This window comes from Rhinatrema bivittatum, unplaced genomic scaffold (genome assembly GCF_901001135.1).
Source record: "Rhinatrema bivittatum unplaced genomic scaffold, aRhiBiv1.1, whole genome shotgun sequence".
Lineage (NCBI taxonomy): Eukaryota > Metazoa > Chordata > Amphibia > Gymnophiona > Rhinatrematidae > Rhinatrema > Rhinatrema bivittatum.
The window spans coordinates 1-114,808 of NW_021821047.1; the positions used below are offsets into that span (position 1 = coordinate 1).

The 114,808-nt window shown below is 42.4% G+C and overlaps 1 protein-coding gene across 1 annotated transcript; it reads left to right on the top strand.

The window, feature by feature from the left end:
• Nucleotides 1-40,556: 40,556 nt before the first annotated feature.
• Nucleotides 40,557-112,929, top strand: LOC115082394 (solute carrier family 35 member F5-like; the record flags this gene model as incomplete). Its single annotated transcript, XM_029586613.1, is given in 13 exon segments — nucleotides 40,557-41,058; nucleotides 42,198-42,249; nucleotides 47,868-47,976; nucleotides 60,258-60,398; nucleotides 65,149-65,289; nucleotides 86,514-86,576; nucleotides 87,017-87,101; nucleotides 95,507-95,697; nucleotides 97,975-98,011; nucleotides 98,014-98,055; nucleotides 100,514-100,601; nucleotides 111,322-111,386; nucleotides 112,825-112,929. Coding segments are annotated over 10 exon segments (952 nt in total), but the record flags the coding sequence as incomplete, so codon positions are not given.
• Between the last annotated feature and the right edge of the window lie 1,879 nt (nucleotides 112,930-114,808).

Sequence of the window (114,808 nt, forward strand, 5' to 3'; positions counted from 1 at the left end):
TAACTCTGTGCAGGCAGGAGACACGGCTTTCCATTGTGCAGATACTGCAGCGGAGAAATCATGGAAAAGCAGAACCTTGTGCCCCTGATACTCCACTCCAGAGTGCTGCCGAAAGGCTCGCATAAGCTGAATTTTGTGAGACCAGTTAAGATTTCTGGCCATCACTGGCCGTGGTTTACCAGCATCGGTTCTGGGCGGCCCCATTCTATGCACTCTTTCACAGCACAAGCAACCAGTATTCAAAGTCAGGCCCAGCTGACTGGGCAGCAAGGTTTCAATAAGATCATACAGTTCCTGGTCTGGCACAGATTCAGGAAGTCCTATTATTTTAAGATTATTACGGCGATTCCTATTTTCTTGATCCTCTAGCCGGTCTGGCAATGAAGAATGCTGTGCAGTAAGCGTTTGTACTTGCCTTTCTGCCGCATACAGCCTGTCTTCCTGATCAATCTGTGCTCCACTTCATCCAGCCTTTAGCCTGCCCCTCAACAGCATTTACAACATCTTCGATGGAGGTCTGAATTTTAAGGAGCCTGGCATCCACCGCTTCAGCCACCTTTGCAGATATCTTGCACAGGGCTTCCTCAGATACTTCAGCAACCGGAGTTGTGTGGTCTCCCACGTTTGTGGCAGCCATCGTGGCCACACTATGATGGTGCTGAGAGGATCTCGCCGATCTATGGCGCATTATGGGCCCAGGAGCGCTCAATTCCGTCCCAAATCGTGGCAATTCCGAAGCCCCAGGCGTCCTCTGTAACCACCACAAATCCAGAAGCTAGATGCTAACAGGTCGATTCAGTAAAGCCCGCTCTCCCGGCGCGCGCGCACCGGCCACTCACCGGTGCGTGCAATTCAGTATTTAAATTAGGTGGTGCGGTAGAAACAGGCAAAAAGAGGCGCTAGGGACACTAGAGTGTCCCTAGCGCCACCTTTTAGCCCGGAGCGGCGGCTGTCAGCGGATTTGACAGCCGACGCTCAATTTTGCCGGCGTCTGTTCTCGAGCCCGCTGACAGCCACGGGCTCGGAAACTGGACGCCGGCAAAATTGAGCGTCCGGTTTTCGGCCCGACAGCCACCGGCCCATTTTAAATTTTTTTTCTTCTTTTTTACCCGGGACCTCCGACTTAATATCGCATGATATTAAGTCGGAGGGTGCACAGAAAAGCAGTTTTTACTGTGCACTTTCCCGGTGCCGGCAGAAACTAGCGCCTACCTTTGAGACTACACCTTGACTACGGTGTACAATTCTAGTTACCGCATCTTAAAAAAAAAAAAGATATAGTTGCAGTAGAGAAGGTACAGAGAAGGGTAACAAAAATGATAAAGGGGATGGAACAGCTCCCCTATAACGAAAGGCTAAAGAGATTAGGGCTGTTCAGCTTGGAGAAGAGATGGCTGAGGGGGATATGATAGAGATCTTTAAAATCATGAGTGGTCTAGAACGGGTTACTTACTCTTTCAAATAATAGAAGGACTAGGGGGCATTCCATGCAGTTAGCAAGTAGCACACTTACAACTAATCAGAGAAAATTCTTTCACTCTCAATGTACAATTAAGCTCTGGAATTTGTTGCTGGAGGAAGTGGTTAGTGCAGCTGGATTTAAAAAAGGTTTGTATAAGTTCTTGGAGGAGAAGTCCATTAACTGTTGATTAGTCAAGTTGACTTAGGGAATAGTCACTGTTATTACTGGCATCAGTAGCATGAGATTTACTTAGTGTTTGGGTACTTGCAGCTTGGATTGGCCACGGTTGGAAACAGGATACTAGAGTTGATGGACCTTTGGTCTGACCCAATATGGCACTCTATTTTGTTCTTAACACTACCAGTGAGGGGGTTACATATCCTGGACTATCTTGTACATAAGCACAAGGACCTCTTTAAAGCTAATTATAGCCTGGTCATTGGTAAGATTAGAATAGAAAAAGCACAAATACGAACTAGAATATACAGTAACTAGTATAACTGCCTTATGATTCTGAACAAGAACCTGTGTACAATGTGGTGTCGAACTAGAAAGTGTATGCTAACACACAGTATGTGATCATTGACCATGAATATGTATGCAGATATTGTAAATCATTGTGATCTACATTTGGAACGATGGTATATAAGACGCTAAAATAAATAAGATTAAGACAGACTTGGTACAGTGGGAAGATCTGAGTATATATCCTAGGCTGGTAGGATTGGTCTACTCAAGATGAATATACTCTCTCGGTTGCTATACTTATTTCAGTATCTACCCTGTAATGTTCCAGTGGCAGTATTAGATAACATGCATCAATCTATGGCTAGATTTATTTGGCAACCCAGAATATAAGTGCCATGGAAGGACGGCTCTCCCAAATCTTCACCTTTACTACTGGGATTCCTGGCTAATTTGTCTCAAATCATAGTTCAATACTAAAGTAGACATTTTATGGATATCTTTGGAATGTCATGCTGTGAGAAAAGTAGGTTTGCACCTTATTTTGTTTACACCTTCAAACTTCTCGCCTGGGCAGGGTAGTGATACGACACAGTACCATACTGATGCCTAGTCTAGGGGTGTGGCGGGCAGTGGCCAGGTTTTTGAATCTGCTGGATGAATCATCACTTTCCCCCCCATCTTTCAAAATTTAAGGATATCTGGTCTCACTTTTTCAAAGGGATACAGGGAGTGGGCAAGAAGGGGGACTGGTCTTTATTGCTTAATTATGGGATAAGGAGGGTTTCAAATCCTTTATCAATCTGAAAGAGGAATTTGACCTGGAGGATGGGTCAAGGGCATTATATCTTCAGTTGTGTAGGTTGGTCAAGCCATCCAGACACCTATCAGGAACCTCTCTGGGCATTAACAGGAGTGGAATAGTTCTTGGCTGATCTAGAATTTACATCACGCAGTGCATCTGCTTTATACAGTGAGATTATGCTAACTAAATATGGGTCAGATACGAAACCGCAGTTAACTGCTAAGTGGAATGCTGATTTGAATTTAGAACTTACAGTCTGGGACTGAAAAAATATTTGGGAGGCTACACACAAAGACGTTAACTTTAAAACAGCTGCGCAGGCGTACCTGAATGCACATATGCCGGCTTGCGCCCATGAACGCGGCCATTTTATAACATGCATGCAACTTATAAAATCAGCTAGATGCGTGCACCATTTTATATGGATGCGCGCTTGTGCTGTGTAAGTGGGGCGGGGGGAATTTTATACACGTGCACCAATGCAATTACCAGTTAAACCAGTTCATTCCCACTTTGCCAAGTTACAGGATAGGACTTCCTAATCCCTAGCTAATTAACTTCTTTTTTACCCTACCTGCCCCGACCCTTAAAACCCCACTGACTAGCCTAGTTTTTTTTTGTTTTGTTTTATAACTTACACACCATCTACAGCAGAAGTAAAGTTACACAGTAGGGGACCCCGGCATGCGCTTGTGTGCGTAAATACTTGTGCGCTGGTTTCCATTTAAATTCCCAGAATGCCCATGGCCAGACCGTGCCCACACCCTTTTTGGACTCTCTCTTTTGTGTGTAGCGGAAGATATGTGCATCCATGGACGCTGCTTAAATATGTGCACCGGCTCGAGAGATGCACATATCTCCCAGACTTGGTTTGCTTAGGGCTTTTAAAATCTACCCCAAAGTCTCTATCTGTGGTAGGAGAGTTGAACTGATGGTCAAATTACTTCAAAGGACTTATCGTACTACCTATTTTGTTGAGATAGATGTGGGCGCTGATCCATCCTGTTGGAGAGGGGGTGGGGAGCTGGGTACATAACTCCATATTGGTCAGACTCCCCCGGGGGTTAGCCATTTCTGGCAATTAGTCATGCAAGAAATTTCCAATATTAGATTGTCCTTTTCATCTGTCTCGAGCTCTTGGGGAAGTGGGTTGGCTCAGGAATTGCAGGGCTTTGGTTTCCCAATTGTTGCTGGCTTCATGCTTTACAATTGCCGGCATATGGAAATTCAATCCAAACTTGGAATATGGGAGAGATAAGAGACATTGTGGACATTGAAAAATTGTTATATCCTGATGGGGCAGGTGGCCAAATATATATTGATTTGGGGATGTTTCTAGCAATATTATAATCTACCTCTACCTCAGCTTCAGTTACACTAAATGTATCACCATATACTGTTCTCGGGATGGGCATTGATTGTTATGCAAAAATTTGGAGGATTGGCAGGAGGATTCTCTCAAACGTATGGATATATTGAGAGTTATTTTTGTTTTGAGTTAAATAAAAAGTTAAAAAAAACCCCTCTCAGCCATCATTCTTGGTGGAAAATATAAAAGTTATGGGGGCAAAGTCTGCAGTACTTTTAACCTGCAGACTTAGGTACTGTTTCCATGAAAAATAATACACATAAACTTGATAATGAACTACCCTCAGTTTCTTCCCTTCAGCTGCTCTCTTTCCTGCAACAGCATTTCTCCTTAAGACGCAGGCCCAGCTCCAGTGCTGCTTCCCGCACCCGGCCCGGGCCCAACCGGACCACAGTCTTCCATGCCGGGGCCCCGACCACAGCATTGGCTTTTCTGTCTGGACAAAACACCAGCCTATAAATTTCAGGCACCCAGGTAACCAGGGGCTTTTCTAGCTCTATGTATTCATATACACATTAAGGGGGCAATTCGCAAAGCTATTTCTCTGGGTAAAACAGTGCTTTATTGTAGACGTCACTTTTATGAAAATTGTTCGAAATGTATTGTAACATAGTAAATGGTGGCAAATAAAGACCAAGATGTTCCATCTTAAGGTGTTCAGGGTTTTAATTGTTGCTCTACATAGTTACAACCTATAAAAAAAAAAAAAGGAAAACCTGTCACTCCATGATTACCTGTTTGCCTTCTGTTTAGGATTATAACTGCTGCTCCATGCAGGTTAACTACATACAGTAAAGGTACTACAGGTTACACCAGTGCTGTATTTCCATCTTGTTGCCAGTAGGGATCATCTTCTGCATTTATCTCACCACCTTTTTGAATTCCATCCCTCATCACCTCCTCTGGGAGGGCATTCCAGTCACCAACCACCCTTTTCCACAAAAACCTATTTCCTTACGTTGTTCCTTCGTGTACCCCCTTGAGCTTCATATCACAACCCCTAGATCTACAGCTTCTTTTCCATCAGAAAAGGTTCCTTTCTTGTGCATTTTTAATACCCATCAGGTATTATTCACTTGCCCTGCCCTTCCTCTCCTCTAGGTTATACATATCTAGGTGAAGTCTCATCTCGTTTGGTACAGACCCTGCAACATATTGATTGCCCTTTTCTGGACCATTTCTATCCCATTGCTGGTTTTTTTTTTTTTTTAGATATAGCTTCCAGAACTGAACACAGCTCTGACAAGTGTCAATGAAAAGGACCAGTCTGGAACTGCGCTGCCAGGGGGTGGGGAGGGAGCTCTGGCCAGGCTGTTGTGGATGCACAGCCACTCTCCTGGGCACCCGATGCAGCAGGCTAGGGGGCGCACAAATTATCCACTGCATGTCCCTTTAGCGTGCCAGCTGATTTGCCTATTGCATCGAGCACCCAGGAGAGGTAGATTATGTCCGTCCCAAAAACATGCGCCCAGTTTGGATGCACATTTTTTACACGATCATATTGCATTGGCCTGTTGGATTGTAAACCCCCTGGGGATAGGGCAATACCCACAGTTCCTGCCTGGAAGTGCCAAAAAAATAACATGCAATGACTTCCATCTTGAATAAAGCAGTGTGGTTGCAATATTAGTACACGTGGATATATAAAAATAAAGGTCAACAAGCAAGTTACAGGCGATGCCTTTTTGTTCAGTTAATCCAATGAAAAGGTATTACCTACCATTTATTTATTGATCTTTATCTCTTCTTGTCCATGTTAACTATATTACTTTAGCTATGTGGGAAACTAAGTAGCATTTCCACTGGATATTCTTAGGAACATATTGAGGCTTTTGTGCAAATAAAAATACTTGTTTAAACAAGAACATTAGCATTGTTACACAAATATATTGCAGTTGGTAGACATCTGTTGGTTAAAAGGCAGTACTACACTACTGCATGTTAGCCAAGCTGCAGTCACTTTACTATGTTTATATGAAAGATCCCAAAGGACTGCAAATAAAGACCAAAATGGCCCATCCAATCTGCCCAGAAAGTTTAGTTTGTAACTGCCCCTCCATCCAGGTTACTCTGCTAAGTCACATTTGTTTGTTTGTGGCTCTTTTTCTCTTGCCCAGTCTGTACTATTCTCTTCCGTCTCTGTTCCAATAAGAAATGTATTCCTGTATTTAAAAAATTGCATAAAAAAATGTTCTCTTAATATATTTGGGATCACATCTGTGTGTACAGCTATCCTTTAGGCAAGTTCTATATTTTAAATTAAAAATTAGACAACAGGATTCATGTTGTTGTGGGCCAATGACACATCTCAGGTATATCCATGGTGGGGGGAAAGAGGCCAAGTGCCTTGAATTATGCAATAAAACCCCACCTGCCTGGATGATACCAAATCCCTTGCCGACCAATGGCTAGGAGGGAAGTCTCATCCAAGACTACTCCTCAGCGCTGTTTTTGCTCCAGCAGGAGTCACTGCTTTAAAATTTCAACAGCACTATCTTCCTTCCCAGAACAGTGTGTGTGTGTCAGATCTCCACTGGCTCCATCTCATGATACATATTCCATGATTGTATATAATCAAGCATGTGTTTTCCAGTATAAAGGCCCTTCCTCAAACAGTGCAACCTCGGGGTCACTTTCCCTCCCAAGTATCAGAAAAGGGAAAACCTAGACCTGTCGATGCCCAAGGTATAAGGGAATCACAGTCACATTTTAAATGGTTTCAATTGCTTGCACAGCTGTGTGCAGGAATAGAGTTGCAATTGCAGCCTCTTTGTTGCTCACAGACTTGATTTTGAGCTGCTATACAAGAGGCACATGCGTGAGTTCAAATAACTTTTCAGTTCTCTCCACTGGCTGTTCTTCATTTTCCCATCCAAACTGCATGCTGTCGTGGTAGACTCTGTTTGATGTGTGCATATTCTCTCTCGTTTGGGGCTATGGGCAGTGTTGATTGTGCCAGTGAGTGTTACACATGCTCGATTAAAAGATGCGCTTTCCTTTCCCTGTTCTCTGCACAATCTGATGGGACCAGTTACACTCTTGCTTTCACAAGTTTTCTGATTCTCCTTCTTTTCTTTTTTTCCATTACTATTTCCTACCTTTGTCATTCATTGTTTCATTGCTTTCCTTCCTTCTCCAAAAATGTTCTATTTATAACCTCACGATGCTATTCTGTTCCTTTAGTTTGAGGAATGGTTTTTGACAGTTGCATTTGTGATTTTGGCTGCATTTGTCCTCTAGAAACTCTAAACGTTTTCATTGTGCATATCTATATACATACAGTCAGACCTGGTTCATTCACACTTGATTTACTCAGGTACTGATATTGGTGGTCCGGATATTTTGTATATCTATTTACAGCAGGCTTTTTTTTTTTTTTTTTTTCAGAAAGTTCTTAATCCATACAAGAAGTTCCATCCAGAACTAAAGTGGCTGTGGATTTCTTTCCCCCACGAGGCCAGACTTGCCAGTAACATAAATATTCTGGCTAACAGTAAATAACTGGCTCCTTTGCTAGGCCTACATTTCAAAGCTTTCTTACTCCCAACTCTGGGAGTAAGAAAGGCCTCTTCCTTTTTTTGGCCACCAGTGGGATGGGGTACACCAGCTCCTCACAGGACTCTTCCTTTCTTTACCGCCAGTGCTCTGGGTCACCCAGTGGCCTCATCCTTTCTATTTTCTTCCTATATATTCATTGAGGAGAGACAGACAGACTCTTTATAAGGCTCTCCTATTAGTCAACTCTTTATACTACTATAGGAGGGGCATCTAGTAACTCGAGGTGAGGTTTTGGTGGTCCAGGGTTCGAGGGGCAGTTTTACATGCACACAGTCAGACGTACGAGGAAGACCCAGGGCTGTTGTTGGATCCCAACTAAAGATGCCTAGGTGTGTGAGACAGAGGAAGCATGTGTCTAAATACATACCTACAGTACCTGAATATAATCCACTCTGAGGTGCCAAAAAGCATAATATAAATTATTAAAATATATATCTACACACACAAGCCTATAAGAAAGGAGAAAGTTTATGTAGCTCTATCCCACTAATCCACAACAATCTTAGGGCAATTAAAAATCAAACATTCCAAGGCATGGAGAGCAGATTCTTTTTTTTATCCATACTTTTATTTTTCAGGTATTACTGTCTGCGATTCTAATTATTCTATCTTCTATTCATCTGTTTTTTTTACATTTTTTTAAATGTTTTTATTATGATTATATATTATATTTCTTTATTTTGTTTGATGTTTGAGGAAGGATGATGGTTCTGCTTTGCCACTGTTGCACTGCATAGAATCTGGCTTGTTGTAGTTTCTAGTTCAGTTTTTGCCTGAATGTTTCTATTTATATCTTATGATTGTTTATTCTGCATTTGGTGAGGGTCTGTTTACATTCCTCATGTGCAACTGGGGTTAGGTAGTCTCCTAATAGGAAGTGTATTGGGGTTTTAGGGTGTGGAATAATATTTGCAGTGTTACCTTTTCATAGGTAGTTTTGATACTATTTGAGAATTGGCATTTAGTATTGTTTTGGTATGGGAGATTTATATATTGTAACTGCAATTCAGTTTACTCATGACCTTTTGAGGGTCAAGCACACACCCAAGTGTTACAATAGGCCTAATACCATATTGGTTCCAATGTCTTGTTTTCAGGGATTTCTGGTTCACACCACAGCAGTGCATGTAAATATAATTTAAGTGATATTTTTACCGTAAATACTATACACTTTGCCCTCTTTTCATGTAAACTTATTATAAATGATCATTCTTAACTGTGTGCGTGAGGGGGAGGCTAGGGGCACCTAATACCCTTGGCACAGGCCAGGGGTCTCAGGGAGGGGCTAAAGGCCCAAGGTTTGGGGAAATGTTAGTATCACTGAGAGGAGCTGGGGCTTTTTTTTTTGATGGGCCAGGGACAAATGGCCCATTCACCCAGGGAATGATGGGGGTGGGGGGGGGGGGGGGGGGGGGGGGGGGGGGGGGGGGGGGGGGGGGGGGGTTGTTGGGGGTCGGAGGTAGGAGGCGGCAGCATACTAATTGTTGTACCAGAGGCCGTAAAAAAAAACTAGCATCGCCCTGTGTCTACAAAGCGAATAACCCAAAACTACGTACCCTCACAGATTTTTAAATACATTTTGTAGTCTGAAAGAACAAGACATAAGACATTTCATACTTCCAAGCATCAAGTAAGCAAGCGAACGGGACTACAAGGTGAAATTACTACTTATCTACTGATTTCCTTTCGTCTAGGACAGATAGGCCAGTCCACACAAGAGGATTATGCACGCCAACCAGCAGATAGACACTGAGATCGACTGACTCGCTGACATCACACTCTTAGTACTGCACTGGGTGCTTGCCAGGTGCTTGTGGCCTGGTTTGGCCTCTGTTGGAAAACAGGATGCTGGGCTTGATGGACCCTTGGTCTGACCCAGCATGGCAATGTTCTTATGCACTGACATCAGCCTGCCAGTATTCCTGTAAAGGCAACTGTGGACAACTAAAATACTAGTAATACTTTAACTTCAACACCATATAACTAGACAATTCCTCTCCCCAACCATTCACTTTTCCCCCCTCCCCCCCCCCCCACTTCAGTGAGGAAAAAACAAAACACTAGACTCAAAGAGGAAATGTAGCAAATACACAGGTAAGAGAGGGCACACTCTTACCAGGTCCTTCAGCCGACCTAGACATTGCATCGACCTTCAGTTCCTGTTTTCTGAAAATATCCCTATACAGGTCAAAGAAAATGCTATAGAGCACTTATAGTCCAGTATAGGCAGCCCAGAGCAGGGAGTGTGGACTGGCTCTGCGGGCGGCTTCCACGCCGCTGCTCTTACCTCCATCCCAGCCGACACAGATAACTGGAACATGTGGCAGGATGCTGCTGATAGGTCCTGTACGCAGCACGTCCTCCTTTCTTTATTTAAAGAGACTGCAGCAGGAAAGCCCCATGGCCCCTCTTGATGTCAGTGATGCTGCCCTATAAAAGGACATCTCTCCAGCTAGGCAAGATGCCTTGGCAACAGGTCTCCCTACATCTAGTAGCATGAGTTCTCGCTCCAGCGTCCTTAATTCAGCTCCAGTTGCAGCATCCTTTGTCCTTGTCTCCAACTTCTGTGATCCGTCATCAATTCTTCAGATGCCTTGCTTCCTGCACTGCCTACCTGTCCGTCCTTCCCTACAGACAGATACTCACTACTTAACCTTGGCCTGACTCCTAGACCCTGCCTGACCGTCACCTTATCTATCTAGCATCAGAGCATGGCTAGAAATAGAAAGTTCCTGGATGGAATGACAGTTTTATGGAGCAATTGGTTCAGGAACACACGAGAGGGATCAATTTTAGATCTAATTCTCAGTGAAGCACAGGATTTGGTGAGAGAGGTAAACAGTGGTGGGGCCGGTTGGTAATAAGTGATCATAATATGATCAAATTTGAATTAATGACTAGAAGAGGGACAGTAAGTAAATCCACAGCTCTAGCACAAACTTTCAAAAGGGGAAACTGAGAAAATGAGAAATAGCTAAAAAAAAAACAGAAGTGCAGCTACAAAAGGTAAAAAGTGTGCAACAGGGCATAGACATTGTTAAAAAAAAAAATACCATCCTATAAGCACAGTCCAGATGTAGTCCCATGCATTAAGAAAGGGTGGAAGGAGGCAAGAATGATTACCAGCATGTTTGAAAGGTGAGGTGAAAGAGGCTATTTTAGGCCAAAAGGTCTTCGTTCAAAAAGTGGAAAAAGGATTCATCAAAAGAAAAATAGGATAGAGCATAAGCATTGGGCAAGTTAAATATGATAAGAAAGGCTAAGAGAGAATTTGAAAAGAAGTTGGCCAGAGGCATAACTCACAATAAAAAAAAACTTTAAAAAAATATATCTGAAGCAGAACCCTGTGAAGGAGTTGGTTGGATAGTTGGGATGATCAAGGAGTTAAAGGGGCACTTAGGGAAGATAAGGCCATCGTGGAAAGATTAAACGATTTCTTTGCTTCAGTGTTTGCTAAAAGAGGAGGTTGGAGAGATGCCAGTGTCAGAGAAGGTTTTCATGGGTGATGATTCAGATCAACTGAACCAAATCATGGTGAACGTTGGAAGAAGTGGTAGGCCCGACTGACAAACTGAAGAGTAGTAAATCACCTGGACTGGATGGTATACATCCCAGGGTTCTGAAAGAACTGAACAAATGAAATTTCAGACCTATTTCCGTTAATTTGTTTCCTATCATTAAAATCATCCGATGTACCTGAAGATTGGAAGATGGCCAATTGTAAACCCTTTATTTAAAAAAAAGGATCCAGGGGTTCCCGGGAAACTATAGACTGGTGAGCCTAACTTCAGGTGCAGAGAAAAAATCGTGGAGACTATTATAAAGAATAAAAATCACAAAACATTTAGACAAACATGGTTTGATAGGACACAGCCAACATGGATTTACCCAAGGGAAGTCTTTGCCTCACAAATCTACATTTTTAATTTTGAAGGAATGAATAAACATGAGAACAAAGGTGAACCGGTAGATGTGGTGTATTCGGATTTTCAGAAGGCATTCGACAAAGTCCCGCTTGAGAGGCTTCTAAGAAAAACTAAAAAGTCATGGGATAGGAGGCGATGTCCTTTTTGTGGATTGCAGCTGGGTAAAAGACAGGAAACAGAAGGGTTAAATAGTTTTTCACAGTGGAAAAATGTAAACAGTGGAGGTGCCTCAGGGATCTGTACTTGACCGGTGCTTTCAGAGAAAGAAAAAAAAACAAAAACAGTTGTGTGGTCAGAGAAAAAGGAATTGTTTGAAAAAAAATCTCTTAACAGAGATAAGGCCATTGGTTGGGTTTTAAATCCAATGGTCAGCTATAATGAAAATAAAAAAGGTAAGAAAAGAGAAATTTGTGCCAAAAAGTAAATTTGGTTAAAGTTAAATTTACCAGCGAAACTGCATGGAAGATAGAAATCTGCTGTAGTTAATTCTTGAATGGAAAAATTGAATTAGACCTGATTTGCGGTTGAATTTGATGCTGTACAGTGGGAACTGTCAGACAGAAGCTGGTTAAAAAAAAAAAAACAAAAAAAAAAAAAAACACAAAAAAAACCCCTGTGATAACTGGACAAGCCTTTAATGCTTAAATACTGAATCTATGCATATCCTTGGCAGAATGAACTGCTGTTATAAAGAACAGCTTAGAAACTGAGGGTTTTGTTTGGAAGTAAATCTCCAAATTAATCCTTTGGAGATAAACAAAAATCAAGGAAAATCTCTCTTAAATAAAACTGTCCCTTCTAGTGTTATCAGTGATGGGGCTTAAGGAAACACTTGGGAGCTGAAAGAAAATTAACCACATTCCTCACTGATTGAAACAGGGATAAGTATCTCAGTTATGCTCACAAACTCTGTTCAAGTTAGAAGAGTCATTTATTTAAGAATTTATATACAACCTATATACAATAAGCAGGTTACAATCTACATACATAATAAATCCCTTAAAAAAAAGGCATAAAACGCACAGTTAAATCATGACAGACAAGTACAAAAATAAAACAAGGGGCATAAAACATTTATATATTGTTTATTACTAACTAGTTTACTGTAATATGTAGGAAAATTGGTGATTATTTTGTCATAGATTACACAACACACTTCTTATAAGTATAGAAGTTTACTTATAAGTCTGAGAATTAAGCAATACAGGCATATAAGAATACGTACACAAAATGCTTTCCTCACATTTTCCCCGATGTGAGATATTTTGGAAAATCTGGAAACACAATGTGTTGGGAAATCAAGAACAGCTCATCGGTCTTTCATTAGCCACTGGCAATGTTCCAAAGCTTTTCCTCTGAGCTGTTTTCCCTATGATTTCAAACAGTTTGTCTCATGTTGCTCTTTTTAACTTGATCTGCTGCCCTCTGCCTCCAGTTTCTTCTCTGGGCCACTCCCAAGTGCTCTTTGAGGCCCCAAACTGTCCCTTATCACATCAGCAAAGCAGTTAGGTGTGGCCAAGAAGCTACTGTCCTGTTTTCCCTCAGATATCTGCAGAGTTAGCCTTTTTGAAGTAACTATTCTTTCAATATATCCGATTCAGGACTTTTTTTTTGTTACAAAGCAGGCCAAGAAAAATGGCATATTTATTCTTAGAACCTATAGGCCTTATAGAAACATAGAAATACGGCAGAAGAAGACCAAAACGGCCCATCCAGTCCTGCCCAGCAAGCTATGCACTTTTTCTTTTTTTTTATTTCTCTCATACTCCTGTTACTCTTGGCTCTTAGTAACCCTTTGGTTCCATTTCCCCTCCACCCGCAACCATTAATGTAGACAAACAGTGTTGGAACTGCATCCAAGTGAATATCTACCATAGTTAGGGGTAGTAACCCGCCACAATAAGCCAAGCTACAACCCATGCCTTTGTTTACCCAACTATGTAACTCAGTCCTTGTTGGTTATTGTCTGTATATAGATCCGCCTTTCTATGTTCCCCTGCCGGAGAAGCAGAGAGATATGCTGGATTTTCTTGAAGTATCAGACTTCCTCCCCTGCCGTTGAAGCAGAGAGAGCTATGCTGGATTTGCTTGAAGTATCCTGCCGTTGAAGCAGAGAGAGCTATGCTGGATATGCATTGAAATTAAAGTATCTGGCCTATTTAGTTTGGGGCAGCAACTGCCGTGACAAGCAAGCCACTCCCCGCTTTTCGTGAATGCAGAGCCGTTTTTTTTTCCCACCCCTCCTCCTCCTGCCGCTGAATCCCAGAGCAACACTAGAGTCGCACCAACCGTGTGCATGTTCATTGAATAAAGGCATAATCTCCAGGCAGTAGCCGTCACTCCCGTGGGCCACCCACCTCTTCATTCACGTCCTCTAGACTTGATGGATCCACAGTGTTTATTCCCACTCCCCTTTGAAGTCCCCCACAGTTCTGGTCTTCACACACTTCCTCCGGAAGGGCATTCCAGGCATCCACCACCCTCTCCGTGAAGAAATACTTCCTGACATTGGTTCTGAGTCTTCCTCCTTGGAGCTTCAACTCGTGACCCCTGGTTCTGCTGCTGATTTTTTTCCCAACAGAAAAGGTTGTCGTTGTCTTTGGATCGTTAAAACCTTTCAAGTATCTGAAAGTTTGAATCGTATCACCCCCTGCGCCTCCTTCTTCCAGGGTGTACATATTTAAATTCTGCATCTCTCCTCACAAGTCATTCGATGAAGACCCTTCACCTTTCTGGTCGCCTTTCTCTGGACCGCTTCCATCTTGTCTCTGTCTCTTGGAGATACGGTCTCCAGAACTGAACACAGTATTCCAGGTGAAGCCTCACCAAGGACCTGTACAAGGGGATAATCACTTCCCTTTTCTTACTCGATATCCTCTCTCAATGCAGCCCCAGCATAACTTCTGGCTTTTGCTATCGCCTTGTCACATTGTTTCGCAGACTTCAATATCATTAGACACTATAACCCCAAGGTCCTCTCTCCTGCTCCGTGCACATCAGCCTTTCCACCCCCCACCCCCTTGGAATACAGTTCACTCGGATTTCCTCTTCCCATATGCATGACTTTGCACTTCTTTGGCATTGAATCTCAGCTGCCATATCTTAGACCATTCTTCCAGCTTCCTTAAATCCAGTCTCATTCTCTCCACTCCTTCTGGCATGTCCACTCTGTTGCAGATCTTAGTGTCATCCGCAAAAAGACAAACCTTACCTTCTATCCCATCCTCAATGTCGCTCACAAAGATATTGAACAGGACCGGTCCCAACACAGATCCTTGCGGTACACCGCTTAAAACCGATCTCTCTTCAGAGTTCCATTTACCATCACACTTTGTCTTCTGTCCACTTCAGATTCTTCAGCTCTTCCCATACCTTTTCTACTGTAAATGGAGTTTCATCTACTCCACTCCCCTCCAGTTCTTGTTAAGTAGAGATGGTCCTTCTCCAGGATCTTCTTTATTAACACCAAACTGAAGTAATTGTTTAATATTTCTGCCATTTCCTCATCTTTCTCCACACATTGATGCTTTCCACCTTTCAGTTTCACTATACCACTTTGAACTTTTCTCTGATGTATCTGAAAAATGTTTTGTCACCATTCTTTATCTCCTTGGCAATCCTCTCTTCCGCTTGACTTTTTGCCATCTTGATTAATTTCTTAGTCTTCCTCAGTTCTACCAAATATTCTTCTTTGTGCTCCTCCCTTTGGGATCTTTTATATTTCTTGAATGCTGTTCTTTTAGCCTTTATTTTATCAGCCACCTCCTTTGATAACCAGATAAGTTTCATTTTTCTTTTGCTTTTCTTTACTTTTCTAACATATAGATTAGTTGCCTTGGTAATTGCTCCTTTTAGATTGGTCCACTGCTGATCTACATCTCTCTCGTTCTCCCAGCCTTTTAGTTCTTCCTCCAGGTATTTCCCCATTTCATCACAGTCCGTGTTTTGAACTGCAAAACTCGGGTCTTTGTGTTTCTTTTCTGTATCCTTTTTGTGATATTAAACCATACTGTTTGATGATCACTGGTGCTGAGGTGGGCACCCACCTGGACATCAGAGACATTATCTCCATTAGTGAGCACTAAATCGAGTATAGCTCCTTCTCTCGTGGATTCTATTACCATTTGTTTGAATAAAGCTACTTGCATGGCATCCACTATCTCGCTACTATTATTAGATTCTGCAGATGGGATTCTCCAGTCTACATCTGGCATATTAAAGTCTCCAACGATCACCACTTCTCCCTTCTTTCCTATCTTTTGGATGTCTTCAACCAGATCTCTGTCCAGCTCTTCTCTGCTTCATTCCTTTCTATAGCAGTACAATACTCTTCTGCAAGCTAAATAACTCCTTAAAATTTCCTGCATTCATAAAAACAGTGTAATGTTGCACTGATTAAGGCATATTCATATCAATGTCAGATTGTGGATTGGAAACTGGTTAAAAGATAGAAAACAGAAAGTAGGGCTAAATGGTAAATTTTCTTAATGATGGAGAAAGGTGAATAGTGAAGTGCCTGAAGGAACTGTTCTGGGACCATTGCTTTTTAATGTATTTATGAACGACCTCGAAATGTTAACGAGTTAGGTGATCATATCTGCTGATGATACAAAATTATTCAAAGATGTTAAATCACAAGAGGCTTGAGAGAAATTGCAAAATTGGGAGACTGGGCACACAAATGGCAATGAAATTTAAAAGTAGACAAGGTTCCACATTAGGAGTCTCCATTCAGGAAAGTGATCTAATAATAATCATTGATAATACACTGAAATCTTCTGCTCAGTTTGCAGCTGCAGCCAAGAAAGCAAATAGAATCCTATGAATTATTATGAAAGGAATGGAGAATAAAATAGAATATCATGTCTCTGTATCGTTCCATGGTGCGACCTCTTAGAGTATTGTGTGCAGTTCTGGTCACCGCATCTCAAAAATGATATAATTAGAATAGGTATAAAGAAGGGCAATCAAAATGTAAAGGGGATGAGGCAAGGCTAAAGAGGTTAGGACTTTTCAGCTTGGAGAATAAATGGCTGAGGGGAGATATGACCGAGGTCTATAAAATAATGAGTGGAGTGAGACAAGTAAACATGAATCGATTGTTTAATCTTTCAAAATGTATAAAGACTAAGGGGTCACACAATGAAGTTACTAAGTTGTACATTTAAAATGAATAAGAGAACATTTTTTTTTACTCAATGCATAATTAAATTCTGGAATTCATTGCCAGATGATCTGGTGAAAGCAGTTAGTGTAGTTGCATTTAAAGAAAGGTTTGGACAGAAGTTGCAGAAATAAATACATTGCTTATCCCTGGGATAAACAGCATGGAACCTATCTACCTTTTGGGATCCTGCATGGCACTTGTGACTTGGATTGGCCACTGTTGGAGACACTATACTGGGCTTGACGGACCTTTGATCGGATTCAGCATGGCAAATCATATGTTTTTAGAACTTGTAGAAGATAATTCACAAAAGAATAGACAGTTCCTCTTATTTTGTAAAGTTAGCATAGCAGGTGCTATGCAGAGGACAGACAAGAATCCAAGTACCATAGGGCCACAGATTCAAGAAGAAAGCACACCAATGTACTGCAGCATCACCTGCAAATATTATTCAGAACTGTGAGCTGTATTTGCATATGCGCTACTAAGTCATTGAACACTCAGGCCAGAAATACACAGAAATTGGTTTACATGGTGAGCCAGAAAATAAGACGGGCAAAATATATTGTTTTCATAAAGACAGCAATTTTAAAACAAGAACGTATCGGCACGTGTGCAGACATAAGCTGTAATTTTAAATCATATGCACAACTGCGTGCTTATGATTTAAAATACGCCTACCGCAAGTAAGTGTGCTCCTAATTTTAAGCTGTTACTCGAGCAAACATACTTCACATATCTTCCTTAGAACTTTGTTGGCTTTAACACGTGCAAATAAGCAAATTTTAAAACATGCTCGCATGAAGTACATTCCCAGTTTTAACAAGCAGTCCACCAGTTTGCCCAGTCTATCTAGAGGTTATCAAAACCCCTCTGGTTTTTCAGCCTGCACTCGCTAATTGACCCGGACCCCCTCACCCTGGTGTGCTAGGCTTAAAATGCAATTTCTGCAGACTTGCACCACATCAGCTGAAGCAGTAAATATACCCGGCTAACAAGCCACCACGTGCCGTGGCCTCCGGTTTTAAAATACGGATTTACACATGTCACTGTTAGCACTGCCCATTTCCCACGCTTTTTTTTTTTTTTTAGGTCATGCACATACATGCGTAATTAGCGGCTTTTAAAATCCATGTAGATGAGAGACTTAGTGCAAGCAATGCTTTTAAAATTTGCCCCATAATGAGCAATATAATTTATACTTAACTTGGTAACTCCTGGGAAAGAAGTCAAATCTGGAAGATACAAAAGTGAAAATATTTTGAGAAAAAGAACCATATATTCTTGGTTTAAGGTAAATTGTGATAAGATTGTGCTTATTAGTGAACTGAAACTTATCTGATATCTTGTGCTGGTGAATTATTGTAACTGCAAGACAAGAGAGAGAAAAGTTAATATTTAACTTTTTTTGAATTTGAAAAACTTGAAAAAGGAAAAATGTGGTTAACAGTGAAAGTAAATATACTTCTGTACTGAAGATTCAGTTGAAAGTATTTTTAAAGGGGTTCTTGGAAAGCATAAAAAGGAATACTGCTCGTTAATGAAAGAATTTGATGCAATTTATGTTCCTTTAAAAATAAACATTTCAGAATTTAAGTTAATGTAATTATTAGTGCGAGTTAACATACTTGCTAAAACCAGATTTTATTCTTAATACCTACAACCAAATCATAGGGCACCTACCTTTCTCCCTACCTCCGGAAACTTTGTACTGTTAGTTACAATACAGAGACGAGGTGTTCTTATGTGAGACTTCCACTGGAAGAAAGGTAAGGGAGATACCATCCAATCTTTGCCCTACGACAATACTGCCAGTGGGGTTTACAGCTGCATGGAGCTCCAGGTTTTGAAGATCTTGCTGTAGGTCTCTCTCTAAAAAAAATAAAATTGCTGTTTTTAAGTTTACTATGTCTCATCCTTAACAATAATAGTGTTGGACCGAGAAAGCTTGAGATTTTTCACACTGACAGATTTACTGAGGTTTTTTATTTCATGTCTAGTGGGGGAAATCCTTTGTAAATCTGATTCTCTCTCTGTAAGGTTCTAAATAAAGTCTGTTCAATTTAAACCTTGTTGAGATCAGATTAAGTTTAGTGCTGTGTCGTGGAGAACAGCAATAAAGTTAAATATAAAAACAGAGTACGCCGATTTCACTAGAGACATGAGGCCAGCACTATTCCATGGCAGCAAATGAGCTGCACAACAGGAAGGGGGGAGAAGAGAGGAGATTTAAAAAAAAAAAAAAAAGGGCTCGAAAAAGGTCCATTATTATAAATTAGTTGGTTTTTTTTGACAATTTTTATTAAGATAAAATATATCATAAACAATACATTGTCAAAGCATAATATTAACACATGCATATAGGCAAACTTCAGGCAACTTTCAAAAAGATTTGCCAGTAAAGTATGACTCAATTTAAAAAACTGGAAAAAATGCGACTGGATAATAATATTCAAAAAAAGAAGTCACATGTATCTCATGGTTATATTGGTAAGGAATACCCTCATACCAGGGCTAATGCACACTTCCGCCTAACGGCGTCTTTTTTACTTTTATGTACAAACACCAATTTGGCTGCCCATTTAAAAATGCAATCATAGGGTAACCTTTGTTTATAAAAACCATGGTTGACATACTGCCGCTGATTTTTAAGTAGATTTTATAATTGGATTTAACCACTATTTTTTGTTTTTTAACCTTTTTTGTTTTTTTCAAAATTATCTTCTCAATTGTGTTTTTTTCTTTTTTTCTATTTTTCAATGAAGCAAATGTCCGAAAAGCTCATTTGCTCGTTGTCTTCTCTTTGTCTCTTCTCAATAAAATAAGAGTCTCAAAACACTCATTTACTCATTTGTTTTTGTTCATGAATGAAGTAGTTCATTCTTTAAACGCTCATTCAGCCCCTGACGAAGAAATAACTTCGAAACACCAGCGGTGTCGGGCTTTTCCGCAGAGTGCTGTGACTCCTACTTTATTGAATAAGATAAGTGCATTCAAAAAGATTGTTGCATTTTTTGAGCAAATGAACTGTTGGGACTTTCACCTTTCGGCATTCATGAACAAAAACAAATGAGTAAATGAGTGTTTTGAGACTCTTATTTTATTGAGAAGAGACAAAGAGAAGACAACGAGCAAATGAGCTTTTCGGACTTTTGCTTCATTGAAAAATAGAAAAAAAGAAAAAAAACACAATTGAGAAGATAATTTTGAAAAAAACAAAAAAGGTTAAAAAACAAAAAATAGTGGTTAAATCCAATTATAAAATCTACTTAAAAATCAGCGGCAGTATGTCAACCATGGTTTTTATAAACAAAGGTTACCCTATGATTGCATTTTTAAATGGGCAGCCAAATTGGTGTTTGTACATAAAAGTAAAAAAGACGCCGTTAGGCGGAAGTGTGCATTAGCCCTGGTATGAGGGTATTCCTTACCAATATAACCATGAGATACATGTGACTTCTTTTTTTGAATAGTAAAGTATGACTGACTATAGAGTCTAAACATCTAAAATTTGTCCCATCCCCCCCCCCCCCCTTCCCCTGGACAAATTCCCAACTTTGCCCAATCACAGCCCAGAGGTGGGAATCTATTGATGGCCCATGAACCACATTATTCCGGAAGATAATACTTTATACGAGACCATATCCTATAAAACCTAAGTATGGAATCCAGTCTAATAGCCGTCAGGTGTTCCAGCTTATACAATTGTCTTAATTTGACTAATAACTGTGTGCGGTTCGGTATAATATTTGACTTCCATTGAGCTGCCACCAGCATACGCGCTGCGGTGGTCACATATCTGTGTACCCCTCATATGGTAAACGCAAGAGCCAAAATTCCGCAACCAATGGGACCCGAACTTCCAGGACGCTCTCCATCAAGTCCTGACAAACCCTCCAAAAACCTTGTATGCGAGGACAGCTCCACCACGTATGTAGGAAGGTGCCTACTTGGGAACAATTCCGCCAACATAAAGAGGAGCGACCCAGAGACCACCGGGCTAATCTAGCTGGTGAATAATGCCAGTGATATAAATGTTTATATCTGTTTTCCATCAGGGCTGCCGACATTGACACTTGCCCCAGATTGCGAAAAAACATTTCTCCCATAGGACACCCAGATCTGACTCCCACGCTGCTATGTGCATCCCCTTAATACATTCCTGTCCTATCAATAATTGATATATATCTTAGATATGTGTTTCCGGATCATGCCTGCCAAGATACAATACCCCTCAAAGAGGGGTCGGCCCTGCTGAAGATCCCATCACTTCTTTGAGGTTAAGAAAGTGTTTCAACTGGGCATAGGCTTAAAAAAAAAAAAAAAAAATCAGTCTTAGGCAGGCTATATAGACATTGTAATTGTGCAAATGATAGTACCCCATTTTCCCAGACAAGTAAGTCCCAGCCTTTCCCATCTATGAAAAACCGGATTCAGCCTCCCCGTAGCAAAGGATCGCAGATAATGGATAGGCGAGAGGGTTTAATATTGTTTGCCCCGGACCCAATTTTGATTTCCAGCATCGCCATATATTGTATGTACAGTTAAAGGAGGAGGAAGGGCCTTAAGGTCCTGATTAGTAAGTCCCTCCAACCAAAACATGTTGTATAAAGGAGGACCTTCTATCCCTACCCACTGTTTGGGCAACGTGGAATCACGACCATCACTGATTTAAGTTGGGACGCCACATAGTAGTGTACCAAGGAGTGCAGTCCCACCCCACCATCTCGTCTGTGCCGGTATAACACCAGCCGAGCTACCCTCGGTGGTCTCCGACACCAAATAAAATGGAACATCTTCCACTGTAATGGTTTCAACATATGCATTGAAAGGAGGCAAGGTAAGGCCTGGAAAAGGTATCCCAGTCTGGGTTAAATGTTCATTTTAACTGTATTTATTTATTTTACTTATTTTTATATACCAACATTTGATCTGAGATATCACATTGGTTTACATTCAGGTACTGTAGGTATTTCCCTATCCCCAGAGGGTTTACAATCTAAGTTTTGTACCTGAGACAATGGCGGGTAAAGTGACTTGCTCAAGGTCACAAGGAGTGACAGCGGGACTCTAACCCTGGTCTCCTGGTTCGTAGCCCACTGCTCTAACCACTAGGCTATTCCTCCTCCCTATCCTGCCAAACCATGAAAGCGGTAATCTGTCCCATTTATCCAAATCACCCAGGATACTTCGCACTAGGGGTTGAAAATTGTTCAGAGCTAGCTCCTCTAAATCCATCCCTAGATTATTCCCAAGTAGCGAATTGGGCCTTTTGTCCAGCAAAAAGGAAACAACCATTTTCCTTCCCTTTTTAATCCGATATCACAATGAGCCGGTAAAATTTCTGACTTATCAGAATTCACTCGAAACCCAGAAAAGCGTCCATAGTTATCTAAGTGACGCTGAACTCTGTGTAATGAGGAGAGAGGATTCATTAGAGAAAAAATATCAGCAGCATAAAGCGATATTTTGTACTGTTGTAAACCCACCGGAATACCACGCACCTCCGGGTCCATCCTTATTGCCGCTGCGAAAGGTTCCAAGCTGAGATCAAATAGCAGTGGTGACAGCGGGCATCCCTGCCTAGACCCTCTCTGTACCTTAAAGTTCTGCGTATAGCTATGGTTCATTTTCAGACATGCTAGAGCAGAGGTGGGCAATTCCGGTCCTCGAGGGCTGCAAACCAGTCGGGTTTTCAGAATATCCTTAATGAATATGCATGAGAGAGACCTGCATACACACCTCCTCAGTTGTATGCAAATCTATTTCATGCATATTCAATAGGGGTATCCTGAAAAACCGACTGGTTTTCAGTCCTCGAGGATCGGACTTGCCCACCCCTGCGCTAGAGGGTCTCAATATAACTCCCTAACCCACATGGAAAAATGACCCCCCAGGCCAACCTTATCCATTACCGCAAATAAAAAGGGCCAGAAGACTCTAATCAAAGGCCTTTTCTGCATCGATAGTGAGAAAAACCGCCGGCTGGCCCGCGCACTTAGCGCTATGAAGTAGGTCTATGAGTTTCCTAATATTATCTGCCATAGTACATCCTGGCATGAAACCCGCTTGGTCAGTATGTATTACCCCTCAATTCTGCCCCTTAGGCGGTAAGCCAATATTTTGGCCAAGATTTTCAGATCAATATTGATTAATGAAATGGGCCTAAAAGATGCACAATTGGTGGGATCTTTTCCCGGCTTAGGAAGCAGTGTTATTCCTGCATCATCATATGGTAACAGTTTCCCCCCATCTCTAATATAGTTAAACATTCGTGCCAATGGGCCACTTAATATATATATATATATATATATATATATTTTTTTTTTTTTATTTTTTTTTTTTTTTTTTAAATAGACGAGGAGGGTAAACCCATCTAAACCTGGGGCCTTCCCGGCCTTGAGATCTTTAATGGCCCAATCGACCTCAAACTCTGAGATGGGCTTCCCCAAGATACACTGATCCTAGGCGGATAGAGTGGGCAACTCTATCCCCTCCAAATATGTATGGATGTTCTCCATTGTCACCTGGACCTCCAGGGTATATAACTTTCCATAAAATATTTGAAACAGAGTCCTTATGGCCTCAGCGTCCATGAGCATTTCACCAGAGCTGGCTTTGATACGATAGATCATACCTTTAAGGCGTCTAGTACATAGCTGGTGTGATAAAAAAAAGTCTACTGTTTTTATCCCCAAACTCATATTTTTGATGGAAGAGATCCAGGCTGTGGGCAAATGCTGCTGGGTCTAAGGAAGCTATCTCTTCACATTTCCTACTCAAAAGTCCTGCTCTTATAGACCCTGGGTTTTGTTTTATGCCTGCTTTCAAGCCTAGCTAGCTCCAATAATGGGGTCTCTCGTTATCATAAAAAACAAATGAATAGACAAGTTCCCATACCTATTACATGACCCCTGATGACAGCCTTCATACCTTCCCAAACGGACGTGGGGGGTACCTCCTCCCCTCCACTCAACCCAAAATAATCTTCTAACACCTTCCCCAAACGTTCCTGATAAGGAAGGAATTTCAGTAAGTAATCATTTAATTTCCAAAATTTGTGCCCCTCCTCCCTGGAATATCCTAATAAAGTCCATAGGACTGGGGCATGATCGGACCATGTAATACATTCAATGTCAATGACCCCAGTTCTGACTATAAGATCTTTAGGTATTAAAAACTGATCTATTTGGGTATAGGAATTATGGGGGTGTGAGTAGTAAGTATAACTCCGGCTATGAGGATAACATAGCTGCCATGTCTATTAATTGTTTTTCCGCCATCAACTGCTTTATTATTTTCCCGGGTTCCCTTTTTTCTCCTACATTCTGTGTAGATGTATCCTTCACTGGGTCTAAGGAAACATTAAAATCCCTAGCAATAACTAAATTGTCCAGTGTAGCCCTCCAGCCGTTTACCCAGCTCTTGCAATGTCTCCAATAGTGTTTACTGTCCCCCATCCGCACAAACAGCAAGGGTGAGTTATGCAGCAAGACCTGCAAAATCAGAAATCGGTCCTCCAGGTCCCGGTACTGATCCTGTATTTGTACTACTAAATGCTGAGAAAAAAAAAGAATCCCTACCCCCCAGTATTTTTTTTATTCTGAGTAGCAGGGGTAAAATATTGAAAGAGGTATTTTTGGGAGTGTAGTAGTCGCTCATCCCTACTCCGGAGATGCGTCTCCTGAAGGAATGCTATGGAGGCTTGTAATCTCTGAAGTTCTTTAAACAACATTTGATGCTTATAGGGGGATTTAGGCCTTCAACATTCAATGAAATACATTTAAACTCAGCCATTTATCTCAGACCATCCCTCTCTTTCGCTACTGCAAATAGAGCATACTCCCCTACCATCCCACTCTTGGATGTACCAAGCAGCTCCCCCTCTCTCCTCTTCCATCCAGAGGCCCCCATCCCTGTTTGCCCAGTCAACCCCCCTCCCTACCACCCCCTCCCCCTTTTACTCCCTTCCCCAACTCCATCCGTCTCATTGCCTCCTCCTCTCCCCAACTCCCCGTGTCCCCCACACCAACATAAAGGTAGACTACTAGCTCAGGGAGGGTAGCCCTTCTTGTCCCTCCCCACATTTAACAAATGAGTTCCAAAAACTTCTGAACCAGAAAAGCCTATAAACTGTAACTCAGCAACCTCAAATTTACAAGAGGATCCCCCTCTGCAGATTCCTCCCTTTTCTCCAACGTATCAGGCCTTGTTCCCGTCTGCCTCATCTCCTCTGTTATTTTATGTCTCGTCAACCCCAGATGCAGATGGATAGTGGGGCACTTCCTCGCCTTTTCCCCTACAGGAATGAGAAAAAAGGAGTCCGTACTTCACGCAGGCTCATCCAAGGGTGGACTGCCATTGCTTGCAGACTGTCTTGTGAGGCGGCGTCCTCCCTTCCCTACCCGCTGCCACTTTGGCGCTGCTTGCAAATTAGATTTTGTCACTTGGGTTTCCCCTCGTGTCAGTGCTATTCCCGCTGCTTGCAGAATAGGGATGGCTTCTTCTACTGTTTTAACTTGTTAAGTGACTCCTTGGATAATGAAAGCTAACCCTCCCGAGGATAAAGCCACCTGTATCTAATTTGCTCAGATCCAAGAAGCTTGTGTGAGGGGATGTAAGGCCCTCCGCCTTCGCAATGTGGCTGATGTCAAATCCTGGAAGATCTGCAAATCATGCCCTTCCCAACTAAAAGGGCTAACTCTGCGAGCACAGTGCGTTATGTCTTTTATAAGAAAACTGTGCAGGCAAGCTATAATGTCCTTTGGTGTATTTCGCGGAGAGTTTCCCCAAAGCTCGATGTGCTCTTTCAATCATGATATCTGGGTGAGCCTGCACCTCTGCGCTCATCCCCAGGGCCGCAGCTAACAGTGCAGTGCAAGTTTTCCTAACCACCGTCATGGCGTCCGCAAATTCGAGGGTTTCTGGGAGGCCCCAATTCGGATGTTCACCCTCTGAGAATGATTTTCCAAGTCCTCCATTTTAAGGACAGTGTCTTCATGCCGTGATTCTAATTCTGCTAGTTCTTCAGTGAGCGCTGTTAATTGTGCTTCGTGTGTGTCCAAATACTCCCTCAGTCTCTTCTACCCTGTGGCCGAGCTCCCGCAGGTCAGAACATCCTCTTTAAGCGAGCGAATTTCAGTCCTGATCTCTTAAAACCAGACGATAAAATTTTTTAGTCAGCGGCTCGATTGGGGGGAGGAGGGGGCCCTCTCACCTGAAGCGCTTACTACCGGTGGAAGCACATGGCCCACAGCTTGAGAGTCCTTTGACAGCGCCGCAAATCGGGATCCACCCGCATCAAGAGAATTGTGCCAGATCCACTGCTTTTTTCTTCCCAGTCATACTCCTGGACGTTCGCGGTGCCTGGTGCAGTGCTTTTGGTAAGTTTTTGTATGGAACGATAGGTTAGATTATTTTAACACAATGTGAGGAGAGAGGAGAGTAGAGCTTAGATGTCCATCTTGGATGATGACGTCTCTTCCTCCCATAAATTAGGTTTTTTTTTGTTTTTTTTTTACACAATTTCATGCAGGAAGCTCAAAAATAAACTTGAGTAGTCCAGAGTGGTCCTAAGGTACTACATTGGATTAGAAACTGGTTGAGTGATAGAAGGGTTGTGGAAAATAACATTCATTCTTTGAAAGGAGGAATAATCAGTGGAATGCCCCAGGGATTTGTCCTAGGTCCAATTGTGTTCAATATTTTTATAAATGCGATTAAAGAGGGATTGTAAGCAAGGTTCCCTCTAAGGAGTGACTAGGTATGTGCAGATTTTTTCATGTGAGCAACAATTTTTTTTAAACCAACAATTTTTGAGCACCAGTATTAGTGTTTCATTTCTGGATATAGCACGAAATAAATAAGCATGCAATTGCTCACAGAACATAAGAAATTGCCATGCTGGGTCAGACCAAGGGTCCATCAAACCCAGCATCCTGTTTCCAACAGAGGCCAAATGAGGCCACAAGAACCTGGCAATTACCCAAACACTAAGAAGATCCCATGCTCAGTGGAAGGGAGTGGGCAGTGGAGTGCCTCAGGGATCTGTTTTGGGACCCTTACTTTTCAATATATTTATGAATGATCTGGAAAGAAATACGATGAGTGAGATAATCAAATTTGAAGATGATACAAAATTGTTCAGGGTAGTTAAATCACAAGCAGATTGTGATAAATTGCAGGAAAAACCTTGGAGACTGGAAAATTGGGCATCCAAATGGCAGATGAAATTCAATGTGGATAAGTGCAAGGTGATGCATATAGGGAAAAATAACCCATGCTATAATTACACAATGTTAGGTTCCATATTAGGTGCTACAACCCAAGAAAGAGATCTAGGCATCATAGTGGATAACACATTGAAATCGTCGGTTCAGTGTGCTGCGGCAGTCAAAAAAGCAAACAATGTTGGGAATTAGAAAGGGAATGGTGAATAAAACGGAAAATGTCATAATGCCTCTGTATCGCTCCATGGTGAGACCGCACCTTGAATACTGTGTACAATTCTGGTCGCCGCATCTCAAAAAAGATATAATTGCGATGGAGAAGGTGCAGAGAAGGGCTACCAAAATGACAAGGGGAATGGAACAGCTCCCCTATGAGGAAAGACTAAAGAGGTTAGGACTTTTCTGCTTGAAGAGACAGCTGAGGAGGTATATGATAGAGGTGTTTAAAATCATGAGAGGTCTAGGTCTAGAATGGGTAAAATGTGAATCGGTTATTTACTCTTTCGGATAATAGAAAGACTAGGGGGCACTCCATGAAGTTAGCATGTGGCACATTGTGTAATTATAGCATGGGTTATTTTTCCCTATGTTGGGTTCCATATTAGGTGCTACAACCCAAGAAAGAGATCTAGGTGTCATAGTGGATAACACATTGAAATCGGTGTAGTGTGCTGCGGCAGTCAAAAAAGCAAACAGAATGTTGGGAATTATTAGAAAAGGAATGATGAATAAAACGGAAAATGTCATAATGCCTCTGTATCGCTCCATGGTGAGACCGCACCTTGAATACTGTGTACAATTCTGGTCGCCGCATCTCAAAAAAGATATAATTGCGATGGAGAAGGTACAGAGAAGGGCTACCAAAATGATAAAGGGAATGGAACAACTCCCCTATGAGGAAAGACTAACGAGGTTAGGACTTTTCAGCTTGGAGAAGAGACGACTGAGGGGGGATATGATAGAGGTGTTTAAAATCATGAGAGGTCTAGAACGGGTAGATGTGAATCGGTTATTTACTCTTTCGGATAGTAGAAAGACTAGGGGGCACTCCATGAAGTTAGCATGGGGCACATTTAAAACTAATCGGAGAAAGTTCTTTTTTACTCAACGCACAATTAAACTCTGGAATTTGTTGCCAGAGAATGTGGTTCGTGCAGTTAGTATAGCTGTGTTTAAAAAAGGATTGGATAAGTTCTTGGAGGAGAAGTCCATTACCTGCTATTAAGTTCACTTAGAGAATAGCCACTGACATTAGCAATGGTAACATGGAATAGACTTAGTTTTTGGGTACTGGCCAGGTTCTTGTGGCCTGGTTATGGCCTCTGTTGGAAACAGGATGCTGGGCTTGATGGACCCTTGGTCTGACCCAGTATGGCATGTTCTTATGTTCTTACTGATGCAATTAAAAGCAGTGGCTATTCCCTACATAAACTTGATTAATAGCAGCTAATGGACTTCTCCTCCAAGAACTTATCAAAACCTTTTTTAAACCCAGCTACACTAACTGCACTAACCGCATCCTCTGGCAACAAATTCCAGAGCTTAACTGTGCGTTGAGTGAAAACATTTATCAATTAGTCTTAAATGTGCTACTTGCTAACATCATGGAGGGCCCCCTAGTCCTATTATTCAAAAGTGTAAATAACCAAATCACATTACTCGTATGAAAGGTTTGTCTCTTTGCAGATAATACAAAAATCTGAAATAGGGGGGATATTCTAGAAGGAAGCAGAAAAAAAATGGAGTGATCTAAGTGTAAGGCTGTTTAAGCCTTCACTATAGGTTAAAAAAAGAGTAAGGAACATTTCAGCAAAGGGAGGTTCCAGAGGTGTGGAGTGTTTGATTTTTCTGGTCCATACCAAATAGGGTGAGTCTCTGTGTCAAATTTAGATAAGTGTGTCTCCACGAGACACCAGGCGTTATCTGCAGACAAGCAATGGAGTACTGCACTCTCTAGTCTCCTCAAGAAGACATGTGTGGGGTCTCTATCTGTAGTGTTTCAAAGATGGAGTGGCTGCAAGGAGGGACAGAGCTGTAGTTTTCTGGATGGCAACTTTCCCAGAGTCCACTGGGAAGAGAGACTCGTCCGTGAGGCCAAGTGCAAACGACAAGGTACAGAAATACCATCTGCTTTGGGGGATGAAAGGGAGTTCTGTGTTCAGATCCAGTCCTGGAGAGAAAAGGAGCCTGCAGAACCATCAGAAATAAAAATTCCAACCTGTTTTACTCAACACTATGAGAAATTAAACTTATCTTTCTCTTCTGACTACTCAGAACTGTGTGAAGGCCTTTTTTCCCTGTACTGCTTTCCTGGATTATTTTACTGAAGTATTATTTTGTTTTGGAACACAATACGATATTTTGAACTGTTTACTGTAAGGCTGAATATGATCCTCTTGGGCTTTACAGCTTTGCTGTCCCCCATCGAAGAATCCTGATCTGGAGCTGCAGCCAACCCCTGTAGCACCTGAAGGTGGCCCCTTGCCTATTTCTGAAAGAGTCTAGAAAAAAGGTTATATAAAAGGAAGCTTAAAAAAATGGTCTAACATTTGGTAACTAAGACTTAATGCAAGAGTGCAGAGATAGAGAGATAAACAGATATTTCCAAGAGAGAATGCATCAAGCCAGATAAAGATCTTAGGGTGATCTGATAATCTCAAGTCAGCAGTATGAACCTGAAAAATACTCAAATGCAGAGAGGAAGGTATTACCAATAGAGGAAGAGAGGTATCGGAGACATGTAATGTAGAGTAGTATTGTATCTAGTTTTGGAGGCTATTCCTCCTAAAGCAGATTAGCAGCAGTCCAGAGAAAGGCTACCAAAACAGAACACGTTGCACTATAAAGTTCTATGAAATTAGAATAGGGACCTAAGTATGAATATTCTAGAAAAGAGTAGAAATGATTAAGACATTCAAATACCTCAAAAGCATAAATGTGCAAGAAGCATTTTCCCAGAGTTAATGAAATTTGAGAACAAAAGGTCTTGATATGCGGCTCAAACAGTGTAAGACTCAGGAGTAATAAATAAAGCTTCTCATTTTAGGTTTGGATAACCCCCCTCATGCAACTAAAATAAGATAGGGGTTTATTAGATAAACACTGAAAAATCACCACTTCCCCCAATATTCTTTCACCTCTCCTTTGTCTACCTGGATCCTCTGCTTTGTTTTTGTGCCTTTTCCATGCCAATACACCTCAGCTGCACATAACGCAAATAAGAGACCGAATGTTTTCCATAGCAGGCCCCATGTTGTGGAGCTCTCTTCCAGAGTCTGTGCGTCAAACAACGGAAAGAAAGTTTCAAACAAGAACTGAAAACATGGCTTTTTAGAAAAGCATACGATTTCCGGAGCCACCGTCCTTCAGGTCCTGGCGGAATCACCTTCACAGTTTGATGCAAATGGAAAATCTCTTCGCTCGTAGTTCACCCAGACGGAAACTTTTTCTTGGTACTTGGGATTCATACTTACAAACGTTGCCTCATAGAGCTCGGAGTTTAGCCCTGAATGGCTGAACTTATACCTACATGGAGAGTATCTGGACTGCGTTTAATCTTCTCATTTGGTCTCTGAGGGGGGTGGGGGAGGGAAGTGAAGGGTGGGACGGGATTCCGGGCCTTCTTGGGCCTGATTGTTTGTTTGTTTGAAAAGAGTGATATTTATCAGTTTACCTTGGCACTTTGTACTGTTCTGTTGAATTAGGCATCTTTATGTCATATGTGTATCATATTTGTATTCACTCAATAAAAATACATTTCACATAAAACCCTGAAAAAAAAAAAAAAAAAGAAAAGCATACGATTTAATGTAAAATACCAATATGCTGATAATTTCAACGTCAGTACCAGAAATAAATGTCAGTGGAGAGTGCAATAAGTAATGAACGTTGTAAAGTGTATTGTTAGTAGAATTAGAACCTGTATTCACCATTAGGTTGACCAAAAATGGATGACTATGAACTAGATTAACCCCTTACGATCGTGATGTACTAGAATATGTATGAATATGAATCAGAACATGTATTTATTACGGTGTTAACCAAGAATGTGAATGGTAACGCACCAGTATGTGATTACCGACCAAGAACATGAATGGTACTGTAAACCGTTGTGATCTTCATTTGGAATGCTATATATATAAAAAAAAATGCCTAAATATGTATTTGATTCAACCTGAATAGGTGCCCAATACAGACACCTAATATCAGAAGCCCTATATAAGGAATTATGTCTTCACAGAATGGATGGTGGATACATGAAACAACCTCCCTGTGGAGGCCAAAACAAGAACTGAATTCTAGAAGACACGGAATAAGCACAGAAAATCTAATAAGGAGGAAAGTTGCCCTGGGCCTGCATCACCGGTATGCAAATTGAACTCTGTCCCTCTCTCTCCCGGTCCACCCTCCCTCTCTGTATGGAAATTGAGCTCCGTCCCTCTATATTGTTCAATTCACTCTTTGCTACCACATACAGAAATTGAACTCTGCCCCTCTTGTTGTAGTCTCCAGCTTCTCCCCTCTCTCTACTACCACACTATAAACCCGAGCTCATGTGCATTCTCTTCTACCTCACTTCTCAAATAATCACTTCATACACTTCACAATATCTCCCCATCTTTGGATGGGCTTTGATTACTAGTCATTATATAGGAGCATAAAGCCAGAGACTGGGTAAACTCTGCAGTATGGCATCAGAAATGGGCCGACTAGATAGAAAATGACAGCAGATAGAGACTATGATTCTATGTTACTTATTAATATCCCCATGCTAAAATGAAGGAGCTTGAATAGTCTACGAAGAATCAATCACAACTCATGCTCTCTCTACAGCTCTCAAACTGAGAATATATGGCTCTGATCTACACATGTAACTCAAGGACTTAAAAGTATTTGATGTAGATTTGTTTCTGCAGCAAAAGTAAAAGGTAACAAAAGCAGTTAGAAGTCAAAATTGTGGCTTCCTTTGCTCAATAAAAGCTTACTTAAAAGGCAAAAAGGACAGTTGACAGCTCTTTGCAATTGCTTTTGAAAATCAGAAATACCAAATGGAGGTAAACAAATGTTTTTAACAAAAGAAATTGTAATTACCTATGTTTATAGTAAATATTCAATGGCTGTTTGTCTCCAGGGAAGACTGCCAGAACAAGTTTGCTAGCTTACAGTGACATTTAGTGGATTCTACTGGACAGGGGGAGATGTGTTTTCATAGGTTAGTTATAAATTCTAATTTTGATTCAAAACAGCCCAATTTTTAGCTCTTGAAATCATAACTCTGGTGAATGCCTGCTTGGAGCCAATGAGGACTGGGAATGATGGCTCATGGAACCTTTTACTTAGGTATAAAAGAAAACCGATGCCTTTGTTTAGGGTCAGAGAGACAGAGGCTGGGAGAGATACAGAGATGTAGCTTTCAGGGTTTAATTCCAGCTTCTGTCTGAAATTAAAGAGCAATTTTTGATAGCTGGATGTTTCCTTACCATTATCTGATGAACAGTACTTATACAGCAGCACTCAGCTGTTTGTTAATTTGTAGTGAGGGAAAGGAAAGTGATGTTCAGATATTTCCCAATTTTGGCTTCTATTTCACATTTTATTTATTTATTTATTTTTAATTTTTATATACCGAAGTTCTTGTAGGGGCTACAAATCACTCCGGTTTACATAAAACGAAGAACTGCTCAACAGAGAGCAGAGCTTTACATGGAACCGTATAACATATGGAACAGTATAACTGGTTGACAATTTAACATAGTGCTAATTAAAGTAATAATATTTTAACTGGTAATAAATAAAGAAATATAATATTATATATAAGAAGTATAACTATTTAAAGTAGCAATAAATATAAATATAAGCAATGCCAAATATATATAAGAAATAAAGTGAATTTTTGAGCTCAAAGATAATTGTCCAGATTCAGATTCTTAAAAGAAGTACTTGATACAGTGTCCATAGTTAAGGGATGCCTGGTAATTAGGAAGTCTGTCAGTCACGGTAAGATTAAGTGTCTGGGTAAGCTTGTTGGAAGAGAAAAGTCTTCAGTCTTTTTTTGAATTCTTGATGACTGGGTTCTAGTCTAAGATCTGGGGGAAGCGTGTTCCACTGGTGTGGGCCTGCTGAAGATAACGCTCGTTTGCTCAATGATGATTTTATTTGCGGAGCATGCAGTGTTCCTCTGTATGCGCTTCTGATTGGTCTGGAGGAAGTGTGCGGTTGGAGTTGAGAACTTAATGTAATGGGGGCTAGTTTGTTTGTCGCTTTGTGGATGATAGTGAGTACTTTATAGAGTATCCTTTGTTTGATGGGGAGCCAATGTAAGTTCTGAAGGATTGGGGTGATATGATCTTTTTTGTTAGTGCTAGTTAGAATTCTTGCTGCTGAATTCTGAACCATCTGCAATGGTTTGATAGTGTTTGCGGGAATACCTAGTAGCAGGGAGTTGCAGTAGTCGAGCTTGGAAAGAATGATGGATTGTAGTACTAGCCTGAAGTCGGAGAAGTGAAGGAGAGGTTTAAGTTTTTTTGAGGACTTGCAGTTTATAAAAGCAGTCCTTTGTGGTATTGTTTACGAACTTTTTTAGGTTTAGATGATTATCAAGCCATGCTCCAAGGTCTCTGACGTCGGAGGAGAACGAGTTGTTTGTGTTAGGTAGAGAAAGGCTGGAAGAGATTGTGCGTGGATCCTGGGAGACAATGAGCATTTCGGTTTTATTAGCATTCAATACTAAGTTGAGGCTTGAGAGTAGGTTTTTGATGGGCTGTAGGCATTCGTTCCAGTACGTGATAGTTTTTTGAAGGGATTCTGTGATCGGAAGGAGGATTTGTATGTCGTCTGCATAGAGGTAATGGGTAAGCTTTAGGTTTGAGAGTAGATGGCAGAGAGGGAGGAGGTAGATATTGAAGAGGGTGGGTGAAAGTGATGATCCTTGTGGGACTCCTTGCTCTGTCAGGATTGGATGCGATTCTTTGTTGTTTATCCTTACTTTGTAGAATCTGTTACTTAAGAAGGAATGGAACCATCTAAGGGCTGTGCCTTTGATACCTATGTTGGCTAGTTGGTCTATTACAGTAGAGTGTTTTACCGTATCAAATGCAGCAGAAAGATCCAGGAGAATGAGCAGGTAAGATTGTTTATTCTCCAGGTTAACGAGGATTGTGTCAGTGAGAGATAGTAAGAGCGATTCGGTGTTTAGGCGTTTTCGGAATCCATATTGAGCTGGGGATAGAATGTTATGATCTTCCAAATAATCTGACAGTTGTTTGTTGACAATTTTTTCCATCAATTTGGCGATAAGAGGTAAGTTAGCGATGGGTCTAAAATTGGCTGGGTCTGATGGGCAAGCGTTTGGTTTCTTTAGTAATGGTTTCAGTATTGCCAATTTTAACTGGTTAGGAACTAAACCTTGAGAGAGGGATGTGTTGATAATTTCTGCAATTGGTTTTGAGATGGTGTTTGGTATGGCGATGAGGAGATTTGTTGGTATTGGGTCAGATGGGTGGGAGGAAGGTTTGAATTTTTTAAGTGTGATTTCAATCTCCAGTGAAGAAGTGAGCTCGAATGAATCCAGGCTTGTGGTTTGTTGCGGCAGGAATGTGAGCTGGTGTGTTAGGGTAAGGTTGTTGGATGTGATTGATTGGGTAAGGTTAGTGATTTTTGTTTTGAAGTAGTTTGCTAGTTCGTTTGCTTTGTTGAGAGCTTGGTGGTCTGGGATAGAAGGAGGAGATGGTTTGGTTAAAGAGAAGACGTAGGAGAAAAGAGCCTTTGAATCGAATATAAAGTGGTGTATATAATATACATATTATAAAGCGGGCGAGTGCCCGCTTTATAATATACATATTATAATATACATATATATACATATTATAAAGCGGGCGAGTGCCCGCTCTCCCAGCACGCGCACAGGCCACTCTCCTGTGCACGCAATTCAATATTTAATTTATTAAAATTAGGCCCAGCGGTAAAAAGAGGCGCTAGGGACACTACCGCGTCCCTAGCGCCTCTTTTTTGACGGAAGTGGCAGCTGTCAGCGGGTTTGACAGCTGACGCTCAATTTTGCTGGCATCGGTTCGAGCCCACTGACAGCCACGGTTTTGGAAACTGGATGCCGGCAAAATTGAGCATCCAGTTTTTGACCCGCCAGCCGCAGGCCCATTTAAAATTTTTTTTTTATTTTTTAAACTTTCGGGACCTCTGACTTAATACGCCATGAGGGTACTGCTTTTCTGTGCACTTTCCCGGTGCCGGCAGAAATTAATGCTAGCGCGTCCAAAAGCCGGCTAACAGTGCGCTCCGGAGCGCACTGTACTGTATCAGCCTGATATAGAGTGGAGGTTTACACACATACTACTTAAATTTGAAAGGAACTGTGTTCTGATCATGAGCAGGAAATGAGGTAGTGCCCTCATCATACTGCCAGACTTTGGAAAAAGCACAGAATAAAGAAATTAAAAACAAACACTTAAGGAAGAGATGTAATTTAAGCCTTTGTAACAAAAAAAATTGTCATTGCCTAATTTGTTACCTCTCCTTCTGGAAAATAATTCAAAGCATGGCTGTTTAGCAAGGCCACAGCATACACTCATGCTCTAGAACTACACATTAGAAGTCTCCCTGACTGAATCTCACAAGATTTGACCGCTTCCAAGCTCCATCTATTCCAGTGTTTCCCCAATCAGTGTGCCTTTAGACCTGATCACTACTACCTAATGCTCAGATGGGTGGTGACTCTTAAATGTGTAGGAGATCTGAGATCATATATACCTACAGTACCTGAATGTAATCCACTTTGAAGCACTGAAAAAAAAAAAAAAGTGTGAAAAGCAGAATATAAAACCTAAATAAGTATATGCATGCTTCCTCTTCCTAGTTTTAGCATGAGCCCTGGAGTGTGCCAATTCTGTGCCTTGGATGCTGCCAGTTAGAATTGGCCCCCACATTACATACAGCACCTCCTTATTTTCTCCCTCCTGAGCATCCTCCTTTGAGTCCTTCAATGGTAGTCTTATCCCCAGGCTGAGTGAGACAGGAAGAGCATGCACAGAGCATGAAATGTGATGTGCTGAGTGTTGGTAGCAGTTCACTTTTGCTTCCAGAGCTCATTTAACTAAATGAGCTGGCTGCCTCACTGTAGTGGGTAGGAAAATTGATGGTTATTTTGTCACAATACACTTATTTATAAGTATAGAAGTTTTACTTATATGTCTATATAAGTAATAAAAGCATAAAGATTAGAGTTTGCATTAAAGAATATATACAAAGATATTTCCCCCTCACAGTTTCCAACATGAGTCATATCTTTGGAAAGACGGAAACAATGCTGAAAAACCAGTAACAGTTCACCAGGCACTTCATTAACCACTGTAATGTTCAACAAGTTCTGATCTGTTCTCTCTCTGGATTTCAGTTAGCTTGAAGTAGGTCATTTTGTGTTGATTCTGCTGACCTTTGTCCTAGTTTCAGTTTCTCTCTGGGCTACACCCATGTGTTCTTGAGGCCCCAAGGTTCTGTCCCTATCACATCAGCAAACAATTAGGTGTGGCCAAGTGGCTACTGTCCTGTTTTCCTCTGATATCTGCACAGTTAGCCTCCTGAGTAACTACTCTTTAATATATCTGATCTCATGACTTGTTTCAAGCAGGCATTTATTTTCAGAACTTATACGCCTTATAATCAAATAATTAAATTAGTAATATTTGTAGTGGAGCAGAGAATCATTAAGTTCTTCATGTAAACTAAATAACTGCTTAAAATAGTTTCCCCACATTCACCACACTGATGTCTCCTGCACTTATATACAGAGGGAGCTGTTCTACTGTAAGGAGTCCATGTGTTCTCTACTCACTTAGTATTTGTTTTAAAGTTTGGAAGAGAGACTGGTGAGGCTTTCAGTACTTCCTTAGCTCTTACCTTTTGGCCACATAAATTCTCTTCATTTCTGTATTGCCTGATCAGTGGAGTTTGGTGTACCACATAACATTTTGGTTAGTGTAGGTGTACTTTGGGCTTGAAAAAGATGGGAAATACTGATCTAGCCAACTAGTATTTAACTTACTTCTTGACTAAATATATGGAATTTATATCCAATGCACCTATTTCCTTAATGCTACTTAATGTATCCCACTTATCTATATTTAGAGACTATCACATCTTTATATATCCATTGTTTATGTACTCAATGACTTATTTTATATAATCCACCTTGGCCCTAAGCTTTAGGTAAAGGCAGACCCTGAAATACTTATAAATAAATCTAACACATGCAGAAATCTCATTTTGCTCAAGTTCAAATTCAACCATTTTTTCAGTACATTTCACATATCAATATGTACACGTACTCATTCCATAAAATACAAACTTTCAACATGTATTCATCTCTGTTTTATACGGCAAACGTAGGTAAGTAACTGCATCTTCATTGGCCCGAAGGGAGGATAAATCTTGAAACCTGGTCACAGATATATTAAATTAATCCAACAAAAATATATTTACCTGTCCTACAACTTGTTTGTTGACCCTTGTTTCTAAGTAATTAGAGGAATATATTAATGCATGATTTACACAAGTCACTTGCCACAGTGAAGTGGTTTCCTGTCCCAGAATGCATAAGCCAAAAGATCTTCCCCCATTTTGTGTTGTTGGAAAAAATGCTTGGTATATCTGGCAACTGTGAATAAAGCAGAGACACAGGAGGAAGAGAAAAGTTACAGGAGGGGTGTGCTTAACTGGATTTGGTGGAAATTGAAGCAGTCCAGCACAGTGCAAGGGGGAGAACTCCAGACAGCAAGGACTTCAGAGGGGAGGAAAGGCTTGGAGGCCACCGCAAGCTTCTTCTTCAACAATGGGTGTGTCCCATGCATGTGAGGTCTGCCATAAAAAAGGGCTGCAAGGATGGGTGTAAAAATGCAGGAGGGCTAAGAAATATAAGGCATGCAGGACTGGGCAGGGACAAATCAGCTTGCAAAATAAGCAAGGAAGGCAGAGAGGAACGACTACAGTAAAGACAAGAGAAGACCTGAACTGCAAACAGAAAATACGTTACAAAAAAAAAAAAAAAGAAAAAAAGGATTCGAAAAGCTGGCAAGTTGACAGCAGCAAAAATCGCAGTTCAGACACAATCTGGTTCTACTTCGAGGGAATAAATTTCAAGACCAACACTCAGAAATAATCCCATTTTTAAACCTGAATGTCACTAGGACATTCAGAACAGAACCCGGCTGCCTTTCACAAACACCGTGTTCCTAACCCCCTCCCCAATCCCGTTGATTGCACAGCTCTCTAACCGCACCTGGGCACGCCGATATTTTAGTTGAAACAAGTGCCAGATTTTAAATGGGGTTTGTAGCCCAAAGTAAGACACATAGCCCAAAACTAGCCCAGTTAACTAGGGAAAACTGAAGTCTCAAACCCATAAGTAATCCAATCTTCAGGGGACCAAAAAAGCTAACATAAATGGTATTTTCAATAATTATTTTCTGAAGTATTAAAACATAAAAACTTGTGCATTTATACTATGTCAACAGGTGCATACATACAATAAATATTGAAACCCATTCCTCACTACATTATACACAGGACATTCCAGCATTGCTCTTAGTCCAGTCAGGAATAGCTCTAACTTTGAAAAGTTTATTGTGATGCCCGATAGAGTAAGATAGCTCCTCAGCAACTAAATTCTTTACCAAAGTTTTGAACGAGGCCAGGGGCAAGAGAGCCAGGGAAGGAGGGTTAGAGAAAGCAATAAAAAAAAAAGCAACAATAGGAACTATACATCCCTGACATAACACCTCTACCAATTTCCTTTTCTCCCACACAATGTGCCCAACAGACTCTGCATCTCACCCCCTACTCCCCTTCAGGCCCTGCACTATCAGGTATGCATTCCATGCAATTGCATGGGATGGCACTGCTTGGAGGGGGAAGGCAACAGCAGAAGCACACTGCAGAGTCAGCATCGGCCCAGTGTAGAGCCTTCAGGCAATGGTCTGTACCTTTAGTCCAGTGGGTCCAACTGCATTCATGGGCCAGCACAGCAAGATCAAAAGGGTGCTTGGATGTTGCACCTGGAGCTGATGTCTTTTGAAGAGGAGCACAGAGTGATAAGCAATGAGCATGCGGTCCAACAGATTTAAGATGCTTCTGCATAAGCAGCAAACGCGGCCCCTGGCAGCATTACTTTTTTCCTGGTTCGGTGTGCCTGCTACTGACTCGCCGCCCCTGCACAGCCAATAGCGAGACTAAAAGCAGCAAAGACAGTGTTGCTTTTTCAATGAGATGACTTGAGTTTCTCCAATGCCAAGAGAAAGGGGGGGGGGGGGGGGGGGGGGGGGGAACAGCCTAGGCAAAGTATGGCTACTTGGTACTGGTGGTGTTTTTTTTTTTTTTTCTGCTAGTGTAAGGCTCTTGTGGTGCCCAGCAGATTACAGGTTGTTCTCACAGGACCTTTAGGTGGATCAGACTTCTCACTGCAATGGGAATCCTGCTGCAGAACCAGGAGGAGGGGCAGCATCCAAATTAAGAACAAAGAGGTAGTGTACTAGGAGAGCCTATCCTGTAGTGCGCACTTGTGTGAAGAAGAGAGCGCACAGGGAGAGAGAATGGGTGAGCATGTGTATGAGATTTGTTAAGAAGGGTGTGTGAGTGACAATATGAATGACAGAATGAATGTTAGAGGTGTATATATGAGAAAGAGGAGAAAGTTTGTGCATCTCCATTCTCTCCAACTGCAGGTGGCAAATGTCAGGCTTTTAAAGTTTATTTATAAAGAAGTTTTTTATAATACCATTACAAATGCAATATATAAAAATATACATACACGTATATATATAAATTATTCTGACACAAGGCTCCTAAAGGGGGGGGGGGGGAATCTAGTTGGCACAGCAATACAAGGAAGACAGTACAATAAAGACAATCAATACTTATCCACTTATTTTATTTATTTAGATTTTTATATTCCACTTTTTGGCACTTCAACGTGTACATCAAAGCAGATTACATTCAGGTGATGTGGGTATTTCCCTGTCCCCATAGGGCTTCCAATCTAATACATACCCATTTCAATTTTTATAGTTTAGATCACTACAGGGACCTGGTCTTTTCTGTGCAGGCCCAGGACAGACAACAAATGGGGGGGGGGGGGGGGGGGAAGAGAGCGCTCCAGTAATTGTTTATGCAGGGCAGCAAAAATGCTAGCCCTGGCTCTGCTTCCCTCTTTGCTCCTCATATTCCCTCTCTGCCTCCCCCCACCCCAACATTCTCTTGTCCGCCACACTCCTCTCTGCCCAGTTCTTCTTTGCTCCTCCCTCCTTTCCTCTTTGTCCCACACGCCTCTTACCCCTCACCCTTCTTCCCTTCCTGTCTCCACCTTTCTCTGCTTATTCTATTTTTGATACTAAACCAGTATCACCACCATCTTTGCCCTCTTTTGCAGTCAACATCCTCGTTTTTTCCTCCCAAACTCCATTTCTACCACTTTCTTGTCTTCCACCCATTCCTCCGTGTTACTCTTTTTCCTCAATTAAGCAACCCCCCCCCCCCCAAAAAAAAAAAACAAACCCCTTCTCGCCTCTTACCTTTATCTTCAGTTCCCAAGCTTCAGCAGGATAAAGCGAGGAAGTAAACAGCTTTAGGTTTAGTACTGAGATTACGAGCTGCTGCTGCAGCAGCAGCAATAGTAGATTCGGCGATAAAAGCAAACAGTTCTATTTTCGCAAAAACTGCCAGCAGCAAGTCGAAGATAAAAGCAGGGTGCACGCCCCTTCCTCTTCCTTCCGCGTTCTGCAGCAACCCCGCCTTCTACATCCACCCTGCTGTTTCTGTCACCTCTGATTGGCTGCTGCCAATGAGTCATCACTCTGTGACTGCTGGCTACTCGAGGCAAAGAAAGAAAGCTGACGAAACAGCACAGAGAGCCGCTGACAGTCAGCTGCCCAGTCCAAAACTAGCCCGACTCGCACAACCGGGAAAAATGGAGCCCAACCTGGCAACACGATAGGTCACAGAAGCAGGACGAGCCAGGCCGACGGATGCCGAAGCTCCGCCCCTTGCGTCTGACATCAGGCGTAAACCAGTTCTGGTAGGAGAGGAGGGAGGAGTGCGAATGCGACGTTTCCGGGGAAAAAAAAAAAAAATCAAAACACGGAACTAGCTGGGGAAGGGCTGGCCCTCCCCTCCGTCCCGGATTCTGTGTACAGGGCGACTCTCGTATCCAGGCCCTTCCCGCCGCGCTCGCAGGGCAGGATCGGGCACTCTCCTGAAGCCCTCACCCTCGCCCCAGAGGCTGATGGGGCCGGTCGCGAGCTTTGGACTCCGTTCTGGGAGCTGACATCCTATCGTCTGGCCCAGGCTTCTTCTGCAGCTTCCCCGGCGGCAAGTTAGTCACGGACATTTGGCAAAGTCCAGTTTCTATGAGGTGGTGCAAATCGTGCACTGTGAGTCCATGCGATGGAGTAAGTGTAACTGAATGCCTATGTGCGTGTGACTATGCTGTAAGGGAAGTGTATGGCTCTGACTCCTGTGTGACTGTGCCTCAGTTTGTGAATGTGAGCTTGTGCTGTAAATGCATATCTATGACGTGTGTGTGTGTGTATTTCTGACTCATTTTGCAGGTAATTTTAAATGTAATGTAAATTAATATACTATTCTAGCAATTTTCCAAAACTATTTACACCCATATAGTGCCCTTACATGGGAATATCCTATGGACAATTCAATGGCATGTATTGTAGCAATTTTCAAAAGCCTATTTACATGTGTAAACTCCAATTTTAAGTGTGTAAATGCTTTTTAAAATCAGGCTCTAAGTGATGGGTGTGTGTGTGTGTGCCTGTGCTGTAAGTGCATGGCTGTGACTCACTATGTTTGTATGTAATTGAGTGTGACCGCGACTCCAAATGTCTCTCTGTCCGAGCTGATCTCTCCTAATTAATCTCACCCCAAAGCCAAGATATGCTATTTCAATCTCTCAAATTTACAGCTTTTGCTCTTAATGCTTGCATTGTGCAAGTCTGACAGTGTCTGTAGATGTCAGAGAATGAAGTTGGACACTCAAATTACTACTACTCTTGAGCTGCTTATATAAATATAAATTTGTTTTCATTTCTTTAAGTGATGTGCTATGCAGTATAGTTAAATTTTTTTATAGGGAAGGATACAAATATGTGTCTTTATTATTTTCCTTATTAATCCACGCATCTTTTTTTTTTTCTCCTCTAGATACTGGTATTTATGTACAGCCCTTTAGATGCCATGGAAGCTGTTTTATCAGGCAAGAGAGCTTTATGTGCAGTTGAAACAGTTTTTAAGTAGTCAGAAAGCATGGAATTTTAAAACTTCAATGTGTAATTTTCTCTGCTGGAAGCTAGATTCCATCTTATGACTTTTAGTCTTTATCTTGTAAAATAATTATCTGTGTTCCAGAATAATTTGTTTATAGTGGGAGTGTGGTCTGCATTCTCTTTCAGTTTTTTAAATCAGATTTCTTCTTTTTAGTTATACTGTGCAGGCCCCTATCCTTAAGATTCCAGTGTAGTCAAACTTCTTTAGCTATGTATTCCACTTTTATTGACCTAAACATTACAATTTTCTGTTCATGCAGTCCCTGATTTCTTACCTCCTCCCCCCCCCCCCCCCCCCCCCCGATTTCTCCCATCCATCCAACCTAAATTCAATCTACTTTATTTTCTAAGCTACATTTTACTGTTCTTCGGTCTCCTTAGCAAAGTCTTATTGAATCAGATTCTTACAGGGGAATTTTCAAAGGAATTAAACATGCAAATGTAACATACTATCCTAGCAATTTTCAAAAGACATTTACCCATGTTAAGTGCACATAATACTGGTAAAAACCTATTGATAATTCAATGGCATGTATTGTAACAATTTTCAAACACCCACTTAAACAGGTAAAATGCATTTACACATGTAAAACCCAGTTTTAAATGTGTACATGCTTTTGAAAATCAGGCCTTTAATGTTATAAGGCAGGTGACAAAACAAGCTATCATACGCAGTTTATTGCATTTTATGAAAGGCTGAAGTATTTGCTTTCTTGCATATTGATATTCCAGTCCCCAAGTGATAGCCCTTTTTTTTTCCATTTTGTACTGAGGTGTACTGTGGAAATGTCTGGCAAATAAAGCTTATGTATACATTGTTTGTTTTCCTTTCCTAACAACAATTGTTTGCCTAAGCCTTTTTTGACTGCTGAATCTCTCTGTAGTACATATTGGTGCTAAATGCTCAACTGTGACAGCTGGAATGTAGTTCAGCAGCATTATAGAAAGTGTTCACAAGCCTCTGAAGAACAACGGAGGGAGGAGAAATGAAATGAATTTAAAGCCCTTTGATTGCTATGTACCAGCATTCCTTCTGGTATGAAAGCATGGGGAAAAGTATTTGGTACATCCGTTCTTGTATGTCTACTTGCTTAGCTGTTGTAAGAGTCACAATCTCTAGTTTGCAACCTTCAGAAGTCTATCATTAGTCATAGAGTGGGCGAAGAGGTATTGAAAATGTTATCAGCTTCTTTATACATTTATCTTGGCAGGACACTTATCTCTTGTAGCTACAATCTAATCTCATTTTGACTTTTAATATCCTGCCCTTTCAGATTTATAGGACTGCCTATAAACGGGCTTAAAACATATAAAGAAATACATTTTTTTTGCATGAAATTAAATGCAGCATATCCTGATACAGTTCATATATACATATTAATACTAGTCATAAAAATATAAAACAGCATATTTCAATACATAATTCAGACGGAATAATAACAAAAAACCCTAACCCCTGACAAATTCTCACTTCCTACTCTCACTAGGAATGAAACAGCTTAAGGTGAATTTTAAAAACCTGACACGTGCCGAAATTAGGGGATGTGTGAATATATCGGGCTGGTGCATGCCGAGTGAATTTTAAAAGTCGCCCGGATACGCACGCACTTGCTGTGCGCACAAATGAAAAGGTCCAGAAATGGGCAGGGCGTGGTCGGGGCATGGGCGTTCCGGCATTTTAACTTGAAGTTTGCCCGTAAATACTTGGCGCACAACCGTGCGCCAGGGATCCCCAGTCATGTAACTTTTCTTCTCCTATGGATGACATGTAAATTGTAACACAAAAAATTCTAAGCAGATCAGTAGGGTTTTAAAAGTCGAGGCTAACAGTGGGGAAGGTAGGCGGAGGGGGTGGGGGTGGGGTGGGGTTGGAATTCCTATCCCTTAAGTTGGTGAACTGGGAATGAATTGGAGAAAATGGCCAATTACATTAGCACACGTGGCTTTTAAAATTCCCCCGCTTACGTGGTAGAAGCGGCATTTACGCTCACAGACACGCGTCCACTTAAAATTGCACACACGTGCGCATGGTCAGGCTATTTTAAAATGGCCACGTCCCTGGGTGTGGGCTGGTGAACAAGCGCACATGAGCACCTGCGCGCCAGTTTGAAAGCTACTGTCTTTATGAGCATAATGCAAAACTTCAATTATAAAACCAAAATACTAAACCTTAATGGCCAGGGCAATCGAACACTATGCAAAAGTCCTTGCCAAACCTCAAAACACCCCACGGACAATGCAGTCTTCCTAAAAGGATAGCATAGATGGCCCAAACTGTCCCTGAGGAGTGACCCTCCCCCCCCCCCCCCCATTCTGGACAGCCCACACTGATGATAGTAGGAGGGGTGGGACCTCAACAATATCAACATTGTCAGCAACTGGACACAAAGGGAATCACAGCAGGATGAAGGCAGATGGAAGGAGCCTCAAAGGGCACTTCAGACCACTGGGTGCCACCTCTTCAGGATGGCTTGCGCTGTTGTTAGCAGGAGGGGCGGAGCATCGTGTCCTCAAAGTTTACCAGTTAAACAAAAGCCTTACATTTTGAAAGCCATAAGAAAATGACTGTTCAAATGATAATAAAGCAGGCTGAGCAAGGTAACAGAAGTAGTATATGGATGGAGGCAATTTTCAAGTCTTCCCTTGAAAGTAACCAGAGGACCTGCAAAAGCTCATTTTCTAAGGAGAACTCCCTCTAGAATTCCCTTTGGGAAAATCTGCCGGTGAGCCCCAAAAGTGTATCCATGGACTTTGCACCTGCTTTGGAAAGTCCCTCCCTTGACATAACCCCCATTCCCTCTTTCCCTGCAGGTAAAAAAGCACGTGTGTTGTGAAACAGCAGGCACACTTCCTATCCTGCAGTGATGGGGCGGGAGGCAGATTTAACCTTGGGAATGCCTTTGGAGATTGCCCTCTTGGTGTTATGATTGACCATAAGTTAATGATTTAAAAAAAAGAAATCTGTATTATGCAAGGTAAATATAGTGAGAAAGCTAGTGCGGTGTTTACTTAGCCCCCGCCTTTTCAGTGGCAGCGCAGGGCGGGTTGCATTCAGGTACCGTAGGTATTTCTCTGTCCCCAGAGGCAGTGGAGGGGGAAGTGGCTTTGCCCAGGGTCACAAGGCCTGACAGCAGGATTTGAACTTAGTCCGCTGCTCTAGCCTACGCCTCCACACCTGCAGCACAGGGTTATTTTCTGTGATGATTATTCAGCAAAAGTTCTGTTGCATACTATACATTTACATGTGCTACTCAAAAATGTTTTTTCCCTTAATAAAACTTGTATGTCGTCTCTCTCGTTTTTAATGTTTTCATTTTTTTTTCTTTGTCCAAGTCTCATGTTTCCTCTTTTTTTTTTTTTCTTTTTCATTCTTCTTGTTCTCCGTCTCTGCATGCGTCACACTCTTAGTACAACTTCTTTCCCTCTCCTAAAGATAGCTCTTCTCTCAACTACCTCCACTTCTCTTGGAGTCTCTCCTTCCCTCCGTGTCTTTGATCGCTCTCTTCCCTCCCGTCCATTATCTTCTCCCCCCCCCCCCCCCCCATTCAGGTCTCTCTTCTCCTTTCCTCATTGCCACCTGACTGCTGCCACCCCTCCATGTCAGCCTCTTGCCCGCGCAGGGTCACACAGCTCAGTGGTGGAAAGAGGGCTACTTGAGGCATTCTGTGTGGGAACACTAGGGGTGCGAGCCGGAGGCAGCCGTGATGAGAATAACAGCAGGGCAGAAAGGTTTGGAGGTAGTGGCAGGAATGGGAGGAGTAGCACTGATGGAAGAGGAAACAGTGGCAGGCCATATATATATAAATGATCTGGAAAGGAATACGATGAGTGAGGTTATCAAATTTGCGGATGATACAAAATTATTCAGAGTAGTTAAATCACAAGCGGATTGTGATACATTATAGGAGGAGGACGTTGTGAGACTGGAAGATTGGGCATCCAAATGGCAGATGAAATTTAATGTGGACAAGTGCAAGGTGTTGCACATAGGGAAAAATAACCCTTGCTGTAGTTACACGATGTTAGGTTCCATATTAGGAGCTACCACCCAGGAAAAAGATCTAGGCATCATAGTGGATAATACTTTAAAATCATCGGCTCAGTGTGCTGCAGCAGTCAAAAAAGCAAACAGAATGTTAGGAATTATTAGGAAGGGAATGGTTAATAGAACGGAAAATGTCATAATGCCTCTGTATCGCTCCATGATGAGACCGCACCTTGAATACTGTGTACAATTCTGGTCGCCACATCTCAAAAAAAGATATAGTTGCAATGGAGAAGGTACAGAGAAGGGCAACCAAAATGATAAAGGGGATGGAACAGCTTCCCTATGAGGAAAGGCTGAAAAGGTTAGGGCTGTTCAGCTTGGAGAAGAGATGGCTGAGGGGAGATATGATAGAGGTCTTTAAGATCATGAGAGGTCTTGAACGAGTAGATGTGACTCGGTTATTTTCACTTTCAAATAATAGAAAGACTAGGGGGCACTCCATGAAGTTAGCAAGAGGCACATTTAAGACTAATCGGAGAAAATTCTTTTTCACTCAGCGCACAATAAAGCTCTGGAATTTGTTGCCAGAGGATGTGGTTAGTGCAGTTAGTGTAGCTGGGTTCAAAAAAGGTTTGGATAAGTTCTTGGAGGAGAAGTCCATTAATGGTTATTAATCAATTTTACTTAGGGAATAGCCACTGCTATTAATTGCATCAGTAGCATGGGATCTTCTTAGTGTTTGGGTAATTGCCAGGTTCTTGTGGCCTCTGTTGGAAATAGGATGCTGGGCTTGATGGACCCTTGGTCTGACCCAGCATGGCAAGTTCTTATGTTCTTAAGTGGCTGAAGGGATTGGTAGTGGGCAGAGGAGGGCAGATTGTAGATTGTGTAGTTCTGTAGCAATGGAATAGTGAAGAAGCCCCAGTGTGTAGCTCTACTACTAGAGTCCGTTGAAATGGTAGAAGCAGATTCTACAAAATGTTTCTCACTTTTAATGAACGGTGAAAACACAAGTGCACAATTACAGAACTAGATTTTTGACTGGAGAAAAATCTGATGTATTTAAAGCTAGCTGTCTGCTGCATTTTAAGACTGTAAAACCAATAAAAAAAACTGATTTATTTTTTAAAATAAGATTTATCATTGCATTGCTGCTATCCAGAATTCATACTTTGTTTTACATATTCTTAAGAAAATAGTGTTTGTTTTTTTCTACTTTCTCTGCTATTTCGCATAAACTATTGAACCTTGAAGCAAAATACTTATAAACATTTTTTTCTGCAAAATGTATTTCTCTCCAGCACCTCTTCTTCTTAAGGAAACGACAAAGGAGATCTAAAAGAGTGCCAGAAAGGGCTGTTTACAAGAAAGTATTTCATTTTCTGTTTTAGCTCTTGCACTGCCCTGGACCTTTGCATTTGCTTGTGTATAACCTAATGTAGGGGCCATGATGCATTTTGGCACTATTTTTTCCTCTTCTCTAAGGCCCTGCAGAATCTAAAGGTCTGTGTTCTGTAAGATTAACACACAATTCATAGGCTTTTATATTTTGTTTTTTAGAATTCCACCATCCTGAAATTGCACCCGTCTGAAGCCCATCATCTCATTTTAAAGACTGCAGTCTTTTTATTTTATTTTAATTTTTAATTTTCCAGGATTACTGTGAAAGGTATGTATACAACCACAGAAAACACAGTTCCTACACCAGATTTGCATTGAGTCTAGCATGCAGTTAAAAAGGAATATTAACAAAATACATTTTTGTGTACATTAAAAGCCACAGGCTTAGATCCAGCAAATCCTGTATTGAATGTCTAATGGGATGCTACAGAAGGGCTGAATATCAGCGGGGAAATGTGAAAGATAGATCCATAGACAAAGCCCATTTCTTAGTGTCCAGTCAGATGAATCCAGAACAAGTGGGTTAAGCACCTCAACCAACAGATGGAGACGGAGCAACCTGATGTCACAGTATATGTACCCCTACAGTGACATCAGTCTGCCAGTATTCTCCGTCTCCAGCAGATGGGGTTTCCGTTCCAGTTTTTGTCTCACATTTGTAATTTGTGGTCTTTTATTCTGTATTTGGTGAAGATCTGTTCTATGCGTCTGCACTGCATAGATAGGATTTTGACAGTGGAGGGGAGGAACCAACTGCTGTGGTCTGTGTGGGTAACGGTGACATAGGAAGGTGCTAGAAGATAAACTAAGCTATTAAGTAGGAACTAAAAATCCAGAATGTCCAGGATAGCATTGTCTGAAGTGCTCCAGGTTCCACATGCAGGACCCAGAAAGCAATGTGAGCTCCAGGGAACTCAGTACATGGATGTGACAACAGTGCAGGGAAGAAGACTTAAGATTCATTAGGAACTGGGGAAACCCTTTAGGAGGCAGGAAGCCTGTTTCAGCGGGATGGACTCCATCTTAACAAAAATGGAACCTGGCTGCTGGTGCTAACAAGTCAAAAGGGAGAGAGCAGCTTTTAGACTAGATCTTGGGAGGAGGGAGAAGCAGACAGTTGCTCAGAAGCACATGGTTAGAAACAGAATATCCACAAAGGATACCCTTAGAAAAGGAAATTCTGACATTACTCAGGGGGGCGGATCTAAGATGGCCGCTTGGTAGAGCAGTGCGCTGTTGAGCTCCTGAGTTGTATACAATATGTCCTGCTGGGTTTTTTTTGATTACCTTAATGGGGAGACTGCACAAACTGCGAGGGGAACCTTTCCCTGCAGTACCCTCGTCGTCAACGCCAATCTCGGGACCCATGGACGCTCACATCGTGCGCAGAGGACGGAAAATACGGGGAACCTGCAGCCGCTGGAGATGCGGGGAGGAGAAGAGGAGCCCCCCCCCTCTCTCCCAGGCTCGATGTCACCTCTAAGTCTCGTTGATATGATGCCACCGGGGAATCCAGCGGGTGAGAGAGAGACCCCAGAGCAGACGGGAATGCCAGCCGACCGAAGCATCGAAGGGCGTGACCCGGCAGGGATCGGAGGGGGGTAATGGCTCTTCCTGGAAGCCCAAGCAACATCGAGGGACAGACCGGCGTGGGAGCAGAAATTCCTCTGTTGGAACAAGATGGAGAGCCCACAGAGAATTCTGTATCGAATATCTCAGAGGTGGTAAGACCTTCTAACTTCACATTAGAGACTATATGGGAAACCATCATCGAAATGCGATCCTCTATTTTACAGCTTGTTCATCCATTAACTGTTAAAATGAATCAGCTTGAAGAGAAAGTCAAAGTGCTGAACCATACTACAGTGGAGTTGGAAAGCCAAATAGTGACTAACAGACAGCAGGTAAATGTAATAAAAACAACTCAAGAAATGCTGATTAAAGATAATAGTACTGCTAGAAAAATAGAAAACCTGGAGAATCTGAGTAAGAATAGAAATTTAAGGTTCATAAATTTCCCCCAGGTCCCTCTGACTCCTCCAAGAGATTTGTTTAAACGCTATTTATTGGATATATTAAAAATTGAAGAGGTGGCTTTACCCCCGATTACAAAGATCTTTTATGTATCCAAACCAAGAAGAACAGAAGCGCAAACACAAGAATGAATAATGGGCAAAATCAGCTGGGCAAAATCAGCTTGTGGACATTTCTAATTTTTTGGAGAGCTCAGTTGCTGAATTGGCGACACTAATCGTATCTTTAGCACTGGACCATGACAAAGACTGGCTCTTGCGGCTGTGTTTGCGTCATATAAATGAAGTTTTTCTTGGATGTAATATTAGAGTTTTCCCAGATGTCTCTCGCGAGACACAAAAGAGAAGGAAAGCCTTTTTGCTATTAAAATCACAAGTTTTGCATATTGGGGGGGGGGGGCATTTTTCTTGGAATTTCCGTGCAAATGCACAGTTATGTACAGTAATAATACGTATATATTTTATGATCCCCCCCCACAATTGACCCAGTTTTTGATAGGGAAGGCTGTGGTAACTCCAGTAAGAAACTAACATTGATGTTGCTAGTCCCTATATAGTCATAAGGTCTCTGTATCTATTAAGCCTGAATTGGTTATATTTAGGATGGTTCCTTAAAATTTCTTGAAGTTGTGTAAATTTCTACCCCCCACTTTGTGGACTTTATTACAGAGACGTTGAAAAATGCCTTTTTATTCTTTAATCTATGAAGTTTTGTTTAGAGTATAAGAATTAACTTCTCTGTATTTCATGTTCAAGAAGAATTTTTTGTTATAATTTGTAAAATGCATAAAGAGAAAATAAAAAAAGAAAAGGGAAATTCAGCATGTTATTTATTTAACGAGATTTATATACAGTCATTCGGGATCGTTAAAATAACGCCATCATAATGGTTTACAAAATACAAGGTTACAGGGATAAGGGGGGTTAAACAGGGTTTCAAAGGTTTTCTTTTTCAAAGTTACAAACTGTTATTAATTATAGGGGGTATCATATGCAAGGTTATAGTTCAGTTTTATGTTTCACTTCTTATTTATAAACATAGTTGTGATGAATTTCATTTATTCTTAAGGATGGATTGGAGGGTGATGATGTATTGTTCATTGGGTGAGTTGGTATGCTTTGTTGAACAACCATGTTTTAGATCCTTTTTGAAGGTTTTTAGGTTTTCTTGAGTTCTGAGCTCAGTTGCTGGTGAGTTCCAGAGTTTTGGGGCTACCAAGGGAGATTGCTCTTTTTTGGATTGAGGTGAGTTGATTTGAGTGCGTTGGTGGTGATTTTAGGAGTATTCAATCCTGTATCTTATTGGTAGCCAGTGAAGTGAAATAAGTGTTGGAGTGATGTGGTCATGCTTTTTTGATCTGGCGAGGATTCTTGCAGCTGCGTTCTGCAGGATCTGGAGTGGGCTAATGGTATTAGAGGTAAGGTTAAGTTGAAAAGAGAGTTGCAGGTAATCTATGTTGGAGAAAATTAGTAATTGAAGGACTGATCTGAAGTCATTGTTGGAAAGAAAGGTTTTAGATGCTGGAGTGTAAGTAGCTTTTGATATCCGTCTTTAATTTTTGAGATATGGTTTTTGAAAGAAAGTTCTCTGTCAATTATTACTCAGAGGTTGCGGGGCATGATTGATTGGAGATATTATAGTATTTTGGTTCATGAGGTTGAGTGGTGGTATTTGAGGAGAGTTGTTCTTTCTGTCTAATAGTATTAATTCAGTCTTGTCGAAGTTGAGGATGAGTTTTAGGTTGGCTAGTTTTTCCTTTATACTGTTTAGGTAAGTGGCTGTTAATTTCTATGTTTCTTCAAGTGATTTTTTTTTATTGGGATTAATATTTGAATATCATCAGCATAGATGAAGTGGGTCAGATTCAGGTTTGAAAGGAAAGTAGCATAATGGGAGCAGATAGATGTTAAAGAGCGTCACTGATAGAGTAGATCCTGGGGAACTCCAGTGTTTAGGTTGATTTTCTTTGAGAGGGAATCATTAAGTAGCACTTGGTAGGATCTTTGTGACAGGTACGAGGAGAACCATTGTAGGGTTGTTTTATTAGCTCCGATTTCAGATAGATGGTAATCAAGATAGAGTGGTTTACTGTATCAAAGGCTGCTGATAGGTCGAGTAGGATAGAAGGTAACTTTAGCCTTTTTCAACCTTTGAGTACAAAGTCGTCATTGCAAGTAGTAGGGTTTCAGTTTTCAGTTGCTGCTTCTGAAGCCAAATTGAGCGGGTAGGTAGAGATGTTGTTTTCATTTAGATGGTCAGTGAGCCGAGTGTGGAAACTTTCTCAATGATTTTGGCAATGGGGGTAGATTTTCAAATAGCGCGCATAGGTGTACTTTTGTTGGCGCTCCAGGCGCCAACAAAAGTACGCTGGATTTTAGTAGATACGCGCGGAGCGCTGCGTATCCACTAAAATCCTGGGATCGGCGCGCGCAAGGCTATGAATTCTGTATAGCCGGCGCGCGCCGAGCCACGCAGCCTACCCCCGTTCCCTCCAAGGCCGCTCCGAAATTGGAGCGGCCTTGGAGGGAATCCTCTAACGCCCTCCCCTCACCTTCCCCTCCCTTCCTCTACCTAACCCACCCGCCCGGCCCTGTCTACACCCCCCCTTACCTTTCTCCGGGGATTTACGCCTCCCGGAGGGAGAAGTAAATCCCCGCGCGCCAGCGGGCCTGTTGCGCGCCGGGACGCGACCTGGGGGCGGGTACGGAGGGCGCGGCCACGCCCCCGGACCGCCCGGGCCGTAGCCACGCCCCGTACCCGCCCCCAAAACGCTGCCGACACGCCCCCTAAACGCCGCGACGACCGGGCCCGCCCCCGACACGCCCCCCTCGGAGAACCCCGGGACTTACGCGAGTCCCGGGGCTCTGCGCGCGCCGGTGAGCCTATGTAAAATAGGCTCACCGGCGCGCAGGGCCCTGCTCGCCTAAATCCGCCCGGTTTTGGGCGGATTTAGGCGAGCAGGGCTCTGAAAATCCGCCCCAATGAATGGGGAGGTTTGATATGGGTCAGTAGTTCAGTGGGTTTTCTGGATCTAGATTATTCTTTTAATATGGGTTTGATGATTGCCGATTTTAGACATTCTGGGTAGTTTCCTTCCATGAGGGAAAGGTTTACAATTTTAGTTAACATCTTGGTTATTGATGGTTCGAGATTTTTTATCGTTGTAATGGGTATGGTGTCAATAGGGTGTTTAGCTGGGTTCATTTTTTTAATGATCATTTGGATTTCTAAGGAAGATGCTGTCTCAAAGTTGGACCAGGTTTTTGTTTGAATGTTCGGTAATTTCTGGTCTTGTGAGTCATTTTTTAGGTTGTTCTTTATGAGGATTTTCTTTTTTTCATTAAAGAAGTCTGTGAAGTCGTTGCGATTGATCTTTGGTGTTGAATGTGATTGATCGTCGTACGATGATTTTGTTAGGCTTTTTACTATGTTGAAGAGCATCTTAGGGTTTTGTTGGTATTTGGTTATTTTTTTGGTGTAGAAGTCTTTTTTTGTTTTATGGATGAGCTTTTTGTATTCTGCTAGTTGTGTTCTGTATGCGTTAAGTAGTGTGGTGGTTTGGTTTTTTTCTCCATAATTTCTCAGTTTTTCTGAGTTTCCGTTTGGCTGCTCTGATGTTTTTGTTGTACCAGAGATTCTGATTTTTTGGTTCTTTTATACTTTTCATTATTATGGGATTTATCTTATCTGCTATGGTTTTCGTTATGGTGATCCAGGAAGATGTTGCGTTTTCTGTGTTTGATAGGTCTATATTTGTTCAGTTTGAAGATTTGCTTGAAGAGTTTCAGTGCAGAAAGGTGGATGGTAAGAGAAGGATTTGGTTGTGTTTTTTCTTCTAGTGAGTTTATAATTTGAATATAGATTTGTGTGGATGATAGAGTGGTCTGACCATGGTATTTTTGTTATCTCCGTTTGGTGTTGATGAAGATTAGGTCTAGTGTGTGACCTGCTTTGTGCGTAGGGCCATTGATAATTTGATTGAGACTCAGTGATGATAGTGCATCAATGATTGAGGAGCAGCCAGGCAAGTAGGGGGCAGTGTCTATGTGTAAGTTGAAGTCACCAAGAATAATTATGGGTTTGTTAATTGATAATTTGGTCAGGAAAAATTTAATAAGTGGTGAGCAGTTTTTTTTCGAGGTATTAGGGGGGCAGTGTACTAGGCAAATTTGTAAGTGTAGAGAATCAAATAGTGCAATTTCCAGTGGAGAGCAATTGCTTGTTGAAATTAGTTATAACAACAAGTTGTGGAAAAATCTGATTCTTGAATCATCTGATAGTAAGGAGATTATGAAAAAGAATACATTTGTGTCCATAGGAAAATGCCAACAGTCTTAAAAACTAAGATGGGAGAGTTAGAATATATGGCACTAGATGAAAATATTGATCCAATAAGCATGTCAGAGACCTGGTGGGGAAAGGACAATCTATGGGACATTGTGATACTAGGGTAAAAACAATATATTGAAATGATAAACAGATAGGAGTGATTGTGACCGCATAGCCTTTATATGATAAGGGTTCAATAGAATTGAATAGCATACAAATTCTGCAAAAAATCATATTGCTCCCTGGAATCTCTATGGATAGAAATTGTGTTTGGGGGGTTCTATAGTTATCAGGGTTCACTACAGTCTCCCTGACCAGGATTGTGAAACAGAATGTGAAATACTAATGGAGATTACATAACTAACAAATGAGGAAATTTAATAATAATGTATGATTTCAGTATTGATGGATGAATGTCTCTTCAGGACATGTCGGGGAGGTTAAGTTCCTAGATGCTATAAATGATTTATTTATGGAGAAATTGGTCCTAGAATAGATGATAGGGGATGTAACTTTAGATCTAGTTCTCAGTGGAATGTAGGGCAAAGGGGGGAGCCAGTTGGAAATAGTGATCAGACTAGAGTCAAATTTGAGATAATCACTGGAGGGAAAATAATAAATAAAAGTAGCACATGGCATAGAATGGTGATTGTGATTAAATAAGATTAGAAAGAAAATAAAAGGAGTAATTACAAAGGTTAAGTCTGCTTACCATTCGATGATTCAGGATTCAGATTTTTTTACATCTTGCTGTCATAACATGCTGAATAGAGACTGTTTAAAAGTACTATCTTGGAAGCCCAGACAAAATGTATTCCACAAATTTTAAAAAAGGTTGAAAGAAAAATAAGTGATTCCCACAATGGCTAAATGTTACTGTGATAGAAGCTACTGATGCCAAAAAAAAAAAACCTTTTAAAAATGGAAAGCAAGACCTAATGCTGAAAATAGGAAGGCACATGAGCACTGGCACATTAAATGTAAAACACTAAAAGGCGAATTTTCAAAAGGTTGCAGGTGTAAAATTAGGGCTTACATGTCTAAAATGGCATGTATGTGAATGTATGCTATGTTAGAAACTTGTACATATGCGTAAGGGTTTTGTGAGCAAAATACATGTCTAAAAACGGAGGCAGTCCAGGGGTATTCCCAGGTAGGCCATCATTTACACCTATAATTGCTATTTTACAGTCTGCCAGAGTGATGCGCCTAAATATCTTATTTACAGATATTTACACCTGGTCATTATCTGGCATAAGTGACAGTACAAGTCCTCATTGCCATATACTGACTGGGTGAGCGGTGTGGGTAAACTGGGGAGATAGGCTGTGCATGTAAATGTTTTAAGGTTATCCTCCATATAAAGGCTTTGGTCTTTAGTGTGGAGGCTGTTAGGGGACATTCCCACACTGGAACCGTTCTTTGTAGGTGATGATTCAATTGAAGTGAATGGAATCGATATAAATCTTGAAGAGATGCTAGAGAACAAATTGACAATCTAAATAGTAACAAATCATCAGGATCTGATGGTATTCACTCCAGGTTCTAAAGGAATTCATATATGAAACTGCAGACCTGCTGGTAATCTGTAACTTATCATTGTAATTTGCTCCTGTACCTGAGGACTGTAACACCAATTTTCAGAAGACGCTCCAAGTAACTACAGACCTATGAGTCTAACATCTGTGTCAAGGAAAATAGTGGAAGCCATTAATAAGAACAAAATGATTAATCGTGTGGAGAAACATGGTTTAATGGGAAGAGCCAGCATGGATTTAGGAAAGGGAAATCATGCTTTACTAATTTGAAGGTGTGAATAAGCATGTAGACTATGGTGAACCAGTCAACATAGTGTATTTGGATTTGCAGAAAGTGCTTGATAAAGTCCCCCATAAGAGACTCCTCGAGAACTAAAAAGTCGTGGAATAGGAGGCAAGGTCTTACTGTGGATAGGTAACTGGTTAAAAGATTGGAAACCAAGAGTAGGACTAAATGGTCAGTTTCCCAATGGAAAGTGGTAAATAGTGGAGTGCCTCAGGGACCTGTACTGAGATCGGTGGAGTTTATGACCTGGAAAAGGGAGAGCATAGGTGAGGTGATCACATTTTGCTGGTGATACAAAATATTCAAAGTAGTTAAAACACAAGCAGACTGTGAAGAACTGCAGAGGACCTTCCAGGACTTGAGAACTGTGCATCTAAATGGCAGATGAAATTTAATGCAAGCAAGTGCAAAGTGATGCACGTAGGGAAATAAATCATTCCAACTGTAAGTACTCCATGCTGGTATCCGTATCAGGAATTATCACCATCCAGGTAAAGGATCTTGATATCGTGGACATAACATTGAAATTCTCGGTTCACTGTATGACAGTGGTCAAAAAAGGAAATAGAACAAAACTGAGAATATCATAATGCCTCTGTGTAGACCGATCATGTGACTGCACCTTGAGAAGTGCATTCACTTCTGCTTGCTACATCTCTAACGAGATATAGCAGTACCAGAAAAGGGACAGATACGAGCAACAATATCGATTTAAAAGGGATGGAGTGCCTCCCTTATGAAGAAAGGCAAGCAAACTAAGGCTCTTCAGCTAAGAGAAAAGGTTTAACGTATAAAAATTACAGGTTATTTAAGTAAAATGCTGTATATTTAGGGGAAAAAAAGTTTGTGTTGAAAAATAAATGCAATAGAGTACAGTCAAAATGGCAAAATAACCTAGGAGCCGAGCATTATTTAAATGAATTATTTCATTACTCTCATAAATAATGCAGATTCATTTTTTATTTTCATTAGGGATAAGGAAAAACTGTTAATTCTCCCTTCTTTTTAGAAAAGTAAAAAAAAAAAAAGCTGGTGAATGCGTATGTCAGAGTTTAAGCTTGACGCTCCCCTGCCTACGCAGTTCTTGCATTTGTCTAGAATGAAGCAGACCCGAGGCTATTGTCCTAGACTTCAGTCAAGCAAAAAACTCATTACACGCCTTCATCTAAAACCAGAACATTGAGGAGCTTGTCTAATTACATATTTGTCAATATAAGATACGTATGATTTACCAAATTCCTACCATTGTGGTTTTTTTTTTTTTTTTTTTAATATTTTACGCTTCATGCAAAATGTCATACACTTCAGTATAGGAGGTTTTTTTTTTTCTGCCTGCAGAGTTATTGCACAAGAAATAGTCTTCTGTAGTAATTCAAGCAATGCAGGAAATCCATAGACGTCCTTCTGAGTGAAAAAAAAACCCCCCTTCAGCAAACCTATTTTTTTAAAATAAAAAAATGTTTTATTTATCAGTGGTCTTGCATCACTCAAATGTCTTTCAACCAATTTATATGGGATTAAACAATAAGCATTTTGCAAGCTGTGCAGTTTTACACATTTCCCATGGATTTCCTGCTTGCTCTCATTGACTGTGCTTTTCATAATCTGCACAGGCCCGTAAACATTGTAACGCAGCTCTCTTATATAAGGGCAACCGAAGAGGAAAAGGAGGCGGGCCCAACCAGATTTGTTGTGGGCGGTCCTTTAAAACGAATGACGTCTCAATTTTAACAATTGACGAAAAAAGGAAAAAGTTCTCACGTGTCCCATAGAGGTAACTCCAGATGATCTGGATCCAATTGGGTCACATGAGAACTATATATCCTTTCCCTTATCATAAAACACAAGGTGAGCTATGCATATATGCATTAGTGCTTTTCATCCTGATAACTTCCCAGTCTTGGATTTCTTGAAATTCGCAGACCTTGTAAGGGTTACGTTTTAGTAAGATTCTCTAATTTCTCTAAAACTAAGGGCCTGCGGGACAGTAACTTTAAAGTGAATACACACGTGCCCATATACACACACATGTGAGTGAGCGTCCACATGCGCATGTGGACAGATTTTAAAAGGGTTACGCGTGTAACCCTTTTAAACCCCTCCTATGCACATCGAGCCTAAGCCCTGGGACGTGTGTATGTCCGGGGCTCGAAAAAAGGAGTGGGGTGTGGGCGGTCCGGGGCGGGGGTGTGGCCAGAGGCCTCTGAGGGCCCGCTAGACCAGGGCAGGCGCAACTTAAATAATAAAGGTGGGGAGGGATTTAGGTAGGGCTGGGGGGCGGGTTAGATAGGGGAAGGTGGGGGGGGGGGGGCAAAAGGAAGTTCCCTCCGAGGCCGCTCCGAAATCGGAGCGGCCTCGGAGGGAACGGGGAAAGCCATCGGGGCTCCCCTAGGGCTCAGCACATGCAAGGTGCACAAGTGTGCACCCCCTTGCGCCCGCCAACCCTGGATTTTATAACATGCGCGCCGGGTTACGCGCACAAATCTATGCCCGCGCGTAGGTTCGAAAACCTGGCCCATATTTTGTATCATCCGTGCAAGTGCGCGCGCATTATATAAAATATACCTAGTGCATGCTTGTGTGCTCCTAATTTATAAGCAGCTACGCTAGGAACAGTTTATTCGCGTATTTTCCTTAAGACTAGTTGGCTTTTACATGCGCAAGTGAGCACATTTTATAGAATTCCCATGTGAAGGAAATGACCAGTTTTACCAATTAGTCCACTAGTTTACCCATTCTGTCTCTAGGTCATTAAGACCCCTGTCTCTTCAGCCTGCACTCCCCCCCCCCCCCCCCCCCCCACCAGACTCCTCACCCTGTCAGTATTTGGCTATAGTTTGTTTTTTCTGACTTACATCTGATAAATAGCAGAAGTAAAATCACAACTTGGGCGTGTAAATGTCCTGCCCCACTCCAGAAAAAACCCCTTATCTGCCCCCCCTTTTTTTTTTTTCAACGAGCAAAGTTATTTGTGCATCAGTACTTGCGCGCGTAGGTACAACGCTTTATAAATTAGTTCCAGTGCAAATAAGCGCTACTTGTGCACGCGTCTCTTAAAATTCACGTTTGAGGGGTTTTGTTTTGTTTTGTTTTTTTTCTGATTATGCAAAATGGGAGGAAAGTTTTTGTAAACAGGTCCTAAGGGGGCCCAAAAAATCATGGGGCCCAATATTCAAAATGCATTCAACGCTGTTTAGCCGGATAAGTGGGACTTAGGTGGCTAAGTAGCATTCCCGGAATATGCACCTACGTATAGTGACTGCCTTTGAGCCCTTTATAGGGATAAAAGTTACACGCACAAAACGTAGGCGTACTGGGCAGATCAGGGCAGAGCAAATTAGCCGTGTAACTTACCGATATTCACAGTTAGCAGCATAAGTATACGTGTAAGTTTAGACGCCCCATAGAGCAGGTCTAAACTTAGCCGGGAAGACTTATCCAGCTAAGAGCGTATGTACATGCGTATATTCAGTGGCTTCACTGTGCCAAATGAATATAATCTTACCTTAGCCAGATCAGTTCTAAGCAGCTAAGGGGGTTATTTATCAAATTGCGTTAGGGCCTTATCGCGGGTGTTAGGGCCCGCGATAAGGCCCTATGCAAGTTTAAAATTAGTATTCGAGAGGGAGGAGTAAATGGAAATGAAGGTGTAAACAGATGTGATATGTCAGATTGAATGTCCGGTATATAAAAATAAATAAATAAATGAAGGTCGGTTAAACTGCTCCTGTTTTCTTTGTTATGATGAGAGGGAGAGAGAGAGCGCGTCTCTGTGGAGGCTCACTTCTAAATCAACTTTTATACCACTGTAAGAGGGGGCATTATGAACTCAGGGTGAGGTTTGGGAGGTGGGGTAGGTTCTGGGGGATAGAGAGAATATTGTACAAATCAACTCTTCTTTTACCTTTCATCACTCCAAATCACATACAATCTTCACTGATGACAACTGTGCTGTTCATACCCCTACTGAGCATGTGAAACAGCCCCCAAAACCTGCCAACCTCACCCTGACTTAGTAGTTCTCTCTCTCTCTCTCTCTCTCTCTCTGGTAATGCAGCATGTCATGGATGTCTTAGTTTACGATGTGAAAATAACGCGGGTGCAATAAATGTAACATGCGTTGCGGAAATATACCTATGCAACACGGTACTAGGGAAAATTACCCTAATCACGCCCCCCTTTTTTTATCATGGTACTATTTCCGCGATATTTATAGCCTTTTGATGAATCTAGGTCTAAGTTACATACAAAGCCATCTTTAAATATCTACCCCATGGTATTTAGGATTTAATTGCCTTGTGTTTTTTGCGAGTATTGTTACTTTTTTAGAAGTAACATTTCTTCTGTTTTATACTGTTACAGATACAGATGGTGTGGGTATTTATCATGAACCGAATGAGTTCCCAGAACAGCTCCTTCACTCAGCGGCGGCGCATGGCTCTTGGGATTGTCATTCTGCTGCTTGTTGATGTGATATGGGTTGCCTCCTCTGAGCTTACATCAGTAAGTACTTTTCGGTGCTATCTTTTTTTTTTTTTTTTTTTTTTTTAATGTAATAGTGATAATGATTCTCAAATATTAACCATAGCAGCCTAGAATCTGATGGTAGATAAGAGGACCATTAGGCCCATTTACTCTTCTCAGTTTCTCATTCCTGCTGGAATACCATAGACCTTCGTTGACTCCAGCTTTCCCTTCACTTCTTCGCAGCTGGGGATTTTCTTTTGTTTATCCCTTGCCTTCTTGAATTCCATTCCCTTTTTTGTTTCCATTGTCTTCACATTAATTCCCAAGGACCACATTTCAAAAAGCTGTATTGCCCTGTTTGCTCTGAGGTGCCTGTAGGTGCAGCCATACTACGTGCTACCCAGGGCTGCACACCGCAGACCAGGTCACGTGGGACCGGACAGGAGGAGCAGCCTGAAACCCCTCCTGCCGCTGCTGACAGACCACTCGGCATCATCTGTTCCCACACAGTGAGCGTGATCAGAAACTTGCAGGCCGGTACTTCTTGGCTGCTGCTCTCATTCGTTGTCATGCTGGCCAAGAGGATGGAGAGTGACGGGCAGCAGTCGGAGTTATTATCTGCTGCTCAGATTAGCTGACAGGCAGGGCAGGATGCTGGAAGGACAAAGGAGACGGATGTTGGAGAAGGTCTAGGGTGGGAGAGGTGGGGTGGGTGAGGAAGAGGAGGAGCAGAAGATGTTGGGGAAGGAGGAAGAGGTGCAGATGCTGGGGGAAAAGGAGAAGGGAGCAGGCAGATGGGCAGAGGGATTGAGAAATGTGGTGGTATGGGAAAAGGCATCACAGGGCTACGGGATGATACAGTGGAAGAATAGGAGAAGGGAGGTGACGCATGAAATACAAGGTAAATGAATGGAAGGGTAGGAGAGAGGAAATTGGAAAGGAGCAGTAGGGGGGAGAACTGAAAGGTGTGAAAATTGCTACAAAGTTATGAGAAGATTTGTCAATGAAGGGAAGAGAGATAGAAACTGCCCTTCTCCTCTACCTGCAATTCCTGACTCTGCGCTTTCCTCCTGGCTGCGCCGTGTGCTGGGAATAAATTTCCTGAACTGGTGCGCCATGCTCCCTCTCTCACTGTTTTTAAATCCCATCTAGAGACCCACCTTTTTTGAGGCTGCTTTTAAATCTTAGGCGTGATTGTCTGCTTTTACCCTCATTAACTAACTTTCTTTTTCTTTTCTTTTTAACCACCATCTTACTTTATGAAATGCCACAAGTCTCTTGTCCTGTATGTTAGTCTTATTAGATTGTAAGCTCTATTGAGCAGAGACTGTCTTTTTTTTGTATGTTTGTACAGCACTGCGTATGTCATGTAGCGCTATAGAAATGTTAAGTAGTAGTAAAAGAAAGGGGAAGAGAATAAGGGATAAAATAAAAGAAAGATGTCCCTCAGATCCCTAGTGGCAGCAGAGCTATGGTACAAACAGCACACAGAGAGAGAAATAGGGGGTAATAGCCCATGATAGGAAGCACCTCCCCCTTACCTTTATGTATGCTTGCAAGGTTATGTGCAAAACAGTCGTGCACACTCCTCCAAAAAAGTAGAGGGAACATTGTATTGTGTTGTAAATTTTCAAACCTGTTCAGGATTTCATTTTAACTCTTACCTATTCTATGACCCTGGCAGGATACAGTGAGAGAAATGTTCCCTAAAGCTAGGGAGGGGTGGGCTGAATCTCCTTTACTGAATGGTGAGAGTGAAATCAGGGCATATACAGAATTGATTTTTGTGAATGAATGTTTATTAGGGTTGTGTACACTAATATTTTTCATCTTCATTTTTTCAGTTTTTGGATATTTTTTGTTTTCAGGGTTTTAACTTTTTTTTCTGTTTCAGTTGTGTTTTTAATTTCGGGGTATAGTGTGCACTGTTAGTGCACCCTTTTTGCAGATAGGGCACACTATTTCCTGAAAATGAAAAACCGACACAATTTTTCATTTTAAAAGATTTTTCATATCATTTGAAATGAAACAAAAATGAGTTCATTTGTCACATTTTACACTTCTTTTTCAAATGAATGCACATCCCTAATGTTTACTTTGCTAGTTTCCCATGGATAAATTGCTACACAAGACCACAAAGTATGCAAACTTTAACCCAAATTTTCAAAGCGGACTTATGCCCATACGTCCATTTTTGAAAATTAGGGGGTGTGCATGGAACGTGCACACATTTATTACTGCTTCTAAGCGTGCGCATAATTGGTTTCCCTGCCCCAGCTCTGTCCCCAGAATGTCGCTTTAGAGCCTGTAAAAGTAAGCACTAAATCGCTTCTGGGCATATTTTACACGCACAATCCCCTCGGGCAATTTTCATAAAACCATAGTTTTATTCCTGTAAGTCCTTTTGAAAATCAGTCCCAAAATATTTAACCTCAAACCTCTTTTAAAGGGTTGTGTATCTGTTTTGTTTCCCTCTTCCTTCTGTCATTCTTTCTCATACATAGACCCACTAATCCTTCTTTACCATTGGAAAGCGAGAGTATGATCAGTCACCTTACTTATAACTGGTAGCGTCCTGGAAGACTTTTTGGTTGTAGAATGAAAACAGTTTCACAGAGATCTGACATTTTGCGATTTATGAAGCATGATGAGCTCATAGCTCTGCTGAAATTAGTGTAGCAATTCATTTTTATGGAAATGGAAAGCTGCAACCCCATAAAAACATGCTTGCATTCATGTATAATGTAAGAAGAGAAATGTTCATTACCATATTTTTCGCTCCATAAGACGCACTTTTTCCCCCCAAAAGTGGGGGGAAAATGTATGTGCGTCTTATGGAGTGAATATAAAAAAAAACAACTATAAATCTAACAAAACCCCCCTACCCTCCAGACTTCCCCAAGACCTGCCAACTTAATTTACTACAACCCCCCCCCCACCCTTCTGACTCTCCAAGACCTGCCAAAAGTCCCTGGTGGTCCAGCGGGGGTCCAGGAGCGGTCCGGGAGCAATCTCCTGGGCTTGGGCTGTCGGCTGCCAGTAATCAAAATGGCGCCGACAGCCCTTTGCCCTTACTATGTCACTGGGGCTACAACTGCCATTGGTCGGCCCCAGTGACATAGTAAGGGCAAAGGGCTGTCGGCGCCTTTTTGATTACTGGCAGCCGACAGCCCAAGCCCAGGAGATCGCTCCTGGACCCCCGCTGGACCACCAGGGACTTTTGGCAGGACTTGGGGGGGTGGGGTGTCAGGAGGGTGGGAGGTTGTAGTAAATTAAGTTGGCAGGTCTTTGGGGGTGTTAATTAATTTAAAGAGTTGGGGATGGTTTTTTGTTTGTTTTTTTTTTGGGGGGGTGTTCCCAGAGAAAGATAAAAGTTTTCTGATCTGGGGAGTGGACTGAAATGGCCCTCCCCAGACCTGAAAACAAAATGGGAGAAAAAAAAATGTTATGCACTCCCCTAATTTGCTCCATAAGACACACAGACCGGTTTAGCACAAAAATTTTTTTTTTTCTTTTCATTTTCCCCCTCTGAATCCTAGGTGCGTCTTATGGAGCGAAAAATACGGTATATAGGTGCACATTAACATGACTGACTTTTCCGCTGTGTTCAATCTGTAAATGTAATAGTGGCCTCCAGAACAGGCTGAGAGCCACCAAATTTGGCATACAGACACTGTTATAGCTGTGCTGGGGCACATAATGTATATGAATTAATTTGGAGAAGACTTTTTTTTTTTTTTTTGTAAGAAATGTTCTAAGCAGTAAACACTGTGGGGCGGATTTTAAAACGAGCGCGAATAGCCTACTTTTGTTTGCGCTCCAGGCGCAAACAAAAGTACGCTGGATTTTAGTAGATACGCGCGGAGCCGCGCGTATCCGCTAAAATCCTGGATCGGCGCGCGCAAGGCTATCGATTTTGTATAGCCGGCGCGCGCCGAGCCGCGCAGCCTACCCCCGTTCCCTCCAAGGCCGCTCCGAAATCGGAGCGGCCTCGGAGGGAACTTTCCTTTGCCCTCCCCTCACCTTCCCCTCCCTTCCCCTACCTAACCCACCCGCCCGGCCCTGTCTAACCCCCCCTTACCTTTGTCGCGGGGATTTACGTCTCCCTCTGGGAGGCGTAAATCCCCGCGCGTCAGCGGGCCTCTGCGCGCCGGGATGCGACCTGGGGGCGGGTCCGGAGGGCGCGGTCACGCCCCCGGGCCGTAGCCACGCCCCCGGAACGCTCCCGACACGCCCCGAAAACGCCACGCGGTTCGGGCCCGCCCCCCGACACGCCCCCTCCGAAAACCCCGGGACTTACGCGAGTCCCGGGGCTCTGCGCGCGCCGGTAGGCCTATGTAAAATAGGCTTCCCGGCGCGCAGGGCCCTGCTCGCGTAAATCCGCCCGGTTTGGGCGGATTTACGCGAGCAGGGCTCTGAAAATCCGCCCCTGTGGGCGTACTTTTTCAAAAGGAATCATATGCGTAAAATGGGATTTTACATGCGAAGATGGCCTTTTGAAAATTGCTATTTTTACACGCATGAATTTTCAAAGGCTTTACGTGCATAAATGGAAAATTGCTCCGATATATGCTACCTTTTATGCACATAACTCCTTTGAAAATTCACTCTTGTAAATATATGTATTTTTATGTTAACTTAAGTACAGTAATTGGCACTATTCCTGATCGGCTTTTCACCATTGATCAGGGTAGATGTGACATGATGTTTTCTTGTTATTGAGCATGTCTAGATATAATTAGATTGTGAAAGCCTGTAATTTTTGTTCTTATTCTGTTTCTTTCAGTATATATTTCACGAGTATAAGAAAACCATTTTTCAGTACCTTTGCAAAAACATCCATGTTTGTACTGTATCTTTTGGGATTCATTGTTGGAAACCATGGAGGCAACAGTGCACACGAGGGCTTCGTGGGAAACCAGCTTTTGTGAGTGTTTTCAGTTTAACGATGATACAAACACTTTGAACGTGTTGATATGTGTTCGATTACAGACGAAGTGATTTAAAATGTATAGCATGTAACAAAAACTAATCATTGAATGAAATATTACCTTTGTAGTACAGCATTGTAAACATTCATTCGCAGAATCTAGTGCTGTAAATGTAAACTGTGTATAGTTTACACTTCTAGCGCAGTTTATGACAGAGGCTACCCTGGAGATGGTTTGGAAGCAAGGAAACTCATATTCCACTCCTAGCAGGGATTTTTAGGGTTCAGGAAAATGGGGGGGAAGGCTCGGGAGGGAGGTGCAGCGCCAAACCTATTTAGACTGCTGATGGGGTGGGTGTAGCAGGGCCTGGCGGCAGCGGTACCTTACATTAGTGAGAGAATCGGGGAAGGGCTTTATGGGGTACCCAACGGATCCTGGCACCTTTTTTGTACATTTTAAAAGAGGTTTGGGGGTAGGAGGTGCATGATGCCACAGGGCCTATCTTAAAGTCTGTGGGCAAGGCTGACAATAGGGCTGTAGGCCCTACATTTTCTTTTTTCTTTTTTTTGTTGGCAGTGCTACTTAACCAGATACCTTTTGAGGATATCCAGTTAAATAGGAAGTTATCTAACCGGTTCTATTCAAACCTAGCTGGTTAGGAGTTTTTAGCTACATTTAGCCTGATAACTTTAGGAAAGTATATTCAGCGGGACGTTTATACCACTGAATATACGGGACAAATTATCTGACTAACTTTAGCTGGATAACTTGTCGATCGATATTGGCCTGTGGAGCCATAACTTTCAAATCTATCCACTGTGCAGCAATTACATGTGTAGAGTGGATGAGCAGGTTTATGCTAGCATTTATGAACTGTGTGACAGGAGCTGCATAACTTGTAAAATACCGCTTAGTTCTGCTCCAAAGGTATACGGGTATGTTTTAATACACAGATATAAACATATATGTGCATATATTTCAGGTGTGAAAAAAGCACAATACACATGCGTAATAACCCCCGATTTAATTGCAGAGCAGGGATAAGTACGCGTGCTTACTGTTTTTGAAAATACCTACTTGCTTGTGTACTTGAAATCACAAGTTTGCTGATACCTCCTCCAGTTCACCCAGACCCTTTAGCATTTCACCCTGATCCCGCCCCCACCCACCCAAAAAACTGCAGACCAAGTCTGATTTCACTTGCGCCGGTCAAGTAGGAGGTGTAAAAGTGTATGAATAAGTTTTATTAATTATACGTATAGATCTCTTACAAAACAGCGGCTGCTGCGGGGACTTCTGAGCCCCGCCTTGGAACAACCCTAGCTCACCCCTCTTTCCCACAGGTCACGTACTGGAAGTACAAAATGGAAAATGCGTGCTTACTGTCGACATGTATAGAATAGCATGTACATGTTAGGGAAGTGCGTATATGGTATTTTTACTCCAGTATTTGCAGTTTGATCATGAAAGCGAATGTGAGAGAGAGCAATATAAACAGTGGGATGGCGCATACCTGGGCCATTATTCAGAACGACACACAGTTACATACTGCTTGCTTGCCACTGTATTGTCATTTAAGTTTTTATGTGGGATAGCACAGAGAGAAACAGAACATCATCTCTGTCTTCCTCTGTCTAACATTATCACATCTTGAGAAGAACCGTCATGGAAAGCAAATAAGTTGTTTTGGATTTTTTTTTAGGTTAGGATACACCACTACTTAGTGAGTCCAAATATGAAACAAGGATTGGCCATCCCCAACATTCTTGTTTGGGGTTTCTATATAGATCAGAGTACTAGTCGTTTTTTTTTTCTTTTCAGAATGTCATTCTTTTACGTAGTTAAGAGGAGACGTACTGTACAGTACATTTGACAAGAAGTACCGCATACTTTATATCAATTAACAGTGTTGCTGCTCTGCTTTCACTTTAGGCTGAAATATTTATGGATGATTTTGGGAATGCTGTACCATGGTAAATGTTTTGCATTGCCTTAACGAGATTATGGGATTTGCTATTTCAGAATTTAGAACTCTTACTTTATATACAAAGGGCTTTTGTATTAAGGGGCAGGTTTTTAAAGACTTACGCGCGCCGGGCCTATTTTACAAAAGGCCCGGCAGCATGCGTTAGGTCCCGGGACGTGTGTAAGGGCCGGGGCTTTGAAACAATGGGCGGGGGCGGGGCCAGAGGTCTCTGCTGGGCTGGGGGATCGTGCACCGGCAGTTGGACAGCGCGCGCAGGAGACAGGCGTAATTTCTACAACAAAGGTACGGGGGGGGGGGGGGTTCTTTAGGGCTGGGGGGTGGGACAGGGAGGGGAAGGTGGGGGAACGGGGAAAGCCAGCTGGTCTCCCTGAGGGCTCGGCGCGCGCCATTTGCACTAGTGTGCACCCCCTTTGCGCGCGCCAACCCGATTTGTAACATGCGCGCGCATGCTATAAATCGGGTGTACATTTGCGCGACGGGGCGTAGGTTTTAAAATCTGCCCCTAAGAGCATAAGAAATTGCCATGCTGGGTCTCATCAAGAGTCCATCAAGCTCAGTATCCTGTTGCCAACAATGGCCAAGCCAGGTTACAAGCACCTGGCAGGGTTCCAGGTACTTGTGACCTGGTATCCTGCCAGGATATATCTGGGGATAATAATTATACAAAATTGTGCTGTTCTCTTTTGAATCTAAGAAGCAGCTCTCTGCATTTCTTCTGAACCATAGGAGAGCTCATGTTTGGTACAGTGCCACAATTATCTTGTATAGAAAGGCATCTGGTTTAATTGGCTCATGTCCTGTTTGTGATGTTATTTGTGACATCATTTGCCAATGAGATTAAAAGTCATTAGTATGAAGTAATTTATGGCTCTTATGAATATGGCACCTCCCAGAAAGTCAAAGACATTAGGAGTACAGCTTAAAAACTTTCAAAACAGCTGGAGGTGGGGGTGGGAATCGGAGAACTACTGTTGGATTGATGTATGACAGGTTTACTGTCTGAGGAACAAGCCAGAAACCAGTAAATCCTACAAGTAAAATGATCTCTCCCCGAATACATATCCTTAAAGAGAACTATCATGGCTAGGAATAAATCAGTAGAATTAGAATATGCTTTCATGGTGTTGCATGGAGTAAAACTATCCAAACGACCCATCAGAGGATGTGGCTTTTGGTACCTTCCTTACTATGATCTTGAAGGAGCTGCAGTACATAAAGTTACGAATGAGAGAGAATCATAATTCAACTAAAGAAATTAAACTGGAAGTGGCTTCCCTCATAGCACAACTCTCTTTTTATTTTAAAGAGTAGATGAATTGTAATGTGTCACCAACTCCCCATCTTGCACTGTAGCCAGCTCTCTTTGCCTCTCTGTCCTGGTCCTGGCCTGGGCTCTTGCGCTGCCCTGTGGCCTCCAGCATGCTAGCTCTGTTCTGCACCATGCAACTGACTAGGGACACACCCGGAAAAGCATGGAGCTTTATAGGGCTGAAGATGAGAAGTCCTGTGACACAGTACTGTCCAAGTATTTAAGGAAACCCAATTCAATTCACACTTGCCTGAGCAACAGGTCCTGTTGCCCTGAACTGGAGTGTTTGCCTCCTTCCTTTCCTGTTTTTGCTTTGACCCAGACTCTTCCTTGGCCTCTTTCTGCTTGTCACCTGCCCCATCGTGGGCTTGATCCTTTTCTCTGCGAATGGAGTCTGCCTTATCCCGACCCTTTGTTGCTTAACTTCACCCACTTCCTTGATTCTACACACCATCGTCTTCGTCAGCTGCTACCTGTGGGAGCCAGATCTGCTCACAGGTCAGGCAGTAACCAATCCGAACGGTGGTTCAAAGGATTCACACCCCATTTCAGAAAAAACTTTTATCTTAGAATGTTACAATCATGGCAGAACTGAAAATGAAAATATGAGTCCGAGAAACAATTCAAAAACTTTTAGGAGTGCCAGAGGGAATGGAAGGTGATGATCCACTGAATTTGTGGAGACATTTGTGCCAAATCTATTGGAAATTCAGTTTGTGAAGGACAATAAGATTGAAAGAGTGCATAGATTGCCTTCCCGTAACATCAGCATAAAAAAAAAAAAAAAAATACCCAAGTCCATTAGTAATTTATATATTGAGATATCCTTCTTTATTGGAAATCCTGAAAAAGACAAAAGCATGGGCACCTATAGTGTGGAAATATGAGAGAATTTTGTTTCTCACTAATCTAAATAAAGTAACAGTACAGATAAGGAAGAAGTTTTTTCAATACAAGAGCAATGAAGAAATTAGAAATCAAGATTTGGATTGTTTTATCCAGCAAGGATGAAAGTTACTGCAAATATGTTAGACCAGAACTTTTGAAGATCCTGGAGAACTACAAAGTCATACTCATTCTCTTTTAGAAAACTGACAAGTAGTAGGTGATTACCATTTTTTTAGACTAAGTTTATACATCTGTGAATAGAGGCGTATGCTATTTAAAATGACCAGATAAAAAGAGCCAGAAAGTGGGACAAGATGGCTGCGAGTCCCTGGACTCTGTGCTGCCTGAGCCCTTCTCCTCTTTCTTCAGATCTCTGTTTTCTTCCTCTGTTCTATGCCACCGAAGAGGAAGGGGAAAGTTGCGGGTCTTTCCACCGACCCACCCTTACCCTCAGGCCAGCAGACTATCCTCACCTTCGTGTCTACCGTGGCCCCCCCCCGGATCGGCTCCAGAGGTGTGTTCCCTGATGCGGCACTCGGTGAGGGAGCATTGGTGTTGCTTGGGGACGAGGTTTCCCTCAGCCCCCCGAGAGCAGGCTCTTCCACCGGCTGTGCAAATCATGTGTTCTGATGGTGCTGCCGATGCATCGGTTGATGCTCCATCGCTGGAATTGGGTGCGAGTGGGAGCTGAAGACACCGCTCTGTCTGCTTTAAACATCTTTAATGGTTCCTTAGAGCACTGCAGCTTTTGGAGCTTCACTTTTCCTTTGCCTTCTTCAGACCAAGTCGGTTCATCTGGAAGCCAGGTATTTTCTCCATCTATACCTGCTGCTTCGGCTGCTTCTCTTCTGCAGCATTCTCTTCAGTCTGCGGTAATAACTTTTGGATTCATTTTGGGAATTAATGGCGAACTCTGCTAAAATCTTATCATTTTCTGTTTCTAAAGTGGATTTAGTTATCTCTAAATTGGATCCTTTGGTTGTGCAGCATGAGAGTGTACAATTCAAGATCATTCTAGACAAACTTGCTGATATTCAACAAGTTATCGGTAAAATTCAGGCAGTTCAATCCACCACAATTCGAGATATGAGGGTTCTCTCACGTCAGCTTGAACTGATGGGAAATTTTCCCGTCATCAATCTTAGAATTTTTAATTTTTTCCAAGGTTCTGGGTGAATTTCCATTGCTGCTTACTTTAAGAAGATATTTCACTTTAGTCTTGGGTATTCGCCCAAGAAGAACGTCCCTCTATAAATAAATTAACTTTCTTGCCGTCCTCCATCTGGGAATCAGTTTCCTCCTTTAAATCTTACTGAATTTCTTGAGTCATCTGATCAGGAAGTATTAGACCGAGCCACTTTGCTTGTTTCATTTGTATCTGAATCTGATCTTTAAAGTTGTCCTTATATTTTAGAAATTTAAATTCTTCTTTTCATGGGCAAAATTTGCGTATTTTTCCCGATATTTCCAGGTCCACTCAGCTTAGGAGGAAAGGCTTTATATCTCTTAGGAAAGATACTTTGGATTTAGGAACTTCCTTTATATTACAATATCCCTGTAAATGCATTGTAAAGTTTCGGTCTGATCCTTTTGTTTTCTTTGCTCCTGAACAGTTATTCTTTCCTTAATGCTAGGAAATGATGACCTCTTCTCCAGTCCCACTTGATCCTTAGTTTAGTTATTTGAGTCTTTAGTTATTTATATCGGGGGTCCTTACTCCCTATTAGCCTTTCCTTAATCCTATTTTCTCCCTTGTATTACATCCCCTCTTCTTCTTACGTTTCTTTTTCCAGAGGAAGATATTATTGATGTGATTGTTACTCATTTTTATTTTTGTTTGCCTTGAATGATTTAAGGTCTTTAAAATATTTGCCATATTGTCATTTATGATAATTTTTCTTTCTAATGTAATTGCCTTCCCTAATTTTGACTGTACAAAGATAGTTGATGCTTTGTATATTTAAACTGCATAAATAAAAGGTTAACGTGACCAAAGCTCTTTTGTTTCCTGTGGTTTGTATCTGCCACAAACCAATGAAATCTTTCTTGTGTTTCCACATGCTCTCCTCCTCTCAGTACCTACTTTTGAATGGGGAGCATTAAGCCCCATTGAGGACTTCCCATCCTCCTCCATTGTATTCTGCCCCTCTCCTCCTTCTAAAGGATCGTGATGACACGTGCATGTGCTGGGTGCTTGGAGCCCCTCAGGGCTCATCCCCCTGGCTCACTGGGTAAGTTAAAAAAAAAAAAAAGAGTAGTGATATTTCATCAGCGGGGCAAAGGCCCTCCCATTTATCCTACACTTCACGTCTCTTCACAGTGCCACACTAGAGTCAAATTTAATAGTGCTATCTTTCCCTGCTGATTCTGTCAAGCCCATTCCCTTGATTGTGGTTTCGCTGGATAGTAAGTAGGGATGACGAGACATTTGTTTAACTTAAGAGAGTCATAGGTGCTCCCACTATTAACCTGTGCCTCATTGAATTTCTTCACTTTGGCATTCAGAACACTGGGCTGGAATCACGGGCCTTCACGATGGTTTGTTTTCCCCTGGTCCACAATAGCCTTAAGTTAGCTTCTGGGTGTGGCTGAGGCAGAATGCCAGCATGCCCCCCCCCCCCCAGCAGGGAGGGAATGGGGAGAGAATGCCTGCCCCAGCTGGGGTTGATCCACAGGAAGGACCTACCTCATAGTCAGTCTCTACTGATCCAGTCGTGGTGCATGCCGTGTCCTGCTTTATGCCCCAGCCAATCTAGTCCTTAGAACTAATCCTTAGGGATGTGCATTTGTTCCAAACAAATAGACAATGTCAACAATATTGTCTATTTAATTTTGTTTCATTTCAATGGAAGCACAAAGTGAAATTTAAAAATGTCAAAATTTTATGTTTTGAAGTTTTTGTGTTAGTGCGCACTAACTGGACTTTCTGCCCATTAACCACAAATTTTAGGGGAAAATATCCTAGCAAACCATTTAAAAAAATGAAATCAAGCAAAAAACATGAAATTAAAAAATCACTTCACGCCCCAAATAATCTTTATTCCTATCCCGAAGTTATGCCGACTTCCCTTGCCTACATTGTAATAACATGTTAGAGGCTGTTAACCTTGGAGACCTGCTATGGATACGGGTACAGCCCAGTGTGAGATTTACACTCTTCTCCTCCCGTGATTTTAAAGGACCAGTGAGAACGTACTGGATACTGCCAGAACTGTGATACTTTCCAAGACTCAAACCCCTCTCTCAGGTTGATACTCATTCCACGGCAGCCTTCCCTTCACAAAGCAAAGAGAACTTTCCCAGGGCTCCTTCCAGCTTCTCCAGGATTGATTTCCTACTGTACTGGATACCTCGCAGCACACATCTGTGCTACTCCAGGGTTCAAGGATCTGACCCAGACTCCCTTTTGATTGACAAACGGCAATGGAAGCCATCAGCTGTCCCTTCCAAATGGCGCTTACTTATGCCTTAGGTCTGACTGATCCATGTTAATCTGCTTTTCACATGGAGCCCTTCTCCACTTCAGCCTTCAAAGTTCATGTTTGAATATTTGCTTCTACCACCAAGATCTGCATTTTTGGCAGTCCTCTTACTCATTGCTGCCTTAGCATCCATGGCTCTCATGGCTGGTGATGAACAGGTATGGGTCCAATGTTTCAGCATATCCATTTTCAGGACTAATGGATTCATCAGTGAGTTGTTACTTCTAAGCATATTCTGACTTCCATGGTGGCTGAACTGCTATCTATATCAACCAACAACTTTTATGGAGTCCTGATGAGTATTGGAATCAAGACACCTTAACCCAGCATAAGGTTCATTCCTCAGCACCTGTTCTGCTTACAAAACATGGCCCACTAGGAGCTCATTCCATGCCTGCCTCCACTCCAGCAGGCCGGGCATGTTAGCCATTTAAAGTTTGATAATAGCTTGAGATTGTTTCTGGCAACAAGACCTCTAATCATTTGCTTTTATCAGTGGGTGGCCAAAGCACCAGCTGCCTTGAGGGGAAACTTCAGAGGGAACTAGCTACTAGTTGGTTCGATTAGTCCTTTCACCTCTATACCAGGTGGCACGACTGATTTGCACATCAGGATTACCAGAGCTTTCTCTGGCTATGCCCTGCCCAGGCATACTTGACCATCTTTTGGGTTCTATAAACACCGACACACAGTACTTATGACAATACAGTAGAGTAGTCTATGAACCCCACATCACAACTAGCATATTGATAACACTATGTATAATAAATTTACCCGTAAAAGTACTTTCAGTACACTCGGTCATGACCCACTTCTCTAAAAAGTATTTTGTCTAATGATATATTGTAACCGAACCTTTGACGGCACCTGTTAGAATGTACTATAGTACACTTTTACTTACATTAAATATGTGCCTACATGTAAACCGTTTGCGATGGTATATAACTTAGTGACGGTATAGAAAAGATTTTAAATAAATAAATAAATATATGCATGCTCCACTTCCCTGGATACTGTATAGGTGCTGCATACCGCTCTATACAGTAAATGGATTGCGAATGCCTACCGCTTCATTGACGTGCTTTGGACGCCGCTTGGATTTGCGTCTAATTTGAATACTGAATCGAGCGGCTTGTGAACCAAGATGTGCGCACGGCAAACGAGGATGCGCCCGGCACTGCCGCACTGTTTCTTACGCGTCCTTACTGTATCGGCCCGAATGTAAGGGGGATAGCATTGGAGATCTGCAGTTTAATCTAGGAGATTGTTCAAGATACACAAAATACCCTTTTTTGTTAATGGGGTAAATTTAGATACCGAGGTGTGGCCATGATACTGGGATCTGGGAAGGGTGGTAAATTCGATATGAAGCTTGTAATACGTTTTTCTGGAGAATGGTATGGAATCAGTTCCAGTGATATACTTAGTTGTTTGATTGGTTTCCCCTGTTCTAATGTAAACCGGTACTATAAGACCTTGTCTTGAGTATCGGTATAGTAAAAGAATTTAAATAAATAAATAAATTGTTCATGCAATACAAGGGTATAGGGGGATTGCTGAAGTTGGTGAATCAGAAAATTTGCTGCTATCCTGTGACTGAAAAATAAGAATTTTTGAGATGTTGCAACAAAATTTTATGTCCAACTTTCTCTCAGACTTGCTGGGAAGGAGGTGTAGGTGAGAATGGGGGTCAGACAGAGGGATGTTGGACAGGGAGGGGGGGAAGAGAAGGAAACCTAGGCTGTTTGGGATGGTTGTGGCACACAGTCAACTGGGGTGCCAGGCCTGGGAGTGTACCAGTGTGCCTCAGGATACTGGGCGTCAATGCTGCATGGCGCAGCTGTAATGGCACAAGTGCTTCTTAGCTCCTACACAGCTGCTAGCTCGGCTGGCTGGGCTGGTCATGTTATCCAAGGAGGTCCTCCCCCCTCCCCCGACAGCTGGGCCATGTCCCTCTGGACACCCTAGCAACAAGCCTGGAGGGAGCAGAGGTATATTAGATAGGGGAGAGAGGGGTTATGGGGCTACTGAGCAGGAAGGGGGAAGAAAAGGGGGGATGCTGGGCAGGGAGAGGAGCAGACAGGGTATCCAGGGACAGAGGGGGGGGCGGGGGCAGTATAGTAAACTACATTTTTGCTTGTCTATTCTTGCCAAGGTGTCCACTTTTTTTTTTTTTTTTTTTCATTTCATATTATTCTTTACCTGGCTCTGGCCTAGCTGCAGTAGCCAATTATAAAAGAGGAAACGTTGAGCGCTGCTGCTGCCAATCCATGGCAGGATGGGCATGATGCCTAGTCGAGGCCTGAGGGAGGCAGTGGCAGTAGCGGCCCAACGCAGAGCTGCAGTGGCATCCACAGGCCTGAGATCGGAATGTTGCATGCCGATAGCCCTCAGCTCCCAGAAGGAAAAAAAATCAAGCAGGACTGCAGGAGTCACAGTGCCAGATGCAGGCCTCAGCGGCTCGCTCAGCTTTCCCTTCAACAAGGAGTGGGGCCCCCACCAAGTTGAGAGGGAAGGAGGCAGCAGTGGCGGGAAGATGAGCAGCAGGCCAGGAACGCCCTTTCTTTCAGCTCGCGTGCGCGCTCTCCCCTCTCACTTCTATGGCTGCGTCGGCCACCTAGAGGGAAAAAGTAGGAAGCTGAGTGGTGCAGTGCGGTAGGGGGAACAATTGTGCCTCGGAGAGGAGCCAGGAGCAGGAGGGCAGCCGGGAGAGAATTGCCATGCTAGACTGGCAAGCTGCCTGGCAGTGGCCTCTCAGGTTGGCAGTGCATGGCCCAGCCATCTTGTAGGTTGGTGGTACCATTGTGCACTAAGGATGCTGTGTCCCATAGTACGCTTGTTAAAACGAGTGTATGAGATTACATTAATGGATGGATGTTTACTGGGAAGAGAAGCAACAAATGCAGAATTAGAAGTCTGAAAAAAGTGAATTGGTGAGACTGGAAAGTGAATGATGGAAGAGTAGTAGGAGGATTGGATTTCTTAGGATTAGAGCCAAAGTACAGTGTTAAATCACTATATTTAGATCTATTGGGGAGAAAGTAAGGTCGGTCTTGGGAAAGGGAAGGCCAGTTTGGATAGCAGATGCCTCTTACAGATCTTTGAAATGCGCCTCTTTGGGCCACCTATTTGTTCTTCTGGGAGGATTCAGTTGCAGACATGCTGAAAGGTTTGGCATATGTTGTTTACTGGTACTAATAATACCAGTAAACAACAAATAAAATTAGATTTAAATGTGGGTGCCTGGAAATGCAAGAACTGTAAGTTTGTGGAATTGGGGTCTGTGTTTAAATTAAAAAATAGTATCTCTGAATGTAAAGGGGATGAATCCCCAAAGAAAAACCTTTACAATTATGTTAATATGACAAGAATCTTGATATACTGCTATAACAAGAAATGCAGCTCTCGTTTAAAGAATCTCTAACGTTGAAAAGGGGTGGGTTAAAAGAGCGTGCCTTCTTGCTAGAAGTAGGAAAATAACATGGCATGGCATGTCACTTGCCAATGCTTATATTTATCCTATTTTCTTCTGATGGATCCTTCTTCCAATTTTGCATGAAGATTTTTTGGATAAAAGAATCTTTCACACCTCACTTTTTAGGCATGCTGACAATCATTTGACCTTCCTTCCAACTTCTTAATGCATGGAATACATCTGGACTGCGCGTCTAAGATGGTATTTTTTTAACAATGTCCACCTCCTGTTGCGCACTCTTTTACCTTTGTAGCTGTATCTTTCAGGTTGGTTTTTTTTAATTCTTTTTTCATTTATCAAAGTTTCCTTTTTAAAATTTAGTGCTAGAGCCATGGTTTTACTTACTGTCCCCCCTTCCTGTCATTAATTCAAAGTTGATCATATTAGGATCACTATTAACCAAGCGGCCCCACCACCGTTACTTCTCTTACCAAATCCTGCGCTCCACTGAGAATTAGATCTAAAATAGCTCCCTCTCTTGTCAGATCCTGAACCAATTGCTCCATTAAACTGCCATTTATCCCATCCAGGAATTTTATCTCTCTACCATATCTTTTTTTGATTGAAATGTGTTTATTGAGCGATAGGAAAATTACAGTCTTATAACAACTTTGTGTAAGTGGTAACAGTTATATGTATTAACAGTTATGTACAAACCATTGAGAAAGCAACATCGCCCAAACAGATTTTAACACCCCTTTAACTTTACCCTAGGCTTCCCCTTCCAGTCACTTCAGAAGAACTCCAGAATTGAATGGTAAGTATCGTCCAGAAACGTCCCACCAATCAAATTAGTCCACGGTCTTGAGAAGAGAGTCAATTGGATCCCAGATGCGGGTGAAATGAGCTTGTAGTTTTTTTAATCACTAGCCGTTAAGCCCGTAACAACGGGGCTCGGTCCGTTTCCTTCCCACTCCCTCCCCCTCATTCTCCCTCCTCCTTCACTCTCATCACCCCCCTCCTCTCATCCCCCCTCCCTCCCTCCCTCACCTCCCTTCCCCTCTCTCTCACCCTCCCTCCCCTCTCTCCCTCCCTCTCTCTCACACCTCCCTCCCCCTCTCTCACACCTCCCTCTCTCTCACCTTCCCTCCCTCCCTCTCTCTCACCTCCCTCTGTCACCTCCCTCCCTCTCTCTCTCTCTCTCTCACCTTCCCTCTCACCACCTTCTCCTCCCGCCGGCAGATCTTGGGGGGGGGGGGGTGGTGTCACTCCCGCGCGCGCGCTGCTTCTCCTGCCGGCAGATCTCGGGGGGGGGGGGGTGTCACTCGCGCACGGCGCTGCTGCTTTCCGCACGCGCACGGCGCTGCCCGCTCCTGCCGGCAGATCTCGGGGGGGGGGGGGTGTTGCGCGCGCGCGCGCGGCGCTGCTTCTCCTGCCGGCAGATCTCGGGGGGGGGGGTCACTCGCGCGCGGTGCCTCTACTCCTCCTCCCGCTCCTGCTTCGCGGCCGCCGCCGCTCCTGCGGCCCCACCGCCATGTTTTTTGTTTCGGGCACGCACGGCTCTGACCAACGTGCTGGCCCGCACATGCGCGGTAGAGCTGCTCTCTACTGCGCATTTGCGGGCCGTCGGTCAGAGCCCATTTATAAGGTAGCTAGGTCCAGTAGTTCACTGTTTGCTCAACAATCAGGAAAATGGTGACAGGTCTGAAGTTGTAAGGGACTTACAAACTTGTTACAAACCAAAAGTTGCCCGTAGCAGCACCCCGTGAAGAGACCGGAGGAGTGTTGGGTAGAGAGAGTCAGCTTAATACGTCCCCTGAGGCAGCGGCTCTCGAAACGCGCGTGTCGGACTGCTGACTCCGACAGGGAAGTAATACCCTTTTGAACGGACTTCTGACTCCGACAGGGAAGTAATACCCTTTTGAACTTTAAAAAAAAAAAAAAGATAAAAAGTTAAGAGGAAAAAAAAAAATGTGTTTTGTTGAGCAAATAGTGACCTATTGGACCTATGATTAAAGAGGACCCATAAAGGTGTAGTACTCGGCCCTCTAAGTGATCTGTTCAGGGGGCCATTTCTCGCAGAGTGATCTGGACCTCGGACAGCTGGCCCAAAATTGTGTCCAGTTTAGTTGAAAGTGCGGCTGCTACCGCTTGAGTCCGTGCTGTTAATGACTCTGCATCTATTCCACCGTGATTCGGTGGCTCGGAGCCAGTGGCCATTTTGGTTGTACTAGGCCTCAGTTTGTCAGTGTCGGGTTTTTTTTGGTTTTTTTTAGCTGGTTCTGCAGGCATTCCAGATGGAGATCTAGTCTTATAAGTGTCTACGCTCACGTGCGGGAGGCTTACCAAAGTTTGTTGTGGTACTCTGCGTTGATAATTGGTATGATTGGGCAGGATTGAGGGCAAAAGACCCAGAGCCGGTCGAGAACATGTCCTCACCGGAGCATCACACCACATGACCCCTGGCATATCTTAATGTTTCACTTACCCAGTCAATATTAGGGTAAACAGTAGCTTTGGTCAGGTCAGTTTGGTGCAGGCTGCAACGCTGTGAGACTTTTTGTCGCTTGAAGAACTTCATTGGAGTAGTGGGTTTTTTTGTTTGACTTTGGCAATATGAGATTCTTTCCCCGCTGAAGTGTGCCCAGTTTTTCCCCTAAGCAGCCTTGTTTTGGAGGCGAAACTTGGGCCCTGGTCGGGATTCCTTTCTTTCTTAATAAAGGACCACACTTTAGTATGTAAATCTAGGGATGATTTCTCTTATGAAGATCTATGTGGTGAAATGAAAAATTGGTTGCTTCTCCAAGAAGAATTTATGTATTATCTGTATTAGAGAGAACTTCTGAGATCGTTGCTGAGCTGCCTTTGATTAGATTTTATCTTGTACATATGTGGATGTGTGTATGATATTTGGTCATTTTTTTTATGTCTTATATGTGTTTGATATTTTTTATATCTTGTTATGTAAATAGTGGATATATAAATTGCTTTGTATTTGATTGTGAGTATATGGTTGACTGTTGATACAAATTAGTACATAAGTTGTTTAAGTTAATAAAAATTTTTTATGAATGAATGAAATTAGGTGTACTTGAAATTGACCATACACTTACCTTTATTGTGGTGATGAGGTAATGTAAATCTCCCATTATTACTGCACTACCAATTTGGTTAGCTTCCCTAATTTCTGTTAGCATTTCACTGTCCGTCTCACCATCTTGACCAGGTGGATGGTAGTATACTCCTATCACTATACTCTTCCCCAACACAAAGGATTTTTACCCATTGAGATTCGATTGTGCATTTAGTCTCATGCAGGATCTTTATCCTGCTGGACTCTATGCCATCCCGGACATAAAGCGCCACAGTATTACCAAGATGCTCCTCTCTATCATTGCGATATAATTTGCACCCCGGTATAGCACTGTCCTATTGGTTATCCTCTTTCCACCATGTCTCTGAGATGCCAATTAAGTCTGTCATCATTTACTGCTATACATTCTAATTCTCCCATCTTACTTGTTAGACTTCTGGTATTAGCATACAAACATTTCAAAGTGTGGTTTTTATGTGTATTAACATTCTGCTTTTCAGTTGAAAGGGATAAATTGAAATCTTTTAGCTCAGGTGAGTTTTTAATTGTAGGCACTTGGACTTCTTTTCTTATTATTGGACCCTCACTGTCGGGATGCCCTAACTCTAATGCCTTATTAGTATCCTTTGAAGATACCTTCCTCCAAACCATGCGCTACTGAGCGACTGTCGGCTTTCCCCTTTGATTTAGTTTAAAAGACTTCCCCTTCCCCAAAAGGTTCCCCAATTCCTTACAAAACTGAATCCCTCTGCCTTGCACCATAGTCTCATCCACGCATTGAGACTCCGGAGCTCTGCCTGTCTCTGGGATCTGTGCGTGGAACAGGGAGCATTTCAGAGAATGCCACCCTGGAGGTTCTGGATTTCAGCTTTCTACCTAAGAGTCTAAATTTGGCTTTCAGAGCCTCCCTCCCACATTTTCCTGTGTTGCTGTTCTTGGCCTCAAACTTCTTCTTAATAACTGGAAGAATAGTTTATTTATTTATTTAAAAGTATTTCTATACCGCTTTTACAAACAAAGTTTAGTCAAAACAGTTTACATAAATGTAGAAAAACATAAAAGTAAAAAATAATTAACAAATTACACAAATCCTTCCTAAAAACTCATACTTTGTGGAATCTCTCAATATCTAATTTGTTAGATGTGTGAATTGGTCGCTGTGCGTGTCACGCTTGAACAAGAATATTTGCCATCACTTTTTGGGATTTCCTTCTCAGTATCCTACCCAGAATTGGAAGGTTAATTAAGGAAGAAATTAAATTAAAATGATTTTGACATTTTATACGTTTCCCATGTGAAAGTACAGCCAGTGCTATGTAGGAATGTGCAAGGGAGAAAATATTTGGTTTTGGGGCAGGGCTCTATTTGGTTTTGGTGTGCGTAATGTTTAGTTTGGTTCAGTTTGTGTGGCAAACTGAAATAAAGATTTAACATGAGGCCCCGATTTGGCTCTTCTTAGGAGGGGCCCTTCCCCTTTGCCTCTCGTGCCTCAGGCCCTGTGCCTCCTCCCACCTGCCCACCCCACCGACATGTCGGGCCAGCCTATCCCTCAGCTAGGTCGAGCCATGTGCAGCTGGGGCAGGGAACCTCGGGGTCTTGCGTATAGAAAGGAGCAGGAGCGATTCCCAGTCACTACTGTCTCGCCAGCTTCCCTTGAACAAATGACGCCGGCCCCAGTGTTGAAGATAAACAAAATGGTGCCGGCGGGGCAGAAGCAGTTGGGGATTGCACCTTCTCCTTCCTTCACTCAAGACCCCCGCAAAAGGAGTAAGTATAAAAAGGAGTAAGTATACAAAGCAGTACTACTGATTGACCACAGAACTGATGTGTTCTGGGCAAATTGTATTGTCTCGTGTATAAAATGTTTCATGCTGAATGCATGTAGTCAATAAAAATAAATAAGTGTGGGGTCAGGAGGCTCTGGCCTGGGTGTATTTACATGGCTGGGAAGAGAGGCCAGGAAGGCCCCAACTGGGCTTGGATCAACTGGGGAGGTGGTGAGATGGTAGGCAGAGGAGCCCGGGGGAGGGGAGGCGTGCAGGAAGGCTCCTTTGTTATTTATATTTTTAATGTTCATTTTTTCTTAAGGAACTGAAAATACCCAAACATTTTTTAGATATTTTTGGGTGTCTATTTACTACAGTTTGTTTCATTTGGAACACACCAAAAATAGACTTGTTTTTGTTATGAAAAGCACATTTGTTAAAAAAAAAAAAAAAAAATATATTAAGGCACATCCCTAGATTTGTAACTGGTGTGAGAAGTACACACATTCAGGTCGATTTTTTAAAAGCATTGCTCGCGCAAAAATGCTTGCATACACACACGTGTGGCCCGCCCGCGAGCAACATGGATTTTAAAAAGGATGAGGAATAAGGGGGGGGGGGGGTGGAGGAAGGGGCAGGGCATGGGCGTTCCAGGGTGGGGCCAAGACTTACACACGTAACTCTGAATTTTAAAAATGAAATCCGCAGCGCCCATACATTAGATAACCGCATAACTTTACTACTGCTCCTGAGGAGAAGCAATTCTGTAGATTTCCAGTTTTAGGACTTATAGGTGAGGGTCCAGATCAACTAGGGGGCATGTAGGATGAAGAATTAGTGAGGCCTGAAAGACCTCGCTGTTAACTGGACAAACTGGTGGGCTACTTGCAAAACCGAGACTGTGCCTCGCTAAGCAGATTGTAAACTTTGCCGACACACGCATGTGAAAGCCGACAAGGTCCTATGGAAGATGCGCGCTAGCTGTGCTCGTGTAACCTCTTAAAATTAGGAACATACTTGCACATGGTTGGTGCATTTTAAAACATACGCATGCACAATTAAAAATTCCAGTGAATCCTTGCTTGCGCACTGTTATGAGCGTGTATGGGGAACACGCGGGCTCATTTTAAAATCAACCTCGGGGTAATTTTCAAAAGGATTTATGTGCATAAATATATTATAGCAATTTTCAAAAGCCCATTGCTTATGGGTAAATATTCAAAAGTTTACACATGTAAAAATTAGCATGTACATGCATACGCAATCTCTAAACGATTTCATATTTTATAAAAGTCGCAAATATATATATTTTCATTTTTGTGGGAACATATAGGCATGGAAAAAAGGGGTGGTCTAGGGGCATTCCGAGATGGGACTAATATGCACTCAAGTTGCTATTTTAAAAGATAAATGCGTACATTTGCCAACCTACTTGTGTATTTTATCTGGCTTAAGTGATATTAAATGTGTTTATCCTGTAGTATTGGCTGGGTTGGAGGACTGGATGAACTGGGGGGGGGGGGGAGCGCAGACTGAAGAACCAGGAAGGTCTCAATGACCTGGAGTAGGACTGAGAGAATTGGTGGATTAAGTGGTAAACTGGATAATTTCCTTAACGTGCACGTTTTAAAATTGGCCGACTTGCACACGTAAATCGTGACTTCCGTTACTTTCACACTTAAAATGTACATGCATATCTTTTTAAAAGAAGGAGGAAAAGTAATTGATATTCATAGCTTCAATGCATTGCATGTATTTGCATGTAAGCATACATACACACGTTATGTCACAGGGTAAAAATGCACCTATTTTATAATACTTGCAGGTTAGAAAATACTGTGATAAAACAACACATGGCCATATACCCATAGTTCTTTGAAAGATATCCTCCCTAAGTGCACTTACACGGGTAAAATCTTTTGACAATTTAGTAGCATACATTGTAGCTATTTTCAAAAGTCCACTTACACGCGTAAAACCCAGTTTTAAGCACTTAAATCCTTTTGAAAATTACCCCCATAGTGTGTCTGGTGGGGAATTTATATGAATGTACGTATAGTGTTACACATGCTATAAGAAGTATGCATGTTATGTCTCAGGCAGGTAAACCATATGAAAACACAGCATGTGTAACGTGGCGTTACACATGCTGCAAGATGCACGTAGCTTGCGCCTGGCAGTCAGTCAATGTGAAAGTACAATTGCTATTCGCAGAACTTCTGTGTCCGCTGTCAGGAGAGCCTGTCATGTTGGACATACTTTTCCATGGATATTGTATGTTCGACTTACCAATATGAAGTTGTTGCATCTGACAAATGTAATAGAAAATTTCTGGAAACCTGAAAAATGTAGATTTGTCCCAGGTGCCTTAATTGCTGTTTCTTGGTTGGGTGTATCATTAAATAAAATATATTGCCTATTATGATAGTATCCTCCCAAATGAGTTAATATAGGAGCAGATTTTAAAAGGTACGCAGACGGGGTACATTTGTGCGCGCTACCTGGCGCGCTACCTGGTGCACACAAATGTACGCCTGATTTTATAACATACGCACGCAGCTGTGCGCATGTTATAAAATCCAGGGTCGGCGCGCGCAAGGGGGTGCACACTAGTGCACTTTGCGCCCGCCAAGCCCTAGGGGAGCCCCGATGGCTTTCCCCGTTCCCTCCGAGGCCACTCCGAAATCGGAGTGGCCTCTGAGAGAACTTTCCTTCGTCCCGCCCCCCAGCACAAAAAAAAAATTCCCCATACCTTTATCCCAGAAGTTACACCTGCCGGAGGCAGAGGCAGGCGTAACTTGTGTACGCCAGCCAAGTGCCGACGCGCGATCCCCAAGCCCAGAGGCCGAAGAGAGGCCTCTGGCCACGTCCCTGCCCCCGGACCGCCCATTTTTTTCAAGCCCCAGGACTTATGAGCGTCCTGGGGCTTTACGCACACCGCCGGGCCTTTTGAAAATAGGCCCGGCGCTCGTACCCCCCCCCCCCTCCCCCATGCCCGTAAATCCACCTGGATTTACGGGCTTAGGCTTTTAAAATCTATCCCATAATGTTCAGTTGGAGGGAATTGTATAAAAAGAGTTTTGTGAAAATTAATAAAAATATGGGAACAGAAAGGATAGATCTTCCTATTTCTTATTGAGCTGCCAGCCTCTTACTCTTTTTCTCACTATTTGTGCAGTTGATTTGCCACCTTGTGAGACTTGGAGCCTGGGCATCTAAATGGCAGATGACATTTAATGTGGACAAGTGCAAAGTGATGCACATAGGGAATAGCAACCCAAATTATATCTACACAATGCAAGATTCAAAATTGGGACTCAGCACCCTGGACAAGGATCTAGGCGTCATTGTGGATATTATGTTGAAATCCTCTGCTCGGTGTGTGGTGGGTGTCAAAAAAAGCAAATAGAATGCTAGGAATTATTAGGAAAGGAATGGAGCATAAAACCGAGAATATCCTACTAACTTCTGTCTCGCTCAATGTTGTGACTGTACCTTGAGTCCTGTGTGCAATTCTGGTCATCGCATTTCAACAAAGATATAGTGGAATTAGAAATGGTACCGAGAAGGGCAACCAAAATGATAAAGGGGATGGAACGATTCTCTATGAGAATAGGGTTTTTCAGCTTAGAAAAGAGACGGCTGAGGGGAGATGTGATAGAGGTCTGTAAAATAATGAATGGAGTGGAATGGGTAAGTGTGGATCGGTTGTTCACTCTTTTAAAAATTGCAAGGACTAGGGAGGACACAGTGACATTACTAGGTAATACATTTAAGACAAATAGAAAATATTTTTTACTCAATGCACAATTAAATGGTGAAAGATTTCAAAGGGGCATGGGATAAACACTGAGGATCCCTAAAGGTTAGAGGATGGAAATGAGGAAAAGAGTGCATGGGGGTAACCTGCTGGAGTGGCGGTTACTACCCTTAACCAATAAGCCTTATGCTTGTGATGAAACTCCAACATTGCTCTCTGTTTCAACGGCAAGAGATAATGGGGAGTTAGACTCGGGCAGCAACCAACCAGGGCCCTGATTTTAACAGTTTGGGTAACTAAGTATGGGGGTAACTTGCACGGCAGCTGCCACCCCCTGCTGATACCTTTATGGGGGAGACCTGTATGGCGCGGCTGGTGCCTCCATAAGCTTGCTGGGTAGGCTGGCCTGGACCATTTGGTCCTTTCCTGCCATCATTTCTGTGCTTCACGTCTCCTGTGGTATTCAGTCAAGGCTGCTGTTTAATGATTGTGAGTGGAATACTCTTTACAGAGGAGTTCATGGCTCACTCATGATAACTGGTATGAAGTGTAGCAGCGATGATTCCCACACCGTGGAACTGGGTTGTTTTTCTACAGCCTCATAGCAAACGAGAACAAAACTGCGGAACTTGAAGGTTGATAATGGGGTTTTGTTTTATTGCACAGCAGCAACTGTGCCCTTTGATTTATTATAGAAGTAATAGAATTCCTACATCAAAACCTGTTACCCTTCTTCTTTCCGCACCTGCCCGGGGCAAAAATTGCCTCTGGTAATTTCCACTGTTTTAATTGCAATAAATCTGTAGCTGAAAGTGAACGTTATTCATCTGTTTACAGTTCTGGATTAACTGACCTGACTTGCTTTGCATGTTTATATTTCATCCATTATGCAGCATAGATTGCTGTGGAAGTCCATATACAGTGTTTCTACTCTGAAACTTCATTGAGTTCTAAAACAGGTTCTTAAAGCAATACCCAAACTAAGTTTTAGCGTCAAGTATTTCTACACAGTTTTCAATCTTCAGTACTATGAGGCCGATTTTCAAAGGCTTTAGGCTCCTAACTGCGTTGGCCCTTTTAAAAATGTACTAGGGCTGATTCCCTAAATTTAAGCTCCTAATTTCACTAGGCTTCTAAATTTCAGGGCCTGGTTACAGCGGTGGAGTTAGGGCAGGGAAAAAAAAAGAAGTTAGGGGCTTAGCACTGATTTTCAGCATTGGGCACCTAACTTAGGAGCCTAAATGAAATCAGCCCTAAATTTAGAAGCCTAAGTTTTAGGGCTCTAAATGTAAGTACATTTTCAGCCAAAAATGTCGGCTTCTAAGTTTGACTGAAAATTGACATTATATGCCAAACTTTAAGTGCTCATCATTTTTTTTTTTAAATATTGGGCTCTCTATTTTTAACAAAACTAATAGACAACATTTCAGCCAATTTTGTTTCACTTGTGTTAAGTATTTGAACTATTTGTGTGAAGTCTTGGTTACACTGCAACTTAAATCCCATTCTGTGCATTTAGTTTGCAGACCCAGAAGGCTACTTTGCTGCTTGTACTACAGACAACACCATAAACAATTCTTTGGTAAGCTAACCTAATCTCAAGTAGGCACTGTGCCTTGCACAGTGTATGGGAACACTGTTCAGTTACCCTTTTGAAAATGATGCATTGAAATTCATCCTAGGAAAGCATGCATACTTATTGATTGGGTTCATAGTTTTAAAGCCTTCTCAAGCTTGAGCAGGAAAAAAGTATGCAATAGGTGGCAGAAGAATTGATCTTCTGTTCATCATGGTCTGTTTTATCAGTGTGAGAACAGAACTGAACTTGAGAAGAAATCTAATATTATATCTGTATGCTATATTTGGCACAGTTGAGTGAGGAAGTGTTTATGCACAGCGCCTACACTGCCTTTTCATTTAGTGTTTTTGTTGCTTAAAATTCAGGTTTTTCATTAGACGTGCAGCTTGCTATGTCTAGCATGTTACTGTCCATCCTGCATAATGTCATGCCTTGCTTCACAGAGTGAACCTCTCTATGTTCCGGTAAAATTTCACGATTTGCCAAGTGAAAAATTTGGTGGTGCTGACAACAACGATACAGAAAAAAGTGAGTGCAAACTGTGTTATCGTGTGATTGATGGAACTTTTAAATTGCAATCTCCTCATGTATGCTTCATGTTTGTTATTAGTTGAATTTCTGTGTGAAATAAATTTAAAACTGAAAATGTTACCAAAGATACAGAGTCTGTGTTTTTAAAAACAAATTTTTCACATCACAAAAATGGAGAAACCTGTTCAGATATAAATCACAGTTCTTTTTTGAGCTGGACTTGGGGCAGGCCCGATTCTTTGTATTGAAGATGACTATATACATGTCACCGAGAGCCATTCTTCAGTTACCAGTATGTCCAGGAAAGATGATAGCAAGACTAGATTAGTGGATGGGGAGGACCCATTCAAATTTCAGTCCCCCTGGGAGGCTATATAAAGGCTCTCACCTGAGAGTCTGGAGACAGTCATGTATGATTTTTGGAAAGTTAGCAAGTGGTAAGCAATTATTTTTGGTTGTATTTTCAGGCCCAGTCAGAGGGAACAGGCCAACCCAGCCTGGGAGTTCTGACCAGGGTCAGGAGGTTGGTCCTGCCAGTCTACCCTAGCTGATTTGGATACCCTTTGGGTTGTTTTGGGGATTTTGAGCTTTTTGTAGTAGGAGCCTCAATGGACACCTGGGCCTTTCTTCAATTTAGGGCACAGGGAACCCTTTGTTCGGCATGCCCAGGGATAGGGAAGAACTGCCCTCAGAGGTGGTGACTCATTGCGAGGAGTAACTCTGGTGTTATATTCGGTTAAGGGAAAAGGACATTAAGTTGATACATCCAGGGGGAAGATTTTTTGGTTGTTGCTTCCTTCTTGCATTGGAGCAGGGTAAGTAACCTGGAACCAGGGATCCCTCCCATAAGGGATCCAGAGGAGAGATTAAGTCTGTATAATTCTAAGAAAGTGGAAGAACTGCTAACCGTGAATACAAGAACTGTAAATATCCTGGAGGACACCTATTCAGAGTCTTTGGTCCCTGAAAAGAGAGACAGTTTACTCTCTGTGTATGGACAGGATTTTAGGCCATCGTGCAAGGGGTTTTCCTGGCCAGCTTAAAGGTTACCGTGCCCAACGGCACCTTCTCCTCATCTAATCAGGGAGGGAGGACAGATCCCTTGCCTACTTAAGACTTCTGCACAGACAAAGGAAAAGGATTGTAAAAAGAACCAGAAAGACTGTGGTGCTGGAAACATATTTATTGTGCCATTTGCACCTAAGTTATCAGTAAAGACATTAATTTCGGACACTAACCCAGTGCGTCCAGCGTCTTTATTTGGGCGCACAGTACTTACAGAGAAGAGAGATTCTCCTAGGACAAGCAGGATGGTAGTCCTCGCACATGGGTGACATCATCGGATGGAGCCTGGCACGGAAAACTTATGTCAAAGTTTCTAGAACTTTGACTGGGTACACTGAGCATGCCCAGCATGCCTTATACCATGTGTCCACGAGGGGTCCCTCTTCAGTCTCTTTTCCGTGGAGCTTTTGCATCGCAGTTTTTCTTAGCTCATGGCATTTTGTCTAATAATGCCTTGGAAAACTTTCCACTGATTTTTTTTTTTCGGTCCTTTATGTTTTTTCTCGGCACGGGTCCCTCTCCGGTTCCCCTTAGTCTCCAGCCAAGTTTTTCGGCAGTTCGGTAAGTTTTATTTCGCTTCCGTTCCCCTTCCCCCCATGGCGGCAGTGCCTCAGTGCTATTACTAGCAACGATAACATGAAATAGAGTTAGTTTTTGGGTACTTGCCAGGTTCTTATGGCCTGGATTGGCCACTGTTGGAAACAGGATGCTGGGCTTGATGGACCCTTGGTCTGACCCAGTATGGCATGTTCTTATGCTGAAGTGCTTTGCATTTAGACTGAAAAAAGTGACATTGTTATCATCTGACTTTGATTCGCAGTATTTACATCTATTTGAATTTTGGAGCTCTCATCAGTTTGGTGGAAAGAAAAGATTTATGATATAATGAAAAAATCACAAAAAATATATATAAAGTAAAATGGACCTGAGACCATAAAGAGAGTCTGGTAAAATACCTTGACCCTATGAGTAGTGGTCCTACAAAATTATATATCTCTCTGTAGTATTTATTTATTTATTTATTTAGCATTTTTATATACCGACGTTCTCGATACAAATATCAAATCAGGTCGGTTTACATAAAACAAAACAATCGCGGTGAGGCGTTACAATAAACGGAGTTTCAGAACATGAGAATAAATATTAAATAAACAACAGTGACTCATCAAATGACGAGAATCTATATAGTAAATAACATGTAATAAAATAGATAATGGTGTAAATAACTAACTTGAAATAAAATAAATAATAAATAGAATAGTATAAAATATATATATAAATATATAAATATATATGACAGCTTGAATAAGGTATTTAATGCAGAAACCAGGTATACCATCATTTTGATATAATGTTCTTATGCCTGCCATCACCACTTGTTTTTTTTGCCCTTTCAGTTCACTTTGATCATGACCGCATCGGGTTTCCATCGATGCCCTCAGTGCCCGAGAACGATGTCCATCAAGGACCCATAGAATGTGTGCATCCTTTGCCTGGGGGCATCGCACAATGTCCAGGGGTGCTGCCTGTGCGACCAAATGATCCTGAAGGAATGTCACGCTCACCTCGACAAGATGGAGAAGCTCTTTGGGGCGAGAAAGTTCGAGACCGATGTCTACAATGGTGGCATCGACACCGATGGACACCAAGCCATCAACATTGGCGGGGCCATCGGCTCCATTGATGCCACTGGCAGATGGGGCACCAGGAACCGACCCCTGTTGGTCTCTTCCAGGTTGAGGACATTGAGGAAAGACTGGGCCGAGCACCAAGGGAACCCAAGGAAGCATAGGCACTGGTCACCTTCGATGGTTTCTGCCATGACGCCCCCAAAGTGACCCCGTGGCGAGGTCACTCAATGCCGGGGGTCTGTGATGGTTTCCACTAGTCCTGGTGTCAGTTGCCGATCCACCTAGGGGATCCAAGGAAGATCTAGCCACTCCTGCCTCCAAGTCCGTTTTGGCATCTGCAACTTTTGAGGAGGAGTTGAAGTGGAGAGTCCAGCTGGTAGTCAGTCATGCCCTGCAGGGCATTGAGCCAGCAGTACCAACGGTATCGATGCCCGTGCTTCCTGCTGGAACTGCGTTGGAACGGCTCAATATGCTCATCGGTGTGTTACCAATCGAGCTGGCATTGGTTCCCAAGAGGCCATCAATGCCTGGCGGGGCACCGATGCTTCCCCTGACTAATATGGTACTTTCTGATTTCAGAGAGGGTTCCTCCAAGGAGGAATCCATCGAGGCCGGAAACGGCACAGAGGCCTTCAGCCCCCATCCAGCTTTGCTAGGGCCAGCACCGGTGCCACCAGTTCCTAAGCTTTCTGGATGAAGGCCGAGCACCCAAGGCCCTAACCCGTTAGAATACAGTGAGAATGAGGCCCCGTATGACCCTTCGAAGGACGACACTACAGAATCCTCCTCAGAGGACTCTGAGGGTCTCCTCTCATAACCATCTCCTCCTGAGGACCTAGCCTTCACAGGTTTTGTAAGGGTGATGGTGGAAACCGTCCCGTTTCAGTTAATGATGGAGGAGGATGCCAGACACAAGATGCTGGAAATCCTCCAGTTCGTGGAGGCTCCTAAAGAGATCATGGTGGTCTCTGTACATGAGATCTTTAAGGAGTTGCTGCTGAGGATTTGGGAGCACCCCCTCGCAGTTCCTCCTGTGAACAAGAAGACGGATGGGGTTTACCTAGTCCAACAGGCTACCAGATTCGAAAAGCATCAGCTGGCACACCAATCGGTAGTGGTCGAATCTTCTCTCAAGAGGGCCAAGTGCTCTCTGACTCATGCCTTGGCACCCCTGGGGAAGGATCACAGAGTGATGGATGCTCTTGGGAGGAAGATGTTTCAGGGGACATTGCTCATTGCTTACATCGTCTCCTACCAGCTCTACATGAGCCAGTACTCTTGCAACCTTTGGAAGCTGGTACAGGAGGCGGCCGAGCGGCTGCCTCAACAGAAGCAAAACACCTTGTCGCTGGTGTGTCAGATCCTGGACTGCGGAAAACATGAGGTGGGCTTCACCTATGATGTTTTTGAGATGGCAGTGAGAGTCTCTGCAGCAGGAATCAGCACCTGCAGAATGGTATGGCTGCGGACCTCAGATCTCCGGCTGGAGTTACAGGAAAGTCTCGCTGACCTGCTGTGCACAGGAGAGAAGCTCTTCGGAGATAAGGTGAGGGACGTGGTGGCCCAGTTACGGGATAACCATGAGACCCTCCAGCATCTCTCTGCCAGCACTTCAGACCTGCCCGCCGCAGCTAGGAGGTCTGCGAGGTTGGGTCAGAGGAGGTCTTTCTACCATCAGAGGAAATATTATCTTCCGGCCTCTCACTCCCATTCGCAGAGGGTGAGCTCCTGAGGTCGTCACAGGTTGCAGTGAGCTCCCAAATCCAAGCCAAATCCCAGGATGGGGTTTTGACTGGATCGTAGGGAGTATAAGCCAGCCACCTGTACTTGAGATGCTGGAACCCCCCAGTTAGGGGCAGGCTATGGTTCTTTATGAATCAGTGGCCTAGTATAACCTCAGATCAGTGGATTCTGTCCATCGACCACCAAGGGTACCGATTGAACCTATTTGGTGTCCCGCCAAATTCTCCTCCATGCCCTTTTTGGGGGCCAATAGTACATCAGGAGGTACTGTTATGGGAGTTCTCTGCCCTCTTAACGGCCAGAGCGGTTGAGCCTGTCCCACCAGGGCAAAGAGAGCTGGTACTTCCTGATTCCAAAGAGAACAGGGGGACTGCGTTCCATCCTAGACCTGATGGCCTTGAACAAGTTTCTAAAAATAGAAAAGTTTAAGCTGGTTTCTTTGGGCACCCTGATTCACCTCCTGCAAAAAGTAAACTGGCTATGCTCCCTCTATTTAAAGGACGCATACACTCAATCGAGATCTTTCCAAGTCATAGGAAGTATCTTAGATTTGTGGTGGGAAAACAGCACTTCCAGTTCAGAGTGTTGCCATTCAGCGTAGCACCGGCCCCACATGTCTTTGCAAAGTGTCTGGCCATGGTGGGAGCATACCTCCGCAGGCTGGGAGTACATGTTTTCCCTTACTTGGATGATTGTCTGGTCAAGAGCACCTCTCAGGCAGGGGCAGATCAGTCCTTGCGCTTGACCATCTGGGTGTTGGAGTCACTAGGATTTGTCAACCTGAAGTCTCATTGCAGCCCATCACCTCAGTTGGACTTCATAGGACTCTTCTAGACACAGCTCAGGCAAAAGCCTTCTTACTGCGCTCCAGAGTGGTCACCTTGACATTCATAGCGGTGGTGATTCAACAGAGCCAGCAGGTGTCAGCTCAGCACATGTTGAGGCTCTTGGGTCACATGGCCGCAACTGTCCATGTCACTCCCTTGGCATGTTTACACATGCACAGAGCTCAATGGACCTTAAAGTCTCGGTGGCGCCAGGACCTTCAGGCTCACATCCGCATCACTCTGTCTCTCCGGAACTCCTTGGCCTGGTGGCGAGCTCTCTCATATTTGGAGCAGGGAATATCTTTCCAAACTCTCTCTACCCATGGATGTGTCCACCCTGGGGTGGGGTGCTAATGTGGAGGGGCTCCACACCCAGGGTCTATGGTCCGCCTAGGAAGCACAATGTTAAATCAACTTGGGCTTTCAGGGATTGGCTGGCCAACAAAATTGTCCTGATCCAAACAGACAACCAAGTAGTTATGGTGTATATTAACAAGCAGGGAGGCACAGGGTCCTATGTAAGGAAGTGGTCCAGATCTGGTCCTTGGCTCTGATCCACGGGATGGTGCTCCGGGCCATGTATCTAGCCAGAACAGAGAATATGATAGCGGACAGACTGTTGAGCCTTCAGACTCCATGAGTGATTACTGGATCAGGGGGTAGCAAATCAGATCTTCCGCCTCTAGGGAAACCCAGATGTGCACTTGCGTCTCCCTGCAACAGGAAGGTGATTCAGTTCTGCTCCCTGTACAGGTCAGATGGCTAGCCAGCCTCTGACACCTTTGCTCGCCATTGGGACAAGAGTCTTTTGTATGCATATCTTCCAGTTCCTCTAGTAACAAAGACTCTCCTGAAGTTTCAAGAGGACCGAGGGACCGTGATCCTCATAGCCCCTTATAGGCCAAGACAGGTCTGGTTTCTACTCCGGGTGTTGTCCTTCCAGAAAACGATCACTGGGGACTTCCCCATAACTCATCACGCAGGATCAGGGGAGGCTCCAGCATCCCAACCTCCAAGCCCTGTCGCTCACAGCCTGGATATTGAGAGGCTGATTCTGCAGCCTCTTGATCTTTCCGAAGATATGACTCGGGTCCTGGTAGCTTCTAGAAAGCCTTCCACTAGAAAATCCTACAGACTGAAGTGGAGGAGGTTTTCCGTGTGGTGTAAGCAGAAAGCCCTAGATCCGTTCTCTCGCCCCACACAAAAACTGCTTGATTTATCTTCTGCACCTTTTGGAGGCTGGCTTGAAAACCAACTCTGTTAGTCTATTTAATTTCAGTTGGCGCATACCACCAAGGTGTAGATGGTACACCCATCTCTGTACAGCCTATAACTACACTCTTCATGCGGGACCTGCTTCAGTTGAAGCCTCCCCTAAGACCTCCCACTGTGTCTTGGGACCTCAGTGTGGTGCTCACTCAACTGATGAAAGCTCCTTTTGAGCCGCTATGCACCTATGACCTGAAGTACTTGACCTGGAATGTTATATTTTTGGTGGCAGTCACTTCAGCACGCAGGGTCAGCAATCTCCAGGCCTTGGTGACTGATCCACCTTATACCAAGTTTTATCATGACATGGTGCCTGCGTATGCACCCTAAGTTCCTGCTTAAGGTAGTGACAGATTTCCATCTTAACCAGTCAATCGCCCTGCCAACATTCTTTCTCTCCACACATTCATATCTCACTATTGTCTGGATAGGGATGGCTGACAAGACAGCAGGTTCGGCCAGTCTGACCTCTGTAATCTCTTTGAGGTGTAGAATCCAACTCGCCCTGCCTAAGGGCCATTGTTTGGGTTCAGGCTGTCTCCCCCTCTTTTTACCAGCAACACTGTTATTGTTGTGCCCGTTGGCACCTGGTTGGTGTCTGTCTGTCCTCTTTTATGTTAGGGAGCAGCCTGTAGCTAGAGACTAGCATCCTTTTAGTCCTAGAAGAAAAGCAGAATTGCTTACCTATAATAGGTGATCTCCTAGGACAGCAGGATGCTAGTCCTCATGAAACCCACCACCCCACAGAGTTGAGTTTCTCCTGTTTATCATTTTAATCGTAATTCTATCTTAGGAGACTGAAGAGGGATTTTGTGTGGATGCATGATAATAGGGCATGCTGGGCATGCTCAGTGTACCTAGTCAAAGTTCTTGAAACTTTGACATAAGTTTTCCATGCCAGGTTTCATCCGATGATGTCACCCATGTGTGAGGCCAAACATCCTGCTGTCCTAGGAGAACACCCTGTTACAGGTAAGCAACTCAATTTAACCCTCTCCCAGGGATGTCAGCCACTCCTGCACTGGGCCCTGAAAGGAAACCTTTCCCCCCAACCAAAAGGATCCCCACCCTGTGGAAAGGGGCACATAGAAGAGCTAGTCAGGGTTCTTGCCCCAAAGATCTGATAAAATCTTTTATGGTCCCACCCGCGCAGGATATGCACACTGGGGTGGTAAAACAGAGGTCCTTTGGATGTCTTTCAGATGGCATCTGAAGAAAGGACCTGTGTGATCTTGAAAACCCTTGTACTTACAAAGTAAATATACAGTTTAACCAAATAATTCAGTGGTTTTCAAGCCAACAGTTGAGTATGCATGTATGTTATGTTATTCTTTATTTTTATACCGCTATGTCAAGGACCCTAAACGGTTCACAAAGGAACATACGTGAACACAAACATTTAAAATCATAAGCTCAAATAATAGTGAAATTTACTTGATCATATTGCTTCTAATGAATTGCAGATTTGTGACAGATATACAGTATGATCAAAGGCTAAAGAGCTAGAAAACCTCTGCCAAAAATGTCCTAAAAACAGTACAGAGCTGGATTCTCCTCCTTCATGTAAGAGCAACGTGTCACTAGGGCCATATGCAGAGGGAAAAGGGAGCAAAGGGTTTTCATATAAACCAAACATTGGGTCCCCACTAAAATGTCCTTTGGAAATGCTTTTTCCTCATTTTATTAAAAAAGTAGGATGCATGTAGGCCAGAGCCATTGTTTGTAGAAAGAATGATTACAGCATTTAAACATTCTCAAATATATATTTCTTTTTTCAAGTGTTTTTATTCACTGGCATCTGTATCAGGTGTTCGCTTTCCTGTTGGCTGATAAAGCTTTAACCCTTGCACCTTTCTGATTTTCCAAGCTCCAAAAAGGCCTCGTGTAAGATTCAGTAATATCATGGAAGTGCGACAGCTCCCGTCAAACCACGCATTGGAGGCAAAGCTGTCTCGCATGTCTTATCCAGCTGTCAAGTGCCATGAGTCGGTATTGAAAACTGTGGGGAAGCTGACAGCATGTCAAGTGGCAAAAGTCAGTTTTTTCTTCTGTTTTGTGGTAAGTTCTTCTTTTAATGTCACTTAACTGGAATAGAAGAGAAGAGAAAAGAAGTTGGTGTTTTTAGTATTCAGACACTTAAAAGCAAGCCTTCAAAACACTTTTGGTTGTAATTTGTTAGGACTTTTGTTCTTAACATTTTTTTTTTATCCGTGCTTAACAAAGCAGATGTTTTTATTAAGTGTAAATGTATTTAAATTCCTATAAACTAAACTGAATTCTGTCCCCTGTATTTTGGTAGAATGGGGCATTTTCTACTCCACTAAACTTTGATTTGCACATTTAGACGGTAACTTTCAAAGCTGCATGTGGGTGCACGTTGGTGCGCGCGCACACGTCGGCCCGTGCCCAGAGATTGGCCTTTTTAGAACATTCGTGTGCATATGCTTGCTGGCACACAAATGCTGCTTCTACCACATAAATTGGGGGATTTTGAAAGGGGTGCGTGCCGACACCATCCCCGGTTTTATCAGTTCGTCCCCGAGAGGGCCTCCAAAGCCCCCTAGTTTAATAGCCTTCACCCCCCCCCCCCCCCCCAGTTTGACCCAGTCCTTAAAACCTCGCAGATCTGCCTGTGTTTCTTTGTTCTTTTACCTTACACATCATCCATATCAGAAGTAAAGCTGCGTGGCAGGGGCCCTCAGCGCGCATCGGATTGTGTACGTAGTTTTGCGCACATCTCAGTTGCACGCCCCAAAACGCCCATGTCCCATCCAGACCGCACCCATGCCCTCCCCCTTTTTGAAATCTTCCCAGATGTGCACACTGCGGTAGATACCCGTGTATCTTGGCAGCTTTTAAAATCTGCGCGGCGTGCACGAGCCCAGCATAATTGCACATCCCCCAATTAATGCGCGCATCCTGCTTTTAAAATTCACCTTTTACTTAAATCCAGTCACAGAAGATATCTTTGGTGCCTTTCTATCTTTAACAGTTCACTTATTTAATGACATAAATAGTAAGACATTTTAGAAACAGGTAAGACAGGTTTTTTTCATCATTAAGCATATGGGGCAGACTTAAGTTCAAAATATGTATATCCTGGAATAAAAGAGGGAAAGGAAATGTAAATACTTCCAAGGATGAATTGTAATTGAGGCTGGTCCCTTTCAGCGGAAGGGAGTCTCTGGAATGAGGGGTTAAGGGGAAGAAGGTGAAAAGGGTAATGCAAAGAAATATTTCTTTACTGAGAGGGTGTCGGATGCATGGAGCGGCCTCAGAGACCAGGACAGTATTGATAGGCCAAGCACAGGGGATCACTGTGGGACAGAAAGGGATTGGAAAGCTAAGCGGGAGGTAGGAATAGGCAGGCTGAGTGGCCCACATGGTCCCTCTCTCCTCTCGTGTCCTGTGTTTGACGCTGCTTGGTCCTAGAGAGGGCGATACATAAGCATAATTGTGGGAAGTATTTGTTTTTAGGTAGAAGATGCCTTGGGGATGAGGATTGCAGGGGATTTTGGAAGGATGAGGTTGGGATGACTTTATGGGATTCTTTGTTTTATGAATTCAGTGGGGGTAACTTTAGCTAAAAACAATTAGAAGTTGTGTGTTTTATATTTGTAACTGTACTTTAGAAGATAAGATATGACGTGCTGAGTCAAAGCAAAGCTCCATCAAGCCCGGCATCCTGAAAGTAGCCAATCTCGGTCGCCAATACCTGATAAATTCCAAAACGTAGATCCGTTTTTGGTTTGATCTCTTCCAGGGATAAGCAGTGGCTTCCTTAAATTCACCCAGCTAATCATGGTTTATGGACTTTTCCTGCAGGAACTAATTCAAACCTCTTTTTAAGCCCCACTATACTAGATTGCTTGACCACGTCCTCTGGCAGCAAATTCCACAGCCTGATTTTGCGTTGAGTGGGAAAAATACTTTCTACGATTTGTTTAAAATCTGCTACGTGCGAGTTTCAGGGAGTGTCCCCCTAATTTTAGTACTATTTAAAAGGCTAAATAATAGTCTCCTATTTATCGGTTTCACCCCACTCACGATTTTATAAACTTCCGTCATATTCCCTCTCAGTTGCTTCCTTGTGATTAATTTTGCAATTCCTTTTGAATGGTCCCACAAGTAATGTGAGAAATGAGATGAAGCATATTGAACAACTGGGCTCGGTGGTCAGAGACTTTCAGGGAAATTAAAGTATGAACTTCTGGGACCATTGCAAAGATGTCATTTATCTCGCAACAGCATAGGCATAACTTTCAATTTCTAGTACATTGCTAGCGATTTTTAAAAGTAATTCATGTATTCACTGAAATTTGCAATTTTTTGTAGTGGTTCTTGGCAAATTATTCTTATCAAGAGGCACTCTCTACACCCAAGTTGCCATAGTTAATATCCTGTCTTCAACATCTGGTAAGATTCTTTTCCTGTTGGAAAACATAGATTTTTCTTGTGAAATGTAAAGCACAGTTAACTTAGATTATTGTTATATTTATACCAGAATATCCTGCTTTTATTTTTGGACAATTCTATGAAATTGACTATTGAACCTTTCAAAGACTCATAAATAAATCCAGGACTAATTAAAAAAAAACCAAAAAAACAATCTGTATTTCTCTGGGAATTAGTCTCCATCAGCAGTAGTTTTCATTTCTTCTCTAAAGTTCTGAATATAAATGCTACATGTGAAATAAATTGTTGGCTTCTAACAATTTCTTAGTAGGTTTTATGCCCACATCAGGGTGTCGCCATGAAATCTGATATAACTGAAGTATATTTTTTAGGAAATGCCGAGTACTAAACAGGCATGTGAATTACGGAAGGGGCATTATAAGAGCTGAGCAGGGAAGCCGGTTTAACATGTGCCCACAGTTCCTGTCTTTGCGTGCTGCTTGTTGGAATATGTCATTTTAGGAAATACAGGGGAGCATGATACTCATTTACAAGCTTATATTTTCAGAAATTCCAATCATTTGACCCTTTCATCTGATTTAATTTAATTTTAATTTAATAACATTTATAAACCACTTTCCAGATTTAAAAAAAAAAAATCACCCAAAGTATAGAGTACTGCATACAATTATATTACATCCAACAGACAGTCCAAATTTACAGTATTAACACATTTAAAAATTCCTCTCAGCTGTACTATACATGTATCCAATACAATCTTACAAACTCTCATCCCTGGGATATCAGCCATGTTTTGAATCCCTTTCAGAATTTCAACAATTGATTTTCTTCCTTGGGCTAACTGGTAACTCATTCCAAAGCTTGGGGATTACTGCAGAAAAAGCCTGGCTTTGTATTCTACGTGTCTTAAAGGCCTTTGCCGATGGGAGCTGAAACCGAGACCTGTAATTTGTTCTTAAATTCAGAGTAATAAAGACCACCAAATAAGATCTTTTAAATGCAGCAGACATCGCCCTTTCAAAATCCGGAACGCCAATGTCAATGTTTTAAATTTTCAACCCTGAAAAATAGGAAGCCAATGCAGCTGTTTAAGCAAAGGGCCTGCTGAGACCCATTGTGGACTATTTGTAATCAGGCGCAATACCATATTTTGTATTGTAACTTTTTAATCACTTTGCCAGGCAGTCTTAAATGTAACACATTGCAATAATCTGAGATGCAACTAAGGCATAAGTTACCTTTTTTTTAACACATTAAATCCCCAAAACGGTTTCAGCTGCCTGATTACTTCTAGGCTCAAAAACGCATTTCTTACAACCTGCAGTATCTGCTTCTCCAGCGATGGTGAAGAACCTAATGTTACTCCCAAAGATTTTACCTCATCCTTTCGTAACAAACGTTGGTCCTCTATTTGCAATAATTCAGTTTTGCTAAAGTGTAAAACTAGACCATTTTTTCCTTCGCCAATCACTGACAGTCCGTAGACCGTTTTCAAGATGACGGACTGCCTTATCTCTATCCCTATCCATAGGCGCTATCAGTTGTGTGCCATCTGCATAAACAATAGGGATAAAGCCAAAAGCCTGAATAATACTCCCTAAAGGGGGTAAAGAAATATATTGAAAAGCAAGGGGGACAGAGATGACCCTTGTGATATTCCCTGGTGAACCTCTCTAAATACCAATAGCTTGTGATCTTCCTTGCAAAAATGTGGCAATCCAACTAATACTCGGTTCTCAAGACCAAATTCCAAACATTAAGGAAAGTAATACAATCAACCAGGTCAAAATGCACTTGTTAAATCAAGCTTTATTGGAACAGTTTTTCCCACATCTAGTCGTGGTAACACCTCATCAAACCAAAATACCTTTGCTGTTTCTGTAGTCCATCTCTTATGGAATCCCACTTGTTTCACATCCAGTTTTTCATTACTATCAAAAAAAAAAAACCCAAAACCCCGTAATCTGTCTGGCTACCACTTTTTCATTTGCTTTAGCTAAATAAGGCAAATTTGAAACCGCTCTATAATTACTTCAAACAGTCAGATCCAACTTACTGTTTTTCAAGATTGGAGTAACAATGTTTTAAACTTCTGGAACTTTCCCCTCCAACAAGGATTGGTTCACGGTTTTCAACAGTTGGCTTAAAACGTCGTCTGGAAAACCCTGAACCAAATACGCGGGGCAGAGATCCAACTGAAAATCAGTCATTTTTACCTGACCCAGGTAAACAAGTGGAGCGAGAAAACGCTGCTTACAAACCATTGGCGATTTTTCACCGTTAGTTCCATTGGAGAGATTCTGCTAACAAGTTAGTAATTCATGTATCCAGAAGAAATCTGTGCACTTACTGTTAGTGTATGTATTTCAGAAGGTCTGAATATAAGGTGGCAAATGCAGTTTATTGAACGTTTGTTGTAGAGCTTTATTATAATCAGATCTTTATAATTATTATACAGGACTGTTTACCTTAATACTTGCTGCAGTGTTTCCAAGTAACAGTGGCGACAGATTCACCCTCTCCAAGTTGTTGGCTGTCTTTTTAAGGTAAGAGCATGTAGAAAGTCCCTCTTTTCCCCAAAAGCGGTAGTTGGAAGGCTTTTTAGAAGTTGCTGCTGTACAGCCAGATGCTGAGAATTGATGTCTTAAAGTGGCTGGAGAGTGACAGGTAAATGCTTTTCTGTGCTCTAGCTGTCAGCACTAACTGTACTGGGCCAGGTTTGAAGCCTGTGCATCATCTGCCTTTATATACTTCCTGCTGCTTTGTCGGTATCTGAGGCAAAGAGGATGTTTCACGACTGGATGGGAACAACTGTGATGGATAGCCAGAAAACTGCTCAGCTGTCACATGCCAGTCTCTTCTAAAACATTGTTTTTTTTTAATTTAAAGTTTGTTCTTGTAGTGCGATAACTTAGTACACGGTAAATGACGTGTGTGGAAAAAGCCTTCCAATATATGCTTTTATTCTTTTAAGATGACTGATAAGGTACCCATAGGTATTTCCATACAAGGATACAGTTAATGATTTAATCCGTACCTACAGATACTGTAGGTAAAGGATTTCCCTGTTTCAGTAAAAAGTAAATTTTCAAAAAACCCGGCATGCAGAAATCCTGGGAGATATGCGCGTGGCCTGGCCGGAGCTCACTGAGTGCATTTTCAGAACAGCCCGGACACGTGCGTATTTCCCGGTACGAGCGGAATAGCCGGGATTTTGAAAAGGGGCAGGGGCCAGCCGGGATAGCGCCATTTTGCGCTGTGCTGGTGAAGTGTGCGCCGGCCGACGCGCACAACTTACTTCTTGAAGGAGCAGGTAAGTTGTTAAAACAAAAAAAAAATGAGGGTAGGTAGGTGGGGTTTAGGGGTCGGGGAGGAGAAGGGAAAAGGGAGGAAGGATAGGTAGGGGATTAGGGAACTGGGGAAAAGCCCTGTTCCATCTGCACACGTGTGTTAAAATTCCTCCCCCCCCCCCCCCCCTCGTGCATGAATGGGCACCTGCGCACATGACACGCCAGTACAAAATCGGGCGCACATGTGCGCGCAGATATCGGATTTTATAACATGTGCACGGCGACACGCGCAGTTATAAAATCAGCGCGTTTGAAAATTTACCCTTAAATGCCTTCGGTTCTTAGCCTTAAATGATTTTTTAAATAATAAACACTGATGGCACTATCGAATGGATGCTATGTTATTTTTTCCTATGGTCCCTGGCCCTAAATTATAATAGTATAGTATCATCATATAAACTATGGGGCATAATGCCACCAGTGGGGTTAAGAGTTCAGTGCATTATAACAGTATCACCAATCTACTCAAAGTCCCTTATTTCCGGCAGCTATGGGATTAGAAAATTCTGCAGTAATTCTTTGGTACATTTGCATATAGATTTATATAACAAAGGGGCAGAGTTTAGATCCCCGGCGTATAGAAATCCCGGGACATAAGCGCATGGTCAGGCCGCGTGCACACTGAGCGCATTTTCATAACGACCTGGCCATGCGCGTATCTCCTGATACGTGCGGAAGTGCCGGGTGTTTAAAAGGGGCGGGGCGGGGTTTGAGCGGGGGAGGGGGCCAGCCAGGACAGCTCCATTTTGCACTGTCCTCGGTGAAGCGCGTGCTGGCAGCCAGCTGGCGCGCGGAACTGACGCCTGCTAGGAGGAGCAGGTAAGTTCTGAAACAAACCAAAAAATAGGATGGATAGGGTGAGTTTAGGGGTCAGGGTGGAGCGGGGAAAAGGGAGGAAGGTTAGTTTGGGGATAGGGAAGTTCCCTCCCAGTCTGCTTCTTTATTGGAGCAGAGTGGGAGGGATCTGGGCAAAGGCCCAATCGCGTCATTGCGCCTTTTTTTTTTTTTTACAAATACCCCCCCTTGCGTGCACGAGTTGGAACCCGCACGCACATGCGTGCCATTATAAAATCGGGCTCATGTGTGCACGGGTAGCCGATTTCATAGCATGCGTGCGGCAGCACGTGAATGTTATAAAATCGGCGCATCTCTTTAAAATTTACCTTCACACATGCACATTTATTCCAAAGATTATTGCTAATATTTTATTTATGATCCCACTTGAACATTCACTTGATATTCCAAACAATAACGAGGCCCATCTTCTCCATCATTGATCCCACATTGTGGAACTTACTTCCAGAGGACCAAAAAAATGATAACAGATTTAACATTTTTCTGAAAGATACTCCAGGCATTTTTGTTTATAGAAGCATTTGGCAATTGTGCCGATTGGTATGATCATGTTTTATGACTTGTGTTTGTTTTATTTGATTTTAATGCTATCTAATAGAATTGTATCATTTATTGTACTGCATGTTAATCTGTCCTCTGCTTGGCATGCACTCATTATAGGCGATTTAGAAATGTTAAAATAAATAAATAAATAACTTGAAATGCTTTAATGTAAAACTTTTTTGTGTATATGATGTATTTCTTCATTTCATTTTACTTCTTTTCTTAAGTCTTGTCTTTTTCTTTTCCTTTCTTTTTTTATGCTCTTCGGCTGGTTTCTTTCCTCTAAAATGTGCCTGTTTTTCCTCTTCATCTCCCTCCCATCAGATGTTTCCCTCCTTCCTATCCTTGTTCTTCCTCCTCTCACATTCTCTCTGCTCCCTCTTGTACTTACTCGTTCCTCCGCTCGCCTCCATATTTCCTATGTGAGTAGGGCAGTGCCAGCAGGATCTCTGAGTTCTCGCAGTTTTCACGCACAGGTACATCTCTGCTTGCTGAGTTGGCTGGTAGTGTTAGCAGAGTTGGAGACAACAGTGAACCAGGAGGGTGTACTGGATCTATGGCAGAGCAGGAGGCAGATGGTTGTTCAGGCTATTTCCCCATGATTTTGCAGCTTTTGCCTCAGATTTTTAAGTAGCTGGGGGCTCTGAGTATAGTTATGAGTGAAATGTCACTTTCATATTAAATTATTCTTTGTCACTCACCTGCAGGCTTGTTGAGTTCATTTTTTTCTTTAAAAAATAGTCACATATGATGTCAGTACCTGTCTATTTCCATTTGCTAAATTTCAGAAGAATATGTTCATTGGTTTCAGTATAGGTGGGGTCAACAAACACTTTATTTCAACATTTTTTAAATTTGTTATGAACTTGTCTAGGTCAAAAAACCACTGTAAATTATATATGGTTACGGTATTCTTCGACATTCATTGCATTCAGACTTGCTCATGGTCTTAGTTATTGATGACTAGGGTCGATAGAACTATATAACCTGTTATCCAATTACAGATGGAACCATTAATCCTCCAAAATTGTATGCTTGGATTGTACAACCTTCCATGAACTGAAATTTAAACGAAGATCTTTGGCATTGGTTTGCTCCTTTGATGATTTGATCTGTGTATTCCGAACGTGTGTACAGTCCTTGCTGTTTGTTAAAAATCTGAACTGTTTCCTTTTGGGAAGTAGCTTTATTTGACATCTTTCTCTTTTCTTTGTTGTTCCATTTTTTTTTCTCTGCTCTGAACTTGTCTTAGTCACTTTGGCTAACAAACAATAATCTTCTGTAGTATGTAGAAAAGTAAGTGGTCTTGAGAGGGTTCTTTAATAGTGTCCTGTATATAACAGGAATTTAAAGATATAGAATTTATTTCTTTTTTGAAAAAATCATTTTTAAGGATGTATCCTCCAAAAAACTTGATCATTGTAGTAGATTTATTTATTTATTTATCGGTTTTTATATACCGTGGTTTGGTTTCACCATCACAACGGTTTACAAGTTTCGATCCGAGACAGACAATTTACATGGGAAATACAAAGATCAAGGTTCTAGACGATTGCAAAGTAAGTATGGGAGCAGGTGTATTTAGAGGCAGGTATCAGAAAGTTAGGTAATGGAATATATCGAGGTAGCATTCACAGGGTTAGCGGGTAATCATAAGTTGTAGATAATAATTGGAGTGGAAAGGTTTACAGTTTACGGTAGTAAAACTGAGTGTTCAGGTAGTTATGTTGTCAGAGTGATGTGGTCATGTTTATTTCCGGTTAGCAAGCCAGTTGTGAAGGGGCTGTTGTGGTGTTCTAGGCTGTCTTTGTAAGCCTTGGTGAACAGCCAGGTTTTTAGATCTTTCTTGAATTCTTTTAGGTTGGGTTATGTCCTTAGTTTGGTTGGGAGTATGTTCCAAATTTTGAGGCTGGCGAGGAAGAATGCTCTTTGTAGTGTTTTTGTGAGTTGTGCTGTGCGGATGGAGGGAATTTTTAGGAACATAAGAACATAAGAAAATGCCATACTGGGTCAGACCAAGGGTCCATCAAGCCCAGCATCCTGTTTCCAACAGTGGCCAATCCAGGCCATAAGAACCTGGCAAGTACCCAAAAACTAAGTCTATTAGGAGGCCTTTGTTGTTTGATCTTAGGTTTCGTTGTGGGTTGTGAGGGCTGATATTTAAGGCTGCCCGTTTTGTGAGGGCTGATATTTAAGGCTGCCCGTTTTGCTTGCTCATTATAAGTTAGTTTGTGTGTGATGGTCAGAGTTTTGTATTCAATGCAGAATTTTATTGGGAGCCAGTGTAGTGCTATGAGGATTGGTGTTATATGTTCTTTTTTTTTATTCCACTTAAGATTCTGGCGGCTGTGTTTTGTAGGATTTGGAGTGGTCTGATGTTTGAAAATGGTAGACCAAGTAGTAGGGAGTTACAGTAGTTGAGGTTGGAAAATATGAGTAGTTGAAGTACAGTTCTGAAGTCATCTGGTGTTAGAAATGGTTTTAGATGTCTTAGAGTGAGTAGCTTGTGATATCCCTCCTTGATTTTAGTTGTTATGTGGTTCTTGAATGATAGATCGTTGTTGAAGATGACTCCAAGATTGCGTGTATGTGAGACGGAGGAGATAAGTGTCATTTGATTCTCGAGTACGATGGGAGGTGGTGTAATGGGCTGGGTTTCTGATCCATGATTATTATTTCGTTTTTTTCGGTTTATTATAAGTTTGATGCGGGTTAATAGTTGCTTGATTGCAGATAGGTATGTGGCTGAAATGGGGAAATACCTGCAGGAAGAACTAGAAGGCTGGGAGAACAAGAGAGATGTGGAACAACAATGGACCAAACTAAAAGGAGCAATTACCAAGGCAACTAATCTATATGTTAGAAAAGTAAAGAAAAGCAAGAGAAAAATTAAACCTATCTGGTTCTCAAAGGAGGTGGCTGAGAAAATAAAAGCTAAAAGAACAGTGTTTTAAGAAATATAAAGGATCCCAGAGGGAGGAGCACAAGGAAGAATATCTGGTGGAACTGAGGGAGACAAAGAAAGTAATCAAGACAGCAAAAAGTCAAGCGGAAGAAAGGATTGCCAAAGAGGTAAAGCGAAGTGACAAAACATTTTTCAGATACATCGGAGAAAGGAGAAAAGTTCAAAGTGGTATAGTGAAATTGAAAGGTGAAAAGGATCAATGTGGGGAGAGAGATGAAGAAATGGCAAAAATATTAAACTAATACTTCAGCTCGGTGTTCACTAAAGAGGACCCTGGAGAAGGACTGTTGCTAGTTAACAAGAAATTGGAGGGGAGTGGAGTAGATGTAACTCCATTTACAGAAGAAAATGTATGGGAAGAGCTAGGAAAACTAAACGTGGACAAAGCCATGGAGCCTGATGAGGTTCACCCCAGGATACTGAGGGAGCTCAGGGATGTGCTAGCGGGTCCGCTGTGTGACCTGTTCAATAGATCCCTAGAAAAGGGAGTGGTGCAGAGTGATTGGAGAAGAGCGGTGGTGGTCCCACTTCACAAGAGTGGGAGCAGAGAGGAGGCTGGAAATTACAAGCCGATTAACCTCACCTCGGTGGTGGGAAAAGTAATGGAGTCGCTGCTGAAGGAAAGAATAGTGAACCATCTACAGTCAGAAGAATTGCTGGACCAGAGGCAGCATGGATTCACCAGGGGAAGGTCCTGTCAGACAAATCTGATTGACTTTTTTGATTGGGTGACTAGGGAGTTAGATCAAGGAAGAACTCTCGATGTCATCTACTTGGATTTCAGCAAAGCTTTTGATACAGTCCCGCACAAGAAGCTTGTGAATAAAATGAGAAGCTTAGGAGTGAGTGCCGAGGTGATGGCCTGGATTGCAAACTGGTTGACAGACAGAAGACAATGTGTGATGGTAAATGGAACTTACTCTGAAGAGAGAGCGGTGTTAAGTGGAGTGCCGCAAGGATAAGTGTTGGGTCCGGTCTTGTTCAATATCTTTGTGAGCGACATTGCGGACGGGATAGAAGGTAAGGTTTGTCTTTTTGCGGATGATACTAAGATCTGCAACAGAGTGGACACTCCGGAAGGAGTGGAGAGAATGAGATGGGATTTAAAGAAGGTAGAAGAGTGGTCGAAGATATGCCAAGAAGTGCAGAGTCATGCATATGGGGTGTGGAAATCCGAAAGAACTGATTTGATAGGGGGAGAAGGGCTGATGTGCACGGAGCAGGAGAGAAACCTTGGGGTGATAGTGTCTAATGATCTAGAGACGGCAAAACAATGTGACAAGAGGATAGCTAAAGCCAGGTAAATGCTGGGCTGCATAGAGAGAGGAATATCTAGTAAGAGAAAGAAAATGATGATCCCCTTGTACAGGGCCTTGGTGAGGCCTCACCTGGAGTACTGTGTTCGGTTCTGGAGATCATATCTCCAAAGGGACAGAGACAGGATGGAGGCGGTCCAGAGAAGGCGACCAAAAAGTGGAAGGTCTTCATTAAATGACTTATGTGGAGAGATTGAAGAACCTAAATATGTATACCCTGGAGGAGAGGAGGAGCTGGGGTGATATGATACAGACTTTCAGATACTTTAAAGGTTTTAATGATCCATGGTCAACAACAAACCTTTTCCGTTGGAAGAAAATCAGTAGAACTAGGGGTCACGATTTGAAACTCCAGGGAGGAAGACTCAGAACCAATGTCAGGAAGTATTTCTTCACGGAGAGGGTGGTGGATGCCTGGAATGCCCTTCCGGAGGAAGTGGTGAAGATTAAAACTATGAAGGATTTCAAAGGGGCATGGGATAAACACTGTGAATCCATAAAAGCTAGAGGATGGGAATGAAGAGAAGAGCCATGGGGGTGGCTTGCTGGAATGGAGGCTTCTACCTGGTGATTACTACCATTACTCAATAAGCCTTCGCACGGTTAATGCAACTCCAACATTGCTCTCTGCTTCAACGGCAAGGGGAATGTGGAAAAGAGGATTTGCAATCAGACAACAACCAACAAGGACCGAACGTCACAGTCTGGGTAAACAAATAAGTGTGGGGGTAGCTTGCTTATTATGGCGGTTACTACCCTAAACCAATTAAGCCTGATACATCACTTTGAATGCATATACAGCGTTGCTCTCTGCTTCAACGGCAGGGATAAATGTGGAAAAGAGGATTTACATTCAGACAACATCCAACAAGGCATTGATCTGTGCAGTCTGGGTAAACAAGAATCGGGGTAACTTGCTTGATGCGGCGGTTACTACCCTTAACCATTAAGCCTTATGCTCACCTTTGTTGCAACTCCAACATTACTCTCTGCATCAATGGCAGGGGATGGCAGTAAATTTGAATCAGTTATTTATTTATTTATTTATTTAACATTTTTATATACCGACCTTCATGAAAGAAAATTCATATCAGATCGGTTTACAGATAACATGAGGGGAATAACAAAGTCAACCATATAACAAGAAATGAAAGTTACATATAACAAGGGGTATTAACCTGGAGGGCTAGGATAGCCGGAGCGATAGAAGGCATAACTGAACAAATTAGATAATACAATAATATGATGAGAAGAGGCATAAGTGTATAGGCTACACTTGTCAGAGAGTTTAGGTAGGAGTCAGTGTCTGAATTAGTGAGGAATTGCTGGAACTGTAGGTTAAGTGAAGGCCTGGATGAAGAGCCATGTCTTAAGTTTTTTGCGGAAGGTAGACGGGCATGGTTCTAATCTGAGTTCTGTGGGCATCTTGTTCCAGATGGTTGGGCCAGCTGTAGAGAAGGTTCTTTCTTTGGTAGATGATAGGCGAGTAGATTTCGTTGTGGGGGGTTGCAGGGTGCCTTTATATGCTTCTCGAATCGGTCTGTCTGATGAGTATAATTTGAGGGGAATCTGGAGGTCTAGTTGTTGTTGGTTGTGAATGACTTTGTGGATTATAGTGAGAGCCTTGTGTAATATTCTATATTTGATTGGCAGCCAGTGCAGGTTCTGTAGTATGGGAGTGATGTGTGTTCCTCTGTTGGTATTAGTCAGGATTCTTGCCGCAGCATTTTGGAGCATCTGTAATGGTTTGATAGATGAAGTAGGGAGCCCGAGGAGAAGAGAGTTACAGTAATCTGTTTTGGAGAAGAGTGTGACTTGGAGCACTGTCCTGAAATCTTGGAAGTGGAGGAGGGGTTTGAGCCTTTTCATGACTTGTAATTTATAAAAACAGTCCTTGGTAGTGTTATTGATGGCTTTCTTAAGATTCAGACGGTTATCAATGATTACTCCAAGGTCCCTTACTTGCGTGATCTGGGTGTTGCCTGCTGGTGGATTGATTAAGGCCGAGTTGTCCGAGGAGATGATTAGGAGTTCAGTCTTATTTGCATTCAGAACTAGATTCAAGTTGGTGAGCAGACTGTTTATAGATTTGAGGCAGATTTCCCAAAAGGCGAGAGATTTAGGGAGAGATTCTGTAATGGGAATCAGAATCTGTACGTCATCTGCATAGAGATAGAATTTTAATTTTAGATCCGTAAGCAGTTGACAGAGGGGCAGGAGGTATATATTGAATAGTGTGGGTGACAAGGAAGAGCCTTGTGGTACTCCTAATGTTGATTTGACATCTGGGGATTCGTTGTTATTGATTTTTACTTTGAAGCTTCTGTTACTTAGAAAGGAGTTAAACCAGCTGTGTGCAGATCCTGTTAATCCGATTTCTGCTAGGCGATTTAGTAGGATGGCGTGGTTCACTGTGTCAAATGCGGATGAAATGTCCAGAAGGACTAGGATAAAAGATTGACCTTTGTCTAGGCCCATGAGGATGTGATCGGCAAGGGAGATAAGTAGGGTTTCTGTACTAGCTGCTTTACGAAAGCCATATTGGGATGGGTGAAAGATATTGTGCTCTTCCAGGTATACAGAAAGTTGTGTATTAACAACTTTCTCCATGATTTTTGCTAAAAAGGGAGGTTGGATATGGGGCGGAAGTTGGAGGGTTCACTTGTGTCGAGGTTAGGTTTCTTCAGGAGCGGTTTGAGGGATGCGGTTTTCAGCCTGTCCGGGTAGATTCCTTGGGCGAGTGAGCAATTTATAATGTTGGCCAATGCTCTGGAAATAGTATTCGGGATGAGAAGCAGTAGTTTAGTTGGAATGTGATCTGTTGGGTGGTTTGATGGTTTAGTTTCTTAAGTATAGATTCGATTTCCAGTGGTGTTGTAGGTTCAAAGGAATCAAGGATGGCCCCAATATAAGTCCTGGAATTGAAAATTATGGAGGGTGGAGTTGCATTGTTCGGTAGGCGTGCTAATGTGTCTGCAGTTTTTTTCTGAAAGTAGAGTGCTAATTCGTCTGCTTTGGTTTGTGCTTGGTCGTCTGGAATGGTGGGTGTAGGTGATTTTGTGAGTTGGGAGACGTAAGAGAATAGGGTCCTGGCATCAAATTGAAGGTCGTGTATTCTGTGGGCATAGAAGTCTCTTTTTGTCTTTAAGATGGTGATCCTGTAGTTGTGGAGGGTGCGTTTGTAATCAGATAAATTAGTGGAGTTGGGGATCTTACGCCATTCGTATTCTTTGTGTCTGAGATTTTGTTTCATCTGCTTGAGTTCTGGGGAGAACCAGGGTTGTTTCTTCTTCTGTATTGAGTTGATTATTTTCACCGTTTTAGGACATAATTTATTTGCTATTGCCTCAGTGATATTGTGCCAGGAGAGGAAGGCTGCATCTGGGCTAGTGGTGTCCAGATTGGGGAGTTCTTTGGTGAGATGATCACTGAGTGTGTCAGAAGTGCAGGTTTTCCTAAATTGGATGGTGGAAGGTGGTTGAGGAGGTTTAGGGCTTTCTTGAGTCATGAGTGTGGTTGTAATTATTGAATGGTCTGACCAGGGAATTATGGTACAGATAGGATCATTTTTATAAGATATATTAGAATTGATGAAGATGAGGTCCAGAGTGTGTCAACAAGGGCCCTGATCTTGGTAGTTGGTGAAACAGATAAGTGTGGGAGCTTGCTGGACAGACTGGATGGGCTGATTGGTCTTTTCCTGCCGTCATTTCTATGTTTCTATATTACAGTGGAAACGTTTCATTTTCAGGTTGATTCTACAGAATATGCTTATACTGTTAAACAACTACTGTGCATAACACCTTTACTGTAAAGTTACTTCATATTCATCCAGAGTCTTGGATGCATACACCAGTGCCTGCAGCTTTATTATTCTTTCAAAAGGTTGGAGCTTCTTAAGTACCTGAGGCTGGATCTGGTACCTCAACAATAATAGGAAAAAAACAGCTGGAATATTCCAAATTAATGGCTTTATATCCACACATGATAGAAAACGATGACACCAAATGCAGTCAGTATTGCTATTATTCACACCTACCTTAGCTGGAGCTTTTAAAAAAGCATATTCACCCATGGTGGCTTCATAATCTATGATTTTATAGCACTGATTTCACTGTGGATGTCTTGGTGACTAGTATATCAAATGAAATATTGTTTAACAGAATAAGAATTTAAAAATAAACTGCTTCTCACTACCTAACAGCAATCATTTTATCTTTTTTTTTTTTTTTTTTAGCATTGGAGGTGTTGTACTTGTTAGTCTGTCTGGATCTGATAAATCTGAAGGAAAAGACACTATAGGTATTTATAGATCTTCCTTGTACTTTTAATTTAAACTTGCTTATGTGTGTTTGGCCTGTGTTTTAATGACTTGACGTTTTGAGTTCTCAGCTCAGACCAGATGTGATGAGTCCCAAAAAAGAAAGCTGCCCTAGTCCACGCATTCTAACTCAAGGTGACTGCAAGTGATTCTTTTGCAAACTTGCTGTCAGTAATGTTGCCATCTTCTCTTAAGGGAAAAGGAGACCAGCAGCCCAGGCAATGAGTTGCTTATTCCTACATTATGCTAACAGAATTGTTTTAGACTTCATGGAACGCTATAACTTTCCTAGACCAAAAATGGCAAAGTTTATTTAAGGATTAAGATTTGTTTTTCTTTTTTTTTTGCTGTAGGTGTAACATTATAGAAAATTGCTGCAGCATTCATAACCATGTCCCATGTGGGAAACAGTGAGAAAACAAAATAGTGCTTCTCAGCCCTCATAAAACATTTTTTGAAGTATTAACAAATCAGACTGCTGTAGGTAGCAAGAATACAGACTGAAAATGTAACTTTTTTTTTTTTTTTTTAATAAGTTTGAGCTTGGGGTACAAAATTAATGTATATTATTTTAGCTTTAAGCACCATAATGGATACCACAGAGCTCCAACATATTTGTTTTTGTTGCAATTTCTCTTTTATTCCTGCAACATTGTAACAATATTTTTGTCCAGTCTCAAGAGTGCCTTTATAAAAGGAATTTGTAGTTCCTTCTGTATTTAAATAAGTGATCAAAAGGCTTGTATTATTATTATTATAATAATTATTATTAATTTTATATACTGCTCGTAAAGCATGTTAACCAAGCGGGGATACATTAAAAACAAAAGAGAATAAAAAAGATAAAACAGACAAGGGGAATATAATAAAACTAAATTTAAAATCACAATCAATCAAAAACAGTTATTAATACAATTACTTAAAATAAACCAAAACAGATATAATATACACATCAATAATAAAATAATATTTTCCTGTTAGCGATTTTTGTTATTACCAGTTTACAATTAAAATTGTTTGCAGGGAGTTCTTAAATACCTGTCTACAAGAAGGTATTAAATGCCTGTTTAAAATATTATTATTGTTATTATTAAATCAGTACAGCACTCTGTACCAGATCTGATATTAAGTAAGGACTGGGGCAGCCAAGATACTTCAGATCATGGGCTGTCTTTACACAATAGCTGCCTCATCTGGGTTTTGCTTGAATGTTTCTTGCTAGCCTTGGTTACCTTTGTTCTGTAGTTTTTTCAAGATCTCTTGTAGCAGCTGTATAACCTGTCAGTATGACTGACAAGGATAGTTTCTTGTTGGATGACTTTTGTTCTAAATCTTATATTGATGTGTCTTTTATAAAATTATTTTCCTTTCTATACTTACACTGAACTTCTGTTTAACCTGTCGTCTTGATGTTTCTAGGTTCCCTTTGGTCTTTAGTGGGAGCAATACTCTATGCTGTCTACATTGTTATGATCAAACGAAAAGTAGACCGAGAAGATAAGCTCGATATACCAATGTTCTTTGGTAAGAATGATGGCGTTATGTGAAAAAGAAGTTTTGTGTTTGAATTAATTGATTATTCCTTTTTAGCTCACTCTTTCTCTATTAAAATTCCACTGTAGAAGCTTCAAAGGATTCAAAATCCTAGTATCATAAATTTGATGGTTGTTTATGGATGATTTTACCAGTGTTTTAATGTCAGGTTAGGGCTCCCGGACACACATACAGTTCTCCTTGGTAGCTGATGCAAGGGATCACAAGCACAAGTGTAGCACAAAACCCAGAGTAGTAACCTACTACTCACCTTATTTGACACCATGTCCCCTCTTACCAAGTTACCTCTCTGGTATTCCATCCAAATTCAGAGAACAACCTAGGGCACTTGGTGCTTCACTTCCAGGCCCCCACAGTGCAGCCTTCAGCCATCAAGTTGCCAGAATACTAGAACTTTCCCAGCAATCCCTGCTTTTAATCCTCCGAGGACCCATCTTGATCCTCAGAGGCAGGGCCATGTCCCAGGTCAACAGTAGTCTTGCCTCAGTTTAAGCCACTCTGTGGCTGGACATGTAGGGCACCAATTTCCCACTGGGTAGACCTTGGTTTGAAGCCCCACCAACAATTTTTGCCCCAACTCTCCCACTGAAAGTTGAGGTCAAACATAATATTTCTCTATTTATTTTACACTAGGATGTGATTATAAAGGTAAGCTTTTTAACTTCAAATGCCACTCACAATTATTTCTAGCATAACATTACAATTTTATTATTATTATTGTTATGGCCGCATCATCAAGCCTGAGTATGTGCCTACCTGGTATTCAAAAGGAGGCCGTCCAGTCTTTTAATCATTTGCGGTCAAGATCTTTTTTTATTTTTTTAACAGTCGCGATGCTGACTAGTATTTTAAATATGTATTATTTCATCAACTCTCATTTGAACAATCACGGTGATATCGGTAATATCTGATGAAGAAATACATGGGTTAAAAACAGCTCATTTAAACAATATGGGGCAGATTTTTAAAGAATACGCGAGTGCGTACTTTTGTTTGCGCTCCAGGCGCAAACAAAAGTACGCTGGATTTTAGTAGATACGCGCGGAGCCGCGCGTATCTGCTAAAAACCTGGATCGGCGCGCGCAAGGCTATTGATTTTGTATAGCCGGCGCGCGCCGAGCCGCGCAGCCTACCCCCGTTCCCTCCAAGGCCGCTCCGAAATCGGAGCGGCCTTGGAGGGAATCCTCTCACGCCCTCCCCTCACCCTCCCCTCCCTTCCTCTACCTAACCCACCCGCCCGGCCCTGTCTACACCCCCCACTTACCTTTCTCCGGGGATTACGCCTCCCTCCGGGAGGCATAAATCCCCGCGCGCCAGCGGGCCTCCTGCGCGCCGGGCCGCGACCTGGGGGCGGGTACGGAGGGCGCGGCCACGCCCCCGGACCGCCCCGGCCCGTAGCCACGCCCCAGTACCCCGCCCCCAAAACGCTGCCGACAAGCCCCGAAAACGCCACGATGACCGGATCGCCCCCGACACGCCCCCCTCGGAGAACCCCGGGACGTACGCGAGTCCCGGGGCGCTGCGCGCGCCGGTAGGCCTATGTAAAATAGGCCTACCGGCGCGCAGGGCCCTGCTCGCGTAAATCCGGGCGGATTTACGCGAGCAGGGCTCTTAAAATCCGCCCCTATGAGCTTATCCAAATAATACATATTACTGATATCACCGTGATTAGTCAAATGAGAGTTGATGAAATAATGCATATTTAAAATACTAGTCAGCATCGTGACTGTTCAAAAAAAAAAGATCTTGACCGCAAATGATTAAAAGACCGGACGGTCTCCTTTTGAATACCGGGTAGGCACGTTGTCAGGCTTGATGACGCAGCCATAACAATAATAATAATAAAAAC